The sequence below is a fragment of the Panicum virgatum genome, chromosome 1K (assembly GCF_016808335.1).
Source record: "Panicum virgatum strain AP13 chromosome 1K, P.virgatum_v5, whole genome shotgun sequence".
Lineage (NCBI taxonomy): Eukaryota > Viridiplantae > Streptophyta > Magnoliopsida > Poales > Poaceae > Panicum > Panicum virgatum.
The window spans coordinates 38,552,924-38,665,500 of NC_053136.1; the positions used below are offsets into that span (position 1 = coordinate 38,552,924).

Sequence of the window (112,577 nt, forward strand, 5' to 3'; positions counted from 1 at the left end):
AAATATATAGATTAATAAAAAAATAATTTGTCTAAAAAATTTAGAACTAATTCATTTCAAATTAGAAAAATATAAATTATCACCAAAATTTTACTAAAAATATAATGTACCTATTGCCTCTCTATGGAAATTGAATCTTATTTATTATTAGTGTAGTTTAAGAACTAAAGTCAAACTTTAGCAATAATTCGACATTCTATTTTGAATAAATATTGCCTTTACTTGGTATCCAAATAACCATCCGTGCCTGACATGATCCGCATCCAGTTCACTCCATATTCGATACACATCTATTCATATTCGTAACCAAAGCAATTCGAATCCATATTTGTATCCGAGACTATCCGTGTTCGAATCCGAATCCGATAAAAAATGTGAAAACAAATACAATATCGACAATATCCGTCCGTATCCGATCCGTTTACATCCCTAGGGCCTGTTTGGTAGGGCTCCGGCTCTTCCAAAAACAGCTCTGGCTCCTCAGATGGAGCGGCTTCTCTGGTGGAGTTGGAGCCGTTTTAAAAAATGTTTGGCAAAACAGCTTCACTTGTTAGATTGATGTGTAAGCCGCGTGAAGCCACGATTTCATGGCTTCACCTTGCCTGTGTAAGCCGCCGATGGTTTCAGAACCGGCTTCACACGTGAAGCCGGTTACAAAACAAACGTTTGGGAGGGCTTCACCTGGAGCCGCTCGTGAAGCCGCTCCAGAAGCCCTCCCAAATGGGGCCCTAGTAATCAGCATGGAAAATAACTTCTTTTTTTAAGAAAAGAAAAGGACTTGATCGAATGTTACGTGTAAGTGCATAAGGGGCCAATGATCATATATATCACATAGAATAGAATCCTCAATTTCAAGGGTCGAGGAAAAAAAATACCACGAAAGTCAGGGTGCCAGGGTGACCCTTAGGTGCACCTCCAATTCTCTTTAGTTCAAAATTTTATACGACTTTTAAATTAAAGAGGGTTGGAGATGTTCCTAAGGATTATTCATTTGCACCCCTAACGAAAGCCGACCGCTCAGGCTGCAACATGTGTAAGGTGTGTCTCTTTCTTTTCTTTTTTTTTTCAAATTATAGTGTAAGGCGGTGTTTGGATCCAAATACTACTACGCCCCAAAATGTTAAATTTGGCACTAGCCTATCAAAACAGAAGTACTAATGTGTGTGCAACTTTACAAGGAACTATGAGTACTAATAGATGTTATAGTTTAGCACTCAATTTTAGTCCATTCAAACAAGCTTCTAAAAATATAATATCTGAGCGAGGTATTTTTTTTCATAACCGAGGTTCGAGCTCTGATTGGCTGGCACCACAATTTGTATCCAAGTTGAGCAAGAGGTTAGTCATCAGTTCTAATGATTTGATAGGCGCTGAGTCACGCTTATCTGCGCAGACGACCCCATGAGCACGCGCATTATTACCTTTTTTTTTAAGGAAAACGTGCATTATTATACCTACCATAAAATACAAACCAGCAGCATCCATCCTGGGCCCTACACGGGCGTCCGACTCTAGACGAGGAACGGCCCACGCGCGCCTGTAAACACCCGTAAAGCCCACGACGCGGCACGACTCCGTCAACGGACACCGGCGCCGGCGGATCCGTGACCCTCGGTTGCGGGAAACGGTTGCGACGCGGAGGGATTCCAGTAACGGCGCCCCTCCACTCGGCGAGGCGCCTCCGTGACAGCAGCGCCAGCACTCCTGCAGTCCTGCTCTGCTCTGCTCTGCTCTGCTCTACCAGGCGCGCCCCGGTGCCTTTCCTTCGCGGCTCGCCATCGTGTTCGCGTGTAGTCATCGCCAGTCGCCACCGGGGCATCTATTTATGCACGTGCAACTAGAAGCTATACTATCGCACACATCCATTAGAGATATAAAAATAAAAATTATTCCGGAATAAAATAAAATATTTCAAAAAATATTTAGAGATAGAAACTTTCCGGAATAAATAAAAACATTTTAGAAAAAATATTCTCTAAATATAATCAAGTGCGATAGTATGACTTCTAGTTGCACGTGCGATGAATAGATGCCACGGTCACCACCAGGCGGTGGGGGAGCGAAATTGGGCGAAATCATATGCGATTTTGCGTTGGTCCATCGCAGAGAAGAGCTTCTTCCTTCTCCGGCTCGTGATGGTGATAGCGGCGACGGGGTTGCGAGCTAGGGAGGAGGAGGGGGTGGGAGGTGGGCGAAGCGGTGAGGTTGCCAGCGGCTGGGGTGGTGGAGAGAGGCGGCAGAGCTTTAGGATTCGGGTTGCCGTGGGTGGGATGGCTTCACGGCTTCCGTCTATACAAGAGGAGGGGGCGAGGGCGGGGACGACCCGGTGGCGGTGGCGCTTCAGCCGGCCAAGGGAGAGGCGACGCGGAAGTGCCGCTGGCCGGGCAGGGCAGAACCTTCATTGGGCGGTGGCCGGTGGCCGGCGGCGGAGGCGAGGATAAGACCGCAGTGGTTTATGGGCGGCGCGACAGCACGAGTGGTTAGCGGTGGCGGTGGTGCAGGGCAGCGGCGACGCCAAGGAGTAGTGCTGGAGCCCCGGGAAGCGAGGGAAGACGGAGGCACGCCGCCAGCAAACTTCTGCGATGATTCGTCCCCAAATCACAAAGCCGGATGAATAGAGCTCCCCCCCAACACCCCCCCCCCCCCCCACCCCAAAAAAACTGTGTTGGTGCGTGGTTCAAATGTGAATTATTTAGGCCATGTTTTGTTCTCACCCCATAAAAACCGTAAACGCAAATAAAACGTCACATCGAATGTTTCGACACATGCATGGAGTACTAAATGAAGTCTATTTACAAAACTTTTTGCATGGATGGGCTGTAAATCGCGAGACGAATCTAATGAACCTACTTAATCTATGATTTGCAACAGTGATGCTACAGTAATCATCCATTAATTATGGATTAATTAGCATCATTAGATTCGTCTCGCGATTTACAACCCATCTGTAAAAAAAAATTGTAAATAGACTTCATTTAGTACTTCAAATTAGCAAGATTCTTTCGAAAAATTTTTGTGTTTCAACGGCCTCAACCTATTAGCGTCGAGTCCTTGAGCCAAGTCAAAAAAAAAAAACGCGTGAGTCCTTGTTGAGCCGGAGTTTCGGCCGTGATGAGCGGATGAGCATAGCAGAGATATGAGATGAAGTCATTTTTAGCAGACTTTGATAAATGAAAAAAGAAAACACATGCCAGGCTGACTTCGGCGCCTTTGCGTGTGTGCCGTGCCGGCTTCTGCCGTCTGCGCCTCCGCACAACTGTCCCTGGCTCTAAGCGACGGTACAACCGCGTATAGTTTGCCGTGTCGTCTCCAACGGATGGTGCACGTTTCCTCAAATGTGAGTCTTGGAATTTATATGGGAGGAAAAATTGGAGACAATTTTTATATGATATCCTATTAAAAAGGAAATGGTGTATATTTTTTATCCCTAAAGTATTCATTCCTCATGTTTCATTTGGGACAAATCAACCTTTAACTAACCAAACCGGTGCAATTGTCATCCACCCCTTTGTTTAACAATGGTTTGGTGCTATTTAATGGCGGTTTATATGCCACAGAATCATTTCACTAATCCCTGCTTAGCATATATAGTATGCTTAGTTGAAGATATAAAACCAAAAAAATAGTAATCGTCTAGATTGGGTACTCTATAAATTTTATCCGAAATATTAACAAAACCGGTTCACCGCAATATTATAGCGAGTGACTTAACATTAGATATTGACAGGCAATGATTAGTAAAGTAATTACATGATCTAGACCAATATTATATGACACTAAACCATTGCTAAATTAAATTAAACGATGATAAATTCGCCAATTTAGTTAATTAAGGAGTTGATTTGCACCAAATAAAATATGAGGAATGAATGTCACATATTTGCAATACTTACTTTGGGAATAAATATATATTTTTTCCTATTAGAAAAACCTTCTACCAGTCTCTCTTAGGCCAGTCTCAATAGGAGTTTCATGCAGAATTTTATGACATTAAATACATCACTTTTGCTGACATGGCAAAGGAAGAGAATGATGGAGTTTTATGAGATATGAGGAGAGTTTCATCACCATAAAACTCATCTGACACAGTTACCTAATTTTCGATCTAGATAACTGTGCCTATAAAATTCCCACTAGACTGGCTTTAATTATGCCGATTTAATGCATACACGATATCCAATAACAAAAAAACAACAATTTTACAAGGGGCGTCCTACCGGCTTCAACTTGTCCCAACTCTTTCTGGTCTAAGTTCCCTTTGTTTTATCTCCAACTCTCTCCCCGCGTCCCGCCTTTCTCTCGAAGCCTCTCCCTTTCTCTCGGCGACTGCGAAGGCGGCGAGAGAATCTTGTGCTCCAGCCGGCGAGACCTCCGTTCTTCCTCGCCTCTGGTGGCCTGGTTGGCCTCAGATGCGAGGGGAACGGGTGGTTCTCTGCCCGGCTGTGTAGGGTAGGTCCTAGTTTATCTAGGTTTGTGTCCCCCGGTGGTGAGCGCAGGGTGGAGGTGCTGCTGTGGTGGAATAAGGTCCTCCGGCTTCTTCTCCACCTCGCCGTTGCGTCCTCCGGCATCGGTGACAAGCTTGTGAGGTCGTTTGCTTCCGGATCTGGTGGTCCTGTGGTGGCTTCAGCTCCGGTAAGCTTTTGTACAGGAGTCGTTTTCCGCCGGGCTGTTTGGCCGGCGGAGTTGGTGAATACGGAGTGGGGTTTGGAATACAGAGAGGTGTTCAGGTTGCTGGTTGCGGGGTGGATGGATCCATGTTCTTCCTTTGCTGCTTGTCGGTATGAGGTATGGATCCATGGCCGAAGAAGCTTGGGGCGCGTCCCCAGCCGATGTGCCTCTATGGTTTTCTCTTGTTGCGGCTCTCCTCGAAGCCTTTGGGCGATGTGGCTTCTTCTGGCCTGGGTGGCCTTGTTCCCTTTCCCTGGTGCCGGAGTTCTTGACGACGGCGGCGGAAGGCGAAGACGACGGCCGATGATCACAGGATGTGCAAAAGATCTTCAGTACTTGATTGTAATTTCATCTTTTCATAGGGTCTTTTGTGCAAAATGGTTGGGACACCTGTGCTTCTGTATCCTTCCCGAGGGTGCCTGTATTTGTACTGTTCCTATGTATGTTTTCCTTAATGTGTAATACAGGTCGCTCCGTTTATCAAAAAAAAAACTCTTTCTGGTCTAAACATTTTAGGCTATTTCAGTGGGAAGTGTCATTACGCAGTTATCAAGATTGGGAACTTGGTAACCATACTGAATGCTTCTCTCTCGTTCCATGAAATTTCCTCTCTTCTCTCCTTATAAATGTGTATATCATATCAGCAAATTTGTAATGTGTCATGGCATTTAGTGCTCACGATACTCTTATCACACTCCCAATAAAGTTGATCTTCCACAAGAATTAGACTCCTATGATACTTTTATTGAGATTGGACTTAGTCCATGCACAAGAATTAGATGGCTGGTTGCCATTATGCATTGTTTCAATTTTCACAATAGTTTTGTTGTGCAGTAGCAGTAGGGTCTACGGTGTGTACGTACCGTGTACCTGTACAAGAATGCGTCGATGCACAGCCTAGCACATCCGCACAGGTAGGTAGGGACCTTCATATGGTGTGTGCTCCTACTCCTTTTTCAAACAAAAAACAGAACGGAATGGTGTGTACTCAATCATCGAAGACCCTGTTTGTTTGGATTTTTAGTTCACGTAAGTCGAGAAAAAAATCTCATATGCATGAAGTACTAGATGAATTCTATTTGTAAAAAATTTTCAGGGATGAGTGTAACTTTTCACAACAAATTTAATGACGATAATTAATCCATAATTTGCTACAGTGATACTGCAGAAACTATTCTCTAATCACGCGGTCAAATGTTTCATTAGATTTTCTCGTGAAGTAGCACAAAGTTTGTAAAATTACTTTTGCAAACTGCTATTATTTAATACCAATAATTAATAGTCAAAGTTTTTTAGCACAACTTGAAGGCCGAAGTCACGAGGAAGTTTTTTTTTTTAAAAAAAATACTAGTCACGAGGAAAACACCAGTCGAACCCCAAACTTTAAAACGCAAATCAAGCCATCCTTGCCCCCACAGGCCACAGCCCGCAGGAACGAGAAATCCACCCAGCGAAGGCGGACACCGCGGCAAGCAAGCAACCCAAAGGGTCAGGGGAGCCATGGCGAAGCCTAGCGGCGGCGGCGGCGGCGGCCTCCTGGACCTGGAGGGGCACTACGCCTTCTACGGCGCGTACCACAGCAACCCCGTCAACGTGGGCATCCACGAGCTCTTCGTCTGGCCCATCCTCCTCACCGCGTTCCTGCTGCTCCACCTCACCGCCCCGTTCGCGCACGCCGCCGGCATCGGCGCCGCGGTCTACGGCACCTACTACTTCCTCCTCGACCGCCGCGCCGGCGCGCTCGCGGCCCTCCTCTGCTTTCTCTGCTGGGCCGCCAGCGGCGCCCTCGCCGCCCGCCTCGGCTTCTCCGTCGGATGGAAGGTAATAAGGGCTCTTTCGCATCGGTCGTTGAAATTGAGCTCGTCCTGATGGGTTGGTCATGTCTTCCGGTGCTTGGATTGAGACGGGCTTGAGCGCGGGGCGCGGGCGGCGCCGGCAAAGGCCGAGCTGCTGGTGGCGGGTGGGGAAGGTGGGCGAGGGGTCGCCCGGGTGGAGCGCGGCGAAGGAGCGGGAGAGGTTGCCGAGCGTGGTCCGCTTGGGCGGCGGCGGGAGCGGCGGCACGACCTTGCAGATGCCAAAGGGCGCGGCGGCGGGCTCGATCTTGAGGAGGTAGGCGACGGGGTCGGCGAACTCGGCCGCGGTGGGGCGGAACTCGGGCGCCAGCGGGAGGGACCTGATCCACGGGGGCACCAGCTCCCCCTGCGCCGACGGCATGGCCGCCGCCCCCTCCGTCGCGAGGCGGTGGGTCTCTACTACTAGTATGCTGATTTGGTACTCATGGGGGGAAATTGTTAGTCGATCTGATTAAGCGCAGATTGCAAAAAAAATTCAGATTATCTACGGAGTACATCATTAGTGTTAGTGAGTACTGAGTGGTGTTTAGTTTGGTCCTGTACTTTTGGTCTATAACTACAATTTGGGATTTTGGGATGGTATTCTGACGCTTCTGTGGGTGCGGTAGGGATATTCGGATGATACTGGTTACTGTAGCTCTTTTATTTGATGATTTTTAGTTTGTAGTCTATACAGTTCACATTTTAGAGAGGGATTCACATGTGAAGTCTTGATTCAGCTTTTTCCTTTTGTTCTTCTGAGTTGGTAAGAGATTTGTCTCAGAGTTCCTTGATGGGTTTTCTTATGTGAAATTGTGATCTAGCTCTGTTATATGGATTTTCTTAGTTCATTTAGCGCTCAACTTAGTCTATGGTAATTTCATTTGTATAACATGCTAATTTCTTTCATAGTCTGTCTTGTTTACATGACGATGGCATAGGGAACTATTAGTATGTTGTATTTAGTAGTATGTTAGTTTTATATAGTTGATATGGTAACAAGGGGAAAAACGGCCATCTTTTATTGACCAAGTTTACTCAATATCCATATGCAGCATCTATGATTTAGTTTTTGTTGTGAGTCAAGTAATGGTCAAATAAATTGTGCAGATGTGTTGGCGATATCATGATTTTTAGCGATCTTCTCTGGTTTGTTGTTGGATGGTAGGCTAAGAACATAATTAAATATCAATGCTTTTGTACTTTTGTTGATCATGTTGTGTGCAATGCTTTTCGTTATTAGAGAGGCCTGTTTGGGAGATTATTTGCTAGATGCTAACTAGATTGAGTCGTATCCTAGCTGATTAGTTCTGGAAATCTGCTTTCAATTTGTGAAAAGGGTTCTGGCCATCTCCCAGTGCTAACATCATGTTACTGGCTTGGGACTCTTTTGCTGATGTTCAAAGGTCAGGATCGATAATGTTCACCATGAAATAGGACAAAATCATACTTGGTAAATAATTTTTAGTTCATTGTGGTCCTTCTCCTTCATAAAACTCCTCCCAAAAGATGAAACTATTGGTCACTTGACTCTTCAACTATCATACCTTTAGCTAAAAGGGTTTATATTTTCATACTTTGTATCACAGAAATATATTGTTCTGATAGGGGAACATCTATATATTTATCATATAACAAACTTGCTCGTTATTGATGTGCCAATTCCTTAATCCTTATATTAAGCTTCTTGTATAACCACAAAAGGGCAGATTGCATTTTACTTCATCCGCTGCTAATTGTTGCACCATTAGTGATCACTAATGTTGCTTCTAACAAACTAATTGCCTGCATTTAGCTACTTACCGGCACCAACGGGGAGGCATTCGAGTACATCTATGCTAAACTGTGTTTAAATAAACTAATTCTTAAGTCTACATATATATGCTAAACTGTGTTTAAATAAACTAACTCTTAAATCTACTTCCCAAAAGTTAATAGTTCTTTTAATACCGTAAGTCGCTATAACTTACATATTTCTGAAGCAAGACTAGGCAGGTGTTTTCCTTGCACACAGATCCTCTTTTGTAACATCATAATTTCAAAATCTTATATCATTGTACTTTGAATACAGAAGGCGTGCATTGTTTGGAATCTAGTATTCTGGAGCTAACAAGTGAAATGATTATAGAAACTCATGTTGTCTGTTTTTCATATTGTCAGTGTGAAATGAGCTAGTTGCAAGACACTTCTTTTTTGGCCTATGGTTCAATCATTAACTCTTACATGTATTTTTTTCATTAAAGGTTGTATTCGTGGCTCAGTTGTTCTGTTGGACTATGCAATTCATTGGTCATGGAGTTTTCGAGGCAAGTCTCTGTCATGCTATTAGCCTTGACACTATGTATTTTGTAATCACACACATTGATTTGTAAACTTTATCTTCATTGCAGAAGCGAGCGCCTGCTCTCCTTGACAATCTTGTTCAGGCTTTCTTGATGGCTCCATTCTTTGTGCTGCTAGAGGTGAACTTTTGCGTCGCCGTGGTTTTTTGGCTGCCCTGTTGCCTTCGCTTGATAGATAACAAGATCACCTCACGACAATCTTGTTTGTTTCAGATTCTTCACACATTTGGCGGGTACGAACCATATCCTGGCTTCCACGACAAGGTGAGCAAGATGATCGAGGAGGCTCGGAAGGAATGGGAGGACAAGAACTCGAAGAAATCATCATGAGATGTGCGTGATGTGCTCCAATTTCTAGGCTTGCCTGCTCGATATGGACCTGCTCGATCGGATGAACCTATACCAGGGATGATTACTGAATACCGATGCTGAATACTGATGCTATTTATGTTGTAAGATGTGGACACTCAGTTGTCTGTTGTGAATATTTTACTGGAGATAAACTGAATAATATATGTACACTCAAATGTTAGTGGTGGCGAATGTTTGGTCAGAGATCTAACCTACCCCAACTTGCGTGGCACTAAATGACTTCGTTGCTGTTGTCAAATGTTGCGTTGTAGTACTTCACTTCAAAAAAAAAATGCTGTGTCATACCGTAATTGTTTTGCAAGTATCCTTAGTTGCTTCACTCAAGCATCGATTCAAGCAACCTTTCGGTGAACAGTAGTCGCGTGACGAGCTGCTTAGGGCTTTTGTGCACTGCTCGCGGATTTGGATAGATTGACTGCATATTGGAACATTGCTAGTCGTCGTTGTGGCGGTTTTTTCTTTTTTATATTTAAAAAAATTAAAATTTCAAAAATATATGTCGGTTTTGGAAAATTTCAAAAATATACCCCGGTCGCCCTATGGGGGGGCGACAGGGCTCAAATGTAATTTTTTTTTCTTCAAATTTGCAACGAAGTCTCTGGAGAAAAAAAAAGAGGGGGCCTGTCGCCCCCCCCCAACGGGCGACAGGCCCCTGTCGCCCACCCCAGGGGCGACAGGCCCTGTCGCCCGTTGGGGGGGCGACAGTGTATGCAAATTGGAACAATTGCTTCCGTTCTTTTTTTTTCGAAAATTCACTACAGTGATGCCTTTTTTTCATATGTAGTTCTTTATTTGTCAGATTATTATGCAACTTTTGATATCTAAAGGAGTTGTGTATCTCCTGCTCTCTTCTGACAATGATGACTTTACACAGAATTTTTACAATATCAATGTTCGAAAGGTGCAATTATGAAATTACTCATTTTGATGGAGATTTGTATCATCATTCAAGTAAATACAAATTGAGATCGTAGAAACATGAGCTTGTGATATAGCTACACCTAATTCCAGACCTGTTAATGCTAGAACTATAAATAAGGGACCAAGATCTCCTATGAAATAGAAAATATTATTCAGAAATAGCATAGTCCAAGCAAACCCACTTAAACCCTGGCCACCATTCGCCGACATTCCCTTTGTCATTTGAGCCTAAAAATTCAGAAAAAAAGAGAGGGGTGAGGAGAAGAAAAGCGGCAAAGCTCTGCCGAATTGCGTACTCCTGATCTACAGGTAACTTAAAAGCACACATGTAATTAATATAACAATAAGAAATAAGAACTAAGAAATGCATTACGTAATGTGAACCACCAAATTTTACATCATAATACAACGATAATGAAACACACATCACACATGCAGTGGCATGTCAGAACCCGTTGCAAACTACGGTAAACAGATTCCGGACTAACCTAACATGCCTTAGGTAATTTAAAAAAACAGAATAAACACAATGATGCAGCATGTCACTAGCACTAGGGTAGTCCTAGTAGCCGTACCCCCACGTAGCAAACTGCGTTGAGCCTTCTCCGCAGTATCCACCCATTGCAGGTGGTGCAGGCGGTGGTGCCGGAGGCGCATGGCCCTTCTTCTTGTGACAAGGGCAGTTGCAGTAAGGAATAGTGCATGGTTCATCCTGTGAACCGGCTGCATTGCTGGTATCATCAACTTCGTCGTCTTTGTTACCCTCGCTCACTTCCTCATAATGGTTCACCTTGCATTCCAGATCAAAGATTTTTATCTGGAGGTACTCGATGAACTCCTGAACAGAATCAATTGGTGCAGGATCTACCCACCTAGTAAAACCACAGTTTTCTGGAGCATCGGAAGACTGCAAAACAAATTCCATGTAAGGTGTCTCATTGAAGATAAAGAAATGAAACAACCGAGTATTACCCATGCGTGTGGACATTTAAAGAAACGCCGACCACCATCCATCCCGTCGGTGCACATCTGCACTAAGCAGTCCTCACCATGTCTGCATTTTGGCCACGGTTCTCTACGGTTATCGTATTGTCGAAGAGGAGTTTCATTGGTAAATTCACTCTTGTGCTGTGGCGGAAACTCAAACACTGGTTCCGGAAAGAAATCAGGTCCAAGAGGCCCCTCCCATATTATGGGGTCTCCCTTTCTTATCGTTATATTAATGTGTGTTTTTTAGTATTCTATTGACATGAAAAGCTCCGAAAATATAAAGGAAAAGCTCAAAGATTTCATAGACTCCCGGCTACAACTGCAAATTAATGGTAAAGGCTACAACACACAGAGTTAAGCTCTCAACTTAAAACATAAACAACTACTCCCTCCTTCCCCGTTTATAAGGCATACACGTATATCAAGATTCAAACCTTCTCATCTTTGACCAATAATTTGACTATTAAATTTTTATTTTTATAATGCAAATTTCATATGATTGGATTCATAATCAAACATAGTTTACAATGATTATAAGTTTATAATCAAAAGTGATATAATATATGATAAATAAATGGTCAAAGTGTTGTTTAGAAGACCGTGTCATGTTCCACCATGCCTTATAAACGGGGAAGGAGGGAGTAATTGCAGTGGCATGTGCACGCGACAAGATAATTTCTTGTTGCATCTAAACCTACCATGCCTTATGGAATGTAAAATGCCGGGATTACATGGTACTACTCTACTGAGTGCACATAGGATATTTGCCCTTCCTAATTGCTTCGGGCCCGGCTACCTTCGCACGGCGTGCCCTCTCTCGCTTTCTCTCCCTGTCAGCTTCACGTTCGGCCGCCGCCTTACGATCCACCTCCTCCATCCTCTTGCGGATCTCTTCTTACTCTTTGTTGTGCTTCTCCTCTTGCTGTTCCTCGTGCTTCATTCGGCGCCAACGTTCTGCAACCCATCTTGCTTTTTGTTCCACAATGTCCTTTGCCTGCTGCGACTGCACGGTGTCGAACCACTGCATAAAATCACAAAGAGGCGGAGGAGACTTTGTCCAACACAAGTTAGAATCATAACTCAATGTTAGGTCATATAGAAAAATAGCGTATGTTGTCCTGCTACTAAGGATGGCAACGGGTCGGGTTCGGTTCGGGTGGAGTGCCTGGGCACCCAAACCCGAAACCCGAACTTGAAACCCGAACCCGCCCCGAACTCCAATTCGGGTCAAAATTCATCCCCGAAACCGAAATCCGCGGATACCCGAAACCCGACGGATAATCCAAAACCCATTTTTTTTACAAGCCCCTTCGCCATGCGGAGGCTGGGCGGCCGTGCAGGACAGGCGGCTGCGGCTCTGCTCCAGGCGCCGCCCGACCTGCGTGCGAGTGCGGAGCCCGCGCGAGCAGGTAGACCATAGCCGACGGCGGGCGGGGCCGGCGGCGGGGCGGGGCTGGCGGCGCCCGCAGAAGCCGGCGAGCGGGCGGGGAGGGCGGCACCAGCCACCAGTGCGAGCCGCCGGCAGGGCGGACCAGGCAGCACCAGTGCGAGCCGCTGGCACGGCGGCAGGGCGGGGCCGACCTTCACTCGGGGGCGGGGTGGGCGTGGGGCGCTGCGAACTCTGGGTCGAGTGTGCAGGCGTGCGGCGGCGGGCTGGTGAGGGGCGCGGGGGTGCTAGGTGCGGCGGTGGGCTGGAGGGGCGCGGGGGTGGAGGCAGCAGGAGGATGGGGGCGAGGTGGTGAGGATAAGAGCGGGGCGCAGGGCGGAGCCGCGCGGGTCGGCGAATCGGCGCTGGCGGCGTCGATCTCCGGCCTCCCGGCCTCCGTCGTGGACTCGTGGGTCAATCCCTCTCCGTCAGTGGGTAGCAGGGCCGGATCCGGATGGGCGACAGGGCGAGCGGCTGGCGGCTGCGGCGGCGCGGCGCGGGGTAGGGGAAGGGCGACAGGGGCACAGGGCGAGCGGCTGGCGGCTGCGGGCCTGCGGCGCGGCGCCGGTCCACCAGATCCGGATGGGTGCGGGCAGCGGCCAGCGGGCGTGCGGCACTGCGGCGCGGAGGCAGGTGGGTTCGCCGGTTCGGGGCTTCGGGATCTGGCGGTCGGGCCGTCGGGGACTCAGGGGGAGGACGAGGCGGGGGTCGGGGGGGAGTCGGATCGGGAGGGGTTGGGGGGAGGGGGGAGGGATGACGACTCACTGACTCAGGCACTTATATAGCTAGGGTTCTAAATGGGCTGTTAGTGGGCCGTGGACTCAAATTTTCGGGGGCCCGATGGAGCTCCGCGGATGTATTTACAGATCCGCCCAAACCCGAAATATTTCGGGTACCCGAACCCGTAAATCCGCGGGTGAAAACCAGAAACCGAACCCGACACCCGAAAACCCGAAAACCGCGGATACCCGCCCCGAAACCGATCCGCTGCCATCCTTACCTGCTACCTTGGCCCGGTCTTTGCCATATCGCTTAGGTGGATCATATTCGTAGTTCTCACACATAAAGAACCTCATGCCGTAGTCATCTCCTAAAACCTCAGATTGCATGAACTTGCATAACGAACCGCAGAAGCACATTGGCACATCAATTCCTTTGGGTACGGTGGCTTTACACTTGCTCCACGGAATGTAGGTTGATCCTGACGAAGACATTGGCGCTATAGTGTGGTGCGCCAAATAACAAACCATAATTTAAGCAATGCACATATCGTATACCAAATCGATGCGTGAAAATATATGTACTGTTATAATTCTATTGTCTTATACTGCAATATCAATAAGGTACTACCATAATTCTATTCTAATGTATAATTATTTTATTTGAAAAAGTCTGTAATAGTGCTCAAATTGTAATACTAAACCAGTGTTCTAAAGCACCAAATCTAATTCAGGTAATCTGCTAATTAAATTAAATTGTTATACAATATCAACGAATTTATACGAAAATTACCGGTAGATCACAAGTGTAAAATTCGGCAGAGCTTCGCCGCTTCCCTTCTTCTCACCCCTCTCTTTTTTCTGGATTTTTTTGGATTTTTTGAGGTCAAATGAGAGGAGGGAATGAGGGGGAGGCCTTATATAGGCGGCCTGACCCGGTCGCCCGGGGGGGGGGGGGCGACAGGCCCCCCTATCGCCCGCAGGAGGGGCGACCGGCCCCCCTGGCGGGCCCACTGGCCTGTCGCCCCTGGGGTGGGCGACAGGGGCCTGTCGCCCGTTGGGGGGGGGGGGCGACAGGCCCCCCTCTTTTTTTTCTCCAGGGACTTCGTTACAAATTTAAAGAAAAAAAATTACATTTGAGCCCTGTCGCCCCCATAGGGCGACCGGGGTATATTTTTGAAATTTTCCAAAACCGACATATATTTTTGAAATTTTAATTTTTTTTAAATATAAAAAAGAAAAAACCGCCTCGTTGTGCGGATGTGTCCTCTAGGCTCAAATTCGGCCCGGCCCACTACACAGCCGTATGGGCCATAGAATCTTGGTAAGTTGGCATAGCGGGCCATACTGTCATATGTCATACATTTTTATAGCAGCCTATTCTCTACTATATTTTGTAATATTATTTTTAAATATTTCTATTTTGTTCTTAGAATATTTTCTGATTTATTAACATTTTATTTCTCATTCGTAAGAATTTTTCTTGGAGCATATTTTGTCCCGAACATTTTTGTTTTTACTATTTTAAGGTGGAACAGTTGTTCTACCTTCGCAATATATTAGTTCCGCCTTCGCAGTTAAATTGTTCCACCTTAAAACGAAACAAATGATATAATCGGACTTTTGTATTTATGTTAGGATCAACGATATGCGTGCATGGCACACTACTTTTGTTTGTGCCGACATGTTTCACTTGATCTCTCAATACGATTCCTGCAACAAAAGCGGGCACCCGATAGTGCCACATCACCCGCTAAACTGCTAGCCGTCGGATCAAGCCAAGGAGCGACGTGAACTGTCCGATACGGTTAGAGGGTCTCTCACCCATTAAGCGAACAATCGGGCGCTCTAGAGTATTCGTGAAACCTCTCCGTCTTCAGCCCTCTGCCCCGCCCAGCGATGGCGTTCGTCCCCGCCATGTCGCAGCGTAAACAGGACCACCGGCTCTCCCGCTTCGCCACCGGCCTCGACGTCCGCATTGGCGCATCCTTATCTCTGCGTGCTCCGCAGGTCCGTCGTGGCGGGCGCCCGCGTTCTCCGAAGTCCGACCTGGAGCTCGAGCCCACACTCGTCGGCGGAGAGCCTCCCACTGGCCGGAATCGGCGCTGCGAGCCCGTTCCCTTGCTTCTCTAATTGTAAGGTTCCGGCCGGCCTCGGGACCGCGTCGGCCTGGCGCAGCTCGCCGGCGGCGGCGGCCGCCACCATGGCTGCCCTTGGGCGGAGTGACGCCTCCTGGATGGCCGACAACAGTCTGCGGTGCGGGGGTTGCGGCGCAGCTACGCGAGAACCACGAGGACGGGCGGCGGCGTGGAGCAGCAGCCGAGCAGCAAGGACCACGGAATGACTGCGGCGGTGGGGGGTACTCCGACGATGACCACGACGAATTCTGCCTCATCAGCTCCTATAGTCCCACGCCGTACGTTGCTTCCTCTGGCACAACCCCGTCACTCACAGCAGCTATACGAGATGAGCCAAGCTTTTCTCTCCCTGATACGTTAGATTTGTGTCTAAATTTGTGCTATCGCACTGTACTTCTATAGCATTATTGCTTGCTAAAAACCAACCCTCACGCACCTCTAATCAGTTCAGTTTAATTTTCCTCTTTCCAATCCTCTGATTTACACATTAATGTTAAATTCTAATGGAATCCTGATGTGCCGCAACATATTGTGTACATATTTCTTTTGCTTCTTCCTCCTACGTTATGCTTATATACTTTTTCAACAGTTTACATTTCAGATTGATTTACCAACATAATTCGGGGTTATATATATGCACAGCCCTCTATTCAACACGTCATATTTTCACTAGATAGTAATTATCCATTTTAATGTGTATTTAAAAGAATTGGTACTAACACACTCATTTGCATTTCAGAGAAAATATTGTCTGAATCAACTGAGAGAACATCTTTGCAGAAAAGACATTCAAACTCAATATATAATGAGTACAGAACTAAAATATTCATATTTTCTTCGGCTGTCTGGAATTATGGGTTGATTCCAGATTGTGTTCATACAACGTGACCAAATCTGAGTAACAAATAAATGGGTGTGCAATGCTTCCTGAATTTTTATGCCTAGCATTTGCAGGGCAAGAAGCACTGTTTTTTGTCCAGTCACTGACATGGCATTGTGTATTTGCTTGGTCAGATTTCTTAAGTAGGATTTGAAGGTCTCACTGTAAGTTTTTTTGGGATAAATCAGTCTAATTATTATCATAAGCTAATGTCTGAATGCTTATAAAAATCATTCATTCATCAGCGTTGTGCAGCAATACCTCCATGACCTTCGTAACAGGAGCAATACCATATCTCGTTCACTTGTCAATTCAATGAGTCATCATGAGTGATCTTTCCCTGTTTTATTCAAAATCATATCTTCCAGTGGAGCAAAAGATCTTGATCCATAAGTTGATCTTATTTATCTCTCCATTCTCCAGTGAGTAGCAATGCTACTTTCCCATTCCTTGCACTCCAACTGAATTAATTTTGGTAATGTAGCTTCGTTGGGAACCTTAGATGTACTTTTAAACATTTGTTTCATATTTGAACCTTAAGAAACATGTTTTTGATAATGTGACATTCACCAACTGGTTGGATCACTGTTCTTCTATGACTTCTCATGCTACCTCCACAATAACGCGTCATATTTTAATATAACCACTACTTTTTTAAAATAACATATTTATTAATTGCAACATGATTTCACAAATACATTAATTTTCCAACTAATTGTGCTATGCCCTCCTTAATAAATTATTTTACACCTTCTTTCACCTCAACAAAATACATCAACAAATGTCATAACTCCATTTCAATACCCAAAATAATAGATTACTTGAACAATAATGTGGCGATAATGAAATGCTCAAAATATATACTAAGTGCAACAACGGGCTACATACCATGACACCTATGTAAAAATAACGAAACGACAGATTTATCTTAACTACATTGCCTAAAAACCTACTACATGCATCAAATAAAATTCACATCAACTACACATACTACAACATGGGATACCGGCACGCCGCGGGCCTTTCTAGTTGTAGACGAGTCATACTCTTGGACGCTCGATCTAAAAAATACAAGGTAGCAGATTGGGAAGGCTGGTAGTGTGGGCCATGGGTCGAGAAAGCAGCAGCAGGCTTGGTAGACCGTGGGAGCGCTCTCTGCGATACGATCGATCGTAGGCTTGCGCGCTATGTACAACACGCTCCCGTATGCGAACGAGTCAACTGAACACGGTTTTGCGGAGATAACCGACCAACGGCCTGTTCGGTTCGCTGGAAACGATGTGGCTGGAGCTGGGGCTGGCGCTGGGCCCTGCAGCTCTCGCCCAGCCGAGCAAGGCACAGATTTCTTCTACGAGAGGAAAAAAAAAGCCTAAATTTTTTTCCCTCTCAGCAAGATACTCTACTTCTCTCAAAAGATTGCAAAGAAAAAAAACCATAAGTCTGCAGAAAATCAACTGTAGGACAGTCCAGTCAACAGAAACCAAGCTATCCATTCTAGCACCTAACCTAATTAGTGGGTATTGAATAATCTCATTATCCCGGCCGCCTAGGGCCCCAATAGTGGCTGACTGAGTAAAGTATAATGGCCCTGTTTAGTTCCCACCCCATAAACTCCTTAAACAAAAAAACGCCACATCGAATATTTCGACACATGCATGGAGTACTAAATGAAATCTATTTATAAATTTTTTTGCATGAATGGGCTGTAAATCGCGAGACGAATCTAATGAACCTACTTAATCTATGATTTGCAACAGTAATGCTACAGTAACAATCCGCTAATTATGGATTAATTAGCATCATTAGATTCGTCTCGCGATTTACAACTCATCTGTGCAAAAAGTTTTGTAAATAGACTTCATTTAGTACTTCAAATTAGCAAGATTCTTTCGAAAAAAATTACGTTTCAACTAAACAGGCCAATATCGAATAATTGGTACGCAAACCTGAAGTATACAGAGGCGACAGCAGATGTTTCCTCCTTTATTGCTTGATATTTCTAATGGAGCATAATTTGTCATGACTTCCTGTTGATTCGGGCGCTATCTGATGATGATAAACAGATACAGCATCTATTCATCCAGATGAAGATGAAATGATGATCATCTACAGATGTCCATTCATCAATGGAAGAAACAGTTCACCAGGTGACCTGTCTGAACATCCTGGAGGCAGGACTGCAGGAGGATAGTGATCAGCATAATAAGGAGGGTAACATTTACGGCGTCATCATATATAATATACTCTGGACTGCTCACATCGAAATCATTTTTATTAGGTGCTGATTCATTTTCATTCATATTCCTATGAGAGAATGCATATCAGTACTGGGTCAGTCTCAAGTCTCAACTTATGCAGAAAAGGTTGGCCTTTTTCTTATTGGGGAACTGAGCGATAGAGTAGGGTGATCTGCCAAACATGCTGGAAGCGAGACAGCAACTTGTAGTACAGGTACAAGTGGACGACGTCCCATACCGTGTCAAAGTAAGACTCGACAAGAATGATCTGACCATCTTTGTTTAGAGTTATTTGACTGGAGAAAACAGCAGGTTGCTATTGCTTACTCCCTCCGTTTTAAATTATAAGTCATTCCAAAAATCTTGGAGAGTCAAACCATCTCAAAGTTTGATCAAAATTATAGAAAGAAATATAAAGATTTATGACATCAAATAGGTGCACTAAAAAGATATAGCTAACAAAGCTTTTTGCTTTCTGATGGTCTACCCTGCACTTGGTTCCAATCACGCGCTGCTGCCTAGGGCGCAGAAATAAGCATATACTACGTTCCATGACGAGTGCCTGCTGCGAATCTGAAGTGGTTGGGATATTTTTTTTCACAGGTCTAAAACAATTTGTGTTTAGTTGGCTCCGGTAAAATTTTTGAAAGGACATCTTTCTACATTTGAAATATTAAACATAGACTAATCATAAAATTAATTACAGAACTCGTCTGTAAACTGCGAAACGAATCTAATGAGCCTAATTAACCCGTCATTAGAGGTTGTTTACTGTAGTATTACTGTAGCAATTTAGTGTCTAATTACAGACTAATTAGATTCATTAGATTCGTCTCGCGATTTACAGTCAAACTGTGCAATGCGTTTTTTATTTCGTCTAGATTTAAATCTCCATGCAGGTGCCGGAAATTTTTTTTAGAATTTTGAATTTGGGAACTAAACACGGCCTAAGACGTCGTTTGAGGCACACTAAATAGTAAATAAGCTTTGTGTCTGTCACAGATACACACCTGTGCACTGACAACTCAGTCTTACATATCTTCAGCTGTCAGTGCTCAGTGGTTCAGCTGCGTTTTCTCATATCTCCGGCGGGGCACAGTAGGCGACAGGCCGGGCTAGTGCGAGCTGACGTGGCGCGTACTTGTTCAACCCCAGGATCCGTAATCAGTGACGAACAACTTGGGAGTTGCTTATTTGTGTTTGACTGCTGCTCGCTGCTAGCTCTCTGAAATAGTGTTGCTCCTGATTTGCGATTCCGATGGTGCCATCTCAAGAAGTCAAGTCACCTTTGCAACCACTCCTGAATCAGACGAGCTAGTTGTTCAGTTAGGGGGAAAGCAGGAATTCAGTAAGCAAATACAGTAGATAGGAAATGCCCGTGCATTCTGAACATTGAGTATCCAAACGGATATGACCATTGAGTAGATAGTCAAGGCTAGTAGCAACAACAAACGGATTCAGTAGACAATAGGCGGCACAAAGCATTCTGAACATTGCAATTTTCTTTTGATAAGAACATTGCAGTTTGGTGCCTACCAAGAACTGAACAACCATTGGACTTTGACGCCGCAGTTCCTTGCAGTTTCAGACCACTCACGGCCATGTTTATGTCAGTATATAGTATAACACACCAACCCTTGCATGGTCAAGACATAATAAAAGCTGTATCCAAACGTTCTCCTACCCGGCCTTGTGTCGTGCGCGGACGACGCCCGGGCCGGTCACTAGTTTTATCGCCGGACGTGCGCGCGTGCCGCGTAGTGCTTTGACTTCGCGACACGCACGACCCGTGCTCGATCTGTCGGAATGGGGGGCGCAGCTAGCGCCTGCTGTACACGTACGAAAGCTTGCCGGCCGGGGAAGGAAACGACGACGGGAAAGGTGGCGGGGCGAGGACGCTGCCGTGCGGCCGAACGGAACGGAACGGATAGCATTCTTAACTCGCAAGCATGCGCGCGGGGGTCAGAGATTTCGCCGTGGGCCGGCCGAACTCGCCCGGCCGGCCTAGTTGCCGCCGCCGTGCCCCTTTGCCGCGCGCGCTGCCCGGCCTGCCGCGTTGCATGCCGGCGGCGTCGGAGAGGCGTGGGAGCACAAGCAATGAGCAGAAAGGCGGTGTGTGGGGGTCTTTGAAAAGGCCTGGGCTACTTAGCCCCTACTACCAGCTCCTGGCTAGCTGTCTACGCAGCCAGCAGTGTGATCGTGCGGTGGCGCGCTCGCTGTATCGACCGCCGGGCACGGGGCTTCCTCGATCTCAAGGGTCTCGAGAAGCGACACGACCGACCGGCGGCGCGGGCGGGCGAGGTGGCCTCACCGGCGTCTCGCCATGTGTGCCGGCGACGATGATTGGTGGCGTGGCGCGCGCGCGCGGGGGTCGCTCTCCGATCCGCTTTGTTCCGTTTGACTTGGTGGCGCTGGCGGTGGGTTGCTTGCTACAGCGCGCAGCATGACCGGGCACGCGAGCGACGGCGCCAGTGCGTACGTGCGGGCGATGATGAGACCCGGGGCCGGCCGGGGGCGACGTGTGACGCGCCGCGGCCCGCCCGACGGTGATGACGGCGATGCTGACGGGCGGGGGGCGTGGTGGGGCAGGTAGCTGATGCTATCAAGCACTCAACCATGCGGATTAAACGGGAAGATCAACCAGATCATCAGAGAGGTAGGAGTTAACGACTGTTGCGCAATTAAATAGGAAGCCCGCGGGCGCTAATTAATCCCATCACAGTGGTGATCGGTAGCGACAACGAAACGGGCCGAGTCGCGATGATCGCCATGATTCTCGAGCCAGTCCGGGACCGGCGCGGGTCGTCCGCGTCACGGATAGGAGTACGTGGCGAGGCGAGGCGCGGTCCGATCGTCGCCGTCGTCCTTGCAGCGGCAGCGAGGGAAAGCAACACGCAATGATTAGAGGGAGATAACCTTGTTTAATGGAGCGGCCTGGCCGGGTTGTTGTACTAAGACTACCCCCCATAGGTGGCCAACCGGGCCGCACGACACGGGCACGGCCCGAGCACGGCTGGCACGGGCACGGGGAGGCACGGCTCGCCGGGGCACGGCGGAGCCGCCGTGCCGTGCCGCGTAGTGCCGCAGTGCCGACATCCCGGCCCGGGCACAGCCCTACGAGGGCGCCGGCGTGCCGGGCCGTGCCCCTGGGCACGGCAGCACGGCAGGCCCGAGCGGCGGCGGCCGGGGCGGACCATGGCGGGGAAGACCGGCGCAGCCGCGCAGGCGACGGGTGGGGGCGACAGCGGCCCTTGGCGGCGGCGGCGAGGTGGGCGAGGACGAGCTGCGGCTGGCCGGCGACGCGACGCGGCAGAGGCAGGGGACGCCGCCCCCGAGGTCGCACGCCGGCTGCGCCCCGGCCCTCGTGGCGGCCGCCGCGGCCAAGGCGAGGAGGCCGAGCAGAGCAGCAGCGCGAAGGCGAGGCTGCGGAGGGGGCGACGGCGGCGTCCGGGGGCGAGGTCGGAGCTCGCGGACGGAGGCGAGATCCGAGCACACCGGAGGCGAGGTCCGAGCTCGTGGACGGGAGGAAGGGAGCGGCGCTGCGGATTCGGCCAGAGGGGGGGAGCGGCGCTGCGGCGGCCGGGGGGAGCGGCGCGGTGGCTGCGGCCGGAGGGGGAGCGACGCGAGCGGCCGGAGAGGAGCGACGCGAGCGTCGAGTCGCCTGTCGGCTGTCGCGAGAATGATGGGAGGGGGGAGCGACGCGGGGGTTCACGGGCCGAGGCCGTGCCGCCCGTGCTGATGCCTTAGCCGGGCCGGGCCCGTGCTAGTGCCACAGGCCGGGATTGCGGCCCAGGCACGGCCCGGCGCTTGGCACAGGCACAGCACGGGCCCGCGAGGCCACGGGCCGGACTGTGTTTGGGCCGTGCCCGTGCCGGCCCAACGGGCTCGGCCCAGTTGGCCACCTATACCCCCCCCCCCCCGGTCGCGGGACGCAATCGCCCCCCGCCGCGGTCGCCATCGGAGCGCGGTGTGCTGCGTATTGTGCCGCCGATAGATCACGAACCCCCCGCCGGCCCGGTGCGGCGAGGTAGCTACCGTAGCGGGGGGCTTCATAACCAACGTGACAGCGCGACCGAGCTAGGGGCCAGCGCGGGGCGGCCCGGACGGGACCGCGGCGCCGGAAAGGTAGGGCGCCCGGCGAGCCAACCCGACCCGAGCGGGGGAGGGGGGGCGCGGGCGCGGGCGCGGCGGCCGTCGCGACACGCGACCCGGCCCGCGCGCGGTTCCGGCACGGGAAGTGGAAGTCGGCAAGTCGCCGTCGCCGCCTCCCGGCCCGGCCGGTCGCCCTCGCGCGGCCGAGGGGAAAAAGGAAAAGCGAGGGAGGAGCAGGCGTGCGCCGGGACGGCGCCCGCTTTGCTGGCCGCCTAGCTGCTAGCTGCCTCCCCACCCGGCCACGGCTTGACCCACGTGGCCCGCATCATTTGTTTGCCTGCCGCTTTTGCTGCCTTTCTCTGCCGCCGGCCGGCCTCGTCACCGCAGCCAGCTCACCCTTACCGAACTGAAAAAGACCTGAAACGGAACGAGAGGCCTGCCACGGGCCACGGATGCGCGCGCATCCGATCCATATATCCCGGCTCTCTCCTCCGGCCTTTTTTCCCCCCATCCGCCTCAGCTGCTGATCCGCGACGCCGGCCGTCGTCCCTCGATCGTAGAGCTCCAAAGCAAGAGGCGATCCAAGGGAAAACGCACGTGCGCGCGCGGTCGACCTGATCTCTGGCTCGCTTTCGCAGCCACACGCACACACATACACGTAGGTACGTGGCGCCGGCCGGCAGGCCGGCGGGCATGCATATCCGATCCATCCGCGGATCTACGCCGCGTCGCTGTCGTGTCCTCCCTCCCCCGCATGCATGTCCATTGGCAGGGGCAGCCGTTGAAATGCGCGGAAGGGCCAGGGCGAGGGGGGACATGCGCCGAGAGACGATACGCGGCTACAGTGCCGAGTGGTCCGGCGCGGGCGGCACGGCCCCGCCGCGCGCGTCGTCCCCGGCCCGTTTCCCACGGGGGCCCACCCCCGCCGCCGGTAACCCGGCCGTCGTCAGCCGCCGGCCGGCCCGGGATGGCGCCACGCGAGGCCCAAGGATCGGAGATGGCCGCTGCAAACAGGGCATGTGCCGTATACGCGTGGCCCTGGTGCTCTGGTGATCGATCATCCGCAGGCGCCATACGTACGTGTACAGTCACGTACGTGTAAGCACTACTTACAACCATGTACGTACTTCGCGCGAACGGCCGGGCAAGTTAGAGATTGTGCAGTATATATACGGCCGGGTGATGTATATATGGATACGCTTGTCCTTTCTTTTGCTAGGGTCGTGTACACCTACGTACGGTCGTGCATTTGTAATACCACCGCATATGTTGAAGGGTGGTGGTACCAATTACGAGTACGAAGGCGAAATGTCTTTCACCCGTAGCGACGCACGGCACGAACCCACCAACTTGTTTTACAGAAAAAGACCTGTGAGTCCGTCCGTGTACTTAACGTGATAAAACTAGCTAGTTTCGCTCTTATATTTCCTTCAAAACATAGAACAAATTGATATTTTTTTCGATCGAGAAAGAACAAACAAGTTAGTTGGAGAGTACTGTACCTGACGCAGAAACGATATGAATCATCTGTGCTAGTAGGCGGTTTTGGCAGGCACACCGCGTCCCTCTGCGAATTCGCGAGGGAATCGGAGTACACAGTGACAGAAGAAATCCATGCGTAGTGGAGAATAAATGGAACAAACATCAACTCAGGTAAGGTCTGGCCATCAAATCGATGGGATCGACCCACTTAAACTGAAAATCAGTGGGCTCCTCCACACGGACCCGAGACTGGAAAAATATCACAGTCCTCCGTCCCATGATCTCGATGCAGATGAGTACACGCAGGTTGATTTTTTTTTTTTTTGCTCATGAAAAGGGAAGCTGCACAAAATAAATATCAACAGTTCTGTTTATGCGGCCTGCCGTTAACTGTGACTGTGAGCTCGCCATACAGCATGCACGCGCTGATGGCCATCGGTACAGAAGTAGAGGTGGTACCGGATCATGATTCTAATAGTCTTTTTACAATCAAACTTGATGTTTATATGTTTTTATCTTAAAATTATATAAAATTAGAGTCTAGTCTTTTTTAGAGTCCAGCTCTTAAATTATCTAAATTAAATTTTAAAGCAATTTACCGCCCTACACAGAAGTGGCTAGAAATTCAGATCTCGCAGCACCCGCAATGTAGGACAAGGTTAATTACCATGGGCCATTATCTGCAGTGCTCCCCGATAATTGGACGAGGATCATGCTGCATGCAAGGTCTTCGTAGCAGTAGCATGCTGCTGCAGTGACGAGAGGTCCACAAACTCCACACTCCACATGTACGTGGCAGATGATGAGGTGCGCTGCTAGCTGCGAGATGCTAGCTAGCTAGCTGTACGCGTCTGAGGAGCTAGCTGCATGCTGGGGACCTGCTGCGTCTTTTGGCGTATGGGCACTTGCATTGGCCGGATCGGACAGGCCAAACGGGATGGGGCGCCAACTGTCGAGTCAACGCGTTCTTGACACATCTAGTTACGGCATGGAATCGAGCTCCAAAGAGGCGGGTGGTGCTGTGTTTGGCACGATACTCTCTTATCTTGCCCATAACGCGAGTACGCGACGACGTTTGTGTCGCCCATACCAAAGAAGGCATTGTTTCAATTGGGAGGAATTCGCACGGGAAATACTGTTCTGTTGCTAGACCCCATGACTACTGACTCCTGCACATTGATCTTGTTGCACAACATGTGAAGCAAGTTTATTAAGTTATTTAGCGACACTACCTCCACTTGTATTTTCAACATTCCTTATTGTTTGAAAATTTTCATTTTGTCATCAAAATAAAGATCAGTTTATTTATCCAAAAAAAGCAAAGCTCGGTTTAATTATTATTATTCCCACGCCGTGAGCTTGATAATCAGCACAATTTAACTTTGAAGAAATGGCCACAGCATTATTTGACAGAAAACTGTCGTCCCTCGAATGATATTGAAGGATCATTGTCGGTACCCAAGGACTGGGGTAGCCCCTCTTGCTGTGTCTAGGCAAGGGCCTTTGTAGTTATCCTTAACTACATCCAAACAGCTGGACCCCTGCGGTCCGAAGTCCTGTTCCCCCGACAACAATCCGGAACTGTTCCACGACTGGGAAGGTCCGGAGACGCCACGTGTCCCGGGAGAGGCAGGCACTCAAACGCAAGTAGCTGGGGCTCCGGACCTCCTGAGGAGTCCGGACCCCCGCGGAGTCCCGGACCCCTCATGGGGTCCTGGACCACCTGTATAGTGACCGGACCCCTCTCTGAGGGAAGAAGTCGACGCCCTGCCTCGGGGCGGTCCGGAGCCGACACGTGTCTACAAGCACAAGGCCGCTTACTAAGCCTCACCCACCGCTGCATTCATTGTGGTAGATGGACGTCCGCATTGTTGTAGCAGAAGGCGAGGCGTTTCATTGACCAGGGGACACTATTGATCGCGTATTACCAAGGTAGTGGAGCCGCTGGCGCCGCCCACGCCACGCCTGCCAGTCTGCCATAGCAGATGGATACGACGGCTCGGTTTCGCCCATTATGACGCCTACATAATAGCCTCAGCAGGCCACGCCGCAAGCTACGCTACTCCAACGGGCGCCTAGCTGACGGGACAAGGGAAGACCCCCCTGGGTCAGAAGAGCAGCAGTACGCATATCGGAGGAAAAGATTCGTAACCACTGTTGTCTTTTAAGTACTCTGCGCAGTATGCTGCACAGCACGTTGGGCCCACTTGTCGGGGCCCAACGTCCAATGTATCCGCTCCCCCTTGATCTATAAAAGGAGGGGGCGCCGCTAGAAGACCTCAGGCTGGGTGAGTGCCAAGGCCAGCAGAGGATAGGTTCATACACACCACCAAGAACAAAACATCTCCCAGTGGACGTAGGGTATTACGCTCCGGCGGCCCGAACCACTCTAAATCGTGTGTTCTTGAGTCCTTGTCTCAGCATAGATTCAGCCCCATCGCCTAGTACTTCCCCGAGTACTCCCTCACAGGAGAATAGGCGGGTGCGCTCCGCCACCCGGCTGTGGGTACCCCTAGAAACCCCACGACATTTTGGCGCCGCCCGTGGGGAAGAATAGGCGCTGGCTGGATCTTCAGGCTTCTGGGGCCGTGTTCATCCTCGGCAACGACGGACAAGAAGATGAAGAGGGGCATGGTGGTACCCACGCCGCATGCTGTGGCACTGGGGCGCCAGCGCCCTCGGTCCGACGGTGCACGGCAGCTGCGCCTGCTGTGCGTCGCCACTGCGACGCCTCAGAGCCGGCACGGTGGTGCGCGGGGGCGACGCCTGTCGCGTGCTGCCCCGCGCCATCCCAGTGTCGGCTCAAGGTTTTCTCTCAAGCAACGGCCATCCTTCCTCTCCGACGGCATGACGTCGGCTCAAGGCTTTCTCTCAACATGGAGCCCGGAGCCGACGGCCATCCCGGAGGAAGTTGGCCGTGTCGTCCGGCCGTCGCCAGCACCGGAGATCCGCCTCAGCGTAGCTCGGTGCTGCTGCAGACAAGGCCCCGTCGCCAGGCGCGGGGACCCCTGGCGCTAGCACCAAGGACAAGCCGGCAAACGACCGCACCTCTCCGCGCTCCACGTCCGGTCCATCTGCTGCGCAAGGGCGTCTGGTTTCCATCGGCAGACGACGACGACGGCTGGGGGCCTCTCCCACTCAAAGCCAAAGAATTTGTCTCATGCCATATAAGCATGTGACAGCTCTTAGGCAAGGAGGGATCCCCCGAGCTCCTGAGGTGATGCTGGATGATGCGGTTCAGGCACATCCAGGGCGCCTTCGCCTCCGACGACTATGAAGAATTCGGGAGTGGTCGCACCACTTCCAACCGGAGAAGGACACGCTGTATAGCATGCAGCCGTAGGTTACTCCTAAGAAAAGACTAAGAGAGAGTTCCTCCTTTGTAAAAACGTGGCGCCTACGTGTGTGTCCAGAGCGGTCAAGGTCCGACCTTGTAAACCCGACCTCTGGCCCTATCACACAAACAGGCAAAAAGCGGTCCGGAGCGGTGGAGGTCCGACCTCGTAATCCCGACCTCTGATGTATACTGTGACAACCACAATAATAAAGGAGATTTTCTTCTCAGTTTTACCTAGGCTCCATCCTGATTACATTTATTCGCCTTGGTTTAACTATTCTTTCCTCTTGAACGGAGTTTCCCTTGTTGCTAACAATCCAAGTTAAGTTGCTGGCTTGTGGTCAGGTGAAGACACCCCTTCTAGCTGGAAGGCAGTTCGGACCCCTAAGGACCTGCTCTGGAGAAGTGGTATTTGTATCCTGGGGTAGAGAAGATCCGCGTAGCTTAGCCTGGTAATGTACCCTAAGTTTACGTACTTCGCTACCCTGATACAAGTGCTCTAGTATCCGAGTCTGCTGTCTTTAGGAGTCCCGGATTCCCTTCTAGTATAAGGCTTGGTTTCTTTGCATGTTACCATGAGGTCCGGTAACATGCTTCATCGGATCGTCAGCAACGACCCAAGTCCACTCCGGTGGCCCGCTCCGGCGGAGACCGCTCGCCACGGTCGACCCAAGTCCACTCCGGTGGCCCGCTCCGGCGGAGACCGCTCGCCACGGTCGCTCCAAGTCCACTCCGGTGGCCCGCTCCGGCGGAGACCGCTCGCCACGGTCGCTCCAAGTCCACTCCGGTGGCCCGCTCCGGCGGAGACCGCTCGCCACGGTCGCTCCAAGTCCACTCTGGTGGCCCGCTCCGGCGGAGACCGCTCGCCACGGTCGCTCCAAGTCCACTCCGGTGGCCCGCTCCGGCGGAGACCGCTCGCCACGGTCGACCCAAGTCCACTCCGGTGGCCCGCTTCGGCGGAGACCGCTCGCCACGGTCGCTCCAAGTCCACTCCGGTGGCCCGCTCCGGCGGAGACCGCTCGCCACGGTCGCCCCAAGTCCACTCCGGTGGCCCGCTCCGGCGGAGACCGCTCGCCACGGTCGCTCCAAGTCCACTCCGGTGGCCCGCTCCGGCGGAGACCGCTCGCCACGGTCGCTCCAAGTGCCGGGTCCGGAAAGTGGTGCTTGCTCCCTGAGCGATCCGAGGGCTGTGTAGCCGCTTAGCTTGGTTCCGTACCCTAAGCCTACACCCTCGTCGCCCTGAGGAGAGCGCTCTAGTACCTGAACCTGGCAACAGGTGTACCAGCCTCAGGGGTCCGGAGCACCCGCTCTCTGCAAGAGCACACCAACGCAATCGAGCTTGCGTGGAAACACATCACGATAGTGGCCCACCCGCGGATTCGTACCTCTCCCTAGGTGGGCCCGGGGGCCACTGTCGGTACCCCAGGACTGGGGTACCCCCTCTTGCTGTGTCTAGGTAAGGGCCTTTGTAGTTATCCTTGACTACATCCAAACAGCTGGACCCCTGCGGTCCGAAGTCCTGTTCCCCCGACAACAATCCGGAATTGTTCCACGACTGGGGAAGGTCCGGAGACGCCACGTGTCCCGGGAGAGGCAGGCACTCAAACGCAAGTAGCTGGGGCTCCGGACCTCCTGCGGAGTCCGGACCCCTCATGGGGTCCTGGACCACCTGTATAGTGACCGGACCCCTCTCTGAGGGAAGAAGTCGACGCCCTGCCTCGGGGCGGTCCGGAGCCGACACGTGTCTACAGGCACAAGGCCGCTTACTAAGCCTCACCCACCGCTGCATTCATTGTGGTAGATGGACGTCCGCATTGTTGTAGCAGAAGGCGAGGCGTTTCATTGACCAGGGGACACTATTGATCGTGTATTACCAAGGTAGTGGAGCCGCTGGCGCCGCCCACGCCACGCCTGCCAGTCTGCCATAGCAGATGGATACGACGGCTCGGTTTCGCCCATTATGACGCCTACATAATAGCCTCAGCAGGCCACGCCGCAAGCTACGCTACTCCAACGGGCGCCTAGCTGACGGGACAAGGGAAGACCCCCCTGGGTCAGAAGAGCAGCAGTACGCATATCGGAGGAAAAGATTCGTAACCACTGTTGTCTTTTAAGTACTCTGCGCAGTATGCTGCACAGCACGTTGGGCCCACTTGTCGGGGCCCAACGTCCAATGTATCCGCTCCCCCTTGATCTATAAAAGGAGGGGGCGCCGCTAGAAGACCTCAGGCTGGGTGAGTGCCAAGGCCAACAGAGGATAGGTTCATACACACCACCAAGAACAAAACATCTCCCAGTGGACGTAGGGTATTACGCTCCGGCGGCCCGAACCACTCTAAATCGTGTGTTCTTGAGTCCTTGTCTCAGCATAGATTCAGCCCCATCGCCTAGTACTTCCCCGAGTACTCCCTCACAGGGGAATAGACGGGTGCGCTCCGCCACCCGGCTGTGGGTACCCCTAGAAACCCCACGACAATCATGTGCTAGGTAAAAGAAAAAAGATTAACCACTCCGATGCTCCATGGCCACCAAAGTCAAAAGGTTAACTAGGAGACCCATAACCCCCGCCCGGACAGCCCGGCCGCCGGGCCACCAAGCACCAGCACCACCGCGTGCTGTTGCTTCGCCCTCCACGTCTCTTTCCCTCTAAAACAGCAGCACCCCCGGCCCGGCCGCCTCATCTCGCAGTATATATTTAATTTCCCCTTAACAACTCCACCACTCCCCCTCCGGAAGAAGAATCCGCCCACAACAAGCCCACAAGGTTGGCGGCCTCCTTTTCGATCTCCATCAGACCCACACACCCGTATGCTCTGATGGAGCTATCTGTGATCGATCTCTGTTTCTTTATGCGCTCGCCATGTACTACTAGCCGCGCTGCATCGACGACCCAGCTTCGTATCGTTGTTGCTTGTTTAAGTTTTTTGGTTCTTGATTATTCAAGTGCTTTGCTCTAGCTAGCTAGGTCCACAATTTATTTTTGCCTGATTTTTTCCCTTGTACTATCACCAATAATTTTCGTCAAGTCGTTGTTTATGCTGACGAGTACCGCGGCTTAGCTTGTGTGTTTATGCAATCTCATCAGGCTGTGATCGAGCAAAGGGTTTAGACGGCGATCCTTGGCTCGCTGGCCAGGCAGGAGATGGAGCACGACGTGCACCATCACCACCAGCAGCAGCAGCGGCAGGAGGCCATGGAGCTGCCTCCGGGGTTCCGGTTCCACCCCACCGACGAGGAGCTCATCACGCACTACCTCGCCTGGAAGGCCGCCGACCCGCGCTTCGCCCCGCGCGCCGTCGGCGAGGCCGACCTCAACAAGTGCGAGCCATGGGACCTGCCCGGTACGTATACGCCAGTCCAGCCTCGATCTGCTGCCTGATCGATCGCTGCAACAACAGTCTTGTCTCCATCAGATTCGATTCGAGGTCCGTCCGATCATTAATGATTGACGCCGCACGTGCGCGCTTTGTGTGGTGGTGGTGGTGTGCAGCTCGGGCGACCATGGGGGAGAAGGAGTGGTACTTCTTCTGCGTCAAGGACCGCAAGTACCCGACGGGGCTGAGGACGAACCGGGCCACCGAGTCCGGCTACTGGAAGGCGACGGGCAAGGACCGGGAGATCCTCAGGGGCAAGGCCCTCGTCGGCATGAAGAAGACGCTCGTCTTCTACACGGGGAGGGCGCCCAAGGGCGGCAAGACCGGCTGGGTCATGCACGAGTACCGCCTCGACGGCAAGCACGCCGCCGCCGCCGGCAGCAGCAGCCGCCTCATCTCCTCGATCAGAGCTGGCGCGTCAAAGGTGCGCGTCGCTTGCCTGTGCATGCCGTCGATTCCCTTTGTTATTACGGATTCGGTCGGGTCGTCGGGACCATTTCCTCCCCAGCGAGTGGCGTGTGGATCCATCTAACCGCTGTTTGCTGCTTGGCCGCGCAGGACGAGTGGGTACTGTGCCGGGTGTTCAAGAAGAGCATCGAGATTGAGCCGCCAGTGGTGGCTGCAGGCGGCAAGAGGTCGCCGTCAGGCGCCGCATGCACGGAGGTGGCGGACGTCGTGGGGCCGTCCGTATCCATGGCGGACGACCTCGCCGCGTGCGCGCTGCCTCCGCTGATGGACGTGTCCGGTGGCAGCGGCGCCGCCATGTCGCTTTCAGCTGCTGCTGCGGCGGCGGCGGGCATCGAGCTGCCGCCGCCGTCGCAACACGTGACCTGCTTCTCCAACGCGCTGGAGGGCCAGTTCCTGAACCCACCCTTCGGCCTGCTCCCCGCTGCGGGCCCCGCGGCCGCGGACCACCTCGCCATGGCGGCCGCCTCCGCCTCGCCGTTCCTGGCGAGCATGATGCAGGCGCAGTACGACGGCGCCGCGGGCGTGGGCGGCATGGTGCATGAGCTCCTGCAGGAGGGCGGCGGGTGGTACAGCAAGCTGGGAGAGAGGGAGCGCCTGAGCGGCGGCGCGTCGCAGGACACCGGCCTCACCTCGGAGGCGAACGCGAACCCCGCCGAGATCTCGTCGCGGCAGCACATGGATCACCATGATGCCTCCCTTTGGGGTTACTGATGAGCTTCATCTCTTGCGCGATCATTAAAAATTGAATTAGTATTAGTCACCGGATTGGAAAAGGGGATTACTGTTGTACTGTACTACTAGTGCAATTGAATATTATCATGCAAAAAGGGGAAAAAAGAAGTTGTGAGAAAGTTTGATTGTATAATTGTAGATTGATTTGATTTGGAATTACTACTATAATGGGATGCTGATAGTACTCTTGAATGATAATTGGAAAGGTCCATTTGGAACGCGGAAATACTGTACAAACCCTCTAACCCCACAACGCGCCAACATTATTATTTGGACGATAGCTGTGAAGGTTTTCCAACGCAGAAATTCTGCAGTGATCCCGCAACATATTAAGATAGTTGTGAAGGTTTTCCAACGCAGAAATTCCACAATAATCCTGCAACATATTAAGATCATTGTTGTGTGACAATTGGGTCCCTTTTAAACGTAAAAATTCTAAGGTTAATGCCGAGTATTTTCACGTGACAGCAGGAAAGTTCCGTTTTGGATGCCGAAAATCTGCGGCAATCCCGCAACATACTAAGACTATTGTTGTCGTAACCGCTGGAATGGCGCATGTGTAACGCAAAAATTTTCCAGCAATCTCGCAACATAGTACGACTAAAAAAAATACTAGGACTATTGTTGCGTGGCCACGTGAAAAAGATCTTACTTGGAATGCAGAAATTCTACGGTGGAATGATGTTTCTCATTTAAAATAAAGTAGATTTCATCTCAGCTTGTACTAATCGAACGGAAGATCGCACCACCAACACAGAGCCGTTAAAATTTGGACATTGAGCGAAAGGGAAATATCCAAGCCGATGAAGCCTTTCTAGCAAGTGCTTCTCCCTTTGAAAGGGAAACAGATGGGAGTGATATCATCTTAAACCTAAAAGCTTCACTTGTAGTCGTGCCGGGCTAATCCAGCATTGAACACCCCCCCCCCCCCCCCCCCCCTAGCACGGTTTGGTGGCGCCTGAGCTATCAGTCCCCTCTTGCCATTGCCAGTTTGCCCCCCTTCTGTCCCGCCCCGGCGCGCGCACCTCATCTAGATCTAGCTAGCGTGCGCAGGCGCCACAAGACGGCCGCCGGCTCCGTTCCCTCTAGAGCCCGGCTTTCCAGAGGCTCGCGCTGCAGCAGGATGCGGGATGCCTGGCTGGCTGGCAACGCATGCCGGAGCGCGCGCCGCGCCGCGCCCCCTGGCCGCTGCCGCGGAACCGGCACGCCTCGTGCCACCGCACGCGCCACTTCCACTTGGCTCCCCATGCCGTGTCGCGTCGCCGGCGCAGCAGGGGGGAGGGTGGGTGGAGCCCGCCCCGCGGCGGGCGATCCGGCTGCCCCACGTCATCCATTTTGTCCGTCGCCCCCGCAACGGCATCGGCACCGGTGGGGGCGCCCCACCAGTCGCTTTCAGTCCAGCACGGCGGCCCCGCGGGGTGCGCTCCGGCCGATCATGAGCGGCAGTAACGCGACGAGACGGCGAGGGGAGGGAGGTTGGTTCACCTGCTGGTAGAAAAAAAAAACTGCCATGTGCCGGCAGGGGCGAATCCCGCGGGGACAGGTGCGCCCGCTTCTAGATCCTCTGATTCCCTTCGCGTACCGGGCGCTTCTTATTATGCCCCAGACCCCAGTTACCACTCATAAAACCCGTAAACAAAAAAAACATAATATCGAATATTTCGACACATGCATAGATTACTAAATGAAGTTTATTTATAAATTTTTTTTATGGATGGGCTGTAAATCGCGAGACGAATCTAATGAGCCTACATAATTCATGATTTGCAACAGTGGTGCTACAGTAACTATCTGTTCATTATAGATTAATTAGTATCATTAGATTCGTCTCGCGATTTACAACTTATCTATGCAAAAAGTTTTATAAATAGATTTCATTTAATACTTCAAATTAGTAAGATTCCATCGTAAAATTTTTTTGCGTTCGAACTAAACACGGCCTATGTTAGGGTGTGTTTAGTTGGTGAAAAAGTTTGGGTTTTGTCACTATAGCATATTTCGTTGTTACTTGACAAATAATATCTAATTATGAACTAATTAGATTTAAAAAATTCATCTCGTGCTAATTAGTTAGATTATATAATTAGTTTTTTTCCAATTGTATTTAATGCTTCATGTATGTGTCCGAAAATTCGATTTAACGCATATTGTGTAAAGTATTTTGAAAACTAAACGGGGCCTCATATCTCCCCGGCTTCCTTTTAATAATCTGTCTCGTATCTTTGGACAGCTCCGCTCCGAGTTTCGGATAAAGACGCATGCGCAGCAACGGATCCAGTTAACAAAGGTTTTTGCACGCCTGCGTATCCGGCGCAGCGCATCGCCCTGTTTGTTTACAGGGATTTCTTTTTAGTCCCTATCACATCGAAAAGAATCATTTAGAGATATTAAATAAAATTTATTTATAAAACTTTTTTTACAGATGAGTGCTAATTTGCGAGACGAATTTAATGAGGCTAATTAATCCATGATTTGCTACAGTGATGCTATAGTAACCATCCATTAATTACGGATTAATATACCTCGTTAGATTCGTCTCGTAATTTAGCTCCAGGATTCTGCAATTAGTTTTGTAATCAGATTTTATTTAATATTAATAAATATCAAGATTTTCTTAAATGGGACATAGTCTAAAATTTAGCCTCTGAACCAAACAACCCCTCTGCCTCTACGCGTACGCAGACCGCGTGCTGCCAGGTCGATCGATCGCGTTCGTGGTCTCATTTTGTGCAGTATTCGTGACTGGGGGTTGGAGGCCGGTGCTGGGAATATGGCAAAAAAAATTTATTGGAATCTTACTAATTTAAATTACTAAATGAAGTCTATTTACAAATTTTTTTGCACAGATGAATTGTAAATCGCAAGACGAATCTAATGATGCTAATTAATCTATGATTAATCAATAATTAGCGGATAGTATTGTAGCATCACTGTTGCAATCATGAATTAAGTAGACTCATTAGATTCGTCTTGCGATTTACAGTCCATCTATGCAAAAAGTTTTGTAAATAAACTTCATTTAGTACTCTATACATGTATCGAAACATTCGATGTGACGATTTTTTTATGTTTACGGAATTTATGGGTAAAGATCTAAACAGGGCTTATGTCTGGCATGAGATTCCGAGCTGGAGAAACGCTCCATCCTCCTGACGTGACGTGTAGATGCACAGAGCATTTCATGGGAACTTCGCTTATGACTGTGTTTAGATCCGTAAAATAGTGATAAAAAGAGTCACATCGGACATTATAGCACACTGTAGCACTTTTCGTTTGTTTGTGATAATTGTTGTTCTACCATGACCTAACTAGACTCAAAAGATTCGTCTCGTCGTGTACATCAAAACTATGCAATTAGTTTTTTATTTATCTACATTTAATGCTCCATGCATGAGGTAAAAGATTTGATGTGATAGATGAATAGCGAAGTTTGGAGAGAGAATTTTTGGAAGTGAACACAACTTATGTAAAAAAGGTCATGTTTAGATCACACACTATAAACCCTTTTTGCATGGAGTACTAAATAAAGTCTATTTACAAAACTTTTTGCATGGATGGGCTGTAAATCGCGAGACGAATCTAATGAGCCTACTTAATCCATGATTTGCAACAGTGATGCTACAGTAACCATTGTCTAATTACTAATTAATCATGGATTAATTAGCATCGTTAGATTCGTCTCGCGATTTACAACACATCTGTACAAAAAGTTTTATAAATAAACTGTACAAAAAGTTTTATAAATAAACTTTATTTAGTACTTCAAATTAACAAGAATCTAACGTAAAAATTTTTGCGCGTGGAACTAAACACAGCCAAAATAGCATTGCCAGATGGGATTGAGGGGCCAGGGTCTAGGCTCAGCTCCTTTGCTACGTACTACTTCTTTCCAGGGACAAAATAATAATACTAAGGTCTTGTTTAGTTGTAAAAATTAAAATTCTAAAACTATCATGTCGAATGAGAATTTTACATGTATGGAGTATTAAATCTAGACGAAATAAAAACTAATTGCATAGTTTGTTTGTAAATTACGAGACAAATCTAATGAGCCTAATTAGACCATGATTAGACCACACTAAATTGGTACAGTAATTGCTACATCTGTAAAGATTCTCCTGATGTGCTAATGACAACTTAATTAGTCTTAAAAAATTCGTCTCGTAGTTTACAGACGAGTTCTGTAATTAGTTTTGTGACCGATTTATATTTAATACTTCACATGTGAAAAGATTATATTCCAAAATCTTTACTGCCGCAACTAAACAAGGCCTAATTAAAACCCCGAGTTGGGCAGATCCATCCAGCTCTGGTGTGCGAGGTGGTGGTGCTATCGGGGAGCCCTATCACCCTCAGGCTATCTACAATCATCATACTACAAATTCATTCCCTAAAAGAGTATTCTCGTTCTGGTCATTGCAATTCTCTTCTCTATACCACTTTCTCTCGCACCCATTCATCCCCTATATTTCTCTTTTATACCAACTACCAACCGCGGGGTCCACAGATCATACACTATTTGATATTTTATCCCCACCCACCCCACCCGGCCCCCATCTCTCTCCTCCCTTCTTCCATCTTCCCAGGCGAGCTCCACGGCCGCGAGCCCGGCCGCCCCTCCTGGAGGCAGCTCACGACGGGGCGGTTGGCGCGGCACGCGGTCGTGGCGGCCGGCGGCGAGGCCCACGAGCGCATGGCGGCGGGCCCACGAGCGCATGGCGACGTCGGCCCGCGAGCAACGTCGGCTCGCAGCAGGGGCACCGCCGCCCCCTCCTCCCTCTGCCACCGGCCGCCTTCTCGCAGCCCCTATGTGCGGCCTTGGTCTTCCAGCCACTGCGGGACGGCTCACGGCGGGGGCGGCCGGCGAGATTGGGGAGAAGTGGAGGCCCGCGCGGAACGGCTCTCAGCGGCCATGGCGGTAGCCCACGCGGAGCCACAGTAGCGGCGACTGGAGCCACGCCTCCCCGCCGGCCACATCGCCTGCTCCTTCTCCTCTTCCCTCTTCCCGCCCTCTGCATCGAGCGCGTTGTCTGCGGCAGAGTAGGGACACAGCGGCACTCCCGCTCGCGCGCGCCGGCCGCGGCGGTGCAGGCCCGCGGCGGCATGGGATCGAGCGCCCCCGCGGCGGAGCAGGCGCGCGCTGGTGCTCCCGCTCGCTCGCGCCGGCCGCGGGATCGAGCTCCCCCGCGCGGAGGCCATGGCCGCGGGGCGCCGGCGCCTTCCGCCCCCTCCCTCCCTCTCCGCCTCCTGCTCCCATCCCCTCTCCACAGGGGGAGGAAGGAGGAGGAGCGGGGCGTGGGGCCGGATCTGCGGCAGCCATGGCGGGGAGGAGGAGGAGCAGGGCGTGGGGCCGGGTCCTCCGCCTCTTCTCTTCGCGGCGAGCAGGGCCTGGTGCGCGTGGCGGCCGCGGTGAGCAGGGCCGCTCCCTCCTCCTTCCTCCCCTGCGGCGGCGGCGGCGCACGGCGGTGGGAGGCCGGTCTACGGCAGCCATGGCGGGGCGGAGCGAGCGGAGGCGCGGAGCGGTTGGGGCGCGGCGCCAGCGGCGCCTCGGTGGGGCCGACGGGGGCGCAGCAGACTTCCTCAGCAATTGGGGATCCCCCCTCCCCGTCCTGCACGCTAGGGGACGCAGTAGGGGATGCCGCTGCAGGTCATTTTCCGGTATGGGCGTCCTCTAGCATCCTTTAGAGTATGCCAGTGCGAACAGCCTCACAGCCACATCAGGAGAACGTCTGCAGGGCCGATGTGGCCCGAAACTATGTGGTCCGAACAAGGGAAGATATTCGCACGCCAAGATAAAATTGCGATGAATCGGAGCGGACAAGGGCGTGGGGGTTGGAAATTTCCTTCTGCAACATTGGAAGAAGAAATTAACCTTGAGATAATTCCGAGGTCAATTATGCTAGGAAACATGACACGTGGATTCGCATATAAGTGCCCTAGTAGAATGAAGAGAAGAGAGTTTGAGCAAAATTTCGATGGGACTGCTGAACTGGGACAGAACAAAAATATATAAGTGAGCACACCCATAGTTTTTTTTTTTACAAAAACATACAACGAATTCAGAGTACCAGACAGACATTCCAACTAGCCACCATCGAAAATAAAACATGGCCCATTGGGCGAGTTGGACAGTGGCCCATATAAAACAATAGGAAGGCCTGGCCCAGAACAACATAAAACAATTTGGAGGCCTGGACAAAAACTGGACTGATAGAAACTAAAAAAAAAAAGGATCCGAATTGAATCGGGGTATTGAACCCGACGTGAATCGAACACGCAACCTTCTGATCTGGAGTCAGACGCGCTACCATTGCGCCACGGATCCGTAGGTGGCAAAAGGTATAATATGCACTTAATATACATAACAACCATATAAAGTTAATCGCGCCGCTTCTTGCTGCTCTGCACTTGCGAATTGCTATCGCCTTTAACGAAGGTAATGGCTTGTGACTACTGTCAGTTGCAGGACCATAATTAGGAGTACTAAGCAGCATGTTCCTATCACAAGTACTCCTACGTACATACGTACGTGCGTGCGGAACGGCAAAACCTCATAGGCGGCGCGCGATCAACAGAAGCTAGCGGCTGCGCAGGCCCATGAATGCCACCCGATCCGATCCGATCCATGGACTCGACATGTACAAGACCCGCCGCATCTACGGCTTATAACTACGCGTGCCCCCGGCGATCACAACCGCGGTATTAATATTAGCGTGACATAATCACGCGGTACGCCATCCCGATCTAACCCGCCGCGGCCGGCTAGCTAATAATAACGCGCGCGATCGACCCGTCCAATCACACGTAACGTAACCGCGCACAGCAGCGGCCGGCCCCCAGCTACTCCCGTGGCGTAGTTCCGCGCCGTTCGCCGCGGCGGCGGCGGCGGCCAGCTACTCCCGTGGCGTAGTTCCGCGCCGTTCGCCGCGGCGGCGGCGGCCGCCGCCGCTCGTCGATCGGAACGCGCGCGTGCCGCGGACGACGAGCTCAGCTCATCATGCGAGCGAGCGAGCGACGGCGCGCGGGCGGATCGGACATGCGTGTACTCGCGTCCTGTATTGATGGAACCACGTGTCCCTGTCGGCGTCCTGCCTCCGGGGCCAGCCCCCCCCCCCCCCCCCCCCCCCTCCGTTGCTGGTGGTTGCGCCGTCCGTTCCGCCCTTTCGCCGGCGATGCGCGCGCGCCGATCGAGCGATGGCGCCCGCGCCTAGCGCGTACGAACGCGGGCGCGCGGGAGCTAGGCCTAGCAGTTGTTGCCTGCGTTGCATGGATATGAATCGACCCATGCGGTCTGAACTGAAACTCTGAATTCATTCTGAAATCGAGTGGAGCGAAGCGAACGACCGGGGCAGCTTGCCTTTATTCGGCTGTTCGGATTTCAGAGTGAATGGATGGGTGGGTGATGCAGCTAGCGTTGGCTGAAATTGGCGGCAGACTTTCGGTTCAAAAATGGTTCTGAAAATCTTCAGCAAACGCAAGGTTTTATAGGACCTCTTATTTATAAATGCGACACTGTGCCTCAGTGGAACTAACTTTAATTTGGCCTTTGCTTGTTACCATGATACTACCATCGACTTGTTGAAAACTGAAACTTCGAATTTAGTATGGTTAAGAATGCTCAGACTGTATATCCAAGCAATTTCACTGAACACCGAGGCCGGGAAAAGATTGAAAAAAACGGTGCACAATGCAAACTGAGCAGATCACGTTGAGCTGTTTTTTCATCCTCAACTGGAGGGCAGGAACAGAAATGGTCACTCGCTGATCGAAAGGAGGCAATCGTTGGACCGCTGGTTTTTTCCCGTAATAAATAGGATCATGCATGAAGTACTAAATGAAGTTTATTTATAAATTTTTTTGCATGGATGGTCTGTAAATCGCGAGACGAATCTAATGTACCTACTTAATCCATGATTTGCAACAGTGATACTATAGTAACCATCCGTTAATTATGAATTAATTAGCATCATTAGATTCGTCTCGTGATTTACAACCCATCTGTACAAAAAATTTTATAAATAGACTTCATTTAGTACTTCAAATTAGTAAAATTCCATCGCAAAATTTTTACATGTAAACAACTAAACACGGCCTTTATCCCTCGTTCTTACCGCCATAAATGTGCTCCCGCCGGTCCACGCTAGAGCTACGAGCAAGCATTGACCGTGTCAGAGCGTCGCCAGATGCTGAATTCCCTTCTTCTTCGTATCATCTTCCTCCAATCTTCCTTCAGTCTTCACCTCTGCAGTTTACTGTGGGTGTGTTTAGATACCCCAAACTCCTCCCAACTTTCCATCATATCAAAATCACATCGAAACATTAAATATAGTAAATAACCCATGCATGGAATACTAAATGTAGGTAAATAAAAAAACTAATTGCATAGTTTTGATGTACGTTGCGAGATGAATATTTTGAGCCTAGTTAGGTCATGATAGGACAATATTTACCACAAACAAACGAAAAGTGCTACAATACGCTACAGTGTCTGATGTGACTTTTTCATCCAGCTTTTCGTGGATCTAAACACACCCTGTGTGGCCAGCTGCTTCAGGTTAAACTCTGCCTGTCTGCCTGCCGCCTGTTGTTGCGGATCTCATCAATGGGAGGTGATCCGTACCTGACTGTTAAGTTGATCATTCTTGCCTCTTGGTGCGAGAAACAGGAAAGGTACTGTGTCGTGCTAGTCACCAGTAACTTAATTTGTCCAGTAGTATTATTGGTCTGCGCCTCGGTGAATTTCTCTCCCTCTCTCTTTTATTCCCCTTCTCTCTGGAAAACAGGTGCGATTCGTTCTTTCTCTCGCTGACATTTCACATGAACACTTGAAATCTTTGACTGTTGAGCAGCGTGCAGGCTGCAGGGCGCCTAGGAGCATCCGAGGTGCGCCTCCTCCTCCCTGATCGGGTGGCAGGTCATGTCGTTCTCTGAGACGGCGCGATACAGACGAGGGCTGGCGGCTCGTCTCTTTCGGTTCCATTCGTAGACGGTAGATGGCTACTACTTTCTCCGTTCAAATTGTAAGCCATTCCAGTTTTTTTGAGAGAACTATTTTTATAATTGATCAAAATTATAGAAAAGATTACAACGATTTATAGCATCAAATTGATATACTATAAAAGTATTTTTAATGAAGAACTCAATAATACTTATTTGGTATCATAAATGTTAATACTTTATTCTATGAATTTAGTCGAATTTGAAATGTTTTGACTCTCAAAAAAATTAGAATGACATACAATTTGGAGTGGATGGAGTAGTAGGTGACGATCAGTTCATGGTCATCCTGCGGTAAGTGCTTCGAGTATCGGCACATCTCGCGTTGGGCTCCCGACACTGCCAGTTTTCTCTTCAAGTGATTTGTAAGCGATCGTTCAAATTTCGTTTCTTAAACTTTTAGGTCTCCCGTGCTTGACAGAGTTCAGATGAAGACGGCAAAAGGACCGCGTCTTCCACGTTTACTGTCAAACGCTCAGATCGATTGACACTCGTTGAGGAGGTGCACATGGATGTGTCATGTGTGCATGGATCTGTTTACAGGGTGGTCCTGTGGCAATTGGCCATGGAAACCACACAATTAATGGCTAGAACAATGCACTGTTCCTCTGTTTCTACCATGATTCGAGTGTAAACTGGACAGAAATTTTCACGGCGCCACTTCCTCTCCACAAGGCTCTAGTCAGAGTTTTTCTGCTCTCCATTCCACAACAAATAAAACAAAGGATTACTAGTATTTGAGCATACATCTCTTCAGGAACAAAGAAAGAAAAGGAATACTAGGAATTCAGATCGGGAAAGACTGCAACCGCCATCCCTCAGTGCATTGGCCTTTAGCCCTTATCTCTTCCAAGCTGACCAGTAGGGTAAAACAGGTCGCTGAAAAAGTGTCAACAGAGTCAATTGGGCAACGACACGCGGCTTCAGTGCCTCACCATTACTCCCCGCCCAGAACAGGGCATACCATGCGCTGCAGTGTAGGGCCATTTGCCCTCCTCCCCCCAGTACAGCCAGTACAGGTACAGCATGCCGCTGCCAGGCACAGTAAACTGACCAAGGCCTCCCACCCAGTAAACGCAAAAAAACCGTAAACGCAAAAAAGTATAAAAGAATTTTTCTAATTTGAAGTACTAAATGAAGTCTATTTATAAAACTTTTTACATGATTGGGCTGTAAATCGCGAGACGAATCTAATGAGCCTACTTAATCCATGATTTGAAACAGTGATGCTACAGTAACCATCCGCTAATTATTGATTAATCATGAATTAAATAGCATCATTAGATTTGTCTCGCGATTTACAACCCATCTGTACAAAAAATTTTACAAATAGACTTTATTTAGTACTTCAAATTACCTAGATTCCTTTGCAAAATTTTTTTTTGCATTTACACCCCATCGGATCTAAACAGGGCCCAACATCTCAAGCGTGGTGGCTGCTCCGACGTGTTGGGCGCGTGATCCGGTCAGCCAGCCAGTTACTGCTGCTGCTACTGCTGCAGACTGTGGTATGATTGTATGAAGATGACCTCGCGCCAGATGCAGTCAAACATCCGGATTCATACCCGCCCGAGGAAATCAAAACGCTTTGCTTCGAGAAAGACCCCGGATCTGAGGCTCGGGACGGCTCGTAGGCCGCCGTAGCGCGCGCGCGTGGCGGCGGACCGAACAGTTTGAGTGCATGAATACAACGCAGCCCGGCGGCCGTCCCTTCCGGTACGAGTACGATGGCGCCGCCCGTGCCGGGCGCCCCCCGCGCCGCGGGGCGCTGGAGGGAGGCCGCGGGAGGCGGCGCCGCAGCCCGCGGCGAACCAAACCGCGCACCAACCGCTGTCGCCATCGGTCGGGAACGCACGGTGCGTGCGCTGGTTCGTCCCGCCGCCGCGCGCGCGCCGCGGACACGGCGCGGCACGCGCGATGAGCGAACACGAGCGCGCCGCACGCCCAATGGAGGAGAGGGAGAGGGAGGGAACGCGCGGTGCGTGTTGACGCTAATTTGGTCAACACACCGCAATGCTAGCACGCGCGGATCGCAACGATTGTCACCAGCGAGACTTCACGCAAAACTGGTCAGACCGCCTGGCTCAACCAGTCAGACCGGTTGGAGCAGAAATCACACGAAAACCTAGGACCTCAAGTTCGGGAGGGATCCTATCGGAGCTCGAAGATTTAGGGTTGCCTTAAGGTCGGCGGGCCACTCAAGACGCCCTTGAACGCCGTAGAGACGAGCAAAGAACAGCAAAGAGGTTGGAAAAGTTAGGGTTTGAGATATTGAGTAAAGAGAGTAATTTTTGATTCGATTGTGGTTAGAAACCCTCAATCGGCCGAAGCCTTTATATTTATAGGCCGGGGAGGACGAATCCCTTTCAAACCGGGTTACAATAGGACTCTTAACACAAAACCCTAACCCTACTCGGATTATAGGCCCAGACCGGTCTGACCGGTCGGTCTCGGTTATTGCCAATTTTGGCTCCAACATATGGCCCCTTATCTTTTTGGTGAGCTATGCAAGCCAAAAAGCAAGTACCTAAACATGCTCTAAAGATACAGAATTACAAATCCAGCACTAGCCTAAAAATAATGCTAAGGGCGATATCCAAATACCGGCCGTCTTCATCTTCAAGCATCTTGCCAAACACTTGGGTAATATTTCTTCAAGTATCTTCCATTCAGTGCTCTGGGTAAACGTTCTCCTTGCAACGTCTCCACCATATAAGAATTTCCGAAGATAACCTTGACAATCTTGTATGGACCTTCCCAAACCGGCGACCACTTGCCAAACTTATTGCTCTTTGTCCCAAGAGGCAAAATTATCTTCCAAACCAGCTCACCAACCTGAAAAGATTTAGGCTTTACCTTTATATTTATAGGCCGGGGAGACGTACCACTTCTAAATCAAGTTACAATAGGACTCTTAACACAAAATACTAACCCTAATCGGATTACGGACCCAGACCAGTCGGCCTCGGTTATTGTCAATTTTGGCCTCCAACAGTGCGCCTGGTGGCTGGGCCACCCTCCGGCGTGCGCGTCGTCCGCACGGCACGGAAACCCAAGAGGATCGGATCCTCCCCCTCTGACGCTGGGCGCGGGCAGTCAGTCAGTCGGTCCAGTACTACTGGGTCCTGCCTGCCTGCCTGGGGCAGCAGCACGCACGCCAGTCGCCGCCCAGGGCAGCACGCGCGCGCCCCGGCTCTATTTATGCCGCTAGGTGGCGACATGTACCGGGGGTCACTCACTTGGCCACTAGCCACTCGCTTCGTCCGTTCTCGCTCATCAGTCATCACCACCAGAGCAAGCTCTTCCGTGGGCTTCGCCGCTCCGAGCCTCCGACCCGTCCTCTCCGTCCGGCGATCGCAGCGCGCGGCCGGCCGGGCGGGATAGATGGGGCGGTCGCCGTGCTGCGAGAAGGAGGCCGGGCTGAAGAAGGGCCCCTGGACGCCGGAGGAGGACCAGAAGCTGCTCGCCTTCATCGAGCAGCACGGCCACGGCTGCTGGCGCTCGCTGCCGGCCAAGGCTGGTGAGTCCTCATCTAGCGCTCCCGTGGCTCTCGTTCCGCGAGCGTGCTGGCTAGCTAGTTAGCTAGCTCGTCGGCTGAAGACGCGCCATGGGTCAGGCGCGTAGTCTATCTTACTGATGCCGGCGTTTGCTGTCGTCGTCGTCAGGGCTGCGGCGGTGCGGCAAGAGCTGCCGGCTCCGGTGGACCAACTACCTGCGGCCGGACATCAAGCGGGGCAAGTTCACGCTCCAGGAGGAGCAGACCATCATCCAGCTCCACGCGCTCCTCGGCAACAGGTGACGCACCAGACAGACCACTCCACTGCCACTTAGGCCCTACTGCCACTCACGGATCACCACGCACAGATGCTTGATGATGGATTCACTTGCCACGCCACTCGTGCGTGTTCCCGTCCTGTGCATGGATGGAAGCTGCCCGGCCTGCATCTGCAAGAACGTGGTGAAAATTGAGGCGTGAAAAAAATTAATACCGTGCCAGCAGGTTATTTTCCTCTGCAACGCATGGTTGGTCGCACAGCCCAGAGGGATTGGCTAGTCACGCTTGCCATCAATGCTGCCGAGCCCGCTAGCCTCGCTGTGCCTCGCCATCCATGTCAGGGCGCTGGACCAGCGTCACCGCTCGCTTGTCGCCCTGGCCCGGCCATGTTGACCTTGCCACGACCCCATCATTCCGCCCATCCCGGCCTGCCTGTCCGTGTCCGCCCGTCACCACGAGCACGTGCTCCTTCAATCCCCTTCGCACCACACGCACCTCCAATCATTTACGCCATTTTTTCTTCTTCTTCTTACCGCGTCGCATCGCGCTGCAGTAAAAACGCTGACAACGATCGCGTCCGCGTGCAATCCGCAGGTGGTCGGCGATCGCGACGCACCTGCCCAAGCGCACGGACAACGAGATCAAGAACTACTGGAACACGCACCTCAAGAAGCGCCTCGCCAAGATGGGCATCGACCCCGTCACGCACAAGCCCCGCGCCGACGCCGGCGGCGCCTCCTCCGGCGCGCGCTACAGGGCCGCCGCGCACCTCAGCCACACGGCGCAGTGGGAGAGCGCGCGGCTCGAGGCGGAGGCGCGCCTGGCGCGCGAGGCCAAGCTGCGCGCGCTCGCCTCGCCGCCGGCGGCCAGCGGGCTCGAGTCGCCCACCTCGACGCTCAGCTTCTCGGAGAGCGCGCTGTTCGCCGCCGGCGCGGCCCACGACGACGCGCACGCCGTCCTGACGCCGCGCTCGTACGGGGAGGCGTTCGGGGAGCAGCACCGGTTCGGCGATGACGCCGCCGCCACGCCAGGCTTCCTTGCCGGCGTCCTTCTTGACTGTCCTGTCGCCGGCGCGGAGCAGAGGTTCGCGGCCACGTCGGCGGACGCTGGCGTCATTGAGCAGCAGCATCAGGAGGAGGAGGAGGTGGACAAGGGCTACTGGAGCAGCATTCTGAATATGGTCAACTCGTCCATGTCGTCGTCTTCGTCGTCGTTGACTTCCGAGGCTGTCACGGACCCGGCGATGTACTTGACGGCGGCGGCAGAGTTCTGCTGAGTAGCCGTCGTGCAACAATGAATTGAACCTGGGCTAATGTTACTTATTTGTCATGCATGTTCCTAGGTGTTTTGGTTGTAGTTTATGTGCTAATGGCTGTCGACGTGGTATGTTTTTAGGTGCAATAAACATGTACTGATTTTCGTTTTTGTGTGTGTGTCTGTCCCTGATCTAGTACAAATGATAGTGTTAATGTTAAGCTATCATGAGCATTCCCTTCGAAATTTGGTGTTTTCCAAGAGTTCAAGAAAATTTGGAATCGATCATCCATCAACGGTACATGTGTTCTAAATTCAACTGCTACGTGCACCATCTCCCCGCACTACTGGATATATTCTTGTGACATTGCTTGGACCTTGCTAACCGCGGTGTCATTTTGAGCATACTCATCTTGCGACACTGTATCTAGGGGTGGTAAAGGGTTCAAGATTTTAAACTAAAAAATTTAAAGACCGGCCCCTAAAAAGGCAGAGCTATAATCTTATACAATTTTGAGCTAAAAAATTTAAAGGTCTTGTTGGGCTGTGAACACTACAAGAGATTTAACTATCTATGATGATCTATTTTGGTCACTGAAAGTATAGGTTTTCGTCATAGAACTGTAATAGTGACGTTTTTACTGCGTCAAAAGGTTCGTCATAGAACCACCGTCACAAAATGTCATTAATGACGTTCTTTAGAAAATCGTCATAGAATGAAACACATTTGTGACAGTTTGCTTATTGTCACAAAAGTACATTTGGTGACGATTTCCTTATCGTCATTAAATGCATCTGATGACAATCAGTATATTGTCGCTAAATTTGTACCTTCTATGACGATTGTTTTTCATCATACAATGCTTAGCAGAACATCACAAATCATGAACCAGCATGACTAGTATATGATGAACAAAAAAATGTGATAATAACACCACATATTAGAGAATCCTTGTATATTTACTCAATCGAGGCATTCAAATTACATGGTATTTATACAACATGTGCCATTACAACCATTTCATAACATATCACTTTGTCACATGTCTTGACCATTCAACTAATACAAAACTAAAAATTGTGGGCATGAACCAGCTAAATGAATGCCTATGTTCACCAAATAAACTTGTTTCATAAACTGTACCAAAAAAAACTCCACAATATCATCATCAGAGTTTGGCTCTTGACCTCCTAAGGTATCCTGAAATTGTGGTTTAGCAGTAAGCGAGGCTGAACAAAATTAACACAGTAACTGAGGTCTTCTACTATGAGCATTCCACTAAGTTAATTACAACTTGCTGTTGAACTGGTTTGGTTTCAAAGAACAACCACCTTTGGTCCCTTTATCCACGATTTCCATCCTTGCCTTTCCATTTGATCTGAGGCAAAGCAAATACAGTGCCTTGCAGTGACACTGCATGCAAAATTTAATTAGAAATAACTAGCAGCTCACAAGTCACACCTAAAAAAGAGGGCATTGCAGCATATTTAGCTTACACGAGTTGCGCCTACCCGCTATCCCGTGCTACATTTCCTTTACATGTATAATTACGAGCATAGAACACCTACAAGGTTTAATCTCTTTGCTTATATGTCACTACTGGCAGAGCACGTACAACATATACTGGGTAGTCTATTTTAGCTAAGAAAAATGTGCTAGTTCTCACCTAGAGCAAGAGCAAGTATGCCTTCATCGATTGCAAAATCACAGGCAAGTACTAGGACCTGGGTCATAGCAGTAACAGGAGTAACTTCATATCTAGCAACATTCAAACAATAATTTTGAGAATGTAAATAAGATGCAGGGGCAGGAGCACTCACTCGCTAAAGAACTCCAACCTTGAATGTGGATTTGGTGTAGCTAAAGATGCGGATGGAACATGGCAGGTGAGGATGAGCCACGGGAAAACCAAGAGGATCTGGACGACGCAAAGTGGTTACGGGCAAGCAACCACGACTGTTTCCAAAAAAACACGACTGGAGCAGCTGGCTTGCAGATCCAGCGCAGCCCCAGTCCCAGCAGCGCGTGCACCTCGCCTGCGGCTGCCGCGCCATGCAGTGAGGGAAGCGGCGATGGCTACGAAAGTGGAAGAGCAGAGAGGGTTGACGACTCGAACCTGCGGACGCAGATCTGACGGCGTGCAGCGACTAGGAGTGGCGCGGTCGGCGACGCGGCGTGCGGCGGCCCGGCACCCGGAGGATGGCGGGCCGGCGCGGTGGGGCCGGAGCACGGCGACGGCGCAGCGCCCGGTGCAAGGCGGCCCGGCGCGGCCGGCGCCTGATGCCCTGGCTGGTGGCGGCGGGCGGCGGGGCTTCGGGAGGAAGACTGGAGTCTGGGAGAGAGAAAAAACAGAGAGGGGATGAGGGTTGGGAATGAATCGATTTAGGGTTTGGGAAGATATGCGGGAGCACTTATATCCGCTACTCTTGGCAGGCCACGAAAATGTGGACTGGCGGGATGAATTGTAAAATATTAAAACTTTTGATGGTAAATTAAATTCATGAACCTTTTTCCAAACAAAACTAAATTCATGAACTCATATATAATTTTATTTGTCATTTTTTATTTTTGGATCTTAAGTACTAGTACACATGTTGGTCAAATCTAAAATAAATCAAATAAATATGTAGAAATCTATATAAATTCTAAAAATATATTATTACCTCAAATTTTAATTAATATTTCTACATAAACAAACATATGAAATCAGGGTTATATTAAAGGTTTCAATAAAGTCGTTCTTTAGATGTATAAGCTTGATATAAAGGTTTCATAATATTTTACGGATATTAAAGTATAGATAATTCACAAAATGGATAGATCTCTCATTTTGTTTCATACAACTTAAGTGACTAAGGAAAGTAGGTTGTAAAATATAGAAATCTTTGAAATTTTCATTCCAAATTTGCATATGGTTTTTTAATATATGTATGCACTTGTCTATACTATGTTTTTTGTAATTTTAATATTTTTACAACACATTTTATTTGAAATGTGAAGTAATTTCAATAAATAGGTAGAAATATATTTATATGCTAAAAATAAAATTATTGAACTCAAATTAGAATTAATTCATTTTCATGAACATGGTAAAATCATTACTTGTACGGTTGAAATTTGGAAGTTATTATAATACATAGTAAGAGATACAATTTGTGACAAATCTTTGTTTGTCATGAAATGGAAACGTCACTAATAAATTGATATTTAATGACGAGTTTATCAAATCGTCATTGATTGTTGCATCTTTTGTGACGAAAATCTGCATTCATCACAAAGACACTCGCCTACCTCAACTTCATGACGAAAACACTTGAATCGTCACAAAACATTGACTATTCTATGACATTCTTTACCTTCGTCATAGTGATTTTCGTCACTGATACTCACATTTCTTGTAGTGGAAGAGGCCACTAGGGCCATGACTTATTACCACCCCTAATTGTACCGGGCGCTATCAACCAAGTTGTGTGTTCCATCGGGCCTTCCACCCCATATGGAGTGCTTGGTTGCTAGTCTTCTCACACTTCTGGTTTGGCACGCCACAAGAATTTACGCCCTTGTTCGGTTTGTTGGCATACCATAGGCGGCCTTCATACTTTTGCAGCAATATTCTCGCTAAGGTGGAATTTTTTCCACTGCGGTAACCACAGATGCACCATGGCTGACTTGCGCCAACAATCAAGCATCCCATGGTTATGTTTACGTATCATCAAAGAATTGAGGATATGATTGCTAGCTAGTTTAAACATTATTAATATGCTGTTGCTTAGGCCTGAGCAAAAAAAAAATGCCGAATCTAGTCCTATTGTCCTAGCTCGAGTCCAGAGTCCAGCCTGACTTGCGACGGGGTTAGAAACTTAACAAGAGGGATGCCAATGGAACCAAACTAATTGAACGTATATGCAGTGGCGAATGTAGAACAAGATTGAAGGGGAGCTGGTCTCTTCTTCTTTCACTATCTCTTTATTTTTCTTCTTTCCTCCATCTCTTCTTCTCCTTCACCCTCTCCATATTTTCATTGATGCGCCAGCTGGGGGGGGGGGGGCTGCGCATATGCTATAGAAGTAACAAACACAAGTTCAAATAAACTTATATTTTGGGTCCCTATTCAATTCGAATTATAGATTCAGTAGCATGTATTTGGGGTTCGAGCTGTTCAGTTAGGAAATCTCAGACAAGATAGTGGGAATGTAAAATGTCCTTGATACCCCTAATAACTATCTGTTCATTTTGTTTTGGCACCCGTGCTGCATCCGGTGGCCCACTCGGCCTTGGGGTCTGAGATACCTTGAATTCATAGCAGCAAAGATGTGGGACTGTTAAGTGGTCTAAAAGTTAGATGAACAATTTTTGTGGGATAAATTCTCAAAGCTAAATGAATAGTCTTTGTGGGATGAAGGGAGTGGTAGTTTAAAGATGAATCCATTGAAAAGATCCTTATTTTTTTTGAATCATATTGTATTTTTAAACGGTTGGAAAAGTCTCCACTGAGCTTGCATATGGAAAAATGCTGAAAAGAAAAAAAATAACTCCCGTGTCCTGACCATAGTCAGCTGGCACGTCAACGTCGTAAAAGACCACGATGTTATGTGGTAACCCTCGCAGATTATTCGGCCTTCAGAGTGTTTATAGTACGCCCGTCTGTCTAACAAGGAGGTGCATGCGGCGAAGACATCGTAGAGGCCTACGTTATTAACGTGCCGGCTTTTGCGGTTTAGTATTTCGTACTGCTAGCTACTAGCACAGTAACACTATTTACCTTCCCTTGGTTGGTTAGAATATCAGTGCAGTAGTACTGCCTGCTGCCTGGGTAAAATCCAGGGAAGTCGCGCCTGTCTCTTGGTCTCTTGAGTTAATCCGGCACGTGTTCTTTGGAGGCATCTTTCTTTTCTTTTCTTTTTTTTTCTGATCTGATGATGAAAGGGACAGGTCGGAAAAAAAATGGGGTGGGCGATCCCACTTTTTTCCGACAGGGAAAATTGGAACCGTATCGGTGTTCTCCATCCCGAGTCGTAGATGGTATTCCTTCAACCCGCTTTGGATGTGCGAGGAATCGACGGCACATCGCATCTGCGCTCTCCCGCCGCCCCTGCCTCCTCCGGCTTCGGCGTCGCTCGCGGCGCCTCCGCCGCCGCCCTCCACCGCCGCCACGCTAACCGAACTCGCCGTCGCGCTGTCCAGCCGCCGCCGCGCCGTCCAGCCGCCGCCGCGCCGTCCAGCCGCCGCCGCGCCGCCTTCTTCTCGCCCCTGCCGCCGACACCGCCCACCGGGGGTCCGGCCCCGGCCGGCCGGCGGCGCTCCTGCTCCGCCGAGCCCTCCTCTAAGTCCGATGAGCCCCCCACCCCCAGCAACCCGGATCCATAGGCTCCGTCGCCTCCCGCCACCACCCCGGCCGTCGACGACTTTGCCAGCGGCCGCTCCGCCCACCTACCACCCGTTCCTCCACCCCCCTCCCCTCCAGTCCTTGCTCGCTGGCTGCACCGCCTCCTCCCCTGTCCGGAGGAAGAAGATGAACACGGGAGGACCTCGCGCGCGCTTCTGCGATGGCGCGGCCAAAAAAATCTCGCGCGCGATGAATAGCTTTTCCGCTTTGGATTGCGCTTACCGCGCGCATCTATCATCTCGACCATGCGCACGCTCATTGCGGTATTCTGGCCCGACAAGCGAGCGGCTGCACGAAAGGGCCCAAGCTTTGTTTCAGTAGCCCAACAAATTCTGCGCCAAAATTATCAGCCCAAGAAGTCTCGAGCCGTCGAGCGCCCCGGCCCGGCACAACGAGACACGGAAAGGCTTGGCTTCCGGACTCGTAGCGCGCCCCAGGAACCAGAAGCCCAACCCCATCTTTGTTGCGGGCCTATTACGAAGGCTCTCAGCTCCCCTTCTCGGCCCTGATCTCATCCTATTCCTCTGTCTCGTCGTTACTGGAAAACAAAAAACTCCCGCCTCTACGCTGCCGGCAGCCGCCAATATAATAGCCGGCCGCAGCTCCGGCGATCACCCCCGTCACCGGCTTGCTTTGGTCCCCCGCGCTCGCCGCCGTGGCCCCCCACTCCACGCTCCCTTTCTTGCTGCCGTGGAGGCATGGAGGTTACGCACGCGCCGGGATCGCCGGTTGGCGACACCGGAGGGAGGCGTTAACCGGACAGGAAAGGGAAGCCCAATCCAATCGCCGATCGGCGCCAAATGAAATCAAAGGAAAATAAAGACCCGCGAGGCCGGCCACTTGCGCGCTAGATAATGGCTGTGCCCCTCCCGTTTCCAGGGTTGTTGGTGATTGGTGAAGCAGAAGGCACGAGCAGCAGAAGCAGACGCCAGCGCCACGCCGACGACGACGCCTGAGCTGGGCGCCGATTTGCCGAATCGGCAAGGTTCCCGTGCCTTCCTGCTGCACCGCACATGCCTGGATGCGAAGCCACGCGCAGGCCGCAGCTTCCCAGATCGGGAGAAATCAAATAGCCCGGTGGAGTATCACTACTCTATTTGGAAGCTGCAACTTGCAGGAGACAAAGGACTTCGGGAGGAGTAGGACGGCGACGGCGGGGAATCGATCCTGCACGTGGGCGGCAGTGTAGTTGACAGGGCAACTGCCGGTTGAAAGGAACATTTCGATTTAATTTGCCACTAATTGAAAACGTACGCTTGCCCACTTACCACATTTGTCACCTCCCAACTAGCTCCCAGTAATTAAAAAGCTAAGACTGCACTTTTCTCTGATCCTAGCAGCGCGTGGAGATATGACACCTTGACTAGCAATATCCATAGAATATTAAACTATTTTACGTAATAAACATATTAGTACCAGTAACTTTTAGATATGGATGGTCAAAGGTAAAAATGTTTGATTTAGAAGGTAGACAGACTTAAAGCCCATTTGGCAGGGCTCCAAAACCGGCTCCAGCTACAGCCCCGCCAAACGGTACAAAACGCAGCAGCTCTTCGTCTGGAGCCCCACCTAAAGCCCCTAATGGCTTCCCTGTGCGAGGCGGAGCTAGGAAACGAGGCTCCACGCGGATCCAACCTTAGCCAATGTCAGACGTTCCACTTTATCCCGTCTCGACCTGCCCGCGATGCAAAAAAAAAGGACTGCACGGTGCCAGGTGGCAATGGGGCGCGGCTGAGCGCCAGGCGGCCAGACCGTGCGGGAGCCTGCAAGGTGGGCGGACAGCCAGCGGGGGTAGCCGGCATGCAAGGGAGCCCGAGACGGGATGGGAGGCCAGCGCTGTTGGAGCCTGCGGTGCTGTGGGCCACGACAGGAGGCGGTGCGGCAGTGGGAGCTTGAGGCGGACGACGCCGGCGGGCGGCGTGATCTCGACGCAGTGGGGCAGGGCGTGGCGGGGCGGGAGGCCAGCGCCGCGGGAGGCCATGTCGCGTCGGAGCTTGAGGTGGACGGCGGGGGCGATGGCGGGATCTTGAGGCAGGGAGGCAGGCGGTGGTGGTAGCCGAGAGGGAGTAGGCTGGGAAAGAAGGCCATGTGTTGATAAGGAAAAGAGAAGGAAGTGAAGGAAAAATGAGAATAAGAAGGAAAGAAAAAAGAATTGAGAAACATAGTTAAGGGTAGTATGGTTATTTAACCTCTTCTGTGTATATTAAACAACTGGGAGGAGCTATTTTGCCAAATGTTTCCCAAAACGGCTTCAGCTCCACCAAAGAAGCCGCTCCACTAGAGGAGCCGAACCGGAGCCCTGCCAAACAAGTCCTTATATTTCCGATCGGAGGAATTATGTTTGTTTCTAACGCTATTACTTATCTTTAACTCTAGTTTTACTAAATTCCAAGATGGCATATAGAAAGATATAAAAGGAAAAAATAATTTAAATCTAATACATCCGTCACATACGACACACATAAAAGCCATCATCAATACTATTAAGTGTCTCAGCCATAATGATCATATGATATATGTTTGCACCAAGAGGATCATACATATATATCCGACCGACTCTTCATATATGGGATAACCACTGTACTTCGGCCATGTTGTTTGTGATGAGGAGGGGACAGACATGGCAGGGGGGGTCTATATGCGAGTGGAATCGTTTCACTCGCCAACGCCTTCCCTCGCCTCCCCCGGCTGCGGCGCCATCCCCGACACCTCCGCTCTCCACTGCCGTTGCCTTCTCCTCACCTTCGCCGCTGGCCACAGCCCACCGGATGTCCCACCCTCCCCTGCCGGCGGTGCTCCCGCGCCACCTCGCCCTCCTTTGGTCGAACTGCCGCCGCCGCCACCCCGGCCCCCTCCTCTTCTATAGCCGGAGGCCATAGAGCCGCCCCACCCCCGGCAACCCGAACCCTAAAGCTCCGTCACCTCCCTCCACCACCCCGGTCGTCGGCGACCTCGTTGGCAGCCGCTCGGCCCACGTCCCATCCACCCTCCCCTGCCACTCCCTCCCCCTCTCCTAGCTCGCAACTTCGTCAGCAACCCGAAGCCTGGCCGCCGGAGCTCGTCGGGGAAGAAGCACAGTGCGTGTGCGATGTGGCGTCGATTTCTCGCATATGCAACGAATAGATTTCCCGCAAAAAGGACACAAAGGCGCAAGAAAAGATGGGATCGCGATTTGATAATCTAAGAAAATTGCATATAATATAATAAGGGGATTGGGGAAAAAGTTGCGTGTTATCTTGAATATATATAGCCTACCTATATATAGGCGTTTAAGCTGCAGTTTAATCTTTGTTTTACGAGGTTCTACTCCTCAAAAACAACTTTTCTAACAAGCGTGGTAGAATGTTTATGACTTTGTTTACCTTCTAGTTATTCATTGAACTTAATTTGCTTCACTCACCTATGGTTTACAAGCAACAACCTGCCATGCATTTGGGGGACCTTGTAGAGGTCAAATTTGAGACTCACCAAGAGGCTTGGGTTCATGTTCAGTTACATACTTAATTAATCTATCTCACTGCGATCCAACACACAGAGTATGTTATCCTCCACACGCTGATTGGATAAACGCTATCACATGAGCACAGGACCTACTAAATTAATAATACGGATCTTGGTACACTAAGAAAGTTAATTGATATTATTAAGTTTGTGATGCGGTTAACTGTAAAATAGATTGTATATTACATACCTTGGTAGAGATGTGATAATAACCAATTAATTTTGCTTTTGCAACTTGCGTAAGAATCATCGTGTGTCATACAGAAAATAGATTATCTATATGTACTCGATCGATCTAGTTAAGTTCCTTGCATGATCTATACATATGATGACTTTAGGAGGGTAAACACTATCAGTCAAAATAAATTCCCATTCTAGAAAGATAATTTATCTTCCAGGCCGTGATGTGACCTAGTGCTACAGGAGTTCCCTTTTTTTCCTTATGGGCACATTTTCAGAATGACTAAAGTTGATTGATGAGACTATATATTAAAAATGAGATATCACATCATCAGACAAACACCTAACTGCCTGAACACCTAACGTGATCAACATGTACTCACTACTGACACCGACAGACAAATGGGTATTTTAGTTGCTTCACAATATTATCTTCTCACATAACAAATTAAATTATTTTATATCTTTTAAAAAAAGCAGTAGCACACAATTTAATGGGCTCCGGAGACCAGTGGTCTCCTTCCTGATTCCCATTCCCAAAGGTAAATCGACAGGTGAAGTCATTTCCCGAAAAATGAAAATATAAATGGATGGCTGAGGTGGAGCTTCATTAAAAAAAACTCATCTGCATGTGCAAGCTTGTACCTAGTACTACGAAAACTTGAAAGAGGTAACTCCTTCAATTTGGTCGTATTGCTTTGGGTGGCTCGAATCTCCAGAATCTTGCCCTTTTCGACTCGCTGACGATTGACACTTGTGATCAGCGCCATTTGATTAATGGAAAGAATTGGGCCGAAGTCCTGTTGATCTCTTATTTTTAGGAGATGCTGAGTCATATCCTCGTTTGGTCATTGGTTGGAGACATCATATGCTACCTCACATGGCTCCACCAGTGACCAAGGACTTTGTTTTGCCCAAGTTCCCATACATGGTACTCCCTCCGTCCCAATATATAAGCACTCCAAGGATTTAAATTGGAAAAATAGAAGGAGCGGAAAATGACGATTTTGCCCTTAAGTGGATGAGCCTTGGCACGGCTCCCGGGGACACCAGCGCTGAGCGGCTCTCGCCACCACCATCAAGGAGGGCAGCACGGCAGGCCCCCGCGCGGCGGCCAGGCAGAAGGGGAGGAGCGCGGGCGGGCGTGCCTTGGCCGGCTGGAGCAGGGAAAGGAGGGGGCCCTTGCGGCGGCCGGAGCAGGGGGAGCCGGGGAGGAGGGGCCCCTGGCGGCGGCCGGAGCGCGCGGCTGCCGGAGCAGGGGGAGGAGGCGCCTCTTCGCGGCTGGCGAAGCAGGGGGAGGAGGCAGCCCCCCGGGCGGCGGCCGGAGCAGGGGGAGGACGGCCACGCGGCGCGGCGGCCGGAGCAGGGGGAGGAGGCGCCCCCGCGCGGCAGTCGGAGGGGGAGGGGAGGATGGCGGCGTGGCGGGGCCACCACGCGGCAGTCGGAGCGAGAGGGGAGGTGGGCGGGACGGCGGCCGGAGCTTGAAGGGGCGGCGGCGGGTGGGCGTGCCGGAGCTGAGAGTGCATCGGCGGCCGTGCGGGCTTGGAGATCCAGTCATCCAGGAGACGCGAGGCAGAAGGATAACGTGGTGGGACCCACACATAGCAATGCTTACATTTTGATAAAAATTTTGAATGCTAGAAGTGCTTATATTGCGGGACGGAGGGAGTATGTGCAAAAGGTGGAGAGAGGATATATAACCTGGGGGGAAAGGAGCCTTGCAGATGCAGCCCTCCTGATTTTCTGTCCAAGATCCTCTACGCCGATTGAGGATATATATGGATGAAGAGGCGCATATGGTTCAACCACAACTCCACATGAACTGAAAAGAATTATATTTGTCTCATGGACTCCTTGCTCTTAATTTTGAGACGAGTTGTTCTATACTTCATGCAAATATATGCGAAAGACTAAATTGCAAACCATCAGGTTATTTCTTGAATACACAATGATAAGTGCTCTGGCCAAATGTTCCCATTCTCTTTCTAAAACCATTACAATTTGGCATCGAGCTCGCGGCCGAGCGCCCATCCCATTCTCCTAGGCTTCACCTTTACGCCGCAAGTCCACAACTAAGATTCAAAAGCTCGGCCAAGCCCAGTCAAGCCCATACTGATTAGCGGCCCAAGAAATTCAACTTTTTACAAGTATTCGATAAGATTTTTTTTGCAGAGAAAGAAGGTATTATAACATCTATATAGCTTTGCCGTGCTTACAACTTATCGTAAACTACACGTTGGCTACAACGAAAAGATATCATGAACTTAATAACAAAACTAAGCATATGTAGTTACATTCATTTTGTTTTATATGTGAGAACGCTATTATAGGAATTTGGAACCTACTTGTATTGCACGTAACGGAGAAAATTTATTCATGAAAGTGTTCTCCTCCCTCCTAAGTCATTCCGAGATTCGATGAAAGATTTGCAACATATTTTAGCTATATCCATCATAGAGGTTCATTGTTATCGATGCACTAGTAGTCATGCGTACTCGTGTCGCCACCCTTGCAATTGGGCGGCCAACTTCTAATTTCTATATGACTTTCTTGACGTGTGAGAAACGAGATATCTTAATTGGTGGATGAACAAGCTATACTCGATGCTCTAGCAATAACTTTATGAGATGTACTATATTTTATGTAATGATTGTTTACACTATTTGAATATCCCATTAAATTGTGGTCTGCTGTTATGTATAATCATATGGTTGTTACTTGCTGTCAAATAGATGGTGAACATTTTCCTTTTAAAATCAACTAGCACCTGTTGGCATTGCGCAATAACACAAATGATTGTGTAGCAAATACTAATTTAAACAAAATCTTTTGAAGTACAATGTCCTTTAGAATTCTTGTATTTACACATGCTTGCACGGTCAGTGAAGGAATATATAGGCATAGCAGCATATCACAATGCTAAAACATGAAGTTCTGCTTCTATTACTTAGTAAACATGATATCTTGAAAGAACTAGGTACACCATTCAGAGAAAAAAAAATAGATTCACACTGAAGGCGAAGATAACTCAAACATGATCGAGCAGCTTTGCTCTTTGGACAAGCTAGGTCACGTCTTTATAGAAGAATGCTCCCAGTACATGTTCTTCCCCACCTATATATAGGTGGAAGCTCGATATTATACATTTATGGTATTCTTTAATTTTCTTTTTCAAACACTAGTAAAGATGTACGTGCCACATGCACGTATTTAATTTTTCTTCCATCAAGCAATGATGTTATTTATTTTTCTTCCAAAAATAATACATATCTTTCTTTTTCTTCCATAAACAATTATGTAAATTATTATCCTTCCAAAACAAATAATGGCATGGATTGTGGGTGAATGCATGTGCAAAGAAAAGAAAAGTGTGTGCCAAAGAAAAATAATACACGGTACAAGAGGTGGGTATAGGAAATTGCTGGTGTAAAAATTATTAGGATTTTGATGGAAAATATCCTCTCTCTTTTTTTGAGGGGTGCAATCTCCCCCTCTCTTTCGTCAAACCTTTTGACCTAATAAGTGGGGCCTCCATGAGGGGTACGGTGGGCCTAATCTTGGTGAGAAAAAATTTCAGTGGTTTCAACTTTTACTTTTATAGATATATAAGAAGAAGATAGTAGATAGATGTATTTGTCCTGAATTTGGAAACTCCAATTAACTGCTGAACATTGAGATCTTATCGTAATCTTTCAATCAATGCAAATTCCAAGAAAATGGAATCGCAGCATTGTTTAAAAGACAAGAGGAAGCCAGCACTTTCTGTGGAATCTTTTATTATTAGAAGGCAGGGTGGCGCTTTTAGCATTTTGCCCGACAACATATCTCCTGGCATATCTACCACCAAAAACCTTAGCATGACTAATAAGTTGCACTGCTTTTAACAAAGATAGATGGCGTACGTGATCAGGGCGTACGTGATCAGGTGGTGCTCTGGGGTGTGTTTATTTCCCACCAAATTTCCAAACTTTCCATCACATCCATCACATCTCCTATCACATCGAAACATTAAATATAGCAAATAACCCATGCATGGAGTACTAAATGTAGTTAAATAAAAAAACTAATTGCATAGTTTTGATGTACGTTGCGAGACGAATCTTTTGAGCCTAGTTAGGTCATAGTAGGACAATATTTACCACAAATAAACGAAAAGTGCTACAGTGTGCTAGTGACTGATGCGACTTTTTCTCCTCCTTTTCACCTCATCTAAACACAGCCCTGGTTGTTTGTGGAGAAAAAGCCTGGCCGATACTCCATTTCCCATTGGTCAGTACAGCAGGCTGCAGGTAGGAGATGCAGGACAGTATGGCCGTCACATCATTCAATCCTTGGACCCCATTGGTCGATGTACGGACGTCCTCGGTTTTGAGAACTTTCGGTTTCTTCGAGTTATTGTGTTCACCACCCTAAGACCAGTCCTCGTGGAGATTTCATAAGAGTTTCATACATATTAAATAGAGTGTTATATTACTATTTTAAATGATATGAAACTGATTTAATGAGGAGAGAGATAAAATGAGTTTCATCTAGATGAAACCATGTATGCACAAGTACCAACACTTGATGAGTCTTAAAATTAAATAGGATGAGAGCCTATGAAATAGCAAATATGAAACAATGCATTGTGGGGGTGAGTTTCATCCATGGTTTCATTTGCATTTTGGTGATGTGGTACTCTTGGAAACAACAAAATGAAACTACCATTGGGATTAGCCTAATGCAGAAGCAGTAAATTAAAAGCCATAGTCACACATAATCACAATTACAGGCTCCGTAACTTATGGGCACTCCGTTGAAATATGATGCTGATTATTACATTTTTTTCTGGTCAAGCATGGTTAAAATAGGTCTTCGTTTAGATTATTTGTTTCGTCAGCACTGACGAAATTGTGGTGCTGACGTGATGATATCTTACTGGTATGAAGAAACGCTGTTTGGTGGTTTAAACCATATAGGGGATCCGTTCTTTGTCAAAAGATGCGCACAATATCCTTAAAATAGACAACAACCTGTCACCGGTGTACGCCGGAGTAATTGAGAGATTGAATGCGACAAAATTGGCTTTGTGCAGCTTGGAGGAAAGAAGTGTGCTACTATGACATACTATACAAGAAGAAAATACTCCCTCCATCCAGTTTTTATGGGCGTATTGCCGCAAGGCTAATAATTTAGACATTTATTGGCTATATGTTGTTACCATATCTTATTAAGCTAATCTAATAGCCAATCCGCACAGTAAGCTGGTTGTATAGGTGGGCCGCTGCACCATTAATACTTGATTTATCTTCTCTCATTCTCTCACCAAATTTATAGGAGTCCGTGTTGCAGCCGGTGTAAACTTGCAATCCGCTTCTCTTCTCTCCCCCTTCCAACCCAACACAAATATGATGTATCACTCCATTTGGCCTGCCTACATCATCTCATAATACTTGCTCTAAGGTAGGGAAAAACATCTAGTATTCATGGGTGTGTAATAGGAGTATCCGCTTTTCTCTAGTGGGTGATGTGAGCATTCCCAATGCTCAATAATTAGGGGTAGAAAAGTCGTTTCTACACAGCCATAATCTTTTCTACACACACAATTGAGAGAGAGAGAGGACTGTGCCATATATAGCTATAAGATGACGCCCCTTTCCTAACACCATGGGCCGCTTGAAGTATACTTCTCCATGAATTGTACCCCTATTGCACAACTATTAGAAAATTATTCTATACATGTGCATGTCTGCATCCCCATTTTGCAAGTTGCACATATAATATCTGACGATGTATGCAATGGGCCGGGGAAGATCTCACTACTTTGAAAATTTTAACAACTGTTAAGTTTAATTGAAGAAGGTGATGCAAGCATGCATATTGTGCCTAACATGTTGTATTATTTGACAGAACATAATATTTAATTTCAAACCAAATTAAAACAGTAGCCATCATATTTTACTTCAAATAGCTAACATGCATGATAAAGGTGCACACAAACAATCTTTTTCCCTGTGGAAAATTGCTATTACTCATCCATGTTGCACCTAATTATATTTTTCCCTTGAGAGGTGGGAGGTCAGGTTATTGCTTAGACACAGACAAATAATCCAACGAGAACTTGCAGCCAGTGCTAATAATTAAATAAAAAATTAAATCTCCTCTTCTGCCAAAGAGCTGAGGCACTTAAAATGAAGTTGCATAGAAAGTTGAGTGACACATGGTTTTTGTCCACAATAATAAATACGACAAATATCTTTTCTTGACACTAAAATGGTTGCTTGTGATGAGTATAGTGACTCGTGGTTTTCTTAGTAGTGCGGCATCCAGGATTTAATGGGTTAGTTATTTAAACTATCTGTACGTAATAACATCCTTATGTTCCCACACCTTTAAAGTTGCACTCCAATTAACCATACTTCAAGAGGTTTCAAACTTTGATCCCATCATAGGGAAAATGAATGGGAAATTCCTTAGCTATTGATGAATTCTATCAAAACTATGGTTGGGGGAAAGTGTAGTCATCTCAATCACACATATATATAATGGTATAGTATATACAATCGTGGGATACACATAATCAAGCTTTCAAAAGGTGACATGATAAGTATGCTACAATAACAAAGAGTGACCAAAGTTACACTTGCAGACTTGCTAGCTAGGGGAAGCTGTACCAATCGCCTAAATGATTTCTTTTTACCGGAAGGAGTGTGGCACACTTCTGTACCTCTTGGAGTCTTGGTAGCAAGATCTACTTTTGGACATCCATAGTATGAGAAAGTCAAAGGTTATGTGCCGACAAAAGTAATCAATTATTGAGACCGATCATGTACAACGAGGTAAGTGCATGTATTATTGCCCAAAACAGGAAAACAAAAGGTATCAGTGGTTGTGCGATGTGGAGTTAATGGATTCACAGTACTACTACACATTAGTACCATGTTGGCTTTGAATTTAACTATACTACAAAACTGGAATATCAGGCTGTGAGAGTTGCCTTCATCGATGAAATAAAGATTAGTTGGATACATAAACAAGAAAGATTTGGTCAAAAGTTAACATGACATTTATCTCAGCATAGGCTGAAACTAAATTATCGACAATATATACATTCTCCAATTTGGCAATTTAATTTGAATAATAATATATACATAGTATCCCGCTAATAGAAGTATATATGTGCCCAACAAATCTAGTAACATCAACCTACGCTGTTAGTCCACATTTTTTTAAACAATATTTATAGAGAAATTTTAGAAATATTGAACTAAAAAATTGTAAATGGACTTCTACTTTGTTGCAGAGGTAGTAGATTTTTATTTCTTACACCAAATTAAAAGATTATAGTTGGACCGGCCAATATCACTTTGTATTTAAGCGCGCTAGATCTTTTGCATTTGAACAATTGACCTGGATGAAGTTTCTAATTCATATAAAGGTGGATGGATTTTTTTATTTTGCTTATATACAATAAACATGCATATTATATAAATATAACCACAATACTTTGTACATTTTGGGGGCGTGTAATCAAAATGAATATAAGTGTCTATATGCAACGGATCAGATCACCAAATTGAAGAGAATACCATGCTAATTTACAACTAAAAGCTAGTAACATGACTCGTACATGCATGCATGTAACCGGCCAATTTTGCTGGCGAACGATGCAAATTTGCAAGTCGTCTTCCCGCGTCTCCACGCGTCGGCTAACCGTCCGGCAGGCGGCGGGGACACCACGATCGAGCACCCCTCGCCGGTCTCTAGGGCACACCAACAATATTATCTTCGCCATCGGCCTCAATTATTTAACACTACTTTTAATAAACTTTGCTAAGCACGCTAAACCAAACTAATCGTCTACTAAGATCTTCTGTGCGCGTATCATTTGTAGCACGCGTCGTCTATTTTTTCTACTTGCTGCTAGATAGGTTAGAGACTCTCTTAGACAGCCTAGCGTAGTAGCGTGAAGCACACAAATTATTCCTTCTGATTTTTTGGTGGTAACCGACTTAGTTTCATATCTTGTTTAAAAAATGCATAGTTTTTGTATCCATAGCACATCCTTGCGCTTTTATGTTTAATTTGCGTGACTATATGAACAAGCCCAAGCTTATTCTGTTTATATAAATTCATCACATTAGTATGGCGAGGAAGGATTTCCCTGGTTAAAATATCAAGAAATTGCTATCTTAATCCACCAGGTTGAAGATTTTAATTAGCTAGGTGCCTCACTTAGCCGCAAACGGCCAACCCCTTCTATTTCTAAGGACTTGCATATTTCATGGCTGGGCTTAATTAATATCAAGAAAACACCTTTTTTTAAACATAGTGACTGATGATTATACATACTTGCTTGCAACGATGGTCTCGGCTCGGCTATCATTAGCACAGCCATTTAGGAGTGTATTCGGCACCAACCAAATAAATTAAACTAAGCCCTGAGATCAGGTACGGTAGCCAATTGGGTGTCGTGCGTCTGGCCTCCTCTCTTAATTACCTTTCTTTGCTAAATAAAGCAAGTAGCAGATAGGGGAAAGTCTGCTTGCAAGTTGCATCCACCCAGCGCCAAGAAAAGCCAGCCTTCTTCCCACAAACGCACACCCAGACGCATTATTCCCTTCCCCTCTCCTCCCTTGGGAAACCTTTTGAGCTTTCTTCTTCCAGCTCCCTGGCCAGATCTCGTCCTTACCTTCTTTGGCACGTTCGGCGCCATCGCCTTCCTGGCCGACCGGAGATCCCGCCGCCGCGTCCTTCCTGTCTCTTTGAGGATCATCTCAGTATCCGTTTCCAGCGTGTGAGGGGAGGGAAAGCTAAGGTTGATTAAGATCGAGAGAGATGGGGAGGGGAAAGATTGTGATCCGCAGGATCGACAACTCCACGAGCAGGCAGGTGACCTTCTCCAAGCGCCGGAACGGGATCTTCAAGAAGGCTAAGGAGCTCTCTATCCTCTGTGATGCCGAGGTCGGCCTCATGATTTTCTCCAGCACCGGCCGCCTCTACGAGTACTCTAGCACCAGGTATATATGTTCATCAATGCTCTCATGTGGATTTTGCTTGAAGGGATAGATGTAAACTATTTTTCTTGTTCTTTTGATTTGTGTGTTGTTCTTGTTGTTGTTTGTTTGGGTGGGGTGGGGGAGTGTGGCCCGTCTTGCTTAGATTTATTGATTAGAACTACCATTTGTTGTGCAAATATTAAATATGGACATACACACCTTCTGCAGAAAAAGGCTAGGAAGACAGATTTATTTGTCAAATATTCGCTATCATGGAGGCAATTATTACACATATATAAGTCTTTTTCCTTGATGAGAGCAACAAGTATGAGGCCTCTAATAACTAGTTTAACCTCACTGCTTTCACACCGGTGTTTTCTCTTCTTCCCTTATTTGATCTATCTGAATTTCTTTGTGGTTTGTGTACGAAACTTGTACAATATATAATTTGGTCGTGCAGTTTCATGTTATCAACACCATGCATTATATTACAGTAGGAAATACATTGGGTTTCGTGGTAGTATGCATGTGCGGTGCATTTTACATGCCACAGTTCATATCAAATCTTGGCAGATTTATTCCAGAGAGAGATAGCAAGCATGGATCTAAACTTCTATAATTAAGAAAGTTTATTTGACTTTTTATTTATTTTCTTGAGAACTGAACTTCAAATATTTTATACTGAATCACATAGTAACATTTCTTTTTTATGTGTATTGCCATTCGTTCTGTGTGCAGCATGAAATCAGTGATAGATCGGTATGGCAAGGCCAAGGAAGAGCAGCAGGTTGTCGCAAATCCCAACTCAGAGCTTAAGGTTCGCTCTAGATATTCTGAAGTGTTCTATCATTTAAGCAGAGATTAATATTGCTTGAAAACTGTTTATTCGGATCATGGATCCAGTACCCCAAATTAAAACATCATGCAATGCTAAATGTGCTTAATTTTCTAAAACTATGTATAGTAAAACATGTTTCAACTCCAAAGTATGTAGCATATCTTATGTTTAGTAAAACATCTTTCTTCACATTTAATATAAGCTTGTCCATTAGATTGATATGGCTTCTTTTGCACCAAATACACCTTGAATATTGGCACGATCTTGATGAATGTTCTTCAATTTCAAGGGGTGTGTGCGTGTGGTTCTAGTTTGGGGGGATTGATACCAACAACCTAACAGTAACCACTTGTAGAAGTAGAACCACTGAACCAGTACTGATGGTAGCATCTGTACCGGTTCAAAAGTTTCAGGTTTTGCATATACATAAGTTGTGTACTCACTGCCCCAAAACGAAAACACAGTCTGTTTAAAAATTAGTGCACAACTGGTTGATGAAAGTTAGCCATTTCAAAGAATATCACACAGTACCTCCAGAGCCGCTATTACTCGATCACTATTCAATGTATCTTTCAGCACTAAAACAATCGTGACTAAATTGTATCATGAAATGCCATGTGGCATATAAACCAATAAACATTTGTTTTGTTTTTGAGTTGTGAGTATATAATTTTCAAGGTCGCATATAATTTAGGATGCATGTAGAAATCTTGCATGCGGTGCTCGATCTTTTCTAGTTAGAAAAATAAGTTCAGTACTTATGCTGTCGCTAGTTAGCTTGCCTGCATAGTTCGTCCACCAAAATGGTTTCATCAATCGATCACTTCATCCGTACTATAAGCATGGATAGTCCCGTACTATTTAAAAATTATAATGATAACAAACTAGTCATCAGACCAGGCCCTATGCACTTTCATTTGTTAGGGTAGTAAACTTTCACTACTACAGAACATGCCTTTGTTCCAGGCCATTTGTCCCGGTTGCCTTTGGGCCTGGGACAAAAGATGGCTTTTGTCCCGGGTCCAACGGCTAGCCGGGCCAGCAGGAGGATAGGGACCTTTTGTCCCGATTAGAGCCACCAATCGGGATCAAAGGATCCCCTTTTGTCCCGGTTAGTGGCTCTAACCGGGACAAAAGGAATTGGTCCCGGTTGGAGCCACCAACGGGGACCATTTGGTGAGCTTTTGTCCCGGTTGAAACAACCGCCCGGGACAAAAACATGGCCGACCTCTGATATTTTGAAGTCGCTGGCGCTAGCTCCTCTGATATTTTGAAGTCGTAGCTGGGCGCTAGCTCCTGCCCCTTTCATTTCTCTGCCTCCTCCGCCTCTCTCCACCTTATCTTCTTCCTCCCGCCCGGCCCACTCCCTCCCTCACCTTCGATTCCTCCTCCTCCCTCCCTCAGCTCCCTCCCCGGCGCGGGCCAGGGACCGGCGAGCACCGGCCGGGCACGGGCGCGGGCGCGGGCCAGGCGCCGGTGGGGACCGCGCGCCGCCGCCGCCGCCGCGGACCGGCCAACCGCCAAGCGCATGGCACGGGCAGGGGCGCGGACACCGGCGGCGGGACAGCAAGCCCACCCAGGCACCGGCAGGACAGCAAGCCCGGCCAGCCGCGCCGCTGCGCACGGCCCGAGCAGGTGCGTGCAGGACACGGGCAAGAGGCGGGCAGGCGCGTGCCAGGCGGAACCGCCGCCGCCGCGTGGTTTTTTTGTTTTTTTTTGTTTGTGATTGTGATGTTGAATCTATATGTGATGTGAATCAAATCAATCTCATATGTTGTGAATTAATCTCATTATTGTGGATTAGATCTTGTACTTTCTTACTTGTGTGCACTAGATCTTGATATGTGATGTGTAATGTGTTGTGAATTAGATCTGGATTTTGATATTGCAATTTTGGTCCAATTTTTGGATTTGGGGAAGCTGGCTCCTCGGGAGCTAGCGAGCTCATTTTTTTTATTTTGGAAAATTACATTTGTCCCGGTTGAATAGAGACCGGGACAAAAGACATGGCCACATTTGTCCCGGACACGGTATCCCGGTTGTAAAACCGGGATAAAAGGCACTTGGCAACCGGGACTAATGTCGTGTTCTGTAGTAGTGTTTTTATTATTTGGTTTTGGATTGTAACTAGCAATAGAATTTTAAGTAGTCAGGCAGAGATGAGTATGTATATTACAAACCAATTAGGTAAATATTAATGAAACCATGCACCACATATGCCAATCCTCTGCGGTTCGTATCTTACGGCAATGTTAGCCTATATATGCTTTCAAAAAAAAGCATGAGTCCAGTATTATTCCATCAGCACTTTAAAACTCTCACAAGAAATCTGATGAGAGCAAAAACGAACTGGCAACAGAAGTAGAAAAGGATAATGTACGTGTAAATAGAGTCACATTTTCACGAGAAAGAAAGTAACTAGTGAGTCCTATATATATTGATTTCACTTGTCATATTTTCTGTAAACTGAAAGACAGGCTGCTAGAGGATAAGATGTATCATGATTTGCTTGATCATGGAATGCGAGGATTAGGACATATATGCAGGAAACTCACATAATTCTATATAATTTATCTTTATATTTTTATTCTTGAAAAAAACCTACTTCACTGCTCCATTTACCAGGCCAAGCTTCTCATGGTGGATCGGTTATAGCACTGAACTCCTATCCCGACTTGGGTTTTAGAAAGTAGGGTCAGTTGGATCCATGCCACTCCAATTTCTTGAAATTGGATCTCATGTTGAAAATCATGCCATTGAGTGGCATGATTTTCAACATGACACCCAATTTCACGGAGTTGTGGTGGCATGAATCGAATTTTCCCTAGAAAAGTACGACACCTTAGGACAAAAGCCTAAGGGGAGCCCCCCCCCCCAAGTTTTCTTTTCTTTTTATCCTTTTGCCAATGAATTGGGTTTTAGAATTTATCTTTATATTTTTATTCTTGAAAAAAACCTACTTCACTGCTCCATTTACCAGGCCAAGCTTCTCATGGTGGATCGGTTATAGCACTGAACTCCTATCCCGACTTGGGTTTTAGAAAGTACGACACCTTAGGACAAAAGCCTAAGGGGAGCCCCCCCCCCCCCCCCCCCAAGCTTTCTTTTCTTTTTATCCTTTTGCCAATGAATTGGTATAAACATTAGAAGTATTAAAATGAACACTTGTTCTTTTTTAAAAAAATGAAGATAAATATCTGTGAGAATAGGCCTGAGTTGCCCGTGTGTGAGAATCAGGGAAAAAGCTTCAGATTCCAAAAAGGAAAGCATTAAAGGAAAATACCTAGCAAACAATAATTTTGATGCTGATAGCGATCGCTAACTATTTGTGTGTCCATATGTTTGAAATGCATTTGAGTTTGGTGCCAACATGTTTCACGGTTATTGTTCTATCTCTTATTCGGTCCATTAAAATATTTTGGAACTGTCAGAACTTCTGAACATGATTTTCTTTGAGTTTTGAACAATTAGCATATTTCATATTTTCATCCAATTATTAATGGCATTATGGAAAATGAGGTGTAAACCCCATCTGAAGAGACTAATTGCCTTTGACAATTAGATATCAAGAAACAGATGTTGTCTTTTCCACAACAGCAAAAAAAGAAAAAGAATGAAAAAAAGAAACGGAAGCTGCCAAATGGAGTTTGGACTTTGGACTGGGTCGGGTTGGGGGTAAGACCGTCCACAGTGAAGGGAGCAAATGAAGGAGCAAATACACTGTTTGACACTGTAGATGCACTGTTTGGCACTGTAGACAGAGAGGGCGTGGGAAACGAGGAGGGAGCAAATTTGCTCTTGCTCCCTCCGCTGTGGTCAGCCTAACGCACGTTACTCCGTGCCGAGCTGTCGCCCAAAGCATTTCCCACTCCGGTTTCTGTGTTTTGGGCCTAAAGCAGCCTAGCAAATCGGCCCATATGTGTAATCCAGTCAAAATTATTCCGGAACAAAAATTTTTTATTGTGGAACAATTTTTTAATTGTTCCAGCAATACAAAAAATTTGTTCGGAAATAAAAAAATATTTCGGAACAAAAACATAGTTATTAAGCCTTATGTGATGATTTGACTTTCAGTCGCCCGAGCCAAGATGTGAAAAATCTAAGATGGCTGTCATCCAAACTTTCAGTGTCCAATCTGCCAAAGACATTTGGGCTGTAAATCTTGGGCCGGGCTAACTAGTGGAACAGAGTATACAGCTCAGCTCTACTAAAGTCACGATTCGAAGAGGGAAGGGAAAAAAAAAGTTCACATTAAAGGAATAAGCTCCCTCCAACGAAAAAAATGTCTTGTCTTACCATGGCACACAAACCAGTAAGACAGGATTTGCACTTGCACGTATACACCTCCCAAACTGTCCTTTTGTTTTTAGGCTCCCAGGAAACCAAGAGTGTGTATTATAAGCACCAGCAAGAACAATGTCCCCATCTCTGCTACACTCCATAGTTTTTGCCACTCAACCTAAAATGGTAATTTTTTTATAGAAAAGTTTAACTAAATTCATGCTTTCACGACTAGTTTCAAACTTTAAAAATCTTGGACGTGAAAATGTATGGAAGTGTTTTGAGGATTGCCCCAGAAACAATTTACTACAGTAAAGCATTGCAAAGTTAACCATACCGTTGCGACAAAACGTCTCTGCATTCAGCATCTTGCACTTCCACAATCAGACTTGGTCATGTCTTTTCAATCAAACATGAATATTTTCAGACTTACAGAGTATATGAACGAAGCACAAAATGAGGGAGACATCTCAAAATACATGCTTTTTATTTCAAATACTTCTCATAGCATAATTTACAAGTTGCTAAACTATAAAAGCCTGCTCGACAGACCAAGTATACAAATTAATTAGATCCAACCACATAAGATTGAAGCATACAACTTTGAATTCTGCATATTAGTTGGAATTTTCTCGTCTTCCAACACCAAATCCAACGGATGCCTTAATCAGCAATTTTTACTTCAACTGCAAATGGCATATTTGCCAGTTGAGTTTGGCTAAGCAAGACACCGAAATGTATAATTTCTAGTACTGTTGTCGATCATCTCATAACTCCAATCTCCAATAGTCTACACCAGAAACTGCCTTATAGATATGCAGGGCAGTTCAAATACAACTGAACTTCCATTTGTTCCCATACCTCCTCCGACCTTGCAAACCAAAGAAAGCAGAATAAAGCTATAAAAATGGTCAGCCCCTCCTGCTAATTGTGGATGACTGTACACAGAAAAGCAAAGAAAGGGAAAAAAAACAAAAGAAAAAAAAAAGAACAGTTACAAGCTCTAGTACACATCCAAAGCTTACCGCAGTGTAGACATTGAGTTGAGTACTCTGAACATTAACTACAGAAGGATTAACACTGGCGGACAACGGTGCACCCTTCAAATCACAAAATCACAAGAAATCATTGTTATTCCACATGTTCTTCTTTATATCAGAATTTTCTTTCACTTTGACATGTTCATATCAGAAATTTCACTCACCTTGTTTCTTCATAGAGTTTGCTTGCCACTGCACAGTGGCAACAGTGTCAGCCGAAATACATAGTTTGCTAGTTCAGTAAGCGCCACCTTAGCATACTGCATGATGACCAAAGCTAAAAGAAACCATTAAGATAGCCACACATTGCCAATATGGAGAACCGGTTTTTGCATTTCCTTAATAATAAAATAAATACTACTTCATGCTATAAAATGGACAACCAAGTTTTGAACCTAATATCTGTGGTATAAGTATAATGCTGAGAAGTGCTACTTTATGCTACAAGATTTCATAAATTAACATCCTGCTTGTTACAGACACATGCTCATTCATTTAATTTTAACCTATGTGTTCATCAATAACATAACCTGTGCTTTTCTTGATAGTTTTGGCAAAGGGAGGCAGCAAGCTTGAGACAACAACTGCACAACTTGCAAGAAAATCATAGGTATGGTCTGAAAACCCTGCAAAAGTTTCAAGCACATAGTTCATTAGAAGCTTGTTTATTCAGAGATAGAAGTACAATGCAGAAGTATTTCTCCAGACAAGACCACAATTCTCAATACGAATTATTATGTGAAAGGCTAGGCACAAAAATACTTAACACAACATAGAATTGGACACCTTGAAAATATTCAATGTAAACAAACCAAATAAAGACTATTCCCAGATAAATATTGCTTTTATAATAACCTCATTTCTCGGAACATGTTTTCTCCAAACCCCAAAAGAAAAGAACATGTTCTCGGAGAACGGCTTATCATCTAAACAACATTATATATGTAAAAGCATCATTTTCAACTACAGATTATTCATTTACAGAAAAAAAATTGTGTAAGCAGGTTGTTACTCACTATTGCTGGAATTCAGGCTGAGCTAGAATCAACTTATGCAGCATTGTCCATATTTGTGCCCTAGAAGTGTTTGGGAACCGCCTCAGTCCCTTTGGTGTGTCAAGTGGTCTATGTGTCTATTTACCAAAGCACAGTACGGCAAATAAACAAAATAAACCAATTTATGACATTACTAACAAACTACCTATATATCAAATCAGGTTCCAATGACACTACTGTTGTATATGGCGAAAACACTAGTGCTAAAAAATCACCTATATTGGCCAAGATCTTGGGTACACAGTGTATCTATAATTCTATATAAAAAAAACTCTACCCGGGGGGGAAGAAACGCCCCACCGTTTTTTCATTAAGAGGAAGCCACACCGGCTTACCCGGGTAGAGAAACCCCCCGAACCCTGGCCCATGCCCGTGAGGGCCAAGCCTTACGGCGAGCACAGCGAGGGGGATTTTTTTCTCTCAGCAGCCTGAAATTCGCTTCTGATGAGAATCGAACTCAGGACCTGCTGAGAGCGCGACGCTACCGGGCCGGGCTAGCCATCTCAACCGCCCGGCCTATATAACACAATATAAAATTGTACTACATATCAATTGGTTACAGGCAGTTGATGGGAGAGGATCTTTCTGGGCTTAATGTTAAGGAACTGCAGTCCCTAGAGAATCAGTTGGAAACAAGCCTGCGTGGAGTCCGCGCAAAGAAGGTCTGGATGCTAATCCCATCTCTATGTTCAGTTCTTCCTCCAAGAGTCATCACTAAAGATCACTACTACTATTGCTGCTCTTAACAGGACCATCTCTTGATTGATGAAATTCACGAATTGAATCGGAAGGTACTACAACATTATGATTTTATAGTTCTTTGTGGTGTTTCATTTGATTTTAGCAATATTGACTTTAGCACTGCATTGATTGCAGGCTAGTTTATTTCATCAAGAAAACATGGACTTGTACAATAAGATCAACCAGATTCGTCAAGAAAATTCCGAGTTATATAAGAAGGTAGCTGATGAGTTGAACAAGAATATTACTGAGTAACCACCCAATCACATGTATAACATGATATCAGTTGTTCTCAGATCTATCAGACCGAAGGACCAAGTGAAGTTAATCAGGAATCACCGACTCCATACAACTTTGCAGTAGTAGAAAACACAGATGTTCCTGTGCAACTTGGACTCAGCACACTGCCACAACAGAACAGCATCGAGCCGTCGACTGCTCCAAAGCTCGGGTAAAATTTATTATCTATATATTTTTTCAATTGGTTATATAAGATTGACTTCAGTAATATAATGAGTCATCAAAAATATGCAGATTGCAGTTAAATCCATGAAACAGAGTCAAATCACTATTCCTATTATGCTGTTGTAAAGAGATGATACTCAGCAAGACAAAACAATGTATTTATGGCAGAGAGATTTGAGATATGAATTTGTAAATGCACTGCAAATAAATTCCAGACTGGAATTGAGCTGTGGAATTCAGTGGATGATTGTTTTCTAGCTGCATATGATGTTAGATGTTCTCATATTAAACAAGTTGCAAGTTTTCTACTGCACTTACTAGCCTTGTATAATTAGTCGATTATGTGTACTAGGAAAGGTTCAAGCATGCAAGTTTCTACTACTTAAATCTTGCCATGCTCCAAGGAAACCAGAAAAGAAGACTGACTGCTGTGTGGGACATTTTCAGATATTTAAAAGTAAAACAATGGTCGATCAGGGAACATTGGTGGCCTGTGTATTTTTATATAGAATGATATGGTACTGGAAAGTGAGTCTAGTTTCCACTCACTACTGTTTTATATCGGTAAATAGCGTTATCATGCATTTTAGTAGGATGAATATAATATGACAATGCCGTTAGGTAATTAGCTTTCTGCCAGGAGACTATTGGTTGCACAACAACGGTGCACAAAGGCAGAGATGCTTGGCGCACCAAAGGAGATGGAGCACCAGAGAGATTTTTCATATCTTTTTGAAGTCTATAAGCCCATTATCAAAAGGTACCTTTGTTCACCAAGTTCTTTACTCGAACCCCACTGTCCCAATAAGGAAACAAAAACTAAATAAATAAGATGGTGGTCTGGGGAGGGAATTTCTAAGGCATGCCTTAATGCCTAGGTCTGAAATCTCAAGGGGATTGTTTATTTTGCAAGGAGGTTGATTCCAACGCCACAGGTCAACATTGACAGCAAGCCAGCCAGGGTTGACAGCCTGAACCAGGATACTGTAAAGTATGAAGAAAAAAGATTCCAAGTGGCACATATGTGTTGTCCACATCTAATGTAGGATTCAAATCTAAAGTTGTAAACCGCTTGTCCCCTGTTTCAGTATAGAAAACACTGGTGGGCAACAAAATCATAGGTCTCTTGGAAAGACAGACAAAGTGTCACTGAGGGTTCCAGGCTCAAGTATATTGATAACAGAGACCCCACTCCTATGGGCCGAGAACTTTTCTGATTCAGCAAGGAGCTTTAGAATGAAGTGCATGTGCAATCCTGTGTAACCTAAACAACATCCTTTCAGGAAGGTTACGGGACAACCCCTGCAGGAAACCTATTTAGGGGCAAGAGGGTCCAACGTCTAACAAAACTAAGGACCTAGGAGTCTATGGCCCCCAAAATTAATATCCGCGACGGCCCCGGATTACAGGCACATCTTAGTGGGCCAAAGTGACCACTATGGGCTCAATCAAGGGGATTTGCCATTTAGGATCATTTCTCTGCACACAGCCCAAACAACTAATGACGGAATGACCCAAAAGAAACATACTTGTCCACGTGAGAATTATCTTGGGTCAAATCCAGGCCATCCAAAAGGTGACCCTCATGTTCATAAAAACAAGTAAATGCACTTCCTGAAGGGAAACTCCCCTCCCCAAAAGGAAATCTAGATGGCACAAGATAGGATCCAGCCAATACGACATTCATAGCACACTGAACATAAGGGTGCAAAGAGGTGACCCTTAGGTGCACCTCCAACCCTCTAAAAATAGTACAAAATTTTAAACTAAATAGGGTTGGAGGTGCTCCTAGGGGACATCAATTTGCACCCCTAACTGAACACATCCTCTAAAATAACATGAATCTATACCTACTTATAAAGAAGGGACCGTTTCTGCGTCCCCACCTATTATTAGTTACCGTGATCGAGAGATCTGTGATCGCGCTGGACACAGCAATGCTCCGTCTCCGCGTCGAACTCAGCTTCCGTTATCAGAGTGGCGGTCGTCTACGGTTGTGGCCTCCCTGTGTAGCGTGCGGCCGCCGGCACCTGCCGTGGGGAGGAGAGCACGCGGCCCGCGGCCGCCAGAACTCGCAGGCCAGCGCGAGGAGCTCGGAGCGCGCAGAGGATGGCCGTGGCCGCCAGAGCTCGCACGCCAGCACGAGGAGCTCGGAGAGTGCGGAGGATCACCGCGGTTGCCGCAAGCGACGCCAGGGGACGAGTGATGCCGCTGCCTGCTGAGCGAATCCTGCCGCCGTCGGAATTAGGGGACCGCAAGAAGCTCGTGGAAGAGATTAGATTGGGAAAGAGAATTAAACAAATACTATTTTAGTCTTGATTAATCTTGGTGGACTCTCGTGAAAGAGATGAAATTGGGAAAGAGAATCAAACAAATACTATTTTAATCTTGATTAATCTTGGTGGACGTGGATCTTGCATTCATCTTAATTATAATTTATAACTTATTTGGACATTTTTTAAGATTACGCACACCTATGAACTCTACCTATATAAGTATCTCTGAAGACCGAGCCGGCAAAATCTTAAGATTGACGAAGTCACCACATACACCTCGATGCGACAGGAACGTCACCTACCACTGAAAGCATAAAGTATATCATCTTTATACCATCTTTATTGTTATAGGTGCTTTAACAGTGGCCTGTTGTTGTGCTGCGTTATTGGTGGAGTGAAGTGCTGCCAAACAGGCTCTAACTTCAGCTCAACTCAGTTAGAAAAATATAATGAGCGGAGTAGTGCCGAGCTAAATCATCTAGAGCTAAGCAAGCTGATCATGACGAGCCACAGGTTTTTCATCCAGCCCTATTGGGAGTTAAGTTTATACAGAACTAATTGGATTGATACCACCAGCAAGAATTTTATTGGCAAAAAATGTGCCAGAAACAGATGCTATTGTGTGGAGTACAAGTGGGTGAGGTTTATCTTCTTTCCCGTAGCAACGCACGGGCATATTTGCTAGTTCAAATAATGTAATTACCCAGTAGATAAACTCCCACCAACTTTTTCTTAAAACAACTGTAAGATGCAGCACAATAATGATTCTACGTACTTGTATAATATTCAGTCATTTTCTGACACATAACTGAGAGTAATTACGAAGTTATTTACTTACAATTTTCTTGCAGGATATGCAGCTGCTGCCTCTAGCTTGTCACCACCCCTTGCATTAATCTGACCAAAACCAAAACGTTGAGCTTAAATCACCAGTTTATAAGCAGATCTGAAGCAATTTGCTACAGCTAAATAAAGAACATCACTAAAGGACAAATTCAAAAAAGAACAGCTAACGGCATAGCATGTAACATTCAGTATCACAAAGGGATGCACTCTAGTCATAGAAAATTAACTCCAACCTAAACATCTCTACCTTCTGTAAGTAAAACAGTTTTTTCTTTCGCTCTATTGTACCTTATATAGGTGTGCAATTGATTAGTGTTTCCAACTAAACAATTAAGAGATCCCTGCAAACAAAACCACAAGCACCTCCCCTGGCCTCCTCTACCCCTGATGAGCCAGCTAAAGAATCAACAGTGGCTGAACATTGCGTGATCTCATCTTTGACAGATGGCACAGCCAACCAGAAAATAAACAGGCATACGGACATTCGATATAATAAAAAAATCGATTTAATACTAATTACGACCGCTCACTAGCCTACTAGGACTGAGTTGAATCACATCAACCACCTGAAATCTATTATGTAGCCTGCTAGGACTTTTTGAATCACATGAACCACTTACAAGCGTCAATATCTTTCTTGTTGGATAGTTATCGAACATCAGATTCCACAGCTTAAACTATAACTCGGAGCTTAAAGAAGTTAGGAAATCAAAACATCCGATGCTATCAAAGCTACTCTTTCACCATCAGGGGCGGATCTATAGGGGGGGCTGAGGGGGCTCCAGCCCCCCTACTGCCCAAAACTCCATGGAGCCCCCCCACAGCCCCCCCTAAAATTTTGGAGACCATTGATGAAGGAAGGGAGGGAGCAAGGAAGAAGAAGGGTCACCAGCCCCCCTGCCTTCCATTCATGGCTTCGCCACTGTTCACCATACTTTTGGTTTTGCTGTCAGCAAATTGCAAGGCACTTAAGGTCTCACCCCATGCTCTAGTTCTCTCCATAACCTCATCTGGTACAGTTTTAATTTGGAATAAAAATACATCTAATAATCTTTGAACTGCTACCATAAGTGTAGCACCAGATCAAACAAAACACTGAAGCAAAAAAGACTCGAGAAGTGGCCATCACAAGTTCACTAATCCACAAAGAAGGTAATGCATAAAGGGGAAAGTGCTACCTTAGAAATGGTAAATATTTTTCCTCAAAATGTTGTTGTTATATCAAAGTATATCATATATTTTTACTATAACAGCATTGATTTAAATTAATATGGCTATATAAATAAAATACTACTTTGCAAAAAGGCTATCTCCTAGGCTACCAGTTTTCAAATGTCCAATCGCGGTTAGATCTATCAAAGTTACACTGCACACAAACAAACAACCTAGAAACATCATTGGCAGCATGGTGTGAGGAAGTAGAGAAATCTCATGTTTTTCGATCTAATTTTTTTCCTCTTTAATTTGCATTATGCTTTGAATAGCAGCTGTGTATCTGCCAGGCAAACCGAAAATTTTGAACCCCCCCCCCCCCCCACCCCAACACACAAACAAAATTTTCACACATTGGATCTCTGTCGACATGGCACTACATATCTCACATTCTCAATAGATACCTACAAATATACTGTTATACTATGAGAATAATATTCAAAGAGATCAGCAGCACTAATATTTAATATAGATATTTACACTACATAAACAGATACTCCGTTGTACCAAGATTTATGTGTTCTACATCTGATTGGTTTGCTGGCCACTGTTACATCATACACATAATCAGGTATAGTTAAGTCTTAAACACATCCTAAAATTAAGGTGTAGGGTATTTGCGACTGCATCAGAAAGGATGTAATCTTTGTAATTGCAAACAACAATGAAGTCATGCCTTGGCGAGCACATAGCTGTACCCAAAAATGTGCATCACGAAAACATAAAATAATATGCATAATGCCTAGAAATAACTTTGTTGCTTCTAGATTCCGTGGAGGCCGGCTACAGTCCACCGTTCGTCTTTAAACTGCTGCCAGCATGCACTGCAAGAATCCACATCTATGGCCACTCCGGATAAGCAAAATCTAGGATATCTACGCCTCTAAGCTATGCTGACACCATAGACTCTGACACATACACACTAGTACGTACAGTGCTATGCAATCGCAAGTGGCATTTGCCCTAGGAGACTGCCAGAGGGTTTGCAGCAACAAAAGGAATTGGGGGAAAAAGATGTAGAAGCGATCCAAAAGAGAGCAAGCCTTGGCTTCTCGCACGATCCTAAAATGAGTGAACACCTAACATAATCCGGTATTCCGGTGCGATAACACAAGCTAAAACATCACCAATGCATAACAGCATCAAATGTACTCCCGCTAACGCTAAGCACAAAATCAACTCGCAGAAAGGATGGGGGAAGGTGTTCGAGTGCTCACCTGAGACGACGACGGCGTGCCGCTGCGGCTCGAGAGATGCGAAATTAAAGGCAAGCGGAGCCATTCTGAGCTGCTAGTTTGGGAGTGAGGGAGCTACAAGCTATAAGCTACATACAGGAGGAGGCAAGGAAGAGAAGGCCGCGCCGAGCACGGGGGATGCGGGTGAGCTATTAGAGATGGGAGTCTGAGGAAGTGGCGCGGCGATTAGCTGGGCGGCGCGCGGATCTGTGCTGGACGCCGCGGCGCTCGGCCGCCTGGCGAGCGGAGGCGCTCCCGGGACGACGCGAGGACGCTTGGCAGGAGGGGAGCCATGCGAGGCGAACAGATGGCCGTCGAAGGCGAGGAAACCCCCCGCGGGACAGGGGACACACGTCGCCCGCGGGGGCTCACCAGCGCGGAGAGAGAGACGGGGGGGACGCCGCGGGGGGAGGGAGGGGAGCAAGCGAAATCTGAGGTGGATTCCCGGCCCGATGCGTGCGCTGCGCGCAGCCGGGGAGGCCGCCGGGGGTGGCCTTCTTGCAGGGAGCGGAAAGGCGCCGGGGCGGGGAGCCGAAAATATCTAGGGCTCGCCGGGATTAAAATACGCGGAGGAGGAGTGTCGCAGCTTGGGCCACGTCGCCCCCCTCCCCCGACAAGCCGTGCGGGCGCGCAGCGCATCCGATCCAATCCGCCCCCCGCCTGGCCTGCCGCCGGTCGCCGCCGCCCGCACCCGCAGTCGTGGCGCACACGCGATGCCGTCGCCGGAATATAAAAACTCCCGCGCAGGCGGGCTGCGCGTGGTGCCCGCCGCTCCGGGCGACGGCGACGGCGACGGCGACGGGCCCTGGGATAGAAAGGGCGCTGGTGGGGGGAGCATGGAGGACGGGCACGTGTGCTGGGCTCCGTCGGATCGAGGGCGCTGGCGAGACGGATCTTCCTCGGCGCCGACACGTGTCCCCGGGGACGGGTTGCCGGGTCGGGCGGTGGGTGCCCGGCCGTCCACTGCCTGCCAGGTTCCGGACGAATAAGGGGCCGTAGTTCTAGAAAAAAAAATTTGGGTGTCACGTCAACAGTTTGATCACATGTCGGAATAGTTTTTTGGACACTAATTAAAAAACTAATTTCAGAACTCACTTGAAAACCGCGAGACGAATCTTTTGAGGCCTTTGACTGCATCATCAACACATGTGGGTTACTGTAGCACTTATGGCTAATTATGCACTAATTAGACTCAAAAAATTCGTCTCGTCATGCACATCTAAACTGTGTAATTAATTTTGTTATTTAATTACATTTAGTGCTCCATACATGTGTTCAAAGAAAAAGTCACAAATTTCGATGCGAAAATTTTTGGTAACTAAACGCGCGCTAATGCAGTAATCAAATCGGGCCCGGTACTGCCGAGCTGTAGTAGTGTACGAGAGTCGACAGGCCATCGGCCATCTTCCTTCTCGATGGGTACAGCGAGCTCCTCCCTGGCACGCTCTGACACGAGAAGCCTACAAGCATGTCGGCTGTCGCGGATTCTACATTGGCCCACACAGTGCACACAAGCGGAGAAAAGAATCTCGCATGCATAGAGTGTTAAATGAAGTCTATTTGTAAAAAAATTTCAGAGATGAGTATAATTTTTCACGACGAATCTAATAACGGTAATTAATCGATGATTGGCTACAGTGATGCTATAGTAACCATCCTTTAATCACACGGTCAAAGATCTCATTAGATTCTTCAGGGTTCCTAATGCATGGGTTCTGGAGTTAGTTTTATAAATTGGTTTTGTTTAACACCGTAATTAGCGGTTAAAGTTTCCTAGTACTCCCCAACGTGGGGAACAAACAGGGCCATTCTGGTTTGAAATTGATTTTCTTTCACCCAAGGACCAATCAGAGTTTCATGGTCTGTTGAGTTTTTGCCAATTTTGTGGCCTAGAGCCCCGGTTCTTACAGTTTAAACAAGTTAATGACAAAGTTTTTTTTGGTCAAGTTAATGACAAAGTTGATTTTCTTTATTTTCGCTAAGAATGGCCTAAAATCACTAGAACCTGGACATGCCAACCCAAATGACAAGCAAATGGACCTTTTCCTTCTTATATTGTCATCGTTTTGATAACATTTCTATGCATCTTTTATACGGTTCTCAACTAAACTAACAAACCGGAGGCCGAGGAAGGTTACGTGGAGCAAAATATATAGAATTAGGAAATTTTCTTCCCTTGAGAATGAATTTTTTCTTTTTGCATAATAACCTCAGCCACAATGTGAATACCAGCATATGTCCTATCTCTTGACAGCTCACCACCTCCACTTACGTATTTTGCCACGCTAGCTACAATGCTTGGACTGTAGACGCATAAATTTGCCAACATGTTGCTCCAAATTAAGCGATTTACAAGTTGTTAAACTGATCTGCACCTACCTGAAAAGCTTCTATAGAGAGAAAGGATTATATCTAGCAATCACACATAGAGATTGATACTAATCATGCATATCCTACCATAACTATAGAGATTGATACTAATCATGCATATCCTACCATAACTAGCAAGTCCTTACCATATACTGCAACATTCTCGTAATAGTTTGAACCATATATGGATGCTTAACATCCAAAGTAGACGATATCCCTTTTCTTGCTGGGATAGCAAAGGTGCTGTAACCAAAAGCAACATGAGCACCCACTTGCACAAATAAGATACATTTTTGTAGTGTATTTATTTGATGATAATATTGATAATCCTCTATAAATTTGGGCAAACCTAATATAGCTGAAGTTATAGTAAAATTACAAATGCTTTTATTTTGGGATAAATGTAGTATTTTTATGAGTGACACTCGTCATTATAGTCTAGCTCATTTCTCTTGGGAAGGTGGATTTACCTCACTTTTCTTCACCTTTGGAATGGAATAAAATGATTAAGCTTGGTCCATCGCAACGCACGAAGTGGCCTTCATAGCAAATTAAGTTGCAAAAATTTCTCGCCTCTCCTACCACAGAGTCCTACTGTGTGCGGTTGTGTCAGGTGTAGCTGCTGTACTATTGTAGTAGTTATTATCTCTCAACTGATCAGCAAAGTTTTGGCCTACTTTTTTTTCAAAATAAAAGGCACGCAGGCTCGAATCAAAAAGCATTATATTTCTTAAAAAATATAATCAAGCTCAGAATAGTCACTAATTTCTGCATCCTATTCCTATATGAAATTAAACAGAAGATATAGGACCGGACCCACCAGCACTGGTGCATTTCATCACTGCTTGTAATTTTTGCTCACGCTGGAACACAATAAGATTATATCGTGGATTAGAGCACGCTAACGGAGCAGTTTGGCGCTATTCTGCGAAGTGCTAGCGGCTGAGTAGTGATGCGTTACAGCTTAGGCGCATCGGCTCCCGGCTCCCGCACCGCAGGATTACTGTCCCTTCGCTTTGGGCTGCTTGCTACAGCAAATGGCTGTGCTGTGAACTGGGTTGCTGTCATGTCGGCCCAGCAACCAACCCAGTCAGTTCTGATTGTGTTCCTTCGAGCTATCGGGTCCAAAACTCTTACTCCCTCCGTTCAATAAAGAAAATGTAACTCTCACTTCTAAGAAATCATATGATTTTAAATTTATATAGAAACACATTCTCTATTTAGCACCTAGGGTGCTGAATAAGTTATTCAGCGCCCCTCTCCCAACTCCGAAACCGGAAAAATGTGAACCCAAAATCAGAAAATTTTTCTTTAAACCGGAAAAAAATAAGCATCCATTCCGCAACTGAAAAATTAGGAGATTCAAACCGGAAATTGTTCTGTGTGACCGGAAAATTTAGCTCATCCATTCCGCAAACGGAAAATTAGGAGGTTTAAACCAGAAATTGTTATGTGTGACCGGAAAATTTAGCTGAGTCATAGCCATCCATTCTGCAACCGAAAAATGAAGCTCCTAAAGTCGACGGCCAAGTCCAAACAAACCTACGAGAAATAAACGGAGGCATTAGAAGACATCAACAGGAACCTTGACAAATAATCATTCGTTTTCAGCTTATTTTGTTTTCCTATTGCAAAAAAGTCAACATTCTTCTATCCATGTTGTCAATTTAAATAACTTATCTAGCCTCAATGTGATCCCACACCCAACGTTCTTGATATATTCATCATTTTCTTGTTAGAAACTTTGATTTTCTGACCACGGCCGATAGTCTTTTCGAGGCAAATAGATTTCTTATGTAGTCCAACATGCTTGATATATTCATAATTTTCTTGTTACAAATTTTAATTTTTCTAAAAAAATAACACATTTACGGTTATTGAATCTTTGTTTCCTGTTTCAGCCTATTTCGAGTAATTTTATGGGTAAAGCACAATTTTCTAGTTTGAGAAATACATTTTCTGGTTTCATATCCCTGAATAGAGATGTGTCGTGTTCTTTTCCGGTTAAGATTACAAGTTTACGGTTCCAAACTCCTATTCATGTGTTTTTCCGGTTGAACAAAGAATTTTTCGGTTTCGGGATTCCATTTTCCGGTTTCAAATCCTTGTTCATGTGTTTTTCCGGTTGAACAAAAGAATTTTTCGGTTTTGAGATTCTATTTTCCGGTTTCAAATCCCTGTTCATGTGTTTTTCCAGTTGAACAAAAGAATTTTTCGGTTACGGGATTCTATTTTTCCGGTTTCGGGTTGGGGCTGGTGTGGGGGTGGGGGGGGGGGGGGCGCTGGATAATAATCCAACACCCAGCGCTCTAAATAGGGCCCTCCTAGAAAATTACTAACATTTATATCTCCAATAAGTATGAAAATATATTACATGATTAATCTAATGATAATTATTTTGTAATATAAATATTAATATTATTTTGTATAAGATTGGTCAAATTTAAAATTATTTTTTTATATTATACAGTACAACTTAGACACTCACAATGCATGCACACCTATCTCTATGAATATATGTGTGCAAGCCCTACCTCTATGAGCATCTCCGAAGACTGAATTGACAAATCCTCAAGATTGACGAAGTCACCACAAACGTCTCGCTGTCGACGAGAACATCGCCTACCATTGAAAGCAAGTCATTAAATTCTAGAATATTTGCTTTCATAGGGAGTCGAATTCAAAAGCTGAGGTGTTAGTGAGAATCGTGTAGGCTGCAGACCCTTTCGCAAATCTGAAATTATTTGACTCCCTGGAAAATGAGAGTTGCATTCTTTTTTAGACGGAGAGACAGGCAGTAGGCTAATTTCAAAGTATGTCCCACTAGGAAAAAATGTAGGTCGACACCTTTGCATTTTGGGACTGTTGGAAGGTGGTTTTTGGTCTTCACACCTAAAATTTGATTTTAAGAAAGCTGTATTGGAAATCGTCGGAGATACTCGCCACAGTTAGAATCGTAAAGAGAGAACAAACCCGTACTCCATGACACTTTAATTTAGAGTTTAGACTTGTTTCAAATCTGACGAATAAACTCTGTTGTAGCACTTTTTTTTATACAAAACTACATGATGCACATGTTCCAGAACATGGTTTATCTTTTATTTCATACGAAAGGAAGTATCTACGTGTTTGCACAAAAATGAAAACCATCACAGGACGGCCATGCAAAATCTAAGAATGCCGGAACGCAGTACTATAATATTTGTCAAGAACTCCAACCCATCAACAGCGTAAACAAACCAGCAAAGACACATCTAACTGCAATTAAATTTTTTACAGCAACATCACATACAAAATTCTATTTTCTCTTTAAAAAACTACCTAACCAACAGAAAAGGGTAGAACCGAAATTTCAACATCCATCCCCAGCTAAAATGCCCTCCAATTTGATTCCAGTAATATAAAAGCAACAAAAAAACATTTTTGTGATATTGAAGATGGAGAAAAAGATCCATTCTATTATTCCTCAGAAAATGGAGTTTGTTCAATCTCAACTAACCATTGGTACAATACGGCAGCCTCTCCATCAAAGTTACTATACGGGCTTGACAGAGAATCAGAGATCCAAGCTGTGCACAAGAAATATCTAGTGTTGTTAAGAGGGCACTAACAGGGAAGTACAAATGAACAACCCTACCAAAATCAAGGCAAAGCAGCATGTAACCATTTCCCCTCAGGTATCACCAAATCTTTGTTTTGTTTATCCCGTCCTTATCTCTGCCTATTTACAGCTTCAGTCATTCTTTGTGTGCTCGGCACTCTCATTATCAGTGACTGACACAGCAGCAGCACGCTGAACCATTTGCAGTTGGATTTGTAACATCTGGGAAGAAAGAGGTATAACTTATGAGTTTTGTTAGATATTGATTGAGAATATAAACCAAAGGAAGGCATGCATTGTGTTAAGTGTGCCATTGTAAAGCGTAAACTAAGGTGAAACCAATAACAATTACTGTGCAGGCAAGAATGCAACAACATATCTAGTTATTGAGTGGTAACTCCCAGGGAAGCATTTACAACTTGAGCAAAATTGCACATTACATAATCTGGCAGGAATACCAAAAACTACCCATTCAAAGTCCTACAGTAAAATGCAGAAAGCAGATGCCAATCAAGATTGTTAGTGTAGTAACCATATCTGCACCCTGTTGTTTGTAGGAATAAATGGTAATTAATTTGCATGCTTGGATATTTGTGTATGACACCACAAGAAGCAGACTGCAGATATAACTAGTGCAACCTAACATGTGAATGAATCATTACATAAACGCTAGTTGAATAATAGGGGTAGTCCTTGTTGACATCTCTCAAATAGCCAATTGTGTAAAATACAGAAGTTATGCACCCATGTCAACAAGTCACCATGAATCCAATCCCACCAGACTTTTCCAATGGTACATATGGAGATTGGTGGTATGGTTTCACCCAAAGATGAGCTTGCAACAGAAATATCAAAGATGTTGCAACTTGCAAGCAGTCAATGTACACCTATTTAGCTCCCTATATATAGCTCATATTGTCATATGCAGCGCTTTGTAGTCGCACCACAGGGTAATGTAGAAAGGTGTAAGATTTGTGTTTTTAGAATCAAGATTCTCACCTCTATCTGGCTCTTTATAAAGTTTTCTTGTGCCTTCTGCAGTGAAATTTCAAGATCCCTGGTGCTTGTCCCTGAACTAATACCACCATGTGCATTAAAAGGCAGAGGTGCTAAACCATCGCTGGTGTTTTGGCACTGCAGTTCTTGATCTTTATGGGATTGATTGGAGCTACTTGCTTCGGTTTGTGGTATACTTGATGTAGATTGGGGAGGACCTGACCTGATGGTTGAATACAACATACTTATTAGTGTTATACTTTATATTAGAATAGAAGACCCCCTACTTTTTATCCCATCAATATAGTAATAATTAAATACAGTGAGCAATTTCCCTAAAAGTACACTAGCATGGGTAACCACCCATTTCAAGATGATACGTAAACAAAATCATGAGAAGCTTAACGTTTATACTGTTCCAGAAACATACCTATTTAGGGTGTTTGCTGGAGGATAAGCAAAAGATCTTCCATATAAAGAAGCAGCTGCTATAGCCACTTCAATCTTTGCTTGGCGCCTGCTCATGTTCTCACCTGCTGCTCCTTCTGAGGCTGGAGTGCCAATACCTGCAGCTGCTTTTTCTCAAATCAAATCAGCAACCAGAAATAGAGTGCAGTACTCACTCATAAGTAAGATTAAAATCAGAATATACAGCTACAACAAAGTCTTTTACTCCCAAGCAAGTTGGGTCGGCTAGAAGATTAGAATCGGGATATGCGACACAACAAAATTAGAATATCAAAATGAAGCTCGCCAGGCTGACCTCCAGGTTGAGCTCCATATCGCGCTGATGCAGCACGTCCATTATCTGGGGGGATGATTGGAGCTCTGCATGTGGGGCAAGTGTGCTGGCGCTCTAACCATGACCTTAGACAATGGACATGGAACAGATGGCCACAAAGCAACTTCTTTGCTGCAGTCATCTCCTCACGGCAAATGATACATGTAGCATCACTCCTGAGTACAATAAAATGTAAATCATGACAATTTTTATAATGGAGTCAACTAAATATTTGCCAATGGAACAATATAAAACTCACGCATTGAGCTCTTCTGCTGTAGCATCTGGAAAGCGTTCATTCATGTTGGAAGTGATCTTTCTGTACCGTACATAATCAGCAATGCGAATTCTGAAGTTGCGGAATGTCTCATATAGCTCGCGAATCAAGTGCAGTGGGACACCATAGTTCCTGATATCAGTATAACGGATCAACAGCTGTAGTTTCACGCTAGTCTAAGAGTAGTGCTATATTAACAGAACTTACAGGACGATAGCTATGAAGAAGAGCATGTATAATGACAAGTGCACAAGGTCACTGATGAGCTCCAAATAGAATGTATACACTGCCTTCTTCTCCCATTGACCTTCCATTAGCATGTCACTGACATAGAATATATACTTCACAAATGTTGATACTGTCGATGTTGCCAGTATCATATACCTGAAACATGATTTGTTCAGGTTAGAGCTACTATCAGTATATTGGATCTTGAAATAACAGTCATTCAGAAATCAGAACAGTAGAATCGTATCTTCAGGCCATCTTAAGGTTAACAGATAGGGTCATTACTTGCTTGGAAGGCATGCCCCTTGCTTCAGAAGCAACAAGCAAAGAAGAATGCCTATAGCTGGAACCTAGAGTTTCATGCTAAATGGACCTAATATTTTGCAGTGCCATCACTTAAAGAATGTTCAAACCAAAACAGACCACACAAGTTGGTAGATTAACATCTAATATTATAGTACCAGAACAGATTAGCAAGCTTGAGATGGTTGAGGACTTGAGGTAGTGAATGTTTAATACTAAGAAATATTCATGGCTTAGCAATTAGTACATACATCGAGTGAATGAAAAAAACAATAATCTGCAAATCTTGCACTATTCAAATGGTATAGGCATTATCATAGGGTTTAGGTTAAGGCTCAGTGCCAAGGATGCCACACAAAATGGAATGAGGATGCCCCATGTAAGAATTACTAAAAGGCCTTTGTGGTAGGTTTGGTACAATGCAACTACAAAAAGACACTCACATGATACAACCAACCTAGCATGTAGTACTTCTTTGTTCAGTATCATGGAAATTGTCATTTCACAGTGTTTATTCATTGTAATCAATCTCTACCCCTACTCTAATGTTGCGAAAGAGAATTATTAGTGTAGCGTCTCACGTTGATACAGTGACAAGGTAAAAACAGAAAGGTGCTGATACATCTCAAGCATTTCCACGTGCACAAGGCGAAAAAATGGCATTTCAGGAAGGAAAAAAAAAGAAAGCTGAAAATTGAGCTTACTCAAAGGAGAAGAATATGGCAACTGACGCCTCCCACTTGTCCATGAGCGACCTGAACGAGTTGGACAGGAAGAGGCAGTCGACGATGAGCAGGAAGGCCAGGAAGGAGACGATCCTTATGTGCGAGAGCATGGGCACGGAGGGTGTGGTCTCGATGTACTCGACCCTCTTCTGGGCCAGCCAGTGCAGTGCCTTGACAAGGAGCAGCGCGGCGACCATGGCGAGGAAGGAGACGGAGAAGTCCTGGCGGAAGATGGTGACCGCGAAGAGGATCTCGACGACCTCCCGCCAGCACTGCTCATTGAGGCGCTCGACCTCGGCCTCCCGGAGCGATCCCAGGAAGAGGCGCTTGACGAGTTGCCAGGCGACGCACATGGCGACGAGGCCCGTGTTGAGGAGCAGCACGAAGCAGATCTTGGAGGTGGAGAGGTAGACCATCGCCGGGTAGAACTGCTCCCGGCTGCTGAAGGCGTAGTACACCGCCGACGCCGTCGCCAGCAGGCTGAACGCCGCGTACGTCTGAAGACGGATCATCTTCGCCGCCGGCGCCGGCCGCAGCGATCCTTCCCGCGACGAATCCGCACCGCGCCACCACCGGATCGGATCGCCTAATCTAAATTACAAAGCAGAATATAAGAGGAAAAAAATTCTCCAAAATTAGCGCGCGAACCGAAATCCTAGGTGGCTAGGCCGCATCAGATCGGGAGCCGGGAGCGCCAGCGCGCTGCATCCGCTTACCGTGTGTTTCTTCGTGCTCGGCGGCGACCAGCGGAGCACGTGGGAAACGGGGAGCAGGCGGAGGAACAAGTGCAGGTAACCTTTATCCCTCTGGGCTCGGGAGATGGGCTGAGCAGGCTAGCAGGCTCGGGAAGATCTTGGGCCCGTTTCAGTTACTCGCAACACGCGGAGGCGTCTTTTTCTTTTTTATATCAAATAGAGTAAAATGCACTGGGGGTCCATAAACTTGTAAGGGTGTGTCATATAGGTCCATCAACTCCGAAAGTGCATTTCTGGGTTCCTAAACTTTTTAAGTCGTTCACCGGAGGTCCATACGCATCTATGTGGGCAGCTAACGCTGATGTGGCACGCTGACTAGGCGCCACTATTTCTTCTTCCTCCAGACATGGGTGCCAAGCGGCTCCGCTCGTCCGGCGAGCTCCGCGGCCTGCTCGGCAGGCGAGCTCCGCGGCGAGGGGGCACCTCCGCTCGAGGGAGGGAGGGCGGCCTTGCGGCTCCGCTCGGCCGACGAGCTCCGCGGCGAGGGGGCGCCTCTGCTCCGCGTCTCCTCCACCGCCGGGGTAGCCCCTGGCCCGCGGAACTCGCTGGAGCCGCCATCCCGCCCCGCGCCGCCCATGTTGGTAGGAGGTGCGCGAGGAGGCTCGCCGCCGCACCGAGAGAACCGGATCTGGAGGGAGCACCGGCGCGGGGAGGCCACCGCCGTGCCATGGACCCGCGCGGGCATACGCCATGGCCGCTGCCGCCATGGACCGGAGGAAGGAGTGACGACGGGAGCTCGAGCCGCGCCATGGCCCCACGGCGGAGCTCGGCCGCGCGCGGAGCTCGATGGGGGCCCGGCAGCCCGGTCTCCACACGCGGCGAAGGAGCTCGAGGGAGAGGGACGGGCGCGGCGCGGGATTGGGAGGAGGGGCGAGCTCGGCCGGCGCCACCGTATGCGCGCTCGCGGGTGCTCGCCGGTGGCCACCTCGTAGGGCTCCGGTGCGGCGCGGGCCTCCGGCCGCCACCGCCTTGGCCCCGCGTGGGTCCGGCCGAGACGGAGCTCCGGGGCCGCGTCCAGGCGCCCTCGAGGCCGACGGGGCACGCTTGCCGGCCGCCTCCGCCCCGCCTCCGCTCTCGCTGGCCTTGTCGCCGGCGGAAGCCGCGCGCCGCCGCACACCATGGCGGGTGCCGCGGCAAGGACGGTGGCGGGGCGCCGCGGCAAGGGTGGTGGAGGGGTGCCGCGGCGAGCGCGGAGGTTGGGCGCGGCGGCGAGGATGGTGGCAGGGCGCCGCGGCGAGCCCGGAGCCCGGGCGCGGCGGCGAGGATGGGTGCGGGGTGCCATGGCGAGTGCGGTGGCGGGGCGCGGCGGCGAGTGCGAAGGCGGAGCGCAGCGGCAGCGAGGGCGAAGGCGGAGCACAGCGGCGAGCCGGTGGCGGGGCGCGGGACGAGCGGCGCCAGCGCAGGGAGAGAGGGAGGGTGGGAGCCGTCAGCGCAAGGAGAGAGGATGGGTGGTAGAGAGAGGAAGGGGTGGAGAGAGGAAGGAGAGATGCATGAAAGATAAAGATGCCCAGTCAGCACGCCATGTCATCGATACTTGCTCACGTGGAGGGGTATGGACCTGCGATGAACGACTTAAAAAGTTTAGGGACCCAAAAATGCACTTTCGGAGTTGATGGACCTATATGACACACTCTTACAAGTTTATGGACCCCAGTGCATTTTACTCTATCAAAAATATATGTCCGTTTTGAAAAATTTCGAAAATGGCCCCCGGTCGCCCGCCCCAGGGGCGACAGAGGTCCTGTCGCCCAAGCAAAGGGCGACAGGACCTTAATGTAAATTTTTTTGAATTTGCAAAGAGGTCCCTGACCGGAGGTGTGTGGAGGGAGGAGGGCCTGTCGCCCCCCAACGGGCGACACGGGCCTGTCGTTTAGTATTACAATTTCAGTACTATTACAGAATTACTTAAATTAAATTACTCTATAATACTAATGGAAAAATATATAAGCTAAATGTACTTACCTGCAGATCACAAATGCGCAATCCGGCAGGGCTTTGCCGCTTCCCTTCTCCTCACGCCTCTTTTTTTCTGAATTTTTTGTGGAATTTTTGGACTCAAATGAGGAGGGAATGGGAGTCAAGGGCTTATATAGGGGGTAAGAGCCGGTCGCCCGAGGGGGGGCGACAGGCCCCCTGTCGCCGAAGGGGGGGGGGGGGGGGCGATAGGCCCCCCTTGCCCCCACGCGCCCCCGGTCAGGGACTTCTTTGCAAATTTGAAGAAAAAAAATTACATTAAAGTCCTGTCGCCCCCCACGGGCGACCGAAATATATTTTCGAATTTTTTCGAAACAGACATATATTTTTGAAATTTTGATTTTTTTTAAATATAAAAAAAATCGCCCCGCGGAGTGGGCCTGAAGCCCCTCCCCCGCGGAAAATGGCAGAGGGGGCCTAATATGCTTAACAAAAAAAATATTAAACTACAGCAAAAAAATTCTATTCCTGTGAAACAAAATGTCCTGCATGTCTACATATCTGAAAAACAGAGCATCGTGGACATGCAACCACTGCTATAAGTTGAAAGAAATATTTTCGGTGTAAGTGTATTAGAACGTTAAACTATACCCATCACTCACTAAAGAAGAGATTCAGAGCTACCAACACAGAGAGGGTTCTTTTTTTTTTACATTGACAAACTCACTACTTATAACTTATAGTAACCCATATCTTAGTTACAGTGTGAGCAAAGGCGATCGAGCGGCAGTATCAGCGGGTCATCCCGGGCTGCATCTGCGGCGGCATGGCGGCGGCGGCGGCGTGGCCTTGCCTCTCCATGTTGGCGTGCCATCCTGAGCATCAGTGGGCGGGCATGCGTTTAATTTGTTGCTGCATAGGAGCATATGCTACTAGTACTAGTACACAAACCATGCATACCTATGTTCATGTCGAAGCCTCGGTTGTTGAGCTCGCGGTACTCCTGGCAGAGCGCGCACCACTCGCAGAAGAAGTGGACGAGGCAGTCGGGGCAGGGGTCCTCCCGCAGGCCCAACTGCGCGCGCAGTTTGGCGCGGTAGAAGCAGGAGTAGATGCTCTGGAACCCGTACCCCGTCAGCGCCACGATCACCGTGTACAGCGCCGCGCTCGCGCCGCACGACGTCGACCCCCGGTCCACGAGCTCCGCCACCTGCCCGAACGTGATGCACGGGAACAGGCACGTCACGCAGCCTGCACGTATATATATGATCGATCGATCAGAGAGACACGCTGCATGCACACGGCATCGATTAACCGAGAGATCGAGCAAGAAGCGCGCTCTCGTGTGTGCTTCGCCGTGTCCTCACAGTTGCCGACGTCGTCGAAGCAGTCGAAGAGCCCGGTGGACCACGGGGCGGGTGGCGCCGGCGCCACGGCGACCGCCGCGGTCGCGCCGCCCGCCGGCGCGGCACCCTCCTCGTCAGCCCTTGGCTGCATGGCGTCCATCGCCTGCGCACCGTACCGTCCGCCGGCGCGGCACCCTAGCTCCTCGGCCTTGGGGAACCGAAAGGATCGGAAGGGCGATCGTGAGAGCAGCAATGCAACTAGCCATACGACGGTTACGAGAGACCGATCGGCCGGCCGGCTTTAATAGTCGGTGCTTCGATCTGGTGCAGTATCTACCTGGTTTGCGAAGCCTATGCATGGACTCTGCTAAATTTGGATCGCGCATGGATTATGCGTACAGCATACATGAGAGGACTGCCATTGCATGAGCAGAGATGGCACTTGGCACACACCTAAATGTAGTAAATTCTCTCTCTGCATGTAACTCGGCACACATGCGAGAGATGTCCAAACCAAGATGCCGTAGGTGACAGCGAATGAAAAGTTAGAATTAGTAACATCTAAATGCATTTTCTAAGTTAGATAAAAGACACGTTTTACATCATTATGATTCTTGTATAGTAGGGTTTTTTTTCTCTATACTATAAAACAGGAGTTCCTCAAATCTACTATATTTGTCATCTTGAATTTTCTTACCCGCCTATACGAAACCCACGATCTAAAAGCCATCTGATTCGCAATAGCCTACATGTAACATATAGCCCGCCATAACGTGGAGAGCCATCTGACATAAGTAACGCGACTTGCGAGTATTTCCACTGGCAATTCTCGTTATACGCCAATACTTGCCTCTTGGACCAGGGCTGTGTTTAGTTCTCCCCAACTCCTCCAAACTTTCCAAACTTTCTATCACATCGAAATCACATCGAAACACTAAATATAGCAAATGACCCATGCATAGAGTACTAAATGTAGGTAAATAAAAAAACTAATTGCATAGTTTTGATGTACGTTGCGAGACGAATCTTTTAAGCCTAGTTAGCTTGTGGTAGGACAATATTTACCACATACGAACGAAAAGTGCTGCAGTGCTTTTCGCATCCTTTTTGCAACTAAACACAGCCCCGCTCAACACCCGCAACTCCCGCATGGACCCACACCGCCACAGTTATCAGGTGGCAGCTATTTGGATTGACCAGCTCTAGAAATTCTAAAGGTGTGGAATGGATATGTCCTCGTAATATTTGTAACATCCCGGGTTAAAAAATTGAAATTCTAGAAGCTCCGGATTCTAAAACCGGAACCTCCGGCTTTTACTCTGCTCCGGCGGGCAGAGCACGAATCACGGCGCGCCGCACGTCACCACCGCCGCCGGCCATCCTCTGATTCCGTGCACCCATCCGCCTCCTCCTTGCCTTTATAGCACCACCGGCCTCTCCTCCAAACCCTAGCCTCTTCTTCCCCCAAATCCTCCCTCGCCACCGCCGCTGCTCCGGCCATCTCCGGCCGCCATTCGTCGATTCCTCCCACCAGCATCTGCGTAGCCTCGTCCTCCACCCATCCAAGAGCTCGTTTGAGCCGTTCCCCGGCCGAAATCGATTCCCCATGGCCGCCACCGCTTGAAACTCCGCCTCACGCGTCGAGCTCCATTCTTCATCCTTTCTCCGCACGACCTGGGCACGGGGTAAGCATCAGGGCATCCCCCTTGACCTTTCCAGCCGTTCCTTCTTCCATTTTGGACGTCGCACGCATGACATGGCAAAGACCGGCTGAAACCGGAACCGCCGGTTTTAGAAACCGGAACTTCCGGTTTTGGCCTGACAAGTGCCTAAAACCGGAACCTCCGGTTTGAAATTCTGGAACCTCCAGTTTTGTCAGGGTTGCATATCCAAAATGTTATCTCATGTATATCTTTTTACTCATATCATTCCATGCAGTTTATTTTATGCACAATCATAGCATTGCACTAACGCATGCATTTCATTGCATTATAGTGACCGAATCGTCGGAAGTCGAACCCGTGGAACCCACCGAGTCCGTCGAGCCTGAACCCGGAGTCCCGTTCGCGGTCGAGCCCGAAGCTAGCCGAGGCAAGCAACTAAGCATAATTCCTTGCACCTATCTAATTTGACTAGCTTAGTTATATATATTATATTATCTCACTTGGGTAATGTTGGGTTATATATATATTATGTATGTATTGCATTCTTGTACCTACTTTGATGCACTATCCTTCCTTGAATTGTTTAACCATGGCCTTGCCACATGTTAGTCAGATAATCACTTAACTTGACTAGATGTTGAGCTATGCTTAGAACAATCTTTTCTCTCACTAAAAAGGATAGTTTGGAGTATGACACTTACCGGTTACCCTTGATCACACTGGTACGTCTTGGTTGTATGGTCTGGTAGTATCGAGGTTCGAGCGGAATGGTAGGGCCTAGAGAATGAAGTCACATGGGCATAGTCCGCTTGGATTGATTAAGGACCGAGTGGATGCCATCGGCCTTGAGCACCTTTCCGTGCTACCACATATCCAATATAATGGTACGGATGAGCCAATTACCTTCTTTGACTTGATCATTGATGTGCAGTCCTAGATACGTGGCTACGGGCTATGCAGAGAGGCTTAGTGTGTCCCCATGTGGACCTATATGTAGAAAAGTTTAGGGATATCTGTAGGAATATGGGGTAGCAAAAACAAAATTTTTCTACCACATAAACCAGGATTACTGCAGTTATAGATCACGGGATTACCACTAGACGTGCGGTTGCGGAACTTTTGTAGCGCGTCGGTGTAGTGCAGATGGAAGCCGGCAGTGCAGTTGCGTGAACCTCCTCACGAATGGCTCGTCCTTGTGTAGCAAGCGCAGCACCTCCACGAAGTCCACACGTACGGGAAGAAGCTTCGCACTCCGGATTGCTAGAACCGCGAGAACGAACTAGGGCTAGATGCACGAGGAGGAGGAACAGGGAGGGGGTGCTACTGTAGCACGACATTACTGTTCACGGTACTGTTTATCCGCGTGAATAGTAGCAAGGGTTAGGGTTTTTAGGCGCCCCCTTCCTCTGTTTATATAGCCCCTTAGGTGGGCTGCCTTGGGCCCCACCTTGGGCGCCCCCTTTTGGGCCTAAAAGGCCCATTAGTGCATTTAAGCCCAGTCTAATTCGGATCTCATCCTTATCAGGCTTATTTTCCCTTATGTGTGTGACCCTATGGGCTCACATGCGAATAGACATGGCCCGAGTACTCTTACTCGGCCCAATAGTAGACAGTTGCCTCTAGCAAGACATGTCAACTCCTATACACACACAAAGATCATATCAGACGAGCCGCCACAATATCATATACATGCTGTTCCGTTTGCCTCACGATATTTGGTCTAGCTTAAAGCTTAACCCCGGCATGGCCATGCATTTCCTGATCCAAATCACTCGAGGGGCCCGGAGATATCTCTCTCTTGTAGAGAGGGGCAAATCCCATCTTGACCGACTATGTCTCACAACATTCTTCTTGACAGACCCGAAAGCCACCTTTATGACTACCCTGTTACGGTGCAATGTTTGATGGCTCCTAAGTAAGTCGGTTCACATCTTGAGTACATACGACGATCTCAGGTCTTAGGACACAGCGTACATATTGTGTAATGAGAAGTCATCATCTCGTGTTGGGTCAGTTCAGTCTCATGTCTCACATGAGCCCACATTATTAGTTTGACATGCCACGCCACGACTTGTGAAACGTAGTCAAACAACTAATACATGTGCTAGTCTAATATTCATGTGTGTCCTCACATGAACTCCGACTAGGAGCATTTTAGAATATTCATACAAGTATAGAGTTTCACAAATACTTCACATAAGCATTAATCAATACAAGTTTTCATCCATGAATATTTAAGGTACACTTTATTAACCATGAATACAAGGAAATATGATTGCCTCTAGGGCATATTTCCAACAATATCTCTGGTGGAACTAAGTCTCTAATCGTAAGTTAGGTGTGAGGTTCAATGATCGAGCCTTATTGGGAACGGTTGACGTGAGTACCCCCTTGCCCGGCGTGATCGGTTGGGTGAGTCGCATGGTCCTCGCGTCGTGTGGGTAAAGTAGTACACCCTTGCAAGGTTATAATCAATTCGAATTGCCGCGCTCTCGGATATGAGCAAGCTCTTGGTTCGTCGAATTCTTCTTAGAGAGTTTCGGTGTTGTTGGCTTTGCATTCATGTCATAGTGATGACCTTATGTTTATTATGTTGCTCTCTTAATCAACTAAAATATTCTGGGGGTTGGGCAAGATTAATTAAGTTTGCTAGGTGATAGTCTAGACAGCTCCTGCTTATGCAATAATTACTTAACCCTAAAGTCTTTACTTGAGCCTTTGCATGATCCTTGTTTATTTAATCGTGTAAGTCTTGCGGAGTACCTTTGTACTCAGGTTGCTTCTAACCTTAGTTGCAGGTGAACCAGAAGTGGTGTTCGGCCACTTCTACCCCGCCGATCCAGGTGCGGGGGAGGATTAGGTCGTTGAGGCTGTGATGGTGTCCTTGAGCAAGGCACCATTATCTTTTAGTTTTTCACGCAGCAGAACTCCGTGAGAGCATGTAAATATAATAATCTTTAAGTTTCTGTATAATATGGCTTCCGTGGGCCCAAGGCTTGTAATGGAGATTAGTTTGAACCTTCCTATATTGAACTTGTAATATTAAGTTTTGAACTCTGGTATTGTAAAACTGCTCTTTGTGGTTCATTGGTGATGTATTCGATTGTAAACGGTATGCGTATATGCTGGTTCTGGGCGTATGCTGGAGCACATACCAGGACTACCGGATTTAATATTATTTTAGGCGAATGATGTGTCGGTTATTCGTGTCTCTAGATGTGAGGTAACACGTGGCACGCTCTCTGGCAGGCACGTGTTAACTCTCATCTGGAAGATAATGACTGGCGGTTCGCTTAAAATAGTATTAAATTGGACGGTTCTCACAACGGGTATCAGAGCTAAGGTTCCATGAAGTGAATCAAAAAATTTGTTAGTGGGTTGAGAGTAAAATAAAATTTGATTACTTCCATTAAGATTTATTTTTGTTAAAACTTTGAACTTAATGTAAAATGCTACCTTTCTTCCTTTGTCTTAGAGCTATTTTCTTCCTATTGCTCCACTTGTTTAATTAAAATACGCTTGACACTTATCATTGGTGAGAGGATCCAAGAAAATCTTATGAGTTGAGTTAACCATTGTTCCAAAGTGCTAGTAGGAGGGTTGTAGCATTTTTGGGTCAATGTGGTTCACGTTAGGGCGTGCTCACGATGAGAGGAGACGACATGTTGCATTCATACCTTGCATGCATACATTCATGCATGCATATACTCTTTTGGTCCCCAAATCTGCACCCAATCACTCTCCCGTGAGGTTGATCAGATGTTTGCCCATCTCGTTCTGGTTGATCTTAGCAGACCAAATCTGTCTTTCCGCTTAAAACTACTATCTCGTGATCGATCATATGTTAAATTTCTATCTACATATTATCTTGTCACTTTTCCTGGTGTATCATTCTTTATCCTTCATTCCCGATCGCTAACTATTTTGTTTATTAACAGGATGGTGTTGCGTTCGGGAACGGATAGGGATGGTGCTAGTGGATCGGATGGCAGCAGCAACAGCAGCAGCAGCAGCAACAACAACAACAACAACAACAACAACAACAACAACAACAACAACAACAACAACAACAACAACAACAACAACAACAACAACAACAACAACAACAACAACAACAACAACAACAACAACGATGCCCCCTTCCCAACCCTCCCATTCACCCAACCCTTGCGGACGTCCTGGCTCGACAAACTGAACTTATGACGACCATAGTCATTCAAATGGGCAATGCCGGTAACCATGGCCCAAGGGCTGAGCCTCAAATAAACAGGTTCGGGGATTTCTTCCGCACCAACCCGCCCATCTTTCGTGGCTCTAAGGATCCTCTTGATGCGGATTTCTGGTTCAATGTCATTGAAGAGAAACAGGGTCTTATTGAGTGTGAGCCATATGAGAAGGTTTTATTTGCTGCTCGTCAACTACATGATGCCCCTGGGGCTTGGTGACGGAACTTTAAGGCTTCTCACCCTGCAGATCACCGTTTCACATGGGAAGAGTTCCGCACAGCTTTTCGCTCCTTCCATATTCCCAAGGGTATAATGGACATTAAGAAGAAGGAATTTCTGAATCTTACTCAAGGAAGTCGTAATGTGATGGCATATGTCAATGCCTTTAATACCCTTTCCCAGAATGCACCTGAAGAAGTGGCCATAGATGCCAAGAAACAAGAACGTTTGTATGATGGGTTCTCTGAGGAGTTACAAGACAAGTGTCGGCATCCCGACCCGGGGGGCCTGGATCCCAACTAGTAAATGCTACGTGTTTCCTCGTCCCAGATGATGATGCAAGAGGCAACACAGTAACCCACGGTTTATCCTGGTTCCGGCCGCGGTGCCGTACGTCCAGCAAAGGGGGTGTGCGAGGGCGCTGTATTATCTTGCAACCGGAGTGCTTGTAGTAGGGGATACAAGCGAGGCGAGAGAGGGAGGAAAGCTCCCAGGTCTCTGCTAGAAGAGCAGTCGGGTATGGTGATGATCGTGAATGTAGGTGACCGCGGTAGCTGATGTCCAGAAGCGTCCGAAAAGGGAGTCAGCCAGTCCGTCTATAGGAAGCCCGCCTCTTCCTTTTATAGTCACAAGGAGGGGCGGTGCACATGAGTGGGGGCGTGGAAGTCGTAGTTTTCCCCTGAATCGCAGGGGTACAGTGACCGAACACTGTAGGAAGTACACTGTGGGGTATGGCGTCAGGCGTGGCAGTCGTCCTGGATATCGTCCTTGGTCCTGCAGAGATCGCGCCGGTGTCCTGCCAGCCCCTGCGGGCGGCGTGGTCATCAATGTAGGGTGTACGGGCCTCCAGATATGGCGTTCCGTGGGCCCTGCAGGTTAGGGTGCTGCGTGCCCCAGCGGTGGCGAGGCACATGGCGGTCCCGGACCCCCTGGACGGAGTGCTGGTGTGCACTCTAGGAGGTCCGGGAGACACGTGGAGGTCCCGGACCCCTCGAGGGGGGAGGTCCGGTCAACCAGAGTTGGCAGAATTGTAACGGGGACTGTGCCGAGCGCGTCTTGTCCCGCGTCGCAGGTTCCACAGTGCCGCCACAGCGTCCAGGATGGCGGAGTAGTGACCGAAGTCGGCGGATGGGACGCCGGTCGCAGCCATCATGAGGAATGGCGGTATGACACCGTCTGTCCTAGGCACCGTGGAGGAGTGGTCGGCTTTTAATTCCCCCGTACGACAAGTGGTTGAGCGGCGAGGCCGTTTGTCCTTATGCCGATGGGTGGCCTCGAGCGAGGCGGAGGTGAGTCTGATGCTCGAGGGTAGTTCTGCTACCCTCGAGCGAGGCGGAGGTGCGTTGCTTGCTCGGGGGTAGTTCCGCTACACTCGAGCGAGGCGGAGATGCGGGGCGCAGTCGAGGGTCTCGATAGGAGCCCTCGAGCGAGGCGGAGATCATCTCGCGGGCCCGAGAGGGGTGCGAATGGGCCGCATGCTGGGCTTTGTTGAGTCCTTTCCTTTCTTTCAAATTGGAAGGAGGCCGTGGGCCTTCGTGGGCCCAGTTGTCTTTAACATGTGTTTGCGTTTAAAAGTGATCTTAGTACCCCGATTAGGGTGTCCCTAATCGTGGTACCCGACAACAAGCTTTCCACTACCAAGTTTGAAGATTTCAATGACTTGGTGAATATTGCCATCAGCGCCGAGCACAAGATGAAGAATCTTGAAGCAAAGAACAAGCGTCCTGCTCCTACCTCTGCGGGCGGTAGCTCCTCACGTCCACGTTTGGGGTCTTCTCCTCTTTCACCTCGGGCGCCAAGAGCTCAACCTCCCCGTCCTATGTGGATTGTGCGTAATCCTCAACCTCCTCAAGGACAAGCTCCTAGGCTAGTCAATGTCTATTAGAGCAACCCAGGTGCTGCCGCAAAGGGGCCATTCTACAATTGTGGTGGCACAGGCCATTTCTCCTGGGATTGCCCCTCTCCGAGGCGTGGTGGTGCCTTCAATGCACCCAGGCCCAGTAACCCTCTACCTCAAGCACAGCGCCAAGAAGCCAAGCCACAACAAGCTCCTAAGCGTGGCCGTCTCAACTACACCACCGCTGAGGAAATTCCGGAGAATGCCGAAGTCCTCACGGGTACGCTCCTAATCAATTATCACCCTGCGATGGTTCTTTTTGATTCTGGAGCAACTTTTTCATTCATCAGCAAGAAATTTATACTGCATAGTAAGCTTGAGATGCAAAACCTACAAGTGCCATACCATATAGAATCACCGGGTGGGGAAATCATTGCCAGACACTTTGTTAATGAGGTTCCAATTCTCATTGAGGGAGTTACTTTTCGAGCCAATTTTCTCATTCTAGACAAGCTGGGGTTAGATGTGATTCTTGGAATGAATTGGTTCGGTAAGCATGATGGAGTTATCAAATGTGGGCCACGCACCATCGATCTTTTGCATCCCTTAGGGAATAGAGTTCTACTCTCTTTTGCCAAGATGGAATCTTGTTTATATGCTTTGCCGAGTACTAAAGTTACTGCTTTGGAATATATTCCCGTTGTGTGTGAGTATCCAGATGTCTTTCCGGAAGAATTACCGGGTATGCCTCCTGATCGTGAGGTGGAATTCATTATAGAGCTCATGCCCGGGACTGCTCCTATCTCTAAACAGCCTTACCGAATGCCTCCCAATGAGTTGAAGGAATTGAAGAAACAACTCCAGACTTTATTGGACAAGGGTTTTATTCATTCGAGCTCCTCTCCTTGGGGATGCCGAGCTCTCTTTGTGAAAAAGAAAGATGATAGTTTGCGGATGTGTGTTGATTACCGTCCGTTGAATGAGGTCACCATCAAGAACAAATATCCTCTTCCTCGAATTGACATCTTGTTTGATCAACTCTCGGGAGCTTGTTATTTTTCTAAGATTGATTTAAGGCTGGGTTATCATCAAATCAAGATTCGAATAGAGGACAGTCCAAAAACGGCTTTCTCTACTAGATATGGCCTCTATGAATTCATTGTCATGTCCTTCGGCCTCACCAATGCACCAGCTTATTTCATGTATCTGATGAATAGCATCTTCATGGAAGAACTTGATGTTTTTGTGATCATCTTCATTGATGATATTCTCATTTATTCCAAGACCCATGAAGATCATGCTCGTCACATTCATATTGTCCTCTAAAAGCTTAGAGAGCATCGTCTTTATGCCAAGTTTAGCAAATGTGAGTTTTGGCTTGAAAAAGTATCCTTTCTCGGTCATATTCTTTCTAAGGATGGTATTGCTATGGATCCTGGCAAGGTGCAAGATGTCCTCGATTGGAAGCAACCTCAAAATATTTCTGAGATTCGGAGTTTTCTTGGACTTGTGAGATATTACCGCCGGTTCATTGAGAACTTTTCAAAACTTGCGAAGCCGATGACCGAGTTACTGAAAAATGGGATCAAGTTTGAGTGGTCCCCAGCCTGTGAAGCAGCCTTTCAAACCCTTAAAGATCATCTCACTACCGCTCCTGTTCTTGCTTAACCAAATATTTCCAAGAGCTTTGATGTTTATTGCGATGCTTCTCGCATCGGTCTGGATTGTATCCTTATGCAGGAAGACCGAGTAGTGGCCTATGCTTCTCGACAACTCAAGCGACATGAAGAAAATTATCCTACCCACGATTTAGAGCTTGCGGCTGTTGTCCATGCTCTCAAAATATGGCATCACTATCTGCTTGGCAATCATTGCAACATCTATACTGATCACAAGAGCCTCAAGTACATTTTCACTCAATCTGATCTCAACATGAGGCAACGTCGATGGCTTGAACTGATCAAGGATTATGATCTTGAAGTGCATTATCATCCTGGTAAGGCAAATGTCATCGCTGATGCACTAAGCCGGAAGGCTCAATGTAATTGCTTGACCATAGCCCCTCCTTTGCATACTCTCTGTGATGATCTCCGAAAACTCATAATTTCTATGGTCAAGAAAGTCTATCTTGCTACTCTCACGGTTAAATCTGACCTTTATGATCAAATTAAGGAAGCCCAAAATAAGAATAAGGGTATGGCTCGAATTCGGGAATTAATGGAAGAGGGCAAAACTCGGTGTTTCTCTACAGATGATCAAGGAGTTCTATTCTTTGGGAAGCGAATTGTGATGCCAAAGGATCATAACCTCAGACGAATTATCCTTGATGAAGCCCACAGTTTTCAATTTTCCATTCACCCAGGTAGTACTAAAATATATCAAGATCTCAAGCAAAGATTTTGGTGGACTCGCATGAAGCGAGAAATTGCTCGATACGTCTCTGAGTGTGATGTTTGCCAAAGGGTTAAGGCCGAACATCTCAAACCTGCTGGTACCCTTCAGCACTTACCTATCCCATCATGGAAGTGGGAAGAAATTGGAATGGATTTTATCACCGAGTTACCCAGGTCTTCCCAAGGATATGATTCTATATGGGTAAGACTACTTATCATGCCAAGCAATATGCGGAGTTGTATCTCACTCGCATTGTCTGTCTGTATGGTGTTCCTAAGAAAATTGTCTTGGATCGCGACCCTCCATTTGTCGCTCACTTTTGGAGAAGTCTTCATGAAACCATGGGAACTGATCTCACCTATAGTACTGCTTATCATCCTCAAACCGACGGTCAAGCCGAGAGGGTCAATCAAATCCTAAAAGATATGCTAAGATCTTGTGCTCTCATATATGAGAAGAAATGGGTTATTTGCTTGCCATTCGCAGAATTCTCCTACAATAATAGTTATCAAGCAAGTATCAAAATGTCTCCTTTTGAAGCTCTCTACGGAAGACGGTGCAGAACTCCTATTAATTGGTCTGAATCTGGAGAAAGACCTTTCTTTGGCCCTGACTTGGTAAAACATGCCGAAGAACAAGTCAGAATTATCTGTGAGAATCTTCGCATTGCTCAATCTCGTCAAAAGATTTATGCTGATCGTCGCCGCCGAGAACTCCATCTTAAGATTGGCGATTATGTCTATCTCAAGGTTTCTCCATTCAAAAGTACTCGACGTTTCCAAGTAAGAGGAAAATTAGCACCACGCTATGTGGGACCTTTTCGGATTATCAAGAAAGTTGGAGCCGTGGCTTATCAATTGGAACTTCCTCAATCACTTTCCGCTGTGCACAACGTCTTCTATATCTCTCAATTGAAGCAGTGTCATCGTGTTCCAACTGACGCCATCGACCTTGAGTCACTTGAACTTCAACCGGGTCTTACCTACGAAGAACACCCAATTGCCATTCCTGACCGAGATGAAAGAAAGGTGAAGCGTAACATGGTGAAGTTTATAAAGGTTCAATGGAGCAATCATTCCGATGATGAAGCCACGTGGGAGCGTGAAGATCAGATACGTCAAGATTACCTTGAATTCTTCTCTAATGAGTAAGTTCTATCTCTACCACACCCATGCCTTAGTACATCATCTCCTAGATCTTTATCTCGTCTAGGTTGGAGTTTTATCCTTTCATCTCTGTCTATCTAAATCTTGGGACGAGATTTCTTTAAGGGGGTAGATTGTAACAACCCGGGTTGAAAAATTGAAATTCCGGAAGCTCCAGGTTCTAAAACCGGAACCTCCGGCTTTTACTCTGCCCCGGCGGGCAGAGCACGAATCACGGCGCGCCGCACGTCACCACTGCCGCCGGCCATTCTCTGATTCCGTGCACCCATCCGCCTCCTCCTTGCTTTATAGCACCGCCGGCCTCTCCTCCAAACCCTAGCCACTTCTTCCCCCAAATCCTCCCTCGCCACCGCCGCTGCTCCGGCCATCTCCGGCCGCCGTTCGTCGATTCCTCCCACCAGCATCTGCCTAGCCTCGTCCTCCACCCATCCATGAGCTCGTTTGAGCCGTTCCCCGGCAGAAATTGATTCCCCATGGCCGCCACCACTTGAAACTCCGCCTCACGCGTCGAGCTCCATTCTTCGGCCTTTCTCCGCATGACCTGAGCACGGGGTAAGCAGCAGGACATCCCCCTTGACCTTTCCATCTGTTCCTTCTTCCATTTCGGACGTCGCGCGCATGCCATGGCAAAGACCGGCTGAAACCGGAACCGCCGGTTTTAGAAACGGAAACTTCCGGTTTTGGCCTGACAAGTGCCTAAAACCGGAACCTCCGGTTTGAAATTCTGGAACCTCCGGTTTTGTCAGGATTGCATATCCAAAATGTTATCTCATGTATATCTTTTTATGCATATAATTTCATGCAGTTTATTTTATGCACAATCGTAGCATTGCACTAACGCATGCATTTCATTCATGCATTATAGTGACCGAATCGTCGGAAGTCGAACCCGTGGAACCCACCGAGTCCGTCGAGCCTGAACCCGGAGTCCCGTTCGCGGTCGAGCCCGAAGCTAGCCGAGGCAAGCAGCTAAGCATAATACCTTACACCAATCTAATTTGACTAGCTTAGTTATCTCACTTGGGTAATGTTGGGTTATATATATATTATGTATGTATTGCATTCTTGTACCTACTTTGATGCACTATCCTTCCTTGAATTGTTTAACCATGGCCTTGCCACATGTTAGTCAGATAATCACTTAACTTGACTAGATGTTGAGCTATACTTAGAACAATTTTTTCGCTCACTACAAAGGATAGTTTGGAGTATGACACTTACCGGTTACCCTTGATCGCACTGGTCCGGCTTGGTTGTATGGTCTGGTAGTATCGAGGTTCGAGTGGAATGGTAGGGCCTAGAGAATGAAGTCACATGGGCATAGTCCGCTTGGATCGATTAAGGACCGAGTGGATGCCATCGGCCTTGAGCACCTTTCCGTGCTACCACATATCCAATATAATGGTATGGATGAGACAATTACCTTCTTTGACTTGATCATTGATGTGCAGTCGTAGATACGTGGCTACGGGCTATGCAGAGAGGCTTAGTGTGTCCCCAGGTGGACCTATGTGTAGAAAAGTTTAGAGATATCCCTGGTGGAACTAAGTCTCTACTCGTAAGCTAGGTGTGAGGTTCAATGATCGAGCCTTGTGGGGAACGGTTGACGTGAGTACCCCCTTGCCCGGCGTGATCGGTTGGGTAAGTCGCATGGTCCTCGAGTCGTGTGGGTAAATTAGTACACCCTTGCAAGATTATAATCAATTCGAATTGATGCGCTCTCGGATATGAGCAAGCTCTTGGTTCGTCGAATTCTTCATAGAGAGTTTCGGTGTTGTTGGCTTTGGATTCATGTCATAGTGATGGCCTTATGTTTATTATGTTACTCTCTTAATCAACTAAAATATTCTGGGGTTGGGCAAGATTAATTAAGTTTGCTAAGTGATAATCTAGACAGCTCCTGCTTATGCAATAATTACTTAACCCTAAAGTCTTTACTTGAGCCTTTGCATGATCCTTATTTATTTAATTGTGTAAGTCTTGCGGAGTACCTTTGTACTCAGGTTGCTTCTAACCTTAGTTGCAGGTGAACCAGAAGTGGTGTTCGGCCACTTCTACCCCGCCGATCCAGGTGCGGGGGAGGAGTAGGTCGTTGAGGCTGTGATGGTGTCTTTGAGCAAGGCACCATTATCTTTTAGTTTTTCTCGCAGCAGAACTCCGTGAGAGCATGTAAATATAATAATATTTAAGTTTCTGTATAATATGGCATCCGTGGGCCCAAGACTTGTAATGGAGATTAGTTTGAACCTTCCTATATTGAACTTATAATATTAAGTTTTGAACTCTGGTATTGTAAAACTTCTCTTTGTGGTTCATTGGCGATGTATTCGATTGTAAACAGTACGTGTATATGCTGATTCTGGGCGTATGTTGGAGCACATACCGGGACTACTAGATTTAATATTATTTTAGGCGAATGACGTGTCGGTTATTTGTGTCTCTAGATGTGAGGTAACACGTGGCACGATCTCTGGCAGGCACGTGTTAACTCTCATCTGGAAGATAATGACCCGCGGTTCGCTTAAAATAGTATTAAATTGTGGGATTCTCATAATATTCAGAGAAAATATTCATATACTTTTTTATCAAAACAAAAGTTTATAGATGTGGAACGATCCTAGCAAGTACCACCTATCTTATCCTTTCAAATATATTATTCTACGTACTCACTCCATCCTATGAACAGAGTGCAATTCCGAGATTGAAAAAAAAATCCACAAAAGGGTGCAATCATAGCAAGTGCCACCTAGCTTATCCTTTCAAATATATTATCTGCGTATTATAACTAACTATGTTAAAATTGAAAAATAAGACAATACTATAATTTACCAATTGAAAAATAAGACAATACTATAATTTACCAACAACACTAATTTTACTGAAAAAAGCTACTCCTTATTGGACGGAGTGTGGCCAGAAAACCGTAGATTTTTTTTATAATTTTCATAAGAATTGGTAAGCAAAATCTTAATAACTTGCAGGAATTTTTTATTTTTCTTAGACAGTCATGGATTGAGAGCTATATCGAGTACATACCCGGAGGTTTGATTGAATACTCTATATGCTTTGGAGTTTGATGCATAACCAAGAAAGAAACCTTCATCACATCTACTTTCAAACTTACCGAACCTTTTCTTCTTGTAGATGAAGCATTTGCAACCAAAGACTCGAAAATATGATATATTTGGTTTCTTCCCGGTGATGAGCTCATATGGAGTTTTCTTGAGGAGTCGGTGAGGATATACTCGGTTGGATGCATGACACGCCGTGTTGATTGCTTCCGCCCAAAACTTCTCGGACGTGCCATAATCATCCAACATTGCTCTAGCTAGGGTGATGAGAGTCTTGTTCTTTCTTTCCACCACTCCATTTTGTTGAGGCGTGTAGGTGGCGGAAAACTCATGCTTGATGCCCTCTTCATTGCACCATTCTTCAATCTTCATGTTCTAGAACTCGGTGCCGTTGTCACTCCGGATCTTCACAATTGGGGAGTTGTACTCCCTTTGAGCTCTTCTTGCAAAAGTCTTGAAGATTTCCGGAGTTTCACCCTTATCGCCTAGAAACATGACCCAAGTGTAACGTGAAAAATCATCAACAATTACTAGGCAATAGAGGTTACCACCAATGCTCTTGTATGTAGTTGGACCAAAGAGATCCATGTGAAGTAGCTCGAGCGGCTTGGAGGTAGACAACATCGTCTTGATGGGATGATGTGTTGCAACTTGCTTCCCGGCTTGACATGCTTTACATAGCTTGTTCTTGTCAAACGTGACATCCTTCAAGCCGGTGATCATCCCTCTCTTGTGAGCTTTCTTGAGGTTGCTCATGCCAATATGAGCAATTCTTCTATGCCAAAGCCACCCAAGAGAGGACTTGGTGAAGAGGCATGTCATGGTACTTGTTTGCTTTGAAGAGAAGTCCACTAAATAGATGTTGCCATGCCTAAACCCCGTGAATACCATTGACTTGTCTTCTTCAAGAGTTACTACAACACCATTCTTGTCAAAGGTACACGTTAGTCCAAGATCACACAATTGAGCAATAGAAATAAGATTAAAACTAAGTGCTTCTACAAACAAGACATTAGAGATAGATAAATCTTTAGAGATAGCTATTCTACCCAAACCTAAAACTTTTCCCCTTGAGTTATCACCATAGGTGACATGTTCATGATCGCCGGGGTCTTCAAGAGAGATGAACATGCTATCATTGCCGGTCATGTGTTGAGAGCAACCGCTATCAAGTACCCAATGTTTTCCACCGGCTTTGTAGTTCACCTACACACATGAGAATTCACTTTTGAGTTTTAGGAACCCAAACAAGCTTTGGGCCTTGCACATGTGTGACAAGAGCTTTTGGGACCCAAAGTTGCTTGGGGAGCTTCTTCTTTGACTCCTTAGTGAGTTTGCCAATGAATTTGGCCTTCACCTTGCCCTTCACTTTACTCAAGAGAAAATGGTTATTTTGAAACATTGAAGAGTAATTCTTGGGTAATTTAGGAAGAGGACGTGATGGTAAAGTGCACTCCCTAGTGTGGTGCCCGGTGACTTGGCAATGTTGGCAATATGAACCAACTTCCTTGATGAAGCTTATCTTGATCTCCGGAGAAGGAGTAGTGCCTTGATTTGGCTCCGGAAATGAACCAAGACCTCTCTTGTCATAGTCACGTGCATTGTTGAAGAGAATTTCCTTGTGGATGTATTCTCCTCTTGAGAGCTTCTCCACACTACTCTTGAGGCTAGCTACTTGATCCATCAACTCCTTTTCCCTAGAAGGAGCAAGCTTGGACACAATATTAGTGGCATTTGCATTAATGAGTAGGTCATCACATGAGGTAGAAGCATTGACCTTTTCAATAGTTTCATGAGCAAAGTTCTCAAGACTTGGGTCAATTGCTTCATAGGCAAATTCAAGTTCTTGATATTTGTGAGCCAACTCCCTATGCTCTTGTTTAAGCTTTTTGTGGCTCTCTTCAACTTGCTTAGCAAGTACAAGTGACTCATTGTGCTTTTTGAGCAAGTCATTGTACTTGCCAAGCAAGTCGGAGTGGGCAAGCTCTAACTTGGCATGAGTGCTCTCAAGAATTTTGACTTTGCCCTTTTCCCTCTTGATGATGGATGTATACTCATTAATGAGGTTAGTGAATTCATAAGGATCAAGCTCTTCATCACTATCATCTTCACTATCCACCTCACATACCTTGGTGTTACCTTTTGCCATTAGGCACATAGGAGGCGGAGGTAGTGGTGGTTCTTCATTGGTGAGGGCGATGGTGACGATGTCTTCTTCATCACTTGAATCTTTGCTTGATGAGACATCGGTCACCCATTCTTGTTTTTCCACCAAGAAGCTTCTCTTGGTGTGCCCTTTCTTCTTTGGGAAGAGCTTGGTCTTCTTGTCATGACTCTTCTTCTTTCCAAGCTTCTTGTTCTTGTTCTTCTTCTCATCTTCTTCATCATCGCTTGAATCATGGCGATGTTTGCCTTTGTTGTCCTTCTTTCTTTTGTCCGGCTTGGGGCAATCGGGAGAGATGTGTCCTTTTTCTCCACAATTATAGCAAGTTTTGTACTTGACATCTTCCTTATACCGGAACATCCTTCTTTTGGGGTCAAAGTTGTAACCCTTCTTGTTTATCTTATCGCTTAAGCGTGTGAACTTTCTCATCATGAGAGCAAGTTCCCCATCTTCTTCATTATCGGATGAGCTTTCATGATGATCTTCTTCTTCATTGCTTGAGCTAGATTCTTGCTTGACCATCTTGAGCTTGCGGTGCTTGTTGGCCTTGGTTTTGAGAGCAATTGATTTGCTTGTTGTTGGCTCTTCGGTCATACCAAGGATACTCATTTCATGAGCGCGAATTTCGCCCACAAGCTCTCCCACTTCCATTGTATCAAGATTCTCCTTTTGAAGCATAGCATTGATAATGTTGTACTTGGGCTTCGGAAGGAGCATGAGAATCTTGCGGTTAATGGAGCCACTGTCAATTTTGGAAACTTCAAGAGCATTAATGTCCTTGACAATGACATTCAAGCGAGAGTACATATGATTGCAATTTTCATGAGCTAGCATTTTAAAGGAATCATACTTAGCTCTAAACAAGTGATATTTTTGCTCACGAACTTTAGTGGAGCCTTCATGAATTTCAATGAGCTCCTTCCAAATATCACTTGCTAAGTCCATGCCATTAACTCTAGCAAAGACTTCCTCACTAATGGCCTCGAAAATTGCATTTCTAGCCTTGGCATTCCATTTTAATTGTTCGGTGGTGGGAGTTCCGGTGAACCCGGTCTTAGTGGCCAACCACACTTCGGGGGCAATCGCATCAAGGTATGCGGCCATGCGAACTTTCCAATAAGCAAAGTTCTTGCCCTCGAAGTGAGGCGGCGAACCACCCATCTTGGCCATAGCTCTAGGCGGTGAAGCCTAATGATCCAAATGAGCAACGAGGCTCTGATACCAATTGTAAGGATCGATGGACCAAGAGGGGGGGTGAATTGGGCCTTTTTCAATTTCTAAAACAAGGTAAAGCAACCTTAACCTATGCAATACTAGTAGGGCACCAATTCACCAACCGGATAACTAAGCTACCTACACAAGCTAAGAGAGATAAAAACAAAGTAAAGCCTAGCAAGGTAGAGCTAAGTTATGATCTCTAAGTCAAGCACATGAGTAAATTGCATGAAAGAAAATGCTTGAATAAAGAGAGTGGACAAGAGACGACTGGATTTTTTCCCGTGGTGTCGATGTGTTGGCACACACCCCTAGTCCACGTTGTGACACTCACTAAGAGTCTTGTCACCTCCCATGTCACCGAGACTTGGGCGCTCACTAAGAGTCTCCGTTCACCATCCCGGCGTGGTGGAGCTCAAGCCACGTACAATCTTCTTCTCCGGGCTCCCACAATCCTTGGCAAGCTCCGCGAGAAACACCCCGATCACCAAGATCGCCTAGGTGATGCCAATCACCAAGAGTAACAAGCTAAGGCCTTCACTTGAGCAAGAACCGATCACCAAGAACGGATGCACACTAGCTTCTCTCTACTCAAGTCCTTAATCTTGCTTCTTGATTGATTGAAAACACAAGTATGTGAATGATGAAGCTCAATGTGGCTCTTGACTATAGTATGAGTGTATCGATGTTGCCTGGTGTCAAGAGTGGGCGAAATGACCCATTGGAGGGGTATATATAGGCAGCTCACACAAATAGAGCCGTTGGAGAAAAGCTGCCAGAAAGCTGCGTAGCGCCGGTTAATTCGACGTCCCTCCAATAGTCATCGTCGGTTTAACCGGTGAATGTAAACTGCCACTTCTGAAAACTAGCCGTTACCACTTGGGCAGATTAACCGACGTATCATCGGTTTAACCGGTGAGTGTAGTTGTCCACTGATCAACTGAAAAACCAAGTCTCTGGACAACTGCACCGACGTTAACTCAAACCTATCGTCGGTTTAACCGGTGAGTACAACTTTTGAATTCCTCTGAAAAACCATCTCACTGGTCAATTGCACCGACGTCTTGATTTAAACAGCGTCGGTTTAACCGGTGTATAGAACTTGAAATACCCTGAAAAAACCAACTCTGGACTAATGCACCGACGTTAATTTCAAACACGTCGGTTTAACCGGTGTATTGAATTTGTCCAGACTCTGCTGACTTCGTTTAACCGACGTATAGAAAATTAAGAGCGTCGGTTAAACCGGTGTATAGACTTTTTCTGATTTTGTCTTTTCTGATTTGAGTCTTGAATGAAATCCAAATATTCTTGAGATATAGTTTGAGAACCACTTATTTGAACTTCTAGAAACCTGAGTGACCATAGTGTGCATCCATTTTCAAATGATCATGTCCATGCTCAAGTTACTTAGCATTAACCCCTCTTAATAGTGCGATCACTACAAAACTATAAAACCTATACTAACCTAAGTGTCCTTCTCAACCTTATGACACTTAGGACTAGAAAGATCCTTAGTCTTGACATAAAATTGAGTTGAATACCGAGATCGCCTTTTTGAATAATGAAATTGAGGGGCCTCTTTTGACATATGACCAAATGAGAGATAATGATCTATTTAGCTGCACAAACTCATTAGACACAATAATGGTTGTCATTAATCACCGAAACATACCTTGAGGGCCTAGATGCTTACAGTTATGTCTTTGATATCCCAAACAAAAAACCCTGTGGGGAAAACAAGAGATATGACATATGAACTTGTATTGATATTGCCTCATTAAAAACCTTATATGAGAAACCTATGCGAGGAAAAACTCATAGAGGAAAAGAGTGCAATATGATGTTTTGAACATGTTATAGTTTCAAGAGGAGTCTCCCCCTGAACCTTGCAAATCTCAAAGTCATCGCATACCAATCTCAACAACATATTGTGATATGTGGAAGTTGGTAGGGGCTTTGTGAATAAATCTCATGGAGTTATCACTTGATTTAGTTCGCAAGGTGTTTATCTCCTCACTTTTGTGGGAATAAACATTTCTAGAAGGCAATATAGTGATATTGCTCTTATGTAACCTATTGACATCCAAGCAACACAAGTTGCATTATCTTAAAGATAATGGCTAGTGATTCTATGGAATCAAATGTGGCCATTCGATGAAGTTATACATGTTCATGTAATACTTTAGAATGAGGAGTGGAAGTAGCCATTAGAGCCAAGTTTGATGACTCCTATGAGAACTTTGCCACCATAACATCAGTATGTGATATGTCAATATAGGGGATTAAATAGCCAATATCTTGATACCCCACATGATCATATCTTAATTTAGATAATAATAAATCAAGATCCTTTGTTCCTATAGATATATGTGGATATCTACTTTGACTCCCACCTTTCTGTGGTGTAGAAGTAGCACTATTTTGAGCTATAGTAAGTATATGCAAATGCAATATCAGGCCTGTTGCGATATGCAAGATACATGAGCACTTTGATGGCACTAAGGTTGCAATCCAAAGGGTCATCATGGATAGTGATCCATATTTAGGGATTGAATGACCATATTGTTGGTAGTATGATTGTCCAATATTATTTAGATATTGGTATACAATATCAATGGAATATTGGAAGACTGATGTGTGCTTAAGTTATGGACTCAAGCATAATTTGGTTTTACCCAAATATTTCATCTCAAATCCGTCTTATATGATGACTACCTGTTTTGATATGTGCCATAGGAGATGTATAAAATCCAATGGGATTTTACTTTGGTCACTTAGGTGAAATCATCAATATGGGAGACATCCTTCTGTGGAAGGAACTCACCTAGTCAGTTGTACCACAAGCAACTTGACTATCTCAAGTCATGAGTGACTTGATTTATACACAATGATGTTGCGATTTATGTTTCGATTTAGAATACAAAGTCCATTGGGACTTACAATCCAAATCTATCCAAATCAAGTTTGATCTGCCAATTATTGATATAGGAACATAATTTCCACACATACCAATGGGTATGTTATGATAGGTCTCTGCGTGAAACCATGTGCTACAAGCTCTCACTATTTCACCACCTTATGGATTTGTGAATCCATAGTGCTTCCGTTGAGAAAGCATTGTGAGGAGAAACTATTAACAAAGTAAAAATTTCTCACTTTGAGTGAAAGCAATTCTCCTTAATTGCCACCTTTGATTGACCCAATATGATGAGTGTTGGAACACTTTGCCTAGGACTTTTGGTCTAGATCCA

General features: G+C 47.1%; 8 protein-coding genes, 1 long non-coding RNA gene and 1 other non-coding gene across 14 annotated transcripts; 4 read left to right on the forward strand and 6 right to left on the reverse strand.

Moving 5' to 3' along the window:
* Positions 1-6,071: 6,071 nt before the first annotated feature.
* On the forward strand, positions 6,072-9,397 carry LOC120706339 (2-hydroxy-palmitic acid dioxygenase MPO1-like). Its single transcript, XM_039990958.1, has 4 exons — positions 6,072-6,489; positions 8,744-8,806; positions 8,891-8,962; positions 9,056-9,397. The coding sequence occupies exons 1-4, from the start codon at positions 6,169-6,171 to the stop codon at positions 9,170-9,172; spliced, it is 573 nt and encodes a 190-aa protein (XP_039846892.1). The 5' UTR covers positions 6,072-6,168; the 3' UTR covers positions 9,173-9,397.
* A 20,677-nt stretch (positions 9,398-30,074) lies between these two features.
* On the forward strand, positions 30,075-32,228 carry LOC120706349 (NAC domain-containing protein 92-like). The gene is made up of 4 exons (XM_039990971.1): positions 30,075-30,200; positions 30,522-30,777; positions 30,927-31,234; positions 31,369-32,228. Exons 2-4 carry the CDS (start codon positions 30,579-30,581, stop codon positions 31,987-31,989), a joined length of 1,128 nt encoding a protein of 375 aa, XP_039846905.1. The 5' UTR covers positions 30,075-30,200; positions 30,522-30,578; the 3' UTR covers positions 31,990-32,228.
* Positions 32,229-38,263: 6,035 nt separating this feature from the next.
* Positions 38,264-38,335, reverse strand: TRNAW-CCA. The gene has a single exon. It is a non-coding gene; the product is annotated as a tRNA-Trp (tRNA).
* A 5,889-nt stretch (positions 38,336-44,224) lies between these two features.
* Positions 44,225-46,324, forward strand: LOC120706357 (transcription factor MYB106-like). The gene is made up of 3 exons (XM_039990983.1): positions 44,225-44,527; positions 44,673-44,802; positions 45,377-46,324. Exons 1-3 carry the CDS (start codon positions 44,392-44,394, stop codon positions 46,056-46,058), a joined length of 948 nt encoding a protein of 315 aa, XP_039846917.1. The 5' UTR covers positions 44,225-44,391; the 3' UTR covers positions 46,059-46,324.
* Positions 46,325-46,977: 653 nt separating this feature from the next.
* On the reverse strand, positions 46,978-53,404 carry LOC120655098. The gene is made up of 5 exons (XM_039932824.1): positions 53,204-53,404; positions 48,154-48,486; positions 47,858-47,955; positions 47,369-47,450; positions 46,978-47,237 (listed from the first exon to the last, which is right to left on the reverse strand). The coding sequence occupies exons 1-5, from the start codon at positions 53,402-53,404 to the stop codon at positions 47,097-47,099; spliced, it is 855 nt and encodes a 284-aa protein (XP_039788758.1). The 3' UTR covers positions 46,978-47,096.
* Positions 53,405-63,622: 10,218 nt separating this feature from the next.
* On the forward strand, positions 63,623-72,815 carry LOC120706363 (MADS-box transcription factor 27). The gene is made up of 8 exons (XM_039990995.1): positions 63,623-64,103; positions 64,821-64,899; positions 70,790-70,851; positions 71,859-71,958; positions 72,046-72,087; positions 72,173-72,256; positions 72,334-72,488; positions 72,572-72,815. The coding sequence occupies exons 1-8, from the start codon at positions 63,922-63,924 to the stop codon at positions 72,588-72,590; spliced, it is 723 nt and encodes a 240-aa protein (XP_039846929.1). The 5' UTR covers positions 63,623-63,921; the 3' UTR covers positions 72,591-72,815.
* On the reverse strand, positions 69,663-78,752 carry LOC120706369. 2 transcript variants are annotated; one of them, XR_005688275.1, is made up of 5 exons: positions 78,054-78,752; positions 75,617-75,675; positions 70,406-70,867; positions 70,227-70,301; positions 69,663-70,072 (listed from the first exon to the last, which is right to left on the reverse strand). It is a non-coding gene; the product is annotated as an uncharacterized LOC120706369 (long non-coding RNA). The 2 variants fall into 2 exon arrangements; XR_005688274.1 differs by having other exon boundaries at positions 69,663-70,100.
* A 5,090-nt stretch (positions 78,753-83,842) lies between these two features.
* Positions 83,843-88,164, reverse strand: LOC120706379 (ERAD-associated E3 ubiquitin-protein ligase HRD1-like). Of its 4 annotated transcripts, none has more exons than XM_039991037.1 (8): positions 88,069-88,164; positions 87,332-87,943; positions 86,304-86,480; positions 86,079-86,228; positions 85,802-85,995; positions 85,469-85,604; positions 85,042-85,261; positions 83,843-84,264 (listed from the first exon to the last, which is right to left on the reverse strand). In XM_039991037.1, the coding sequence occupies exons 2-8, from the start codon at positions 87,862-87,864 to the stop codon at positions 84,175-84,177; spliced, it is 1,500 nt and encodes a 499-aa protein (XP_039846971.1). In that variant the 5' UTR covers positions 87,865-87,943; positions 88,069-88,164; the 3' UTR covers positions 83,843-84,174. The 4 variants fall into 4 exon arrangements, with proteins under 4 accessions (XP_039846971.1, XP_039846960.1, XP_039846946.1 ...); XM_039991026.1 differs by having other exon boundaries at positions 85,469-85,610; XM_039991012.1 differs by having other exon boundaries at positions 85,469-85,610; positions 85,793-85,995.
* Positions 88,165-88,432: 268 nt separating this feature from the next.
* Positions 88,433-89,227, reverse strand: LOC120655109 (mucin-1-like). The gene has a single exon (XM_039932833.1). It carries the CDS (start codon positions 89,225-89,227, stop codon positions 88,433-88,435), a length of 795 nt encoding a protein of 264 aa, XP_039788767.1.
* Positions 89,228-90,813: 1,586 nt separating this feature from the next.
* On the reverse strand, positions 90,814-91,527 carry LOC120655120 (cell number regulator 2-like). Its single transcript, XM_039932842.1, has 3 exons — positions 91,389-91,527; positions 90,982-91,272; positions 90,814-90,896 (listed from the first exon to the last, which is right to left on the reverse strand). Exons 1-3 carry the CDS (start codon positions 91,525-91,527, stop codon positions 90,814-90,816), a joined length of 513 nt encoding a protein of 170 aa, XP_039788776.1.
* Between the last annotated feature and the right edge of the window lie 21,050 nt (positions 91,528-112,577).

What these genes read in the sequence shown, in the direction of transcription:
- LOC120706339 (XM_039990958.1), top strand. Translation starts at nt 6,169, where the DNA reads ATGGCGAAGCCTAGCGGCGGCGGCGGCGGCGGCCTCCTGGACCTGGAG. An exon ending in GCTTCTCCGTCGGATGGAAG is followed by an intron (nt 6,490 to 8,743) that starts GTAATAAGGGCT and finishes TTTTCATTAAAG; the next exon opens with GTTGTATTCGTGGCTCAGTT. An exon ending in CATTCTTTGTGCTGCTAGAG is followed by an intron (nt 8,963 to 9,055) that starts GTGAACTTTTGC and finishes TGTTTGTTTCAG; the next exon opens with ATTCTTCACACATTTGGCGG.
- LOC120706349 (XM_039990971.1), top strand. Translation starts at nt 30,579, where the DNA reads ATGGAGCACGACGTGCACCATCACCACCAGCAGCAGCAGCGGCAGGAG. An exon ending in CGAGCCATGGGACCTGCCCG is followed by an intron (nt 30,778 to 30,926) that starts GTACGTATACGC and finishes GGTGGTGTGCAG; the next exon opens with CTCGGGCGACCATGGGGGAG. An exon ending in TCAGAGCTGGCGCGTCAAAG is followed by an intron (nt 31,235 to 31,368) that starts GTGCGCGTCGCT and finishes TTGGCCGCGCAG; the next exon opens with GACGAGTGGGTACTGTGCCG.
- LOC120706357 (XM_039990983.1), top strand. Translation starts at nt 44,392, where the DNA reads ATGGGGCGGTCGCCGTGCTGCGAGAAGGAGGCCGGGCTGAAGAAGGGC. An exon ending in CTCGCTGCCGGCCAAGGCTG is followed by an intron (nt 44,528 to 44,672) that starts GTGAGTCCTCAT and finishes CGTCGTCGTCAG; the next exon opens with GGCTGCGGCGGTGCGGCAAG. An exon ending in CACGCGCTCCTCGGCAACAG is followed by an intron (nt 44,803 to 45,376) that starts GTGACGCACCAG and finishes TGCAATCCGCAG; the next exon opens with GTGGTCGGCGATCGCGACGC.
- LOC120655098 (XM_039932824.1), bottom strand. Translation starts at nt 53,404, where the DNA reads ATGGCCTCCCGCGGCGCTGGCCTCCCGCCCCGCCACGCCCTGCCCCAC. An exon ending in GCCGGCTACCCCCGCTGGCT is followed by an intron (nt 48,487 to 53,203) that starts GTCCGCCCACCT and finishes TCATCCCGCCAG; the next exon opens with TCCACATTTTCGTGGCCTGC. An exon ending in CGTCAGATCTGCGTCCGCAG is followed by an intron (nt 47,956 to 48,153) that starts GTTCGAGTCGTC and finishes TGCGTCGTCCAG; the next exon opens with ATCCTCTTGGTTTTCCCGTG.
- LOC120706363 (XM_039990995.1), top strand. Translation starts at nt 63,922, where the DNA reads ATGGGGAGGGGAAAGATTGTGATCCGCAGGATCGACAACTCCACGAGC. An exon ending in ATCCCAACTCAGAGCTTAAG is followed by an intron (nt 64,900 to 70,789) that starts GTTCGCTCTAGA and finishes TTTTCTTGATAG; the next exon opens with TTTTGGCAAAGGGAGGCAGC. An exon ending in AACTTGCAAGAAAATCATAG is followed by an intron (nt 70,852 to 71,858) that starts GTATGGTCTGAA and finishes AATTGGTTACAG; the next exon opens with GCAGTTGATGGGAGAGGATC.
- LOC120706379 (XM_039991012.1), bottom strand. Translation starts at nt 87,864, where the DNA reads ATGATCCGTCTTCAGACGTACGCGGCGTTCAGCCTGCTGGCGACGGCG. An exon ending in ACAGCAGAAGAGCTCAATGC is followed by an intron (nt 85,996 to 86,078) that starts GTGAGTTTTATA and finishes TATTGTACTCAG; the next exon opens with GAGTGATGCTACATGTATCA. An exon ending in TCAACCTGGAGGTCAGCCTG is followed by an intron (nt 85,611 to 85,792) that starts GCGAGCTTCATT and finishes GAGAAAAAGCAG; the next exon opens with CTGCAGGTATTGGCACTCCA.
- LOC120655109 (XM_039932833.1), bottom strand. Translation starts at nt 89,227, where the DNA reads ATGGTGTGCGGCGGCGCGCGGCTTCCGCCGGCGACAAGGCCAGCGAGA.
- LOC120655120 (XM_039932842.1), bottom strand. Translation starts at nt 91,527, where the DNA reads ATGGACGCCATGCAGCCAAGGGCTGACGAGGAGGGTGCCGCGCCGGCG. An exon ending in CTTCGACGACGTCGGCAACT is followed by an intron (nt 91,273 to 91,388) that starts GTGAGGACACGG and finishes ATATACGTGCAG; the next exon opens with GCTGCGTGACGTGCCTGTTC. An exon ending in AGGCTTCGACATGAACATAG is followed by an intron (nt 90,897 to 90,981) that starts GTATGCATGGTT and finishes ACTGATGCTCAG; the next exon opens with GATGGCACGCCAACATGGAG.